The 116,397-nt window shown below is 41.2% G+C and overlaps 2 protein-coding genes across 2 annotated transcripts; one reads left to right on the forward strand and one right to left on the reverse strand.

Annotated features, from left to right (window-relative positions):
* Positions 1 to 5,229: 5,229 nt before the first annotated feature.
* On the reverse strand, positions 5,230 to 20,291 carry LOC144600945 (uncharacterized). The gene is made up of 3 exons (XM_078412838.1): positions 20,160 to 20,291; positions 11,650 to 12,476; positions 5,230 to 6,776 (listed from the first exon to the last, which is right to left on the reverse strand). Exons 1-3 carry the CDS (start codon positions 20,215 to 20,217, stop codon positions 6,642 to 6,644), a joined length of 1,020 nt encoding a protein of 339 aa, XP_078268964.1. The 5' UTR covers positions 20,218 to 20,291; the 3' UTR covers positions 5,230 to 6,641.
* Positions 20,292 to 25,599: 5,308 nt separating this feature from the next.
* nrap (nebulin-related anchoring protein) lies at positions 25,600 to 112,346 on the forward strand. Its single transcript, XM_078412840.1, has 40 exons — positions 25,600 to 25,668; positions 25,759 to 25,853; positions 26,222 to 26,306; positions 28,721 to 28,825; positions 30,137 to 30,232; positions 30,342 to 30,446; positions 37,968 to 38,072; positions 42,506 to 42,613; positions 44,153 to 44,269; positions 45,020 to 45,124; positions 48,180 to 48,287; positions 54,561 to 54,665; positions 56,460 to 56,558; positions 57,311 to 57,415; positions 61,580 to 61,687; positions 63,838 to 63,945; positions 64,851 to 65,048; positions 66,162 to 66,266; positions 70,796 to 70,894; positions 71,982 to 72,086; positions 74,336 to 74,443; positions 77,648 to 77,959; positions 80,628 to 80,732; positions 82,000 to 82,098; positions 84,631 to 84,735; positions 87,467 to 87,574; positions 91,443 to 91,556; positions 92,652 to 92,849; positions 93,710 to 93,814; positions 96,026 to 96,124; positions 97,899 to 98,003; positions 98,099 to 98,206; positions 101,954 to 102,265; positions 103,221 to 103,325; positions 104,639 to 104,737; positions 106,227 to 106,331; positions 107,541 to 107,648; positions 108,160 to 108,471; positions 109,795 to 109,947; positions 112,134 to 112,346. Exons 1-40 carry the CDS (start codon positions 25,600 to 25,602, stop codon positions 112,239 to 112,241), a joined length of 4,998 nt encoding a protein of 1,665 aa, XP_078268966.1. The 3' UTR covers positions 112,242 to 112,346.
* Positions 112,347 to 116,397: the final 4,051 nt, after the last annotated feature.

Genomic DNA, 116,397 nt, shown 5'->3' on the forward strand with positions numbered 1-116,397 from the left:
CAGAGGATGCGCGAGTGCCAACGAGTCTTCTCGGCCGCCTCCTCTGCAAGGATCAATTGGGGGAAATGTTCTGGACTCTTGGTGGGTCCATGGCAGGTGGACTCCCTCCCTGAGGAGATGCGTTTTTTCACGTGGAGCACCACGCACCTCCTTTACTTGGGAGTCTACCTGAGTCCCGTCGCGGAGACCTGGCTGGCGAACTGGCAGGAGCTGGAGTTGAAAGTCGTCGCCCGGCTTGGGCGCTGGTCAGGTCTCCTCAGCGTGCTGTCCTACTGGGGCAGGGTGTTGGTCATTAACCAACTCGTGGCTTCCCTGCTCTGGTACAGATTGACCACATTGGTCCCATCAGCCACTTTTGCTGGGATCATCCAGAAGAAGTTGGTGGACTTCTTCTGGGGCAACGGAAAGCACTGGGTCTGTGCAGCGGTCCTGAGTCTCCCGATTGAGGAGGGCGGGCAGTCGCTGGTGTGCATCCGCACCCAGTTGGCGGCTCTCCGCCTCAGGACTCTGCAGAGATACCTGTACTCGGAGCGTCCTCCCAGGTGGCACGTGCTGGCGACGCACTTTTTCCAACGGGGCCGCTGCCTTCAAGCAGGTACGCGGATCCCGATGGTGGGCGTCAGCCGTGCTATCCTGCTGGGAATGCCCGGCTTCTACCGGGACTTGCTGAGAGTCTGGAACCTGGTTGCTGTCGACCGGGCCCCCCCTCCGCTGACGGAGGGTGGTGGCCCAGGCGTGCGAGCAGCCGGCCCTTGTCCTGCCCCGCTGGGTGTCGGAGAGGCTCAAATGTGTGGAGCACCTGCGGCTGAGCAAACCCCCGCTCAGCCGGAAGTACTCGTCGGACCGAGGCGCCGTAATCCTTCCCGGGAGCCGGTCCCACACAACATGAGTCGCATTTCCTCGACACCCTTTATCTCCCTCCGAGACGCAGGGAGGCGTGTCCTGTACGGGCTCCTCCTCCACACTCTGCACTTCCTCGCCCTGGTCCACCGTCCGGACACTAAGTGGCGGTCGGTGTTGCCTTCCGGTCGCGAGGTGACCCCGCGGTGGGGGTCCCTCTACCCAGGAATTCTGCCCCTCTCCATCGGGGACCTGGGGTGGAAGGTATTGCACCGAGGAGTCCCCTGCAACCTGTTCCTCGCGCGGTTCACAGACTCGCCAGCCGCCTGCCACTTTTGCGGGTTGGGAGAGTCTGTGTACCACGTGTACATGCAGTGTGTGAGGTTGCAGCCCCTGTTCCAATATCTAAAGGGGCTGCTCCTTGCTTTTTGGCTGCATTTTTCACCCACCATCCTCATCTTTGGACACCCTGTGCGTAGGGGAGAGGGTAGGGCCGAAGATGTCCTTGTTGGGTTGCTCCTGTGCCAGGCCAAGCTGGCCATCCGCGACTCACGGCGCCAGGCGGAAGAGGGCTCTGCCCGAGCCAGCTGCCTGCCCCTTTTCCGGGGTTACGTCCGTGCCAGGGTGGTGTTGGAGAGGGACTACGCGCTGTCCACGGGCACCCTGGAGGATTTCCGGGACCGCTGGGCACCGCGGGGGATTGGATGTATCCTGGATGGGGATTGTAATATAATTGTATAATAGTTTCAATAGGTATATTTGTTTGTATAATATTCTGGTGGTGGGTTCTGTTTTGGTTTTATTGTATTGTATATATTATTTTAATATTTGAATAAATATTTTTGATTAAAAAAAAAAATTAAAAAAAAAGCTCATCACCAAACTCCACCAGCTAGGCCTCAGCTCGTCGTTATGCGACTGGATCCTGGACTTCCTACTGAAGCGACCACAGGCAGTGAGAATGGGCCCCCACCTGTCTTCCACTATCACCCTGAGTACCGGCACACCACAGGGCTGTGTTCTGAGCCCCATGCTCTACTCCCGATTCACACACGACTGTGTTCCTGCATTCGACACCAACACCATTGTCAAGTTTGCAGACGACACAACGGTGATCGGGCTGATCACCAACGGTGATGAAACAAAGTACAGAGCAGAGATGCAGAACCTGGCGGACTGGTGCTCTGATAACAACCTGTCCCTAAATACCACCAAGACCAAGGAGCTGATCATCAACTTCTGTAGGTCACACAACGGGGAATACGCCCCGATCTTTATCAACGGGGACAGTGTGGAGAGAGTGTCCAGCTTCGTTTCTGGGCACTCACATTTCGGAGGACCTCACATGGTCCAATAACACTGCTGCGCTGGTCAAGAAGGCACAGCAACGACTGTTAATAGACAATAGACAATAGGTGCAGGAGTAGGCCATTCAGCCCTTCGAGCCAGCACCGCCATTCAATGCGATCATGGCTGATCACTCTCAATCAGTACCCCGTTCCTGCCTTCTCCCCATACCCCCTTACTCCGCTATCCTTAAGAGCTCTATCCAGCTCTCTCTTGAAAGCATCCAACGAACTGGCCTCCACTGCCTTCTGAGGCAGAGAATTCCACACCTTCACCACCCTCTGACTGAAAAAGTTCTTCCTCATCTCCGTTCTAAATGGCCTACCCCTTATTCTCAAACTGTGGCCCCTTGTTCTGGACTCCCCCAACATTGGGAACATGTTATCTGCCTCTAATGTGTCCAATCCCCTAATTATCTTATATGTTTCAATAAGATCCCCCCTCATCCTTCTAAATTCCAGTGTATACAAGCCCAATCGCTCCAGCCTTTCAACATAAAGTGTTCTACCTAAGAACACTTAAAAAGTCTGGTCTATCCCAACAGCTGCTGACGACCTTCTACCACTACACCAGAGCGAGCATCCTAACACATGGCATCCCTGTGTGGTATCTCAGCTGCACGGAGGCAGAGAGGAAAGCTCTTCAACGGGTAGTCCATAGAGCTCAGAGGACTATCGGAACACAGCTACCAGCTTTGGAGGACATCTACAACACACGATGCCTCAGAAAAGCCACCAGCATCCACAAAGACTCTTCACACCCCTGCAACAGTCTGTTCGAACTTCTACCATCGGGCAGACAATACAAGGCCTTCTACGCCCGCACCTCCAGACTCAGGAACAGCTTCATCCCCAGGGCCATAGCTGTTATGAACCGGTCCTGCTGAGCCGGATGGTCACATCGCAGTGAACCGGCACAGATCTACTTGCACTTTATTCTGTTTTATAACTGTTCCAATTTGTTTCATTGGGTTGTTTAAATTAATACTGACTAGCTAATTAATTTATTGCATTGTATGGGAGGCGCATTCCCAATCTCGTTGTACCCCTGTACAATGACAATAAAGATATATTGTATTGTGACGATCGTATGGGTGTTGAATGGCTAGATCTGGTTAGATTAAATAAGCAGGCTCCAAATTGGCAAGATTAATTTTTCACACACTGGGGGTGTCATTAGCAAAGCTAGCATTTGATGCTTCTCCTTTTATGAATGTCCCAAGGAGATTTAAGATCAGGCTTGGCCCACGGATGGACTAAACAAACATGCCTTGCAGTGAGGTAAAGAATCAAGAGTAGATTTGTAGGAAGGAACTGCAGATGCTGGTTTAAACCAAAGTGTCAACATTGTTTTATTGTCAAAATGTGTAAGAAGGAACTGAAGAAGGGTCTCAACCCGAAATATCACCCATTCCTTCTCTCCAGAGATGCTGCCTGTCCCACTGAGTTACTCAAGCTTTTTGTGTCTATCTTTAGTTTTATTGTCATATGTCCCAAAACAAAACAATGCAAACCTACTTGCAATAGCAGCACAATAGATTTATAAACACGATCCAGTCACTCCCCATCATATGTAAGGGTTGCGTTCCGCAAACGTTTACGTAAGTCAGATTTTACATAAGTCAGAATCACCACCCCTTGCCCAAGATAACTAATTGAGAGTATAAACTGTTTCAGTAGCATCTGATTGTGTCCAGGGCACTTTCTGCAACACAGTTTTCTGGGTAAGCACCTCCTCCATTGTCAGCTTGTTTCTGATGTAAACTTCAGTGATCGTACAATGTTGTGGAAATTACAAATTGCCTTGATTGCACCAGGGGCTAAATAGAGAATAGTTTACATAAGATAGACACAAAGTATTGGAGTAACTCAGCAAGTCAGGCAACATCTCTGTAGAAAAAGGATGGGTGACATTTTCAGACTTCAGTAGAAGGGTCCCAACCTGAAATGTCACTGACCCTTCTTCTCCAGAGATGCAGCCTGACCCATGAGTTACTCCAGTACTTTGTGCCTATCTTCGGTATAAACCAGCATCGGCAGTTCCTTTCTTCACATAGTTTAAGTGCAAATTATGTAAGTCACCCAAAAGTGTAAGTCAGGCATAGGATTGGTTGAAGATCAGAGAGTATAAAGACCAGGCCATTTTTCAGTTGGGTGTCAGTGACTAATGGGATATTGCAGGGCCTCATATGATTACAATCAACATTGATTGTTTGGATGAGGCACTGGAGGCAGAAAAAAAGGTGGATTTTTTAAATAAAATGGAGATTGAATGTCTGAGTATTCCTTTTCAAGAGGGCAAAAGGTAAAAGTACTTCACTTTGTCGAGTCATAGGCAGGAGCTTTTAAAAATACTTGGACATCCAATTTTATTTATGCTAACTGACCTGCTTAATTTCTTTCCCTCTGTGCTAAACCCCCACCCCACATTTTGTATTTCAAGATCACTAACAATTCATAAGTCATGCTCATTTTTCAGAAAGGTTTCTTCTCTAACAGATCCTAAATAGAAACAACTGCTTTAACCCCAGAAACTGCATTGGATCCAGCAGATCCACATTTAAGGGGACTGATATCCTATTGGAATCGGACGCTAGATTTGTCAGGTCAAGCAGCATTGAGTGCAAATGGGCAGAATTAATGTTTTAGGTCAAAGTCCCTTATGTGGCCAAACCCAAATGTTTCCAGCATTGCCTATGGTTATCCTTAGGGGCAGCACAGTGGTAGAGTTGTTGCCTTACAGCACCAGCAACACGAGTTCAATCGGACTACAGGTGTTGTCTGTACATTATCCCGGTGACTGTGTGGTAAAATTGTACCTAGTATGTAGGATAGTGCCAGTGTACTAGGTGATTTTTGGATGGCACAGGCTTGTGTGCTGAAGGGCCTGTTTGCACATTGTATCGCTAATGTCTAGTCCAATTATCCTGCATCTGAATGTTTTCTAATCAAACTTGAAAATTGCAATTGGTTCCCAGTGTGAACATACAGAAGCTTTTTGTTTTAAGCTGCACCCAGTCAATAGAAGATGTATGAAAACAGTTGAAAGTTTATTAAGATGTCATTCATTTACATGCAACAGGGTTGTACAGATGAACATGTAAATGACAGCCAAACAGTATATGATTCAAATGTATATTTTTGAACAACTGCCAAAATGGCTTAATTTTGATGCACACATTAGAATTTATCATTGAAAGCTCATCTAGTGATATTTATCAAGTGTATTTTATCATTACCTGCAGTACAAAAATAAAACTCAGATGCCCTGAAGAAAATTTACACATGCTTTTAGTTTCAAGGTATGAAAATCATTACAAGTTTCACAATGTCTATGCACACAAAAACACACTTCCATTTCATCCTTCTAGTTTACCGAGTGAAAACCAAGTGGCTAACTTGATAAAAGGAAAAAAAACAACTTATTTTCTACTTCAGTTTGTTTGATTTCTGCGCACATGGATTTGCTAAAATTATACATTTAAATCAAACATGTTGAGCAGTTCCTGGTCAGTTAATTTTGGCCTACAACATCCGTGCAAAGGTTGCTTCATAAAATCTTCAAGTATTGTTTACATTGTTCATTTGTTCGGTAGTAAAACAGTCTAATCCCATCTCCTAATCTAACTGTCGTTAAAGAAGCATGCAGGTAAAAGCAGTCACATGCAAAAGTGAAGATAGGCACAAAGCTGAAGTAACTCAGCGGGTCAGGCAGCATCTCTGGAGAAAAGGAATAGGTGACGTTTCAGGTAGAGAAGGGTCTCGACTCGAAACATCACCTATTTCTTTTCTCCAGAAATGCTGACTGACCCGCAGAGTTACTTCAGCTTTGCATCTATCTTCGGTTTACACCAGCATCTGCAGTTTCTTCCTACACACATGTAAAAGTGTCTGGCTACTCCAGTTAAGTAACTTGATATGACCAAGTGGTCAGTGAAGCAATTCTATAAATCAAAGAACTAAACGAGATTCAACAACCAGATGTTAGTGCTACTATTAATAGATAATCCATTCTGATAGTTGAGAAATTTCAATTCCCACTGTGTTTAAGCAAGGAAAGTGGTACATATAATCATCAAAACAGTACTGCACTATAACATACTTAAAACCAGTGCAAGAGAATCAGTGCTAACATACTCACATTCAGGATTTTAGAAGGGACACAACTATAGCAAATATAATTTATTACTGTTTGGCATTTTGTTTCCACACTAAAATAAGCGATCTTCTGCAATGCTTTCCATTTCATGTAGACAGCATGGACCTCCCGTCACTGCTAGACAAGTGGAATCAAGCTTTCTAAACATAGATCATGATATAGTCACAGCATACAAGAAAAAAGTGAATAAACCACAATGAAATAACCTAAAAGCAACAGTAACTCAACCACAAATATTTCCATTAAGATCAGTTAGCAATTAGGCATTTTCCACCAGATTTCCAAAAAACAGTGTTTCAGTTCATCTTAAGGTTGATTTTCTTTTTCAGACTGGTCATAACGTCATTCAAGTTCTGATCAAGCCGTTGATATTCAGAAGCCTTTGGCCGTCTGGTTCTTCTGGAACCAGCTCTCTGACACAAGGAAATAATCTAAAATGAAGTGAATAAGAAAGGTTTCAGGAACTTACATGGCTATGAGTAAAACAGACTTGCTTAAACAAGACAAAATCTCAGGTTCCAGTAACCAAGGGAATAACTCAGAAGATATGGTTTATATCAATAAGATCCTCACGTTCAAAATGTCAAACTGCATAATCATGATCTGTTAAGTTGTTGGGTGCTAAAATAAATTTCCCTCATTACTAAAATTAGAAAATATCCAGCCTTATGGTAACAATCAATACAGAGTTGCTGGAGATGTCAAGTCAGACCCATCTGTGAGAGAAAGTACCATTCAAGACAATAAGTTGGGGTGGCAGTGTGACTCAGCGGTAGAGTTGCTGCCTTACAGCATCAGAGAACCAGGTTTGATCCAGACTACAGGTGCTGTTTGTATGTGCACCCTATAACCACATGGGTTTTCTCCAGGCACTGTTCACACTCCAAAGATGTACAGATTTGTAGGTTAGTTTTTTTTGTTGTAAAAAACATAAATTGTCCCTAGTGTGTTGGGAAGTGCTAGTCTAGTGGATTATTGCTGGTTGGCACAGACTCAGTGGGCCAAAAGACCCATTTCCACACTGTTTCTCTAAAGTCCAACTTTGGGGGTGGAGGGGGATGCACATGGGTGCAAATAATTAAGTTGCGGAGTTGCTTGCAGGGCAAATTCGACAAATGGAATCTCCAGTAGGGCTGGGCCAGGATTGCCATGGTGATAACTTGATTAAAAACAGCAGTTAAAGAAACTAAAGGAAATGTAAAAGCTAGGCATTCAACATGCTAGGGAGATTCTAGAAAGTGCCCAGTAGATGACCAAGAGCAGATTTGGCCAGTTCCTACAGAGAAATTAAATTAATTATATATATATATATATATATATATATGAATATATGATGAGCCAGTTGGCACGAGGAAAGTCAAGTCAAGTCAATTTTATTTGTATAGCACATTTAAAAACAACCCACGTTGACCAAAGTGCTGTACATCTGATTAGGTTCCAATAGAAAAAAAAGAAGAAAAAAAAGTAATAGAAGGAATTCATGCAGGAGAGAATGGTCTGGGCCAGGCAGAAGAGGTAGAACAATTCAAGCAGTTAAGTTTGCTATCTGCACATGTCTCTAAGCCTGGTGGCCAGAACTAGATATCATGCATGCAAATCTTTTCCTTAAAATTAACTATTCCAGTGCTCAATTTAAATTTAGACTCAAGTTACATACATACACAATCTTTTCCTTCTCAGAGCATGTATTCAGTGCACAAGGTTTGCCTTCAACTAGACGAACCCATTCAGAATAATAGGCAATACATTGTAATAGCATGGAATAAAGGTTATTTCATCCTTGAATTGCTCATTTTCCTTTTGGAATCCCCAATTGATCTTAGATTTCCATACTGGTAGGGCATCAGATCACTGGTTTGCCTCCCACTCTCCAACACTCCATCCCCAGTTTCTTTGCCCAGCACTCAAATCTATGCTTATTGGACAACTAACTCGTGAGTTTCACTATAATCACACCACAAAATCCTTCCTCATCTCAGAGGAAACTTGAGGCATTGGAAGGTTGTGGTCTCAAGGAAACTACTTCACTTTCCAACATCAAAATGAAACTATTCTAGGAAGTACCTGCCCCAAAAATTAGAAGATGGTCATCGAGGCAGCTTTACAACTTCCAGTGTGATGACCAGAAATGACTGTATTTGCAGTTAAATCAGAACTGAAATCATTTTGTAGAAAGCTTAAAAACCTAGTTATTTTCCCCACACTATTCATTCAGTTAACAGCCCAGGATCCAGAAATGGGATGACAAAAACATTACATTTGGATAGGATTGGGACTGATGTCCAGGGGAGTGTTTATAGGACTATAGGGGAAAGTACAACTAAAATAGCATTGGGATCGGAACCAAAGGTGGCATGGCATGGTGGCAGAGTTGCTGCCTTACAGCACCAGCAACCCGGGTTGAATCCCAACTACGGGTGCTGTCTTTTTTTGTGGAATTTATACGTTCTCCCCGTGACCTGTGTGGGTTTTCTCCAGATGCTCCAGTTTCCTCCCTCGCTTGAAAGTTGTGCAGGTTTGTAGGTTAATTAGCTTCAGTAAAATTGTCCCTTGTGTGTGTAGGGTTGTGTAAATGTGCAAGGACCGCTGGACGGCACGGACTTGGTGGGCCCGATTCTGCGCTGCATTTCTCTAAACTCAAAGCAGGGAGGCAAGTGGGAGAGAAAATGCATAATAATGCAGAGGGGAATAAGAATCTTAGTGACAAGCTTAAAATACAATGTCTATTTGTGCGCAACATTCATAGGGTGCATGAATTAAATAAAATATGTAAATAGCTATGATATAATTCATATTACGGAAACACAGGTACTGAAGGGCCAAGGATGAGAATTAAACAATGTGTATTCTCTGCAAGGACAGAGGGTTGTATGCATATGGAATAAACTGGAAAAGAGAGTAGTTGAGGTACTATAACAATTAGAAGACATTTGGGCAGATACATGAACAGGAAAAGTTAAGAGGGATATTGGTTAAATGGAACTAGCTTAGATGGGTCATTTTGGTCAGCATAGACAAGTCATGCAAAAGGGACCATTTCCATGCTTGTTTGACTATGCCAAATCAACTAGGGGTAGCATTCCTGATTAAAGAAGATTGGCACAAAAGTGAGGAAGAATCTTAGCTCAGGATGCAGAAAGTGCCATTCCTTAGTTTTACCCTTACAAAAAGAACAGGAATACTTAGAGTTGGTAGATCCTAAAATCGTGATGCTTACAACAAGGGTAGTTATAATAATGGGTAACCTTAGCAAAGACAAATTGAGTTAACCAAATTACAGTACAGAGGAGGAATATATAGAAGATGGTGCCAAGGAGCCAACAAGAGAGCAGATTATTCTAGACCAAGTATTGTGTAATGAGTAAGTATCGTTTAGCAATCTCATTAAGCAAGGCCCCTTAGGAAGGAGCAAGCATAATACGATTTAGATGGGGAAGAATCTTGTAGTTCCTGGAACCAAGGTCGTGAATCCAGATAAATGGACTTGCAGGGGAACATATTTATAATTGGCCAAGATAGAATAGGGAAACATTGTTCATGGGGCTAATCGTGAATGAATGTTAAAAATTGAGAGCATGGGCTTATAATAATTATTCATTCCCATTTGGGACAAAACCTATGGAGGTGGTTTCACCAATGTCAACAAACAAAATTGGGGAAAGCACTTGATCCAAAGAGAAGACAAATTAACTGGTTAAAAGCACCAAACCCAGAGACAGAGAAAAGATAGAATACTAGGGGACCAAGAATTAATGACAGAAAATAGAATACGAGCAAGCTTAAAGGGAACATCAAAATTTGCCATAAGGATGCAAAAAAAAAAAAAAAAGTCAAATGGATGCCCCTTTCTCAAATTCATTGAAATGTATAAGGGGTATAAATAAATGGCGGACATTAGTAGCAGGGAAAGTAGAAGAATCTATTAAAGATACAAAGCATGTGGAAAACAATAATGGAATAATTCAAAGTCAGCAACAATTTATAAAGGAGGAAGTCATTCATACTAGTCAAATGTACTCATTTTATTTTGAAACTATCTAGCAGAGTGGAATGGATCAGATCAGTGGATGTGGTGTATTGGGATTTCTCGAAGGTTTTTGATGATGGTGCAAATAAAGCATCTTGGATTAAGGGCAACATTCAGACAGAACTGGCTGTCAGTGATAAAGTGGGAATAAATGAATCTTTTACCGAGTGCCAGGTCATGTGTATGGCATACGCTTGGACTGGACCCAAGTTACTTGCAATACACAATTCAACAAGCATGCAGTTAAAGCAGTGAGCAGTAAATCAGTTTTCAGTGGGAAGACAGCAATATCTCAATGCAGCAGTAGTGAGGCCCTTAGTGATATCACGCCTCAACTACAGTGCAGTTTCTAATCCATCAGTGAAAGGGATTTAAAAAAAAGTTGACCAAAATGATTCCTGGATGGCAGAATTGAAAATTTGGAGAGGAATTGGGATAATAGGGTTTATAGAGAGTTTAGAAGTATGTGTGGTAACCCAATTGAATGTTAAAATCCTAACAAAATTGGACAGACTCTGCAGGAAAGGAAATATCTGACAGAGCAGATGGTTGGAACTGGGAATGCAGCTTTGGTCACCATGCTATAGGATAAATGTGGCTAAGATGAAAAGAATGCAGAGGTTTATGAAGATGTTGTCAGTACTCGAGGACCCAATCTATAGAGAGGGGTTTGGGCATGTTAGGACTTTATTCCTTGGAGTGCAGGAAGATGACGTCCAAAGGTGTATAAAATCCAAGGGGAGAGGATACAGTAATTGCACAGAGTTTTTGTTTTAAACCCAGAGTTGGGGAATAAAGAACAAACAGGTTTAAGGACAAATGTTAATAGCAACACAGAGGGTGGTGTGTATATGGAACAAGCCAGAGGAGATGGTTGAAGCAGGTACTTGAACAACATTTAAAGGTAATTGGACAGGTATATGGATAGGAGGATATGGGTCAATCACAGGCAGGTAGGACAAGTATAGATAGGGCAACTTGGTTAGCATGGAAGTTGGGCTGAAGGGCCCATTTCCATTCTGCATGACTCCAACTTAAGGATATAGAGTAGCCAATTTAGGGAAAATGCCTTCACATAAAGAGAGAACCTGTGGAATTTTGACAGAAAGTTGGGAATGATCTACCATCTAGGCTACATCCTAGATACCTTCTCACAATATAGCCAGCCAATTCAAATATTATGTGAAAACAAACCCAGGGCTTTCTATACACGCTGATCCTTTGAAACCTTCATATTAAGCCAAGGAAATGAATTGTTGATAAATTGATTGGTTTACCTTATTTTTGTTGTGGTACGTGATGTATGCCAATGATACAAGCAATGATCCCAGTATTAGATAAATTATGAAGTGACCATCATCCACAGCTGGTTTTGCAGCTACCTTTTTGTCAGATTGCAAGAACGTTTTAGCTGTTTTGTCAATATTAAGTGCACTTGGTTTGGTAACACTTGCTTTAACAATGGAGGGCAGATTGTCATCAACAAGTCGGGTTACAATAGTTGTCTGGGAAGGCAGTTCAGATCCAGTTGACTGGGCACCACTTCCACCATTATTGACTGTGGTTGGCCTGACTGGGATTATCTCTTCTTCAGGTTTGTTTGCAGTGGTGGGATGGGGAACAGGTCCACTTGACTGGGAAGGCAGTTCAGATCCAGTTGGCTGGGCACCACTTCCACCATTATTGACTGTGGTTGGCCTGACTGTGCTTATCTCGTCTTCAGGTTTGTTTGCAGTGGTGGGAAGGGGAACAGGTCCACTTGACTGGGAAGGCAGTTCAGATCCAGTTGTCTGGTTAACATTTGCACCATCATTGACTGTGGTTGGTATCATCTCCTCAGTCTTAGCGACAGTGGTGGATTGGAAACCAGCTCTACTTGACTGGGAAGTAGTAGATGTATTTATCTTCCGAGTAATAAATGGAAGGGCAGTTGCAGATCTATTTTGTTGGACATCTAAACTAAAATTGTTGCTGGTTTCATTTTTGGTAGAAGACACATTTCCCATGGAGGTCATATTGAGAAAAGATCTTGTTTTGTTTGTAAGAGTGTCATTCCTCAACACAGATTTTTCTTTTGTAGGAGCAGCACCTATGCAACAAATAACTACAAAATAGAAACTTTTGTTATTCACATTATACTGCTCAAGATTAATTCAGGTAATAAACAAATTTACTTGATGTATAGTTTAAAAGTCCACCAGTCTTGCAGTTGAGGGAAGATCAGAAGTAAACCCAAAATTGGTTAGAAGTAATTGGTTAGAAGTAAACCCAAAATTGGTCAGAAGTAAACCCAAAAATCTTAATATTGGCTGCTGATCAACTTTTCCATGTAACTCAAAACTGCTGACTTTTAAAACATGCCATTGCAGTAATGCAGGCAGATAACAAAAAAAGGCAAATCACATTTGACTAAATTAGCTGATAGTTTTCCCTGATATTACAGGTTAAAGTAAGCAATATTTAGCAGGACAGTGTACCCAATGAACAATTTAATGTCTGAATACACAAAATACATCTTTAATTCTTGCCCACTCCCTAAATTTTTCAGCATGTTACTGAGTGAACAATTTTTTAATGGATTATTTTTACATTTAAGACTACAATTTATTTGTCAGGAATACAATCTGAGTATATGTAAATATTTAGTCTGCAAATGTTACTTCAGGAAAATAGTCACAAGTCACTTTTGTGCATTTCCATGTAACATTGTAGGGCATGTAAACATAATTTCAGTGATTGCACATAATAGACAACATTTGCACCTTGAACAGTAGTAAATGAGAGAATTATAGAAGGTCAAGGAATGAAGTCCCTGGGATGCCAAAGATAGTCAGACGATGCAGGCAAGGTACTAAACAAATACTTTGCACGTGTATTGACCAGGAAGGACTTGGAAGACAGCAAAATCAGTGAAGAATACAAATATGTTACAGCAGGTTGAGATCAAGGAGGCCCTTTAAGAGCATTAAGTTGTACCTAGTGCCTAGATCCCTAGTGCCTGATGGGATCTATGCTAGGTTATTGAGGGAGGAAAGAAAGACGAGATTCCAGGGGCCTTGACAAGGATTTTAGCTTCTTTTCTAGCCACATGCAAGATCCCAGAGTATTGAAATTGCCAATGCTGTTAGTTTATTTAAGGGAAGTAGAGGGAATTCAGAAAACTATAAGCCAATGAGCCTGACATCAATGACAGGGAAACTATTGGAGAGAATTGTGATTATAGGATTTACTCCCATTTGGAAGAGAATGGGTTAATTAGGGATAGCCAGCACAGCTTTATACATGGCAGGTCATGCCTTACTAACTTGAATGAGGTTTTTTTTTTGAGGTGACAAAGAAGACTGATGATGGTAAGGCAGTGGATGTTACATGCAATGGATTTTAGCAAGGCTTTTGATAAAGTCCCTCATGGTAGGCTGATCCAGAAGATTGAGATGCACAGGATTACCAATGACTTGGTCGTATGGATCCAAAACTGCCTTATTCATAGAAGTCAGTTGTAGTGGAAAGTAGATATTCTGGCTGGAGGTTTGTGACTAGAGGAGTTCTGTGCTGGGAGCTTAGCTATGTGTGTTACACAAATTATCTAGATGTAAACATAGATTGGTTGGTGACAAAGTTTGCTGATGACACCAAAATTGAAGGAGTTGCAGACAGTAAGGAATTCTGTCAGATAGTAAGATGCAGAAATGGGTGGAGAAGTGGCAGGTGGAGTTTAACCTGAGCAAATGTCAAGTGCTGCACTTTGGGAAGTCAAATACAAGGGGAGAGTGTACTGTTAATAGCAAGGCCTTTAACTGCATTGTGATCTCAAGTTCATGGCTCACTGAAGGTGGCAGCAGAGGTAGATAGGATGGTAAAGGCAGTGTATCATACATATACTTGGAGTATTTTGTGCAGTTCTGGTCACCCAATTACAGGAAAGATGGAGATTTTGGAAGGGGTGCAGAGGTGGTTTATCCAGCCTGCTGTCTTGATTAGAGGGGTTTACAGCTGCAGGAAGGTTGGATAGACTTGGATTATTTTCCCTGGAACAAAAGTCAAGGGGAGACTTAAAAGTATATAAAAATACGAGAGGCATCGATAGGGCAGATAGTCTGAACATTTTTCTCAAGGTGGAAATGTCCAACACTGGAGGATTTTGCAACAAGATGAGGAGGAAGTTTAATGGAGACTAGACCAAGTGGACCCATTGGGTCCAAACCTCTCCTGCATTGGTGTGGCACCTTCTCCTCCCCTCTCCCCATCCCCTTCACTCCTCTTGCCCCCCCCATCATTCCTCAGCCCAACCGTGGACCTGTTGTTGGGCGGGGAGTGCCCCTGTGGGTGGGCAAAGGGGGAAAGAGGGAAAAGGCACTGACCTCGGCCCCATTTCTCCTGCGGGCCGGGCGTGGAGTCAAAGCCTTTCCTGTAGTTCGGCTGCGATCAGCCATCTTATGGATCCTGTGCCGCCGCGCTGCTCCATGGGAGGAAGGTCATGCGCGGGGCATACCAAGACGGGTGCCGATCCTCCCGGGAGGGGGGGGGGGGGGGGGGGGGAGGAGCGCATTTATTAAAGCTTATTAGGTAAATTGTTTTTAAAAAGTAACAAAAGTGGGTTTATTCAGACCATGGGGAATGGTGAGTAGGGTGGGCCGAAAATTGTCAATGCTGTCATGTACCGTTTTGGCTGTGTACAGGGCATCGTACACACAAACAGAGTTTTGGTATAATAATTATATAAATATACACACTTTAGTGGGAGATTGGACCCCTTGCCTGGGATGGTGGAGGCAGATTATGATAGTGGTGTTTAAGCAGCTTTTAGATAGGTAAATGGGAGTGCAGTGAGAGGAAAATGGATCATGTATAAGCAGATGAGATCAGTTAAACTAGGCATCATCTTTGGCACAAACTTTGTGGGCTGAAGGGGCCTGTTCCTGTGCTGTACCATGTTCTATAAACAATGTTAATAGCAGCAACTGTATTGAGCGACAATCATAGGCTCAGTTGATTTCTAACCCACTAGCACCACATGCCTGCAGAAATCTTTCACAACCATGGAAAGTCCAAACTAAATATAGGCAAAACATTGAAATGACACAAGCCTCCAAAAATCTGCATTTGGATTGCTTGGAAATCAATAGGTTGTCTTGTAGCTCATCGGGCAATGCTGCCTGCATTCCTTTAAACTCGCCCAGTTCATTAAATAACCTGGTTCTTGTTCAGCTAGTTCCAATCCTGCCACTAACCACGATATACACCTGCCCCACCCCTTCCTACCTTATGCAGGGAACATTTGCTCCACAATTCCCTGCTCTGCTCATCCCTCCCCTTCCAATCTAACCCCCACAACTGCAGGAAGTGCAACCCTCCCCATTCCTCCTCCCCCCCACCCTCCCAGTCATACAAGGATCCAAATAACACCTCCAGGCAAGGGAAAGATTGACATGTACCTCTTCCAACATGATCTACTGCATCTGAGGCTCCCAATGCAGCAACCTGTGTACTGGCAAGACCAAGCATTGAATAGGTGCACTGGTAAAGCATACACTTGTCTATATATATCCAAGCACATGTACCTGTTTATCTTCAGTACACTGTTTGGGCATCCCAAACTCCTGGTTGCAAGCCATTTCAATTCCCCTTCCCACACTGACCATTCCATTTTCTGTCTTCTTCACTGCCAGAGTGAGGCTCAGTGCATAGTAGAGGAACATAACTTCATATTCCACTTGTGGGTTACAACCCAATTGGTGTGAACACTAAAATATTCTAATTTTAATCAATAGACAATAGGTGCAGGAGGAGGCCATTCGGCCCTTCGAGCCAGCACTGCCATTCAATATGATCATGGCTGATCATTTCTATCAATTTTCACTTGTTGTGCTTCTTCCTCCCCCTTTGGTCTACCCATTTAACCTACTTTCCCACCATACGCCCATTCATCTCACCCTCCCCCAGTTCCATCCGCTCATTTCACCGGCCTGCCCCTCCAGCATTTGGATCTGCTTCCATCTTTTCCTCTGCTAATGGTTCCTATCTCGGAGATTTCAGCACTGGTAGCCATTAGACTTCTTGCTTTTCACCTAGCAAACGTCTCCACCTCATTTGGCACTACTTTTTTGTCTAATTCACCTACCTCCCAACCCGCCCCCTCTCCTGCTTACCTGTCCCTTCACCCCTCCTCAGTCTATTAATCGCCCATTGGCCCTGTCTCACTCACACCCCTCCCCCCCATCCCATCCTCTTTGTACCAGCCACCTTCCCTCTCCACTTAGTCCTGATGCAGGGCTTCAACCCCAAATATAGATAATTACTTCCCTCACACCACAGATGTTACTACCAGAAGACTGATTATTACACAAATAATTTATTGTTTGTGATGATTCCCTGCAGTACATGTACCAATCAGAGCACCAGTCAATAGATTAGAAAATCTGACATATGATATCCCAGAGATAAAAATTCCAGCACCATTTTGAATTACATTAAGACTCAAAAGCAAAAACATGGCCATTATCAGTATGTAGTCAAACTTCTGCTGCTTTGAAACAACGACTGGAGAAACTAATAATCGAAACCCAAACAAAGTTAAAGCTACTCTTTGCACAAGAGGTCAAGCAAACTAAATATACTCATTTACAAGTACATTTTGAACAGTATACCATAAAAAAACAGTTGACTGAGCAATTGAAACTACAGCAAGTTACAAATATTAGCATGTCCCTAACAAGTCTTAACATTCTATGAACAATTAACTAGAAATCTGTTTGCAGGGTCCAATTGCTTTATGTTATAGCTTATATTGCAAAGATCTACTGCACATTTCATAGTTATAGTTACAGTATGGAAACAGGCCCCTTCAGCCCAACTGGCCCACACCGACTAACATGCCCATCTACACTAGTACCACCTGCCTACTTTTGGCCTATATATCCCTCTAAATCTACCCGATCCAGTTGTTAGCTTTTGGAGATGCAACATGGAACCAGGCCCTTCAACCCACCAATATCACACCAGCCATCAATCGCCTGTTCACACTAGTTCAGCTTTCCTCCTTTCTCGTCCATTTCCTACAAACGAAGGGCAATTTACAGAGGCCAATTAACCTATAAACCCACTCTTCTCTACAATAAACAAACTCCTCAGCCCCCTGGACACCATCTCCCAGTCATTCACAGTTGACAAATGCACCACTTTCCTTTCATTCTTCCAAAGCAAAATAGACAGCATCTACAGCACCTTAACCACCAACGCACCTGCCCCCCCTTATCCTGTCAACCCCTGCCTCAGTTCTCCCCAGTCTCCACCACCGACCTCTCTGACCTCTTCACAGGAATAAAAACTGCCACCTGCTCTCTGGACCCCATCCCCTCCAGCTTTGTCAAGGCCTGCCTTCCTGCTCTCTCTCCACTTATCACTGCAACAATAAACTCCTCCCTGTCCACTGGCATCGTCCCGCCATCCCTCAAAATCGCTGCTGTCACCCCCATTCTGAAAAAAACTGGTCTCAACCCTGACACCCCAAACAACTTCAGACCAATCTCCAACCTACCCTTTCTGTCCAAAGTTTTGGAACGTGCTGTAGCTTCCCAACTCAAATACCACCTCTCTACCAATAACCTGTATGAAACTTTCCAATCCGGATTCCGCTCCAACCACAGTACTGAAACTGCGCTCCTCAAAATCACAAACGACCTTTTCCTCTCCTCTGACGCTGGCAACCTCAACATCCTCATCCTACTTGACCTCAGCGCCGCCTTTGACACCATAAATCACTCCATTCTCCTCACCCGACTTGAAACCTCCTTTAACATCACCGGCACAGCCCTATCCTGGATCAAATCTTACCTCCCCGACAGGCACCAGTTCATCTCCATTAACAACTGTAAATCCCCCACCGCTCCCCTCCCCCAAGGTGTCCCCCAAGGCTCAGTCCTTGGCCCCCTCCTCTTCATCCTCTACCTGTTCCCCCTTGGTCAATTAATCCGCCGTCATGGTCTCAACTTCCACTGCTTCGCCGATGATATCCAGCTCCTCATCTCCACCAAGTCAATCTCCACCACCACACACTCTACACTGACAAACTGCATCACTGAAATAAAATCTTGGCTTCAATCAAATTTCCTCAAACTCAACTGCAACAAATCTGAAATCATCATCATTGGTCCAAAAACGCTCACCAAATCCACCCAAAACTTCATCCTCAATATTGATGGTCTCCCAGTATCCACCTCCCCTCACATCCGGAATCTTGGAATCATCTTTGATCAAACCCTATCCTTCAACAAACACATCAAACACATCACAAAGACAGCCTTCTTCCACCTCAAAAACATCGCCCATCTCCGTCCATCCCTCTCCTCCACAGCTGCAGAAACCCTCATCCACGCCTTCATCACCTCCCGTCTGGACTACTGCAACAGCCTCCTCTATGGCTCACCCTCAAAAATCATCAGTAAACTTCAATACATTCAAAACTCCGCTGCCCGTCTACTCACCCACTCCCCGATCCGTGACCATATCACCCCCGTCCTTTACAAGCTCCATCCCCCAGAGAATCCAGTACAAAATCCTCCTCATGACCTACAAAGCCCTCCATAACCTGGCCCCATCCTACCTGACTGACCTCCTCCACAGGCACACTCCCACCTGCACGCTCCGCTCTGCTGCTGCCAACCTCCTGTCCCTCCCCATCCGGACCAAACTCAGATCCTGGGGGGACAGGGCTTTCTCCATCGCTGCTCCCATCCTCTGGAACTCACTACCCCAAACCGTCAGAGACTCCTCCACACTCACCACATTCAAAACATCGCTGAAGTCTCACCTGTTCAGCACTGCCTTCAACCACTGACCGTCACCTCACCTTCTGTCTCCTTTTTCTGTTCGTTTACTTATTTATCTATTTATTCACTTCCCTATGTTCTCTAAATCCCTGTAAAGCGTCTTTGAGTATATGAAAAGCGCTATATAAATGTAATGCATTATTATTATTATAAACCCACGTGTCTTTATGTCATCCCACATCTCCCCATATATGCTGCCTGACCTGCTTTTCTCGTTTTATCTCCAGTTTCTTTAAAACATTGTTATAAAACATCCTATCGTGGCATTTCTGGAACTCAATATCCGAGCCAGTGTAACTTGGAAATCCAGCAACGTTTCGGAAAGGGACCCAGACCAAAAGTAGGCGGGGTTACGTACAGCAGAGAGGGGCCCCGCCACGAAATATCCAGCCGGTACTTTCAGCCAGATGTTTAGTTTGCGTCTCATTATACGGAGCTTGCCACATCTTAAGCCAACACCCCGACCTTAAACACATGCTCAACCCAAATATAGTGAGAGAGCAACTCCAAACTAAAGAGTTGCAAGGCACAAAAACGAAGTCTTATCACGCTTCACACGGTCAAGGTTCGACGAAGCAAGGTTTACTTTTGATTCTAAAAGGATAAACTTCGGCAAAAGCCCAAATGTGACCATTCTCTCACGTCCTTACAGAAGGAGAATTACAAGAAAGTCTACATCCGATTGGCCCCAAAACGTTGACCACACTGAAAGAGTAAAAGGACAATTCCTCCAAATCTGGGCAAACTCTTGGAGAGTTGGCAATAAAGTGGCGATTCCAAGCACCTGAAATTTACTTTGACGTCCTCTAACCGCAACTGTTTAGTGTTGGAGTTTACAGGACATGGATGCGTACACCTGCGACTTCTGTAATAACTCACTGCCAAAGGCGGAAGTCCCAACTACACTCCAACAGTCATTAACTCGACTTTGACATTGTAACTTTAACATTAAAGCTTACCACCGAAGAAGATAAGGCAAATTGCAGCAATTCCGGAGGCGCCGTTCGCCTGCGCCATGGTGCTTTACTGCGTGGGGTCAGTTGTGGATCAGGTAGAAACCGAAACTTCCAGTTCCCAAATTAAATTCAAGACTAAACCAACCCCGCCTCTGTATCCGCTCTCAAAACGATTTACACATTCGCCTCTGATCCTTTCGATTGGTTCAAGGTAGTTAGATAGATAGTTATGTGGTAAGTCTTGTAAGTTCATTGGCTCTATCTGTCTCTTTTTTCAATAATCTATTCACTGCAATTTACTATTAAACGACTAGTTGACCTTTGATTGTTAAATTAACAAATAAAAATTAGTGTGCAGAAGAAACATATAAAAAAAAATAAAGAATGCAATGTGTTACTTAAATTAATCGTTCACGGTGACCCAATTACAGATTTAAAACGGCCATGTTAAGAATTTTAAAATGAGGTACATATTGAAAATATGATTTACTCATTCTTAATCATCCAGATTACAACACACTCATGACTAATCTGCACAATGATTGTGGGGGTTACTTATGTACAAAGTTCCAAGTTGAATTGGTTAATGACTGGCAAGACCATTCAGCCCACGTGTACCCTGAGTGAAAAAAAGAATGATTATGTTTCTGCTGCAGAAATCATACCCTGGCCTGGGACTGGACTTTGACTGTGAGGCAGGGAGTGTGTTTGCTGTTATAAACTGAAGGCCCAAGTTTGCAAACAACAGGAAGTTTTAATTAAAAAAACCAGAAATGAAATATCTGTGTATGTGGATTGATTCACAATTTTTGTTTCTGTAGAAAAACATTTAATGGAGCATTGTGCCCATATTAGATTTTTCCTGCATTAATCAAAGGGTTAAATTGAAACTTGGTCATAAGCATTTTTTGACCCCTGGACTATCTTTAGTTGGACTTTCCTGGACTTTATCTGGCACATTTCTTTTATCATGTATCTGTGCACTGTAGATGGCTCGATTGTAATCATGTATAGTTTTTATGTTGACTGGTGAGCATGGAACAACAGCTTTTCACTTTATGTCAGTACACCTGACAAAACGTAAACTGAACAAAACCATTGAGAATCTAGAATTAAATCCTGCCATTTGTTGTTATCGCCCAGCACAAAGACATTACAAATGTCAGTTAAATATTCCTAGATGGATGAAACTTTGCTGCAACTTTAGATGTTACACGGGATAAGTGTAATATCCACCTGGATGTTGCTTCAGCCAAGAAACAATGGTGCATCATTAAAAACAAAATGCTCTTAACATTCTCGTGCTTGCATTTACTATGCATTGTCCATTTCTATTTCAGGATATTGGTGAGCTTTTTTGAACTCGAGAGTCTATTAATATAGGTGCTCCTGTAATACTCTTAAGTAGAGGTTCTAGCATTCTGTCTCAAGTGTTTTACGACAATGATAAATAACTAAGTCAGGATGGTGTATAATAGGATTATTTAGTATTCCCATTAAAGTTTCACAGGTGATCACCTGGTTGGGAAGTGCTGCTATATGCGTCCTTATACTGAACAATTTCAGTATATCCGATATATAATTATTTAATTGAAAGATACGGCATGGAAACAGGCCTTTTGGCAAAGATACTGTATGGAAACAGGCCCACTGACCATGGATCACCTTTGCACACTAGTTCTGTTATCATGAGGTCACAAGTGATCGGATCAAAATTAAGCCATTTGGCCCATGTCTACTCCACCATTCAATCATGTAGCAAGTAGGATTGGGCCACAATGTTTAGTTTGGTTGAGTTTTTTTTAGAGATACAGCGCAGAAGCAGGCATTTAGGCATTGAGGAACTCTGTATCATCTTCGAACAGAACACATTGTAACCTTTAGGGCTCAATATGGAATTCAACAATGTCAGCCTTTAATGATCAGCCTTTACAGTTGTTTCAGAGCTGGTCAGTTCTGATGCAAGATTATCTATTTGTAATGTTAATTCACTTTTACTCTCCTCACAGAGGGTAATTGAACTACCGAGTATTTGTTTTTATTAAATTTAACATTGTTTATTATTGTCACGTGCACAGTTCTACTTGTTTTTTTACTCTCAAACTGCCTTCATTTATTTTGCTTCATCTGCATTCTTCCAAACACGTCATTCTCTGATCAGATGGCACCAAATGCAATTGTGTTACTTGGGTGACCAAATACACTCTCAATCTTCACTCTATCACAAACATTCCCTTTGTTCTCTCCATCCCTCAACCTGTGTTTACACCATAAACCATGCTTGTTTTCTTACTTTTCCAGTTCTGAAATAGGGTCATCAACCTGAAGCATCTGTTTCTCTCTTGACAGACGTTGCCTGACCTGCTGAGTATATCCACCATTTTGTGTTTTATTTCAGTTTTATCATGAAGATAGACACATAAAGCTGGAGTAACTCAGCGGGACAGGCGGCATCTCTGGAGAGAAGGAATGGGTGACGTTTCAGGTTGAGATCCTTCTTCAGATGCCAAAACATTCTCAGATTGCCTCTGGAATTCAGCTATTCTGTCTTTGGACTGCGGCTGAAATAAAGTCTGGAAATGAACAGTGCTGGCAAAATTTAACTGAGCGTTTGGGAGCAGGTTATTCATGAATAAGCGTCCAATGCCCATACAGATCACTGACACTAGCTCAATTAAATCTCATTCTTTAAATTACTATATGCTCCTTGTTAAGTCATATGCTACACAGGCTGGAATTTTTACTTATTTGTAATTCTTATCATTTTAGGTCAATGGGTGTTATGTGGGGTGGGGTGGGGTGGGGGAAACTTAAAAAAATCGAATTCATCGACGGAGATACGACTTTTTCTGTCGTATCTCCGTCCGCACTGCGGCCTAACATCGTGGAGCTGGCGGCCTCTTGCTGGGACCTCAGAGCTCCAACCGCGGAAGCTTGCGGACTTTAACAACGTGGAGTTCGGTCGCTGGTTAGAGACCGACTTTGGGAGCTCCAAGCCGCGGGGGCTTCGACCGCTCCGATGCAGGAGCTTCGATCGCCGGCTGCGGGAGCTTCAATCACCCCGATGGCGGATAGTTCGACTCCCCCGACCGCAGGAAAACAGAAGGAAAGAAGATAAGACTTTATTGCCTTCCATCCCATTGAGGAATGTGGAGGAGCCCTGTGGTGGATGTTTATGTCAAATTTTTATGTAGTTCTGTGTCTTGTTGCTTTTTTGGTATGACTGTATGGCAAACAAAATTCCTCGTATGTTGCAAAACATACTTGGCTAATAAAAAAAGGAGATTGTTGTCGACTTCAGGAGAACGCACACCCAACACCCCCACCCATTGACCATCAATGGTGCTGCTGTGGAGCAGGTGAGCAGCACCAAATTTCTGGGGGTGAACATCACCGAGGATCTCTCCTGGAGCAACAACATCACGTCCATCGCCAAGAAAGCCCAGCAGCGCCTCTACTTCCTCCGCAAACTGAAGAGAGCGGGAGCCCCCACACCCATCATGTACACTTTTTACCGAGGTGCCATCGAGAGCATCCTCAGCAGCTGCATCACTGTGTGGTTCGGAAGCTGCACAGCCTCCAGCCGTAAGACCCTGCAGCGCATAGTGAACACTGCTGAGACGATCACTGGCGCCTCACTCCCAACACTCCTGGTCCTTTACACCACCCGCCTCACCCGCAAAGCATTGAGCATTGTGGGTGACCCCTCCCACCCCTCCAACAGCCTCTTCACCCTCCTGCCTTCAGGGAGAAGGTTTCGCAGCCTGAGGTCAAGCACCACCCGACTAAAGAACAGTTTTTTCCACCAGGCTGTCAGGATGCTGAACTCTCTCCCCTCCCTTCCTCCTCTCTCCCCTGCCCCTATGGGACCTGGACTTTAACACCCCACACACACGCACATCCAGCACCAGACACTTTAAAAAAAAAAAAAATTTGAAGTGACTATATTTTATATTTTATATTTTATGTTGATTGTTGTTTGCTGTGCCTTTTGTTTTATGCACTTTGTTCCTCGGGATTGTGGGAAACGGTATTTCGATTTTCTGTCTGTGTAAACTGGCTGAGGATTGACAATAAAATTGACTTTGACTGACTTTTGACTTAGGATTATGATTTTAATGTATGCAAAGTGGATTGGTGTAATAAAAGATAAAAGAGCATATTAGTCTTCTAAAATCACTATCATTAGAAACAAATCCAAGTTGATCAATGCACACCGTACAATTATTGTAGACACATTAATGTGTAAACTCATTCTAGGGGCTATGATTATATCATAAACATGAATGTTAATCCTAAATGAATCATGGATGGCATGACAATTTTATTAGTCACTTCCCAGTTCTACAGAAGAATGAAATAGTGGAAGGATTGAATTGGGTAACACCAATGCAGAATACATGAAGAGGTCTAATATTGTCTTCTTGGAGATGAAAGAAAACACATATATAATCATTAATTTAAAAAAGTTGAACTTGAAATATGCTATTATGTTACTGATATGTTCTTGTTCCTTTAAACTCCATTACTCTGAATGAGGTCATGTTGTAATGATAAGATGAGGTGAATACTATCATGCAATGATTCTATTTACACTGGCTGATTAACTACATTGCTATAAGAATAATTATATGGTTTATAATGTTCACTTGATAAGTAAAATAATGATTAAATAATTCACTTACTAAACAATTGGACGATTTTGAAGCGTTTTGAAAGAAAATTCACAGGAAACTGAATTGTACTCAAGAGCATATTCAAGAGAGAGTTAGATTTACCTCTTAGGACTAACGGGATCAAGGGATATGGGGAGAAAGAAGAATCTTGACCCAAAATGTCACCCATTCCTTCTCTCCAGAGATGCTGCCTGTCCCACTGAGTTAATCCAGGTTTTTGTGTCTATCTTAAGCAAAACCAGGGTACTGATTTTGGATGATCAGCCATGATCATATTGAATGGTGGTGCTGGCTCGAAGGGCCGAATGGCCAATTCCTAGAAACCTATTTTCTATGTACTTCAAAATATGGACCTTATTTATTTGATTTTTACTGTGCCCATAAAATGTTGTCAGTTCCCTTCTGCATGGGGTTGACGTCAAATTGTATTTAGCAACATATCATTCCATCCTATTTTGGGACGAGACATTCATGAGGACCAGTCACTCTCCCGACTTAAACCTGATACAATTCGCACACGAGTGTGCCTTGTGGTTGACAGCTCTGGTGACCAAACACAAGCCACATCCTGGAGATCAGGGCCCGACAACGGGCAGCTTCAACCAATAGGTGAGGAGCGGGGGACGAGGCAGGCCCAGCTGTGAAATAAAGCAGTTGACTGCCAGCAACAGGTTCGAGCACAGAGGAAGGATAAAGGTAGGGGCACACGAAGCACAACTCAGGGGAAAGGAAAGGCTTTTTCGTTGTCCCATTAACCCACAATCAAAATGAACACATCATGCGCCCGCTGTGGGTTCGGGGTTTATCCTGCAGAGAAGTTAGTTTGCTTGGATCAGGTAAGTGAACATTGCCAGACTTTTGTTGAAGTGTCATTATTAATGCAGATCGTGGACAGTTAATACAGTGTTTACTTTCGCTATTTACAGACATGGCACAAGTCTTGCTTTCATTGTGAGGTCTGCAAAATGATCCTGACAGTAAATAATTTTATCAGCCATGAGAAGAAGCCTTATTGCCAGGCGTAAGTGATTTTTGATATTAGTGATGGCTTATGTGGCCTATTGATATTTACCAATGTTTTTATATGTTATTAATGTATCTTTAAAAGATGGCAAATACATTGAAAACATAAAATTAGAAGTACAATGTCATCAGTAACTGTTAAACTGCTCGAGTCTATTTTTGTTGTTACTGTGTACACTAACAGTCTCACAGCTATTCTAATTTTAGATATTTATTCCACCGGAATTCTTCAATCTATTAATAGTAAGAATAGATTGTATGATTTTGAGAATCTTGCCTGGGCAACTTTAGGTGAAATTGCTCGACAAAGCTATTGACTTAATTTTCTAAATTACGTGCAATGTCCTTTCCCCCCTTAATTCGCAGGCACAACCCCAAACTGAACAAGTTCACAAGTATACTTGACACTCCGCTGAACATGAACGTGAAAAAACAAAGTGAGTCAAGTGAGGTGGGTACATATGACTATAAAAGGACATTAAAACATTTTAATCTTAAAGATCATCCAAGACTGAAATAATTTAAACAACTCGAAATAATTTGCGTCGGGATTTCCCCCCTTCCTAAGCATGGGTTCTGTTTCAATTGAAATAACACAAAGCAGTTATTAAATCGTAAGTAGTTAATTATCAGATGATTGAGTATCTCACGTTGCACAGGTTTTGCAGTGAATTCGATGAACTTATTCTCTTGCTTTCGGTGACATGCAAATCTTCCAATGAATCTGTGTTACAGCAACATCTATTTCTGGATGGCAACTGTACATGAAACCTTCGCCTTCATGCAAAGGTTAAAATCATAGAGTCAGCTTTACTTCTTGTTATTTGTTCCACCTCATGATGTTTTGCTGGTTTCAACCACAAATCACCAATCTGGTCCAGAAATACTAAATAAATTGTGCATGACTTTGTATAATGAAACCGATGCTTATTACGTTGGTGTTGTAGATCTGAAAGGAAAATCACGAAAACTTTGTCAGGAACATATTCTGCCTTTTCTACTGTGTACAACGAAAATGTTCGCGATCACTTTAGCATGTCCTTTACCATTAATGTTTATGTATAACATTATTTTTAACCGTTAATATCTTTTACTGCAGTTGAATTTTAGTTCTGGTGTAGTTGAAATTGTTCTATTGTAATTGGAATCTGAATTTTAGTTCTTAACTCAGTATAGTCTATTTTCGTTCCATTTTAATAATTTTGTGTCAACTAAAAAAAAGAATAAAAATCATCTAATACTCTCCAATATGCTTTCTGACTGATACCAGTAACTGAATATAATAGTAACAAGAATTGTGCTTTAAAAATGAATTAATTGAGAAAATCAGGAAATAATAATCTTTCTTGAATGCTCCCCTAAAACCTGCTCTGTCAATACAGATTTGTGTGTTTAAAGTTGAATGTTATCAGTATGAGGCCATTTATTAGAAGTGAAATTCTCATGTGAGTTTGTTTGTAAGGGTCCCCTGGCGCATGATCTTCATCTTTCATAGCAGAATTATTTGACTCAATCTATGCAATTTAAGTGATATAATTTACCTGTTACTCTGAAGCTAACAATACTTAACTTTGATAGACACAAAATGCTGGCGTAACTCAACGGGTGAGGCAGCATCTCTGAAGAAAATGGACATTTCAGGTCGGGTCCCTCCTTCAAATCTACAGCATTACTCCAGCATTTTGTGTCTGTGTCTATCTTTGGTATAAACCAGCATCTGCAGTTCCTTTTTATTAAATTCTAATACTTAACTTTGAACCGCTCTACAATAAGATGTAGCACGCATTGGAGCTAATGACAAATAATTTACATTAAAAATCTTTTTTTTTTCATTTATCATGTGTGAACATTACCAGCATGTATTGTCCATCTCTAATTGCTCAGTAGAGCTGCCTGCTCGAACTGTTGCAGTCCATGCAAGAAGGAGGTCTCAATGTGGTGTTGCAAGATGTAGATTCCATAATAATATTAGACCAGAGAGAGAATTCGAAGTCAGGACTGGACTCATCAGGGTAGGAAACCAGGAGGTAGTCTCATGCATTTGCAGTGCTTGATTTTCTTGGTGGTAGAGATGGCTGGTTTGGGAGGTGCTGTTGAGGAAACCTTGGCAATTTGTGGCAACACGTTCTCTAGATGGCATGACTGCAGACACGGTCCTTTGTAGTGGAGGCAATGAAGTTTTAGAATAGCCGATGGAATGCCAATACATTGTGATGGTTTGGATGGTTTTCTGCTTCTTGAGTGGTGTTGGAACTGCATTCTTCCAGCCAGTGGGGATTATTCCATCACACAAAGATAGTGGTGAGTTGGGAGGTGAGTCGGGAGATTACCACAATGGTGCAAAAGGTAATGTTACTGCCGCACAGTTCCAGCCATCCAAGTTCGATCCTGGACTCTGCTTCTGTCTGTGTGGAGATTGCACCTTCACAGTGTGGCCATATGAGATTTCTCCAGTACTGCAGTTTCCACCCACATGCCAAGTATCGGTAAGTTAATTGACGACTGTCAATCTACCCTCATGTCGCTGGAAGGTATGAGATTCAGGCGGAGTTGATGGAGTTGATAGTAACCTCCTGTTACAAGAAATGATGATCCCCAGTCAGTGACTTGATCGATCAGCAATAATGTCTAATCCAGTAATGATTCCGGTCAATTGTGGATCCCAGGATATTGATGGAATGGGGATTATTGATGGTACCAGTGAACCATTGATACATGATGGCAAAGTCATTGATTGTCAAGGATAAGGACTCTTTTGTGATGAAATGAAGAGAAATTGTGACAAGAGCATTACCATGGATATGATCCTTAAAAGGCATTGTAAAATTCACTATCATAAACTGTCTGGTGAATTTTTGTACTTAGATTAAGTACCGTGAAGATGCCGAAAAATTCAAATCGGTTTTTCAGTGGGATATAAAATCGAAGCAACTAGAGCATGCCTGTACTGTTGGACGACTCGCCAGTAAGGTAAGTGACTTGATCCTATTGTCTATTGTGGGCATCATAATTAGGCTTTAATTCCATAATGCCTCAACTTTAGTTGGAATCCATCACATAACTTAAGTAAGTTCCTGGGATTGCGTGTAGGGTAGTACTTCGACCTATCCCTTCAAAACAATTCATTTTGAGTTTCCACATTAAAACCTCCTTTTACTGAGATGCAGAGTACAGACGGTGCAGTTATTTCAGATGGAACCAAGTACAAGTCTTCTTTATCGTGGATAGACACAAAATGCTGGAGTAACTCAGCGGGTCAGGCAGCATCTCAGGAGAACATGGATGATAGGTAATGTTTCAGGCCAGAACCCTTCTTCAGACTTGGGCAATGTTTGGCGTTGGACTCGTGATCCTTGTTCTCCAGGGATGCTGCTTGACCCACTGAGTTACTGCAGCATTTTGCGTCTATCTTTGGTATAAACCAACAGTTCCTTGTTATTCCATTCTTCCTTACCATAGTCCTTTCAGTCATCAAGTGGGGTGCAATGAAGGGTCCTCTCACTGAGCTCATGAACCTAAATGCAATCTGCAGCAGAGATGTGGACAGGCATTGCCCCAGTAGAATGTCAGATCCTGTATGGTCAATGGTAATAAAACCTTGGAGAGATGTAAAATGGGCTTCTCACTAATTATCATCAATTTTACACTATTGATCAATATCAAATATTGCCACCTTACATTTGCACCAATTGCTTTGAAATTTTGGTTTAATTTAGAGATACAGCGCGGAAACAGGCCCATCGTCCCACCGTCTGCACCGACCAGCGATCCCCGCATATGAACATTATCCTACACATGCTAGGGGCAATTTTTACATTTACCAAGCCAATTAACCTACAACCCTGTACGTCTTTGGAGTGTGGGAGGAAACCGAAGATCTCGGAGAAAACTCACGCGGTCACGGGGAGAACGTACAAACTCCACACAGAGAGCACCCGTAGTCAGGATTGAATCCGGGTCTGCAGTGTTGCAAGCACTGTAAGACAGCAACTCTACCGCTGTGCCGCCGTGCCGCCCTAAAATCTAAAACCAAAGAGGAGGTCTGTCCGTTGTTTTGCAATTTTGCTGACAAGTTTATTAAAATGCAGGGCTCAAGGTTGAGGCTTGAGTGTAGACCCTCAACCCTCTAGCTTGAGGGTCTAAACTCTAGCATTAAAGGTTGAAAATTGGATGTGACCCCTGCAAAGTTTCAATGTTCAGTGTTTTCCTTCTTATTTCTGTGGACATTTTTACACATAAAAACAAATATAAATGAGCTTTTAAAAATACTCCGGTTTGCAGGTGCAATACACTAAAGAATGGGATGAAACAAAGGAGTCCTATCACCTCCCACCTGGCATTCTCCAAGCCCAGAAAAATATGAATCTTATCAGTGGGGTAACATATGACTACTTGGTCTTTTTAAGTTAATTACATTTTTATGTTGTACATTTTAAGATTTGTCACTTATAAATCAAGTGATTTTCTCATTTTTCTAACATTACAGAATGCTTATCAGTCTACTTATGGAGGAGATAACAGTTGGTATTCTACTGGAGTTATGAGTCCAGAGGTTGTACAAGTCGCCCAGAAGCAAAAAGCAATCAGTGACGTAAGTGAAGGGGGATTTATTTAGTTTATATTTTCTGCATTAAGAAATTTGTGTAATGCCCTGTTGTCCCCAGAGATCTTTTTAAATGATGCTTTTAGGCTCACATCTGTGGCCTAACTATTTTTTTCCCTGTGGGGGTTTTCTCTGAATGCTCCAGTTTCCTCCCATACTCTAAAGATGTACAGGTGTGTAGATTAATTGCCTTTGGTAAAATTGTAAATTGTCCCTAGTGTGTGTGTAGGATAGTGTTAGTGAGCGGGGATCGCTGGTCGGCGTGGAGTCGGTGGGCCGGTGGGTCTATCTCTAAACTAAACTAAACAAATGATAGGCCGCGTACTGCTAAACGATAAGGATTCAATTTCTGTACAGAATATAGTGCACTCGTACGTGATGCAGGACAACATATACAAATAATATACTTGCACCTCACAACAATATGGATTGATATTCATTCCTGCACTGCTTTAACAGTTTGGTCATTTAATCATTGAATAGATGGTAATAATGTTATCTGAGTGCCAGAGTGAACTAAGCTGTAATGGAACAGGCATTTGAGCCAGTTACCCAAAACCCGACACACAAACATGGAGCTGTGGCAATCAATGGGGCACAGTTACAGGCAACCAGTGGACATAGGCTGGCAGAATGGACAGATAAATGGCCAATAACATTTGATGAAGTGCGAAATTATACACTTTGTTGGAAAGAATAACGAGGGATGAATGGGTTAGTCTTGAGGTTGAACAATCTTTGTTTCTATGTCTGTAAATCTTTGAACATGCCACGGCATACTGAGGGAAACGTTAGTACAACAAATGGGATACAGCACTTCTTAAATAAAGGCAAGGAATATATGACTGGAGTATCCCTTTCAATTCTGGTCTCTACACTATAGGCTCTGTAGATCCTAGCTTGGATGCAGAAAAGATTTTTTCGTAAGGCATAGAGCATAGAACTGTACAGCACAGGACCAGGCCCTTCGGCCCACAATGCCAGTGCCGAATATGATGCCAAGCTAAACTAATCTTCTCTGCTTGTACTTAATCCATATCCCTCTATTCCTGCATATCCATGTGTCTATCTAAAACCCTCTTAAATGTCACTATCATGTCTGTTTGCACCACCACCCCATGCAATGCATTCCAGGCACCTCTCATTTTCTGTGTAATGAAAACATGCCCTGCACATCTTCTTTAAACTTTGCCCCTCTCACCCTAAAGCTATGCCCTCCAGCTTTTAACATCTAACATTGGGAAAAAGGTTATCACTATCTACCCTATCTATGCCTGTCATAACTTTATATACTTCTATCATGTCTCCCTGCAGCCTTTAACACTCCATAGAAAACAATACAAGCTTGTCCAAACTTTCCTTAGAGCGAATAGTCTCTAATCCAGGCAGCATTAAACAACCTCTGAGCCCTTCCCATAGTCTTCATATCCTACTTGTAATGGGCGACCAGAACTGTGTACAATACTCCAAATGCAGCCCAACCAAAGTCCTCTATAGAGGTAACATGACTTCCTGACTTAAACAATACTCTGACTGAAAAAGGCATGCATACCATATGCCTTCTTCATCACTCTTTCTACCTGTGTGTTGCCACATTCAGGGAGTTATGGACTTGGACCCCAAGATCCCTCTGTACATCAATGCTTTTTAGGGTCTTGCCATTCACTTTCCCCTGATATTCAATCTCCCAAACTGCGCAGCACATCACACTTGCTCTGTCATTTCTCCTCCCATTTCTCCTCTCATTTCTGTATCTGATACTTTGCCAACCTTCTTCACTGTTCACAGCTCCACCAATTTTGGCAAAGTCCCACCAATTTTAGCAAAATCTGCAAACTTACTAACCAACCCATCTTGATTATTGTCCAACATATCTACACATTTAATCAGTTTTAGGGATGAGACAAATTTCCTTAATACATGTCCAAATCAAACTAGGCTACCCACATTAACGTGGCCTAGCGTGATGCATTTTGTTTTGCTGATCTTCCATTCAGAAGTCTAAGATGAGTTCTTGACAATCAGCCGAACTTGGACAGGGTTGCTGTCAAATAGTTAATTGAAAGTAATCTTTTTTTATGGAGAGCCCAGGATGCCACTAAATAGTATTTTCAGAAGATGGAAATGATTTTAATTGTTGAAGTTGAGCACAATGAATTCCTTTGTAATCCTTTGGACAATACAGTGACACAGTTGGTGGAGCTGCTGCCTCATGGCGCCAGAGACTCGGGTTCGATCCTAACCTCTGGTGCTGTCTGTGTGGAGTTTGAACATTATCCCTGTGACTGTGTGGGTTTACATCGGGTGCTCCGGTTTCCCCCATCATCCCAAAGACGTGTGGGTTTATAGGTTAATTGGCCTCTGTAAATTGCCCCTAGTGTGTTGGGAGTGGATGAAAGTACAATAATGTAAAATTAGTGTGAACAGGTGATTGATGGTTGGAGGGGACTCAGTGGTCCAAAGGGACTGTTTCCAGGCTGTATCTTTCAATCAATTCAATTTCCTGAATGCATGGATATGAATAGCATCTTTCTTAATATTCTCCTCACTCACATATGTAGCCAGAGAGTCATATCATAATCTCTTGCAGGGGTTAAGTAGTCCAAATTGCATGTTTTGTTTCAGTATATTCTTATAAATGTTTTTTTATTTTATTTTTGCTGTGACAACAGTTTGCAGTGAATGACAGGATATTTTGTATAATGTGTTCCAGGAGCATTACGGTTGTAATGTCTCATCCAGAGTTTAGCAGAATATGAAAATGGTGCAAGATTTGATTGAGTATATCAAGCTTTCAGATGTTCATGTAAATTTTGGTTGCCCATTTTAAATGTTTTATAGAATTTCCACTTGAACATCTTCAATAGGGCGGCACAGTGGTGCTAATGGTAGAGCTATTATGTGCCAGAGACCTGGGTTCAATCCTGACCTCGGATGTTGTCTGTGTGAAGTTGGCATGTTCTCCTTGTGTCATCTTGGGTTAATTGGGCACTAAATTGTCCCTACAGTGTAGGAAGTGGATGTGCAAGTGGGATGATGTAGAATTAGTGTGAATGATTGATGGATGTTCAGCATACACTCGCTGGGCCAAAGGACAAGTTTCCACGTTGTATCTATCAATCAATTTGATCAATTTTATGTTACATTTGCATCAGGGCATTAGATTTAGTTTGTTTACTGTTCAAGGCAATGCCTCTAACACCTTTAACATTTGTTTACATTAGTGGTTTCCTGAGTATATGCCCTTTGTTTGTTGCACTCCATTTTTATCATGGTCAGTTCATTTGTTTACTGCAGTAATTTTCTTTGAGCCTGTTTAATCACAAGCCCCCAGCTTCTATAACTGCAACTTAAATGGACGTAATGCTAAGTTGACAATAACATAAATTGCAGATGTTGGAAATCTGAAATTATAATAATAGGAAATGCTGGAAATACCTAGCAAGGCAGGTAGCATCCGTGGAGAAGAAAACCAAGTTAACATTTCAGGTTAGACAGATAATATAATATATTCATTTATTCCTGGTCTCGGAATAGATAGACAGATAGATAGTCTGAAGAAGGGTCTTGACCCGAAATGTCACCCATTCCTTTTATCCAGAGATGCTGCCTGTCCCGCTGAATTACTCCAGCATTTTGTGTCTACCTTCGGTGTAAACTAGCATCTGCAGTTCCTTCCTTAACATTTCAGGTTGATGGTCTTTCATTGGGACAAGATCAAGCTGTAAAACTAGCATGCTTTTAATTTCCAGAAGAAGGGCAGAACTATGGGGAAATAAACAATAGAGTAGATAATTAGAGACTGAATGTATGTTGCAATCTTTGGCTAAAGTCCATTTCAGATTTGGAAATGTCAGAGATACAGTGTGGAACGATTCCCTTCAGGCCACCGTCCACGCCTACCATAGATCACCTGTGCACTAGTTCTGTGTTATTCCACTTTTGAAGCCTACATACGAGGGGCAATTTACATAATCCAATTAACCTGCAGACCTGCACGTCTTTGGAATGAGGGGGGAGTGGGGGGGAAAGCCCATCAGGTCAAGAAGGGAACGTACAAACCCCGCACAAACAGCACCCGTAGTGAGGATTGAACCTTTTGTCTCTGGTGCTGTGATACCAAATATTAATCTCCCTTTTCCTCTTGTAAACAACAGCATTTGTGCCCCATCTCTCTGTGTAGGGTAATTTAAGAATTTTTTCAAAAGCAATTTCAAACTTTGTCTTATGGTATCAGCACTGAATTTGGCAATTGAACACAATAATACAATCAGTTATTGCTTATCATCAGTCTGAGAATTTTCAGATCATAACAGTTAGTTTAGTACGATAAATAATATTATAGTGCTATTGTAGTTTCATAATAAATATGTCAAAAAAATTATTAGTTATGATGTGAACTGTAGATCTCTTGTCACTTCTTTAGATCTAACTTAAAGGATAATTATTCTCTTTATACATAAAAAGTATTTGTTTTTAAATAAGATCTCATTTGATGTATTGATGTATATATAATGGTTCAAAGTTAGCATTTTATGTGGGCGAATGTTGTGATATAATGACAGCGTGACTTGTATCGTAAGACAAATTACCACAGTGGTGAAATTATGTTTTTTTTGCTTTCATGATTGTGGCGGATGCTAACCACTTGAACTGAAGTGATAAGAAAGCTACACAAACTTTACTTTGAAGTGTAGAATTCTCATTTTTCTATGTTCCACTTCTTTTAAGTTATTTCTCAATCTTCCATCCGGTTCAATGATGAGACTTATATTCAGATTTTCACCTCCTGTAATGACACTAAACCATCATTGAAAGTACTTTGAATTTCTGCAAAGAGCGAAATGCATTGTGAAAATCTAAACTTATTAATTAAAAATAAATCATTTCATTTTATTCCTGATCTAAGCCTTCTTCATGTGCTCTTGAGCCAGCTTTAGCACTGCACTAAAACTATCTCCTGAAAATGCAGTCGCTATCAAGAATTTTAACGTAGAGGTGCTTACATTTCTTAGCAAACAGGGATCTAAGTGAAAGTAAGAGCTGCAGTTAAGAGGCAAATTTCACAACAAAAAAGAGTACTCGATGTGCATTGCAAGCAATGACATAGTTTCAAAGAATGGTCACGGTTGTAAAGTAGAAAATATGGCAGCTGATCTGATCACAGCAAGATCCTATAAGCAGCAGTAATAATGAGAAGATGATTGAGGGGTAAGCACTGGCCTTGACCAGAGGGTTAATGGCCCTTCACAGGATCTACATAATCTATGAGAAGCTTTGCCTTAATGTTTCATATGGAGGACTTCACTCCCATAGTACAACAGTGATGGAGAATGCAAAAGGGGCCATTTTTATTTCTCTACACCTGTACTGAGGCCTAATATTTTGACCACTTGTTTCTAAATGTTATATGTGTCTCAATATTAATTTGAAAAACTGTTCACTTTAAACAGTAGGTAATCTAATGCTAAACCCCATGGGAAAAATTGTCAAGTTTTAAAGATTTTTTTAAAAGCAATTAAAGGGGACATTTATCTGAAGTTAATAAAATCTGATAGTTTTTTTTTTTGTTTATTCGGCTCCAAAATTGGGAAAGGTTATGTTAATTTGTGTTAAAAAAAATGTCTGTTCAGTTTTTAATTAGTATTTGTAATACCTATTTGTTTCTAATTAATATTTCTTATAAAGAAGCCCATCAATAAATGGCAACATTAATCAATGAGTGGATTATGTTATTGGTGGAAACAGAATGTATGACTATTTATGGCATTGATAACTATCCGTTGGATCTGCAGTATTTTTTATGGTATGTATTTGTTGCCTAAAGGCCGCTGGATTATGGGAAATTTGCTGCTTCTCATAGTGTGGCATAGCCAATTTTAGAAAGTTCGTTCTCCTACTTCTCCTACTATGCATGTTTCTGGCATTCGATAATGACGGACCGTTTCAGCTGCTAATGAGCCATGTACCATGTTGTCTTGGGTGCAGTGAAGAGGTCTAGGTGCGTGCCTGAGAGGTGCCAATTACCTGTGCCAATTTGGATCTGAATATCTGTTTCTGGCCATTTACCAGACTGGATTGTGGCTAACTGCAATTTGCACTGCAGTCAGTTTTCCTTTCCATGTTTTGAGCAATAAGCCAAGTGTGCATAAAGGATCTTTACAGACTGCCTCCAAAAGGCTAAGTAAAACATACTTTACTTGAGCTGGAGTCAAGAGGAGAAGTAGCAAATACAGTTGGCCAAATGCAGTGTCCCCATCTGATGGCCTCTTCCATTAAATTGTAAATTGTAAAAAACCTTTATTGTCACTACACAAAGTACAGCGAAATTAAAGCAGTCCAGATGATGCAATCACACACAGCAGACAGTACAAAGGATAAACCTTTATCCATAACAAGCTAAACCTAATCTACTGAATTAAACAAACTGACCTCTAATACAATATAGACAAAACAATTACGATACGGTCGAGGCAGTGTACAGTGCAATCAAGACAGCAAGTTATTGCACAGCAATGAGAGCTAACATATTGCAAGTGCCGTTTAAAAAATAAAAATAAAATAAAAGAAATAATGTAATTAAATATAAGGTGCGGTCGGTTGTAACATGTAATAAGTTTAGCAAATGTTAACAATATAAGTGCAGTAGAATGTAAACTTGTATTAAATTGAGGCTTATGTTTTCTGACAAGTAACTGACAGTGTTCCGATCAGTTCCGTTCCTTCCCTTCAGTTTTATGTGAGTGTCTGGCAGTGTTCAGCTCACGTATGACACTGGGGTAGAAACTGTTCTTGAGTCTATTAGTCCGTGATGTAATGGACCTGAACCGTCTACCAGAGGGCAGCAGTTGGAGCAGCTGATGACCAGGGTGGGAAGGATCCCTCAGGATGTTGGCTGCTCTGCTGAGGCAGCGGAGGGAGTAAAGTTCCTCTAGAGAGGGCAGTGGGCAACCAATGATTTTCTTTGCAGAGTTGATGACCCTCTGAAGGGCTTTCTTGTTTGCCTCTGAGCTGCTGGTGTACCACATAGAAATACAGTAAGTCAGCACACTCTCGATGGTGCGAGCGTTGTCTTAAACCAGAGCCACAGTTCGCCATTCTGGTTGTTTCAGGTTACTGGGGTTGGGAACAATGCTGTGACTTACCTACAAACAAATGGATCTGGCAGACTACTTTTATGCACTTATTATACCAGCTTATCCATAATAAGAGCACAAAAAGCACATCCAATTTGCAGCCTGTTGAATCTAAATCAATCTGAAAAGCAAGCACAACCTATCGTATCATTTAATTTAATAGGTAATATAAAGTTAAACTTTTTTCCCACTTTAGCAGTAGAGTGAGCATCAGATGTAAAGCAAACCTGAAATCTGGTGAAAGGTCATTGATTTCTGAGGTGTTGATGTCCATAGGTATTTCATGACTCCCCAGTGTTTCCAGCATTGTGTGTTTTTATTTAAGTCAGCATTCAATACTTTTGCTCATCTCCTTTTTAATTTTGCATCCCAGTTGCAACATAGTGAAGAGTATGAGAAGGACATTGAAGAAAAATGGAACCAAGCGGCAGGTGCTGAATTAGCCATGAGGAGAGAGAATTCAGTAAAGTACACTCAGGTTGGTTAGACAACAGGAGGCAATGTTAATCCTCAAACATCGCACGCCTCTGTAATTTCTTGATCATTTGAATAATTTAACTGTTCTTAATAAAAGTGAATTTTATGATGAACCAGCCAATAATAAGTGAATATAAGAAAATAACTGCAGATGCTGGTACAAATCGATTTATTCACAAAATGCTGGAGTAACTCAGCAGGTCAGGCAGCATCTCGGGAGAGAAGGAATGGGTGACGTTTCGGGTCGAGACCCTTCTTTAGACTGATGTCAGGGGGGCGGGACAAAGGAAGGATATAGGTGGAGACAGGAAGATAGAGGGAGATCTGGGAAGGAGGAGGGGAAGGGAGGGACAGAGGAGCTATCTAAAGTTGGAGAAGTCGACGTTCAAACCACCGGGCTGCAAACTGCCCAGGCGAAATATGAGGTGCTGTTCCTCCAATTTCCGGTGGGCCTCACTATGGCACTGGAGGAGGCCCATGACAGAAAGGTCAGACTGGGAATGGGAGGGGGAGTTAAAGTGCTCGGCCACCGGGAGATCAGTTTTGTTCATGCAGACCGAGCGCAGGTGTTCAGCGAAGCGATCGGCGAACCTGCGCTTGGTTTCGCCGATGTAAATAAGTTGGCATCTAGAGCAGCGAATGCAATAGATGAGGTTGGAGGAGGTGCAGGTGAACCTTTGTCTCACCTGGAAAGACTGGGTCCTTGGATGGAGTTGAGGGGGGAGGTAAAGGGACAGGTGTTGCATCTCGTGCGGTTGCAGGGGAAAGTGCCAGGGGTTGGGGTGGTTTGGGTAAGAAGGGACGAGTGGACCAGGGAGTTACGGAGGGAACGGTCTCTGCGGAACGCAGAGAGGGGAGGGATGGGAAGATATGGCCAGTGGTGGGGTTAGAAGATCGATTGACAGTAATAATCTATTTATATTTATATTTTATAATATTTTTTTATGCCTCATCCACCCTTAGTAGTACTTAAATTCTGTTTACCATTATATCAATGATATTTATGTACAACAAGCATATAATACAATCAAAGATAGACACAAAATGCTGGAGTAACTCAGCGAGTCAGGCAGCATCACTGGAGAAAACGAATAAGTGATGTTTTCAGTTGAGACCTTTCTTCAGTCTGAGAGTCAGGGGAGAGATATGAAGAGGTACAGAACAGATCAGAGCTGGCACCGATGGGCAAAGAGCCCACAATAGTCCATTGTTGGCTGTGAAGGAGGTGATAACGGGGGGGATACAAACAGTAAAACTAGCAGGACGACTAGGGTGGGGGTGGGATGGAGAGAGAGGGCTGCATTATCCAGCCTACTACTGCTAAAAGTTGTGTTTACAAGACTAACTGCTGATCATGCTTGATTCAGCACACACCTTATATTCATTCCCCCACACACACCCTGTCCATCTCCCCATCTATCCTCACGACTACTATAAATTTTACCTTGACCGGATTAAGATATAGTTTAGCTGCCATTGCTATCCCCTGAAGTACAGGGGTCAGAGGTATTAAAACAATTAAAATGAATTAAAATAATGAAAAAGTTTTAAACTCAATAAATAAAACAACACACACAACTTAATTATAAACATTAATAACCAAAAGAAAGAAACCAAATTCCAAGCCATTTACTGATATGAATTGAGTCAACAACCCCATTCCAGTACCAGTTCCTTCCTACACCGGTCCTGTAAATGGAGTTGTGCTGCATGGCTGGAGTAGAAGTGAAGGACTAGACATGAAGTGTATTTGTTTCTCAGTGCAGTATAACTAGGCACACTTCCGCCATCATTGGCAAGTCAGGTAGCAGAGAGGCATCTGACCACTTGCGCTCAAGTGACAGAGAGGCATCTGATCTCCAGCACCTTCTTCACTTCCGCGTTTCAATCCACAGTGGCAGAAGTCAGAAATGCCCAATGCTGTTAGCCAGTGGATCTCTACAGAAATGCAATCTACTGTTCGGTATGATCCAGATAATTTATTTTTAACTAATCTTTTGAACAGAAGACATGGAGTCATACAGCACAGAAACAGGCCCTTCAGCCCAACTCATCCAAGCTGTCCAACATGTCCCATCAAAGCTAACCCCATTTACCTACATTGCCCATATTCTTTTAAATCTTTTCCATCTACATATCTATGCAAATATCTTTTAATTGGTGACATTGTACCTGCCTCAACACCATCCTCTGGCAGTTCGGTCCATGTACCCACCACCCTCTTTGTGAAAAGATTTCCCCTCAAGTTTCTGTGAAATCTTTCTCCCCCCCCCCCCTCACTTTAAAAATACATGAATATTGTTCAGGGTAAGGAAGTAGTAATTCTATCTTGCTGTGGTTACTTGATGGAGGTAATATGATGGGATCAGACACATTTTAGAGGATCAACACCCTGCCTGTCCACAGTGTTTACTTAAAATAGTTCATGCCGATACTGGGCAAGGCAGTTTTCTTTCAAGTGACACAGGACACAGGTTTTTTTATGTGATGTATAAATGCTGACACTGTTGCCTATTTTAATAGGTCATGCCCAGTTGGCTATGGGAGGGTGCAGCAGAAGCAGGGGCCTGCTCCATTCGGGATTCTTAAGCAGCCTCTGCAGCTGAAACAGTGACTGCCACCAAAAACACACATTTATATACAAAAATGCAAAGATAAAGCCAAACATGCCCAGGAGCAGGTGGGTGTTCGGTCCCACTCCACAATACACGATGAACCCAAAGGACATTATCATTCCAATCCCCTAATTAAGACTGTGGCGCCATGACACAGTGGAAGAGTAGCTGCCTTCCAGTGCCAGAGACCCTGGTTCAATCCTGACTACGGGTGCTGTCTGGGCGGAGTTTGCACGTTCTCCCTGGGTCCACGTGGGTTTTCTCTGGGTGCTCCGGTTTCCTCCCACATTCAAAAAACGGAGGATTTGTAGGTTAATTGGCTTTTGTAAATTTTCCCTAGTGTAGGATAGAACTAGTGTACGGGTGATTGTAGGTCGGCCCGGACTCGGTGGGCTGAAGGGCCTGTTTCCACGCTGTACCCCTAAACAAAATTAAACTTGCCACTGGCATCTAGCAAAGGAAAAGGGTGATATCAATTATTTTTAATTGGGGAGCGACCTGAGAAACATTTCCCCAATTGGTTATCAAGGCCTGGCCTCGAGTTGCACAACCCCACCAAGCACAACCCCACCAAGCACAACCCCACCAAGCACAACCCCACCAAGCACAACTGCATATTCAAAGTATAATATTTGTTGCTTATAATCTCACAATATTGGTTTGAAGTTAATGAAAAATCATGTACACCAGCTCCTACAGTTTTTACCAAGCAAGGCAAGGCAAGGTAAATCATCTCTAGTCTTGAATTTTTTCTTTTAATGAAAAGGCCCAAAGATCTGAAGGTCCAGACCAGAAATATAATCTATCCATTTCCTCTACAGATGTCGCCTGGTCCACTGAGTTCCTCCAGCACTTTGTTTTTTCTGACAAAAATATTTGTTTTGTTTGCACTAAGAAGGTTCAGTGTTAGCAATGTACTTTACTATATTAACTGTGCTTTTTTTAAAAGAATGTGGCTTTCAGAACGTGGACATTGTGCATTAGCTATTGACCAGTTCTATTTATTTGTGTGTTTACAATAGGATACATGAGTCAGTTAAGTGACTGGATTATACAGGTAGAAATAGAATGGGCTGATAAAAGTGCGGGAGACAATAGATAACTTTGTATGTGCAGCTTTTGTTTATTGTTACTATCATTTCAGCTGAAAAAAAGAACTAAAGTTAGAGTATTGTATCTAATTTTTATTTAAAGTCCAAAATGCCCAGTGTGGTCAAACAAAGGTAACCTTTGCCCAGTGCGGTCAAACAGTGGCACAGCAGTAGAGTTGCTGCCTTACAGCGCCAGTGACCCGGGTTCAATCCTGACTGTACGTGCTGCCTGTACAGAGTTTGTATGTTCTCCCTATGACTGTTGTGGGTTTTTTCTTGGTGCTGCAGTTTCCTCCCAGACTCCAAAGACCTACAAGTTTGTAGGTTAATTGGCTTCAGTAAAAATTGTAAAATTGTCCCTAGTGTGTAGAATAATGTTAGTGTACGGGGTGATTGCTGGTCGGTGCGGACTCAGTGGGCTGATGGGCTGGTTTAAACTAGAAAAAAAACAAAAATTCAAACCATAATGATTCCCAGTATGTGCTCTCTTCTTGGGTAACTTGATTTGGATCAAAAAGCTTTGGATCTTAATTGAGCTTAACTAATTTGCATATTCTACTTAATGAATATTGAGGCATCAGTTAGAAATGTAAGGTTTTTTACACGTGTCATATTTTGAGGATTTACTGCTGTTATTGGTGTTTCTCAGTGAAGTGTCGTATAAAATTGTCTTTAAATGGAATTATCAATATGGATTGACTTGCTGTATTTTTCTCCTCCTTTGGCAGCCTGAGTTTTCTGCAGATTTTGAGGATGGGAGGGGGAAAGGGAGTTTCCCTGCAATGATCACACCAGCGTACAACAATGCCAAGAGAGCCAACGATCTTGCAAGTGATGTAAGTATTTGGTGGGGAAAAGCAAGTACAGTAAACACTCATTATTACAGACGTCCTTCTAATGGATTTTGGTTATAGCAGACTGCCCGTTTAATAACACAGGCTGCTAGTTACACCGCGGAGGCTATTGAAATTGACAAGGCATAGAAATTGACAAGGCTTTGAAATTGACAAGGCATTGAAATTGACAAGGTATGGAAATTGACAAGCAATTGCTTCAATGGGCACTTAATTATGAAACAATGTAACAAGCAGCCTTTAGCATTTTTAGCTTGCGGTAACAAAAATACATTTTTTGCCATTAAAAAGAAGTTTGTATACTCAGCAAGTGAGTGTCTTTGGAAGGAGAAACGGAGTTAAAGTTAAAGATCAATGTCATTTCATTCTGGACTCTGGGCGGGCAGCTGGTTGAGGGAATGTCACTTAGAGTGGGCCAGGATTTCCTCACCCCACTACATGGCCACCACGATGCCCTGGACTTCCCGCTTTGCTCTCAATCTCTGAATGCGGATATCAGCACTGGGGGCAGCGGTTAGTGCCGTTCCCCAGCTGCGCTGGACAAGGTGGTGCCGGGCGGCCATCTTGGGCCGCTGCTCTCCGTATGGTGAGAGAGGTCCCACTGGGCTCTCAGTAATGGGGCCCCAAGATTCTGACCCGGTGCCCGGGCAGTGATGTCAGTGGGGGACAAACCCTTACTTGATTATAGTGAACAATCGGCAATAATGGACACCATTACCTCCCCCACAGTCTATTATTACAAGGTTTTACTGTATTTCATTGCAATCCCACTGTCATGCCAAAATTAAACTAGTCCAGATTCGAAAGCTGTGGAATATTTTCCTTTCATGTCGTTCTTACAATCTTCATGCTTTTGATCATCAAAGATCTTCCTTGACCTCTTTGAAAAATTGTGCTCTAAACTTTGCACCACTACCCTTCATTCTCATTCCGTAATAGAGTGTAGAAATGATGCGCAGAAAGTTACTATTGAGGATGTATTTTAGGCAGAGTAAATATAAGAAAACATAAAAAGTACAAGCACGAGAACAGGCCCTTTGGCCCACAATGTCTCTGCTGAACATAATGCGAAGATAAACTAATCTCATCTACCTGCACATGATCCATATCCCTCCATATCCCTCCATTCCCTGCATATCCATGTGCCTATCCACAGGCCTCTTAAACATGGCTATCATATTTACCATCAGCACCACCACTGACAATACATTCCAGGCACCCAGCACCCTCTGTTGAAGAAAAGGAACTTCCCCCACATATGCTCCTTAAACTTTGCCCCTTGAACCTTGATGTACATGCCCTCTAGTCTTTGACATTTCCACCCTGGGATAAAAAGTTTTGATTGTCTGCCCTGTCGACGCCTCTCATTATTTTTATTTACTTCTATCAGGTCTCTCCTTAACCTTTGGCATTGCTGCTGTTGTTGTGCTTGTTGTGAATAAGTGCTTGTTGCTGTTTTTGTATCATCAATGCTTATGATTAAGACCTTGTTTAAGAGCCATTTTTTTTTCATGATTATAGATAAAATATAAGAAAGACCATACAATGATGAAAGGATCAGCCCAATACCACACAATGACAGCTGATGAGAACTTAACCATGAAGCGCGCGCAGGAAGTTAACAAGCTTGTCAGTGAGGTAAAGAAGCTTAATTACTCGTGGTTTTCACAACTATCGGCAAAATATTAGAATGGCCCCGTGGGAAGTCAACAGTAACATTGCTAAAAGCATTCAGGCAACTTGGGTGAAGAAGTTATCAGTTGGGAGAATGACTACAGTTTGTTTGGAACGTGGAGGAAGATATATCAATAAAAAGAAAACTACAAGACAATACACCAAATCATATACCGTGTCTCAGTTTAGCGATACTATGTAGAAACAGACCTTTCGGCCCACCAAGTCCGCCTCGACCAACAATCACGTACACTCGTTCTATCCTACACACTCGGGACAATTTACAGAAGCTAATTAACCCATAAACCTGCACATCTTTGGAATGTGGGAGGAAACCGGAGCACCCGGAGAAAACCCACCTGGTCACAGGGATAACGTACAAACTGTACAAATAGCACCCAAGATCAAACCTGGGTGTTTGGCGTGTAAGGCAGCAACTCTACCATTGCGTCACTGTGACGCTCCATCTCTGGGCCGCATGAAAGATTCTCCAATTGACATTAAACTCAAGTGTTCTTATGTTGCTTGCAATATTTATATAAAGGCTGTGAATACTAGACTTTTAAAATATTATCCTATTGTAGTTTAAAGTGTGCATTTATATAAGATATGTAAGATATTTTGTTTGAAAATGATAGAATTTAAAAAAATGTTTTTGACCAAAAGCTACCTCATATTCCTATTAATTAATTATTTTCCTGATAACCTTTTCAGATAGGGTACAGAAAGGACCTAGCCAAATCGAAAGGTTACAGCATTAACTACTGTGAAACACCTCAGTTCAAGAATATTGCTAAATTATCAAAATTTACAAGCAACGTGAGTTATCTCAACTTTGCCCTACTTTTAAAGCTAAAATTATTGCTGCTGAGACCAATGATAGGATGATTGTCATATTTATTTTATTATGAATATAATAGAAATGAAAGATGTACATTTATTCTTTGACATGATTTTAATCCACCCTGGATATGGTTTATTGAATCCTTTCACAAATCCCTTTTTTTGTTATTTTTTTTGTTACTCTTTTCCGGTGATAATGCATGTGGATAATCTAGCTAGATGCAGTGTAAAGTACAATCTGAAGAAGGGTCTCGACCCGAAACGTCACCCATCCATTTTCTCCAGAGATGCTGCCTGACACACTGGCTGAGTTACTCCAGTGCTTTGTGCCTTTTTTTTGTAAACTGGCACCTGCAGTTCCGTGCTTCTGCCATTTACTTTTACTCTGCTTGTGGCCTGATTCTATGATTTTTAAAAAGTGATGGTTTAAACTGCTGGTTCCCAGCCTCTGGCCAAGGCCCAGCGTTGGCCCCAATGATTGAAATTGAACCGTGACATGGTCCAAAATTCTCATTTAAAGATGAACTTAACAAAAGCTATTCCATGCTTTAACTTTGTTTACAATTATTTAATATGATTTTTATTTATTGGTTTAATTTTATGCTTGGAAAGCTGCAAAGCCAATTTTTAATATATAACAAAAAATTCCACAAGGCACAGGAGCAGAATTAAGCCATTCAGCCTATCAAGTCTGCTGTGCCATTCGATCATGGTTGATCTATTTTCCCCTCTCATCCGCATTCTCCTGACTCCTCCCATAACCTTTGACACCTTTACTAACCAAGACCCTATTCATCTCCATTACCTCCATAGCCATCGGTGGCAATGTATTGCACAGATTCACCACCCTCTGGCAAAAGAAAGGGTCAAACCGTTGGACTTATTTTCAGTTATCTTGAGATATCATGATAAATTAACTGATAGTTCTGTCAAAACTATCTGAGTAAAAGCCCTGTCCCAGTTTGACGATTTTTTTAGGCGACCACAAGCGACTAGGCTGTCGCCACACGGTCGCCGGGGTGTCGCGGGCATGGTCGTGAGTAGTCTCCAAAGAGTCGTAGCGTTTTTTTGGTCGTCGCTGGATTTTGTGAGGGCTTGAAATTTATTTATGACTGTTGATTTGATGCCAATGAGTGTAGCTTGACGTCTCCTGACGTGGGCGCTGTCGTGGGTTAGGTTGTCGCCTGGTGATGTAGGTTGTCGCCAGGTTGTCGCCAGGTGATTAAGGTTGTCGCCGGTGCTGACTTCGGCGAATTCCAAGTGTGGACTTGATCTGATCATCCATCAGTGTAATGCGTCCATAAATGATGTTAGGTTTTGTATGTTTTTGCATTTGTATTCTGTTTAAAGTTTGAATTTCAAAGTTTGAAGTTTATTGAAATTTATTGAAGTTTATTACAATATTTTTGTATGCACTGTTGTATGTTCTTATCAACCTTTTAGAAAAAATTGTTTGTATATCAATAAAGGAAATTCTTGACATTTTGACGGAGAAATTGATGTATGAAGTTGTTGTATTTCAGAGTAGTTTCTAATGGCATCACTTTCAAATAGTCATGATGCAGAATGATCGGAAACCCTACCGTACACCCCCTTTTATAGGGAAAGTGGGTGAAACGTGAATTGTCTTCAGTTGTCTTCAGTCTTCAGGGTCATAGCTTGTCGTAGCTTGTCGCGGGTGGACGTAGGTTGACTTCGGTTGTAGTAGGTTGTCGCCTCTGTGGTGGTAGGTTGTCGTAGGTGCGGTCGTACGTGGACTTTCTAATTGCGACGATTGGGTTGCCAGTTTTCAGTAGCTTGCCGTAGCTTGACATCGACTAGGTGGTAGGTTGTTGCAGCTTGTCGTAGACATTGTCGTGGTGGGGGGTCCAGTCACCGTTTTTTCGGCGACCTGCTACGACTATGACAGTTGCCGGCAGTCACCTTAAAAAATGGCTAACTGGGACAGGGCCTTAATGGATGAACTGAATACGTTTTACTGGTCAGTCTTCACAATGGAAGACACCAGCAATGTACCAGAAATTCAAGAGAGTCAGGGGCCAGAAGTCAGTATAGTTGCCATTACTTATAAGGTGCTGAGGAAGCTGAATGTTCTGAAGGTGGGTAAATCACCTGGACCAGGTAGATTACACCCCAGGGTTCAAAAGAGGTACCGGTTGAGATTGTGGAGACATTAGTAGTGATCTTTCAAGTAGTTGAAAAGCAAAAATGTTTGTTTTGTGTGGAAATCTGAAATAAAGTCACAAAATGTTGGAAGTACTCAGCAGGTCAGGGTTCCTCAATTGGATCCAATTGCATTGCTTTTCATTAAAACGGAGAAGCCTTAGGTAACAAATATACTTTAAGTTACAAAGAAGTGAGATGGCTGCAGCGAATAAAGGGAGTGTGGTGTTAGCATTGAGGCAAAGTGAGGCTGAATGACACTGTGATGCTGTCTGGTGCCAGCTGAGAGGGGGGTAAATGGGTGATTATCCATCGATATAGAAATGGAGGGTTGATTAAATAAAGCGAGACAAAAAAACACAATTGCTGGAACTGATCGTTTTTGACACAAACTAGTAAGGCTGGAGTTATCTGAAGTTGCTTTCTCTCGCCTGCATTTTCGTTGCCCATTTTCATTTCTTCCTGACAGATCATCTGAAGTGAACAGACCATACACGACCATTGCTCAGCCAACACCACCAACACTGGTGTCATCCAGTCTCTCATGCATATCAAAGATATCCCCTTATTCCCCCACCCCCCTCTTGAAGCATGGTCATTTACCAACATTTCATTGGTTCCGATGGAAGGTCATCAACCTGAAACGCTGACCACATTTTTCTCTCTCCATAGATCTTGGAATATTTTCAGTGTTCTCAGATATTATATTAGCTATAAATGTACAGTAATGACACCAATGTAGCACAAATTGAGTTTTAACATTTGGTAGCTTTAGACCATTCAGAGCCACTTATGCTGGTTAAGTAGTTTGTGATTGTACGACTGAAATGTGAGGTAAATGTGTAAAGTTGTTCTATTCTCTGTGTAGCTCAAATACAAAGAAAATTACCAAAATCAAGTGAAAGGTCACTACGAAGGAGTTGGCATGGATAGGCGCACAATACATTGCATGAAAGCTGGACTTTTGGCAAGTGATGTGAGTATGAATAAAAAGAGCTATTGTTAAGTTAATCTTTAAATTAATTGACCAGATATCCCAGGAGTGATAGCCCACTTGCACCCATTGCTCTCACGCATACTCTTGCCTGGGGACAATCTTTCAGTGGCATCTTGATACACAAAGTTCGAGACCTACTCATCAGCAGGGAACCCCGTACTTTGACGACTGGCTAAGCTGTACCTTAGTTTTGCCACCTATTAAAACTATCAACATTTTAAGGGCCTAAATATCTCTGACATTTCTGAACATGCAAAAACTGTTATATTTTAAAAGTATACTTAATTTAAAGAAAATAAAAGAATATGGAACTTTAAAGTGCTATTAGTTACCTTTACATTAATCGATACAAAAATACTAACTATCTACAATCTATAATTAATTTAAAGAAAATAATGAAATTTGGGAACTTTAAAAAGTTTTTCATTATTCGATATAAAAATACTATCTACAACTTGTTAATAATTTAAAGAAAATAAAGAAATTTGGAAAAGTTAAGAAGTGATTAATTACCTTTACACTCAATGATACAAAAATACTAACTATCTACATCCTAACTTGGTCCTACACAGATGCTTTTCTCTATTGAAATCAATGAACTCACTAAATCTGCATTACGTTTAACCTGATGCAGCACAACTGCTGGCAAACTGCAGGAAGCTGGCATTCCACAATGCCAGAACACTATTGGAATTACAGCAGGGAGGCACTTTAGGAAGTTTGAGACATTTACAATCCTATACACTAACTTGAGAGTCCTGAACTTCTTGATATTTAAATGGGGAAATGTCAGCAGTAACAAGCAGTTGTTGTGGCATTTCTCAGGAATTCCTCATCTGTTACAGTGTAACTTATTTCCAGTAACTAATTCATAATAATTATAGCCCCACTCTTTATAAATAACAGCGATGGTAATAAATTGGACTGATTACAAATATTCATATTATGTGAGATCGAATGCTCGCCTGTGCTGGATACCTTTTCAAAAGCTGTAAAGTATTTTATAGTAAGTCATTTACATACAAAGGAACACTTTATATAATTTTCTCGGTGTACATGTGCAATCTATTGTACAATGCAAAAAACTAGAAGTGACATGACAAGCTTTCATGACAAGATAGCATTTGATTTGATTTAGACACAAAATGCTGGAGTAACTCAGTGGGTCAGGCAGCCTGTCTGGAGAGAAGGAATGATTTGATTTGTTTGAAATGCAATCCAAATCAGTTTACAGAGTTGAATGTAATCTCAAATGTTATATTATTGCTATTTGCTTGGGTGCAGTAAATATGTATTTGATTCAGAATAGATTGCAAATATATCTATCCTGGTTTTTATTTGTTTATATTTTAAAGAAAGGCACTAAATGTGCACGGAAATCATATTCCAGAAACAATAATTTGATAACGATACCATATCTTGAAATTCCAGACCTATACTCTTAATTTGAAACTGCCCAGTTACTTGATCAAGCAACAGATCAAATCCAGTTTACCCAAGTTAGCGTTTACTTAACACACAGACACTGTTAAGTGCCAGGTTTCTGGTACAAGGGGCATTTTACGTGCTTGAAAAGCTCAAAGTTCATATAATAGAAGAGAGGCAAACCAAATATGTAACTAAAGGTGCAAAAAGGTAGATGTTCAATTACCCAAAGAGGCAACATTGCAGGTTTAATATTAAAAATATGAAGCCCTCATTGACCATCAAGAAAAACTTACAAATCAGAAAGTTCAACTCTGAAGTACCTCAAACTATTTCCTTTTGATTTATTCAACATTGCTTTGTTTCTGTAGTTTGCCTATTGCATATAAGACGAAAGCAAAAATTGTCATATCATAGTTTCCATTAAATATTTCAATCAATTATTAATAGTACTTTTAGGCTAATCCTCCCAGTACGTCTGTTTCCCTGAGGCCTGATCCCAACTAAGCTGCTGGGGCGTGTGTTTGGCTTAGAGGTTCTTTGGGTTTAGAGTGGCTGCTTCCTGCAATGCTCACTTAGTCCTAATGAACTCATTGTAAGCTTGAATTCCTCATCTACAATTTCCCAATCTGCACATTCCAAACAAGTCCTGGTCTTGTTTAGTATTTTCACATGTGGCATCTTATCGAAGTCCTTCTGAAATTCCAACAACAACCACTGACTCAACCACTGACTCAACCACTGATTTATGAAGGGGAAATAATGCTTGACTAATCTGGAATTTTTTGAGGATGTAACAAGTAGAATGGATAACGGAGAGCCAGTGGATGTGGTGTATCTGGACTTTCTAAAAGCCTTTGATAAGGTCCCACACAAGAGATTAGTGTGCAAAATTAGAGCACATGGTATTGGGGATAGTATAACAGTATAACAGAACTTTATTTGTCGTTCGGTACCGAAGTACCGAACGAAACTACATAGCAGTCATAGAAAAAAAGAACACAAGACACATAGCCCCAACACAAACGTCCATCACAGTGACTCCAAACACCCCCTCACTGTGATGGAGGCAACAAAACTTCCACTCTCTTCCCCACGCCCACGGACAGACAGCTCGTCCCCGACCGACCCGCACAGTCCCCGCAAGGGGATGGAAGTCCCCCCGGCCGAATCGCACCGGGCGCAGAAACGTCTCGCGGCCGAGCCGGGCGATGGAAGGCCCCGCGACCAAGCCTTGCGCAGCTAAGTCCCGTGGTCGAGCCGCACCGGGCGATGTTAAGTCCCGCAGCCGAGCCGCACCGGGCGATGTTAAGTCCCGCAGCCGAGCCGCTGAGAACTGGTTGGCAGACAGGAAGCAAAGAGTAGGAATTAACGGGTCCTTTCCAGAATGGCTGCCAGTGACTAGTGGGGTGGCGCAAGGCTCGGTGCTGGGACCCCAGTTATTTACAATATATATTAACAAATTAGACGAGGGCATTAAATGTGACATCTCCAAGTTTGCAGATGACACAAAACTGGGTGGCAGTGTGGGCTGCGATGAGGATGCTATGAGGCTGCTGGGTGACTTGGATAGGTTGGGAGAGTGGGCAGATGCATGGCAGATGCAGTATAATGTGGATAAATGTGAGGTCATCCACTTTGGTGGAAAGAACAGGAAGGTAGATTATTATCTGAATGGTGTCACATTAGGAAAAGGGGAGGTGCAACGAGACCTGGATGTGCTTGTACATCTGTCACTGAAAGTAAGTATGCAGGTACAGCAGGCAGTGAAGAAAGCTAATGGCATGTTGGCCTTCATTGCGAGAGGATTTGAGTTTAGAAGCAAGGAGGTCCTACTGCAGTTGTACAGGGCCCTGGTGAGACCGCACCTGGAATATTGTGTGCAATTTTGGTCTCCTAACTTGAGAAATGACATTATTGCTATTGAGGGTGTGCAGCGTAGGTTCACCAGGTTAATTCCCACGATGGTGGGACTGACATATGATGAAAGAATGGATTGACTGGGCTTTTATTCACTGGAATTTAGAAGGATGTGAGGGAATCTTATAGAAACTTATAAAATTCTTAAGGGATTGGACAGGCTAGATGCAGGAAAAATGTTTCTGATGTTGGGGGTGTCCAGAACCAGTGGGTCATAGTTTAAGAATAAGGGGTAGGCCATTTAGGACCGAGATGAGGAATTTTTTTTTCACCCAGAGAGTTGTGAATCTGCGGAATTCTCTGCCACAGAAGGCAGTGGAGGCCAATTCGCTGGATGTTTTCAAGAGAGAGTTAGATTTAGCTCTTAGGGCTAAAGGAATCAAGGGATATGGGGAAAAAGCAGGAACAGGGTACTGATTTTAGATGATCAGCTGTGATCATATTTAATGGGGGTGCTGGCTCAAAGGGCCGAATGGCCTACTCCCGCACCTATTTTTCTATGTTTCTATGTTTCTTTAACTGTCTCCCCTCCACACCTGCGTACTAATATTTCACCAGCACCACACTACCCAGATTTCCCTCAATGGTGGACCATGTGAAGGGATCCTTGCCTTTTGTGAGGTTGATTCTGTGTGCTAGAGCCCTGACAAATTTTCCAATAAACAAAGCAACGAGGGTCCCAACCCAAAATATTGCCTGTCCATTCCCTCCACTGATCCCATCTTGTTGGTGGGTGGCACTGTGTGGCAGCTGGTAGAGCTGCTGCCTCACAGCACCAAAGAACTGTGTTCGATCCTGACTTTAGACTTTAGATTTTTAGACTTCAGAGGTACAACGGGAAATGGGCCCTTCAGCACCACCTAGTCCGTGCTGACCAGCGATCACCTTGTACACTAACACTATCCTACATATTAGGGACAATGTTTTACAACTTACTGAAGCCAATTAACTTACAAACCTGTACGCCTTTGGAACGTGGGAGGAAACCGCAGCACTCAGGGAAAACCCATGCAGTCACAGGGAGAATGTACAAACTCCATACAGGTAGCACCTGTAGTCAGGATCGAACCCGGGCCTCTGGAACTGTAAGGCAGCAACCCTACCGCAGCGCCACTGTGCCGCCCTCAGGTGCTGTCTGTGTGGTGTTTGCACATTGTGACCACGTGGGTTTCCACCAGGTCCTCCAGTTTCCTACCACATCCCAAGGATGTGCCTGTAGGGTAATTGGTCTCTATAAATTTCCCCTGGTGTGTAGGGAGTCTGTAGTACTCTGGTGTGAATGGGTGATTGATGGTTGGCATGGATTCGTTAGGTCAAAGGGTCTATTTCCATGCTGTATCTCTAAACTAACGATGTTGCCTGACCCACTGAGTTCCTCCAGTTTGCTCAAGATGCCAGTATCTGCAGTTCCTGATGTCTCCAAAACAATACTTTAACTCCAGTTGCAACCACTGTCCAAATTCTGGGCTATCATACGGAATATTGCCTGTGTTCATGTCAAATAGCCAGCTCTCCAAATTACTCTGAGTGGGGTGACTGGATGGTTCCTGGGAAATATGTTTAAAGCAAGAAATGTGGCCTCAAGGAATTTATTTAGTGGAAATGTTTCAGTGTCAATATTTATTCATTTTCTAAGCCAAACCAATATAACGGACTTTTGATGAACTTAAATATTAGATTTCTTTGGTTCTGGTCCACTTCCATGACATTAGATGAAAGTTTAAAGAGTGAGCAGTGATGGTATTATTGGCAACATTGATTTCACCATAGTGAAAGTTATGTAAGAGATATATCAACACATACTTTTGAGGAAAGGCCATGGCAGCATTTGCAATTAATTGCCTTCTCTGCTGATATTAATTCAACTCCGTCAGTCATTTAGTTGACTAATTTCTCCAAGTTAGTTTACCCTGTCAGCACATGAAGCTGAAGTGTATATAGCTGTACAATAATATTTCTCAAGCCTTTCATAAATGTCAAATCTACTATATCATCAGTTGGCAATGTATGAAACTGTTCTCATTGTATTTCAAGTTTCAAGCTCTTTGCTATTTAAACAGTTTTTCACTTTTGTTAATATCTGCTTGTCATTCACATAATTCCTTTTCCCTACTTCAATTTTCTCTTTAATTATACTCAAACAATGTAAAAATGATCACCATGATGAGCCCCACTGATGTGCCAGTGAGACCATTGTTGGCCTGTGTGTCTATGAATATACAAATGTTCATCACATTTGTACTCATTCACAGACCTTCCATTGGACTGGAATGTGGGCTGGTTAGAAACAAATTTCCTTAGGATTTGGTACCAGAGCGGTCTGGGCAGTCAATTGTGCAATTCTGTCTTAGGTTTGACCCCAGCTGTGAGCCAGTGTCATTTGGGTCGAGAAAGAATATAGAGGGAGAGCCATTTCTGGGCAGTTTCCCACAATCTTGTCAGTTGCCTTGTGGCATGCTACGTGGTGCAGCGGTAACGTGGCTATCTTAGAGGGCCGGAGATTTGGTTTAATTCTGACTATGGGTGTTGTCTATATGGAGTTTGCATGTTCTCCTTGTGACCTCATAGGTTTTCTCTAGGTGTTCTGGCTTCTTCCCACACTCCAAAGACATGCAGGTTTATAGGTGAATTGGCTTCTGTAAAATTGGCGACAGTCCAGGAACATCAGGTCTTTTCTCGCTTCAACATAAGAATAAATATTTGCTTTCTTGACTAAGCTGAGTATTCTTAATACAAACCAATATTTCACAGTTATATATTGATAGATATTAATATTCAGCCATTGTCATTGACAAACTCAGAACATAAATTTATATCTAGTTTTGAAAACGTTGTCATATCAGTAAATGCAGAATATTTGAAATGTAATGTTTAATGCAAAATAATGACTTTGGATTTTTTTTACAGAGGAAGTACAAACGTGACTTGGAAGGGGACAAAATGCTTTGCTTTTATCCAGCTGACGTCACACCCTCCTATGAAACACTGATGAAATTGGTCCCATTAAAAGATGTAAGACTACAGATGCTTCAGTAATTCCAGTTTTCACCACTCTGAATGACTTTTCCAAATTTACAGCTACATTCCAATTGCACTTTTCTGTCTCTTCCACATGGCTGATCTTCAGGAGTAAGCTCAGACAATTATTTTTATGAGTATTTTAATCATAATGGGAATCAAATGTTAATAAATCTTTTGGTGATCCCATCTCTCTCTCCCTCCATAATCTCCTCCAGTCCTACTACAATTGTCCCCAGACATTTTGACTTTTGATTTTTTATAGCATTCCCAAATTGTACATCTCTGACAGTCATGAATTCAACTGCTAAGTCTAGAATTCCCTAATTAAATCTTTTTGGCTCTATGCCTCTTCACTTTTGATCTCTTGTCAAATGTTTCCTTATGTGGTTCTGTGTCAAATTTTGATCAGTAATGGTCCCAAAATGAGGCTTTAGACATTTAACTGTGCTAAAGACACTTGTCGAAATAGGCTGCCACTGTGCTGCCAGTCAGTGAAAAGACTATACATGATTGCAATCAAGCCGTCCATAGTGTACAGATACACTGGGTATTCAGAGGATGTAAATCATGCTATATAAATGCTCATTCTTTCTTTTAATATAATTTGAGGCAAGAAATTGCACTTTTATTGTAAAGAAATAAACTTATAGAATGGTTTGATTTTTTTATTGCCAGTGGTACCAATATGCTTATATTAGAGAACGTTTTCTGAAATATTTTGTATCAGGATGCTACCTGTTTAGTAATCAATACTAAACTACAGGAATGGATTAACCTGTATGGGATTAATTCAGTGAGTGGGGTGATGTTGCAATAGAAAGTATATTTCATTGCCTGGAAGGCTCTTAACTTTTAAACAGACGAGGCTGACGATTGCAGGGTCACCTTGTTAATTTGACGTCATAATGGGCTGCAGCCCATCCAGATTCCTTGTCAAATTATTTGTCATCACTGGTTCAAAATAACAGGGAGGTAAAAAAAAAAAATGTTTTTGTAAACCTTTTATCAGAATACTGATAAGGATGTATTGCAAATGGCAGGATGTTGATAAAGCTGTATGGACATAATATATTGAAATAGTAAATCAAAATGTCACAGCATTGAAGCAAAGAGGCAATGTTAAATTTATATATATATTTTGTTAAATTACTATCAGCGTCAAAGAATATCTATTCAAGGCTAGGAAGGATGTTAACGTCATGGAATAGGTAGTGAGTAGACACTAATATGAAAACAGGCATGAGAGACCTTTGTTAAGCAGAGAACAGAGGAACAACCTTTTTTTATTTTTATGAGGAAGGTTAAGAGGAATCATAGAGGATTCTCTGAACAAATTAATTTATATCTTTCCCACAGATCGGCGAGTCAATAATTACAGCAAAATTTAAGATTAATATCAAGAGAATGAAGAGATTGAATGATATTTATATCTAGAGGATTTTTAGGATGCAAATTAAGGAACCAGAACAACAGGGGAAGCAAATTTACCAATTGGAGTTTAAAGAAATGGACTAGTGTTTGAAACTGATAAATGTACAGACACTAGATGAAGAGACAAAGAATAAGTGAATACCATTTCCTCTGGCCAATGGAACAAATTACTTATTCTATATCATAAACTTCTATGATCCAAGTGTTTGAAGTTTCAAGACAAATGTTCTGGTTATGGAGTGTGTTTATAAATTCTAAATGCTCGTAAATTAAAAAAAAATATATAACCTGTATAGTACATGGGATTTTTTTACTCGTCTTTCTATATCTTTGTACTGTTCTGTGTGGTTCCAGATGTACTACAGGCAACACGTGGATAAACTAAAATATACATCAGTAACGGACACTCCTGAGTTAGTTCGAGCAAAGACTAATGCACAGCAGATAAGTAATGTAAGCTAATGAAAATTTCCCAAATTAATACTTGAATAAGGGATGAATTACTTGGTGAAATGTTAGCAATGGTGAAAATAACCATTAAAGGACACAAAGTGCTGGAGTAATTCATTGGATTCCAGAACCAGGGGACACAGTCTAAGAATAAAGGGGAGGCCATTTAAAACAGAGGTGAGAAGAAACTTTTTCACCCAGAGAGTTATGAATTTGTGCAATTCTCTGCCACAGAAGGCAGTGGAGACCAATTCACTGGATGAATTTAAAAGAGTTAGATAGAGCTCTAGGGGCTAGTGGAATCAAGGGATATGGGGAGAAGGCAGGCACTGGTTACTGATTGTAGATGATCATCCATGATCACATTGAATGGCGGTGCTGGCTCAAAGGGTCAAATGGCCTCCTGCAACTATTTTCTATGTTTCTATGGGTCAGGCAGTATTTCTGGAGAACATAGAGAGGGGACATTTTGTGTTGGGACCATTCTGCAGACATATTTTTAAAGCAATTGTTTAAAAAAAATGAAAACAAGTGTTTTGAAAATATTCATTTTAATGGAATATTTTTAGACATTGGGGAATTAATGGTAAATGCAGATTACATTTTTTCGTTCCATCTCTTCTCAGCAGGAAAAATCCATAAAGAGACAATTTACTGCTATCATTGTCAGTTAGGGACTGCAGATATGTTTAACTTGCTTTGTTCCCCATGAGTCTTAGTTAACACAATTGAGCCTCGGTTTCTGTTCTTTACAGTTGAATTATCGAGCGCAGTATGAAAAAACCAAATCCCAGTACACATTGCCTCTTGAAGTGCCGCAATTAGTTAAGGCCAAGGCTAATGCTGATCTCTATAGTGATGTGAGTACCAATGCTTGCTTATTATTCCACACTTCTTATTCTACATTGCAACTTAGTACCTCATTTTACAAAATGGATTTATTAATGTAATCATAAATCTGATTGATAAGCTTTGATTAACTGTTGAAGTTGTGTTTTATAACTACAGGCAAAAGATGTAAAATTAGATTTGTTAATTTCGAAGTGCCTTTAACATTTATACATCTATATAATCTATCTAATATATAGATGTATAATATATTGATGTATGTGCACATCTTATAAGGATGTACATACATTTGTATATTATATTATTCACAAAATACTGGAGTAACTCAGCAGGTCGGGCAGCATCTCGGGAGAGAAGGAATGGGTGACGTTTCGGGTCGAGACCCTTCTTCAGACTGAAGAAGTACATACATTTGTATATTATATATCTGTATAAACATTTATACATCGATTGGATTTGAATGAGATCTGTATTTGTGGTGTGTAACATGTGTAACAGATGTGTTAATCTTAAAATCTTAAAATCTTAAAATGAACAAATATGATTTTATAACGTTCGACTATTTACAAAATACAAATTCAAAATTCTGATTAACATCTGTATGGATAGTAGGAACAGAGTGGGGTTTAGTTGAAGTAAGATCACTAGAGGGGTCAGCTTGCAATCTTGCACATATGACCAGTTACTGATTGAACCATCCAGGAGCAGCAAGTGACTTCAATGTGGCTGGACTACCTTTAGCATGCATTGGCCCTGAACATTCTGAAAGAATGAGGTGGCAACAGTCCATCTGCAACACAGTGGAGGGAGGTAATGAAGGGAGCAGTGTCCAGTAGCAAGTGCAGCAGCTTGGGCCTGTGACAGAGATTGGGGGGGATAACCAGAATTCCCAGTCTTCCTTGGGCCCCACGTTATTCATTTCCCATGGTATTGCTGGGATAAGGTGTATACTGTACATCATCACCCTTCCCATTCTGATCTCATTAATGTTGGACTCTAGCCCCTGGGATGAATGTGTAGGAAGGAACTGCAGATGCTGTTTAAAACTGAAGATAGACACAAAAAGCTGGAGTAACTCAGCGGGACAGGCAGTATCTCTGGAGAGAAGGAATGGGTGATGTTTTGGGTCGAGACCCTTCTTCAGACTGGTCTGAAAAAGGGTCTTGAGCCGAAACGTCACCCATCCCTTCTCTCCTGAAATGCTGCCTGTCCCGCTGAGTTACTTTTTGTGTCTACCCTGGGATGAATGAAAAGATTTGGAGCCAAATCTGCATGCATAAAGAGGAAATCCAGTGTCACGGTAAACTGATGTTATTCTCTAAAATAACATTTGACTGGAAATCTTAATAGGTCTAGAAATGTTTGCAGAAAGATTGCAAGAAATTCTTAAGAGGTCAAACGGCTTCAGTGGAGGGAAAATAACGTCCTGGGGTAATTTTAATGCTGTCTCCACAGATGCTGCCTGACCCATTGAGTAATTCCAGGGTCTGTTATTTTTATTTCAGATTTCCAGCGGGTTCAGTTTTTTTGCTTTTGAATCACTGTTACTCGAATTTGATTTTTCACACTGTACTACTAAATGGAAGCCAGAAGATGGCAGTATTATCCCATATAAATAGCAATTTGACATTTACTGATCCTTGACTGATCTGCAGTATTAACACAACTCACTTAATCACTCGTTTCCTAAGTTTACTTCAGTCAAAGAGAGTTTACAGATTAATTTATTAAAGTTACTTTCGCACCAGTCCATGTGTTGACGCTTGTTGGTACACACTTGGATGAATCTTTTTGGACTTATTGGACTTAATAATTCATTTCTTTTACTCGTATGTCTGTTTTAATTGCAAAAAGATTTAAGTAGTCTTGCTGTGAGATTATAGACATCGGGAAAGTGAAACATTTTGGTTAAAAAGCACGAAGAGTGGAAATGTTATATTCGGATACAATGTGAAGTGAAAAAATGAACAAAGGGAGACTATTTCTTGTGCTGGAAATCTTGAAAACCAGAGGGCATGGACTTACTGTGAATAGCTAAAGAAATGAATGTGACATAAGGAACATCTTTTTCACAAACGTATATGAAAGCATGGTGGAAGCAGGTTGAATTAACAGCTTTCAAAATAAAATAGAAAACTACATGAAAGGGAAAAACTTGTCGAACTGCGGGGAATAGGGTTAACTGTTTTTCCCTTGTGAAAAAACTAGCTTAGAACAAATTGGCTAAATAATCTCCTTTTGTTATTTAATAATTCCTTGATTCTATTTATGTTTGTATCAGAGGAGTCACTCAGTCAGTGCTCTGGCCGACTCCTTCTGTGGTTAAAAACAGGCAAAGCTGGAATTCGCAGCAATTGCAGTCTCCGCAGCAAAGAGCTGCCGATAGTTTGAAATGGACCAAATTTTGGGTTGCTGAATAAGGGAGGAGTTGCGGAGGGACCAAAAGGAAAGTAGAAAGATAGGATGGAGTGCAAGAACAATATATTGACTCAAGTGATGATGGTTGTGAATTTATAGAAGGTCATATGGAATAGGAGTAGAATTAGGCCATTCGGCCCAGCAGGTCTACTCCACCATTTAATCATGGCTGATCTATCTCTCCCTCCTAACCCCATTCTCCTGCCTTCTCCCCATAACCTCTAACACCTGTATAGTTTCAAAATGCACCAAACTGACAATTCAGTACCAATTGTGGGTCAGCATTAACACTTCAACTAAACCCCAGTATTGGGTGGGCTGATATTCAGATCCCCATCAGCATTCTTTTCCATGTGATGTTAAACTCGTACATTCTTTCAGATGGCAGATTTAAAAAAAATCTCATGACAGTTCTTGAAGAATATTAACGGAATTCTCTCCTGTATTACAGACCATATTTATCCCTCAACCAAAGACATTAAATTAGGATATTTCACTATACTCACTTTGCTGTTTGCGGAAGCTTGTTTTGCTCCAAGTTGTTCCTATATAGCCTAAGTTACAGCACTGACACTTCAGAGGTACAGGTCCACCACTAATTTTCAGGCAACTAGTGGTCCAGCACCTCCTTTAATCTGGATAAAATTATGAGAGTGCACTTGAAATCCCCCCCTGGAAGTTTCCCTGAAAATGTAGCACCTAGACCGGGTGAGGCATCTGTTATCGACCTCATGGCCGATTTCATGGCCGATTGGCGGGTCGAAGTTGCCCCCTGCAGACGGGGCTCTGGAACTCCGGCCCGACCGGAGTCGACTTCCAAGGCCAACATTGCGGGCTGGTATAATGGCCCGCTGATGGCCAGGGTGGACCACCCCAGTACCGTTCGACTCCTCTCGGAGGCCGTGACATCTGTTGTCCAGCAAAACAGACCATCTAGCAAGGCCCAGGAACCAAGGGTGCCAGAAAATCAGTGGTGCACCTGTATTTCATGTGTTGTAAACTATTTGAAACATTCTGAGTTTGAGGCACTATATTAAGTATTTTTTACTATCAGACGTGCACTCAGTTTATTTATAGAACGTACAATCAGTTTCTATACAAAGAGGGGCTTGTAAACCAGCTTTTATCTGCCAAACGTTCTCCTGCTTCTCCCTTCCAGCTTTCTTTCCACATACAACCCCCCCCTCCCGCTCCCCCACAATCATTCTGTAGAAAGGACCCAACCCAAATGTCCTATTCATGTTCTCCAAAGATGCTGCCAAACCTGCCGAGTTACATTGCGTCCTTTGCTAAAAATTCCAAATGTTCGCTCAATGTGTAACTCATATCAACTCATCTCTCTGTCCTCAAAAAGGGTTCCGACCCGAAATGCCACCCATCCTTTTTCTCCAGAGAAGCTGCCTGTCCCGCTGAGTTACTCCAGCACTTTGTGTCTATTCTCAACTCTAGGCTCTCCAGCTAGAGGAAACCACATTTTAATCTATGGGCTCGTATAGCACAGGAAGCCATTCGGCCTCTCATGGCCCTGCTGACCATTTGAAAGAGCTGCATTAGTCAAACAAGCTCACTGTTCTTGCACCATTGTTCTGCAGTTTGCCCATCATTGCCCCAAATCTTTGAATGGTGTTTGGCATCCTTCCATCTGTGAGAGATGCCCGTGATATCTTTGACTATTTTTGGCATATATCATTTAGGTATTTTCAAATGCGTAAACATACCTCGTATATAATTTGAAAAAAACCCCTCTCTGTTCTCAGGTCAAATACAGGGAGCTCTGGGAAAAGAATAAAGGTAAAGGTTTTCAAGTGAACCTGGATTCGATAGCTCTCTTAGCTGCTAAAACCTCTGGGAATTTGGCAAGTGATGTAAGTTGATGCAATCTTTCTTTACAGTTTTCCCTTAATAAAGCCATTTTCACGGATAATGGTGATTATTTATTCCCTGTATGGTAGGGTGAACTGATATTGAATGTTGAAAATTATTTACTGATCGGCAAAAAGATCTCGTGATCTTGCTCACAGAACGTGGGAACGTGTTTTGGGAAAGAATTGTTAGAGCAAAACACATTTATGGTCTTGTGAAAAAAATTGTCAAAGATCCTTAGACAAAGACTTATTTCATATAGGAAAGAACTGCAGATGCTGGTGTAAATCGAAGGTAGACACAAAATGCTGGAGTAACTCAGCGGGTCAGGCAACATCTCTGGAGAGAAGGAATGGGAGACCCTTCAGTCTGAAGAAGGGTCTCGACCCAAAACGCCACCCATTCTTCTCTCCAGAGATGCTGCCTGGCCCACTGAGTTACTCGCAATGGAATATTTTGCTCAATAGATACAAAGGTGGTGATTTCTTTCTGAGTTCAAAGAGTTGAAGCATGATCTAACCAGAGCATCTAAGATGATAAAAGTTATGACAGGATAGATACAGAGAAAATTGTTTTGCTGATAGGCCATCTTACAAGGAAGTTCAATTTTAAAACGTCTAAAGAAGTATTTTTACATGCAAATGTTAGAAATCTGGAATCAACTTTCCAAAAGGCTGTGGATGGTGGCTTAATCATGATCATGGTGACTATAAAAGCCAATTTTTTCCTTTGCTAGGCAGGGATATCAAAGTATGTGAAGTAGGGTTGAGTAAATGGAGTCAAGGAACAAAGCAACTAAGATTTGCTTGAGTCATAGAACAAGCTCGAGGGGTTTATGCATTACTGAGGGTTTCTCTCAGGCCTTGTGTTGCCACCCCTATATCATCTTCCTCACAATGTTAGCCCAACAACCCCTCTCCAATACTGACCATTTTCATCCTAATCTCAGTGCATCTGCTGCTGAAACCCTCATTTGATCCTCAATTTGACAACCATGATTCCTCATTTTGCTGTAAAAACATTGACCTTTTTTGGGGCTGTGTGAGTTAATTTTATGAATACTTTACTTTATTTTTACGACAACAAATTGCTCACCATTCTCAGTGCAGAGAAATGCACTGGATTGGAATCAGAATTCTGAAATCTTACTTCAAGAAATTTTAGGCAGGAAATTGTTCCTTTTGTAAATCATGGAACAGTTGAATGGTTCAATGGTTCTTTATTGTCACGTATGCACAGCACTGTGAATCTCCTTTGCACAACCACAAATGTACAGTCGCCATATTTTGCCACCTTTTATAAAGAAAAAAAAACAGCCCATAGTCCAAAGTCCGGTAACCATGTTGAAAGTACTGGAGCACTCCCCATCCAGTTATTCCAATGCTGTCCTAGTTGGTCTTTCTCCTTCCAAGCTGCGCAAACTTCACATCATTACAGAATCTGCAACTTGTACTATGTCCACTCAACTATCTGTAACTCAGTCCTCTGCTGGCTCAGATTTATGTCTGTGGCTTCATCCAACACTGCAATGCCCTGATTCACATGTGGGGCATCTCTCTATTTCCTTTGCCTCATCTTTGGTCCGTCTATGAATGCCTTCCTAGCTTACCTCCCCTCCCCTCCCATCCCCTTCCCTCCCCTTCCCTCCCCTCCTTTCTTTATGGCACTCTTAATCAAGGCTTTGGTAGCTCCTTTTCTTTGGTTATTTGTTCATTTTACCGACATCACATACCTGCACTCACACCACCTTTTGCCCCTCGTGAAGTGACTCGTTATGTTTTGCCTTATCCATGACTTTAACAAATTGGATTGTTCTTTTTTTGGGTAAATTTTGCAAGCATTTTGGACCAAGCAACTTGCACATAGTACACCACAGGATGGCAAAGTATTTGTAGCCGTGAAGTGACTTTGATATTAACATTCAACATTTAATGACTGCCTGACATTTCCCTCCCCGCTACTTTAACATGCTTTAAATAAACAGGCTGTTGCCTTGCTCGTGCGGCTTCTATTTGGACACCACATGAAGGCAAACGGTCATTTCTATCCCCACTAGATTGAGAAAGTGTTTAACTCGTTTATTTCAACTCTTTATCGTCAGGCAACTGCTACATGTTTAATTTAATTTTTTTTTTCCCCTGTTGTCTGAAAGATAAAATACAAAGAAGCATATGAGAAAAGCAAGGGCAAAGCAATGAGAAGCAACGTGTATGATTTGAAGACTCTGCATTCTCTGCGGGTTTCCAAGATGAGCAGTGAGGTACATTAGATAAGAAAAATCAAAATCCCATTATTTACCTCAGTTCAATATGCAATTTAAAATCATAATGGATTAACACATCAGTTATCGAAGAGCTGAATTTTCCTTCAAACTGACATTGCATCATGCTTATGATCTACGATTGTTAAAGCAGGATTTTCATTTAAAAGATTGAAGTAAAATTTGCACTGTGATGAATAGTTTGTTACATTGGTTAGTAATGCATTTTTAATTTGTAACCTTGAAAAGTATACACCTACAAATTTCATACATTTCTGCAAAACTGTTAAGGTGTAGAAATTCATTCCACCTTTGTGTGTATTCATTATAAACCTTTGCAAACACCTACCTATCAATTTAGCTGACTATCAATTTATTCCCCACATTCCCATCCCCCCCACCCCACCATTCCCAGTAAAAAAGTGTCAATGGCCCACTGCAGGTTGACTGATGCACCTAAACTGGTACCTTTCAAATTTCAGGCCAAACCTTTTACAACACAGTGGCACAGCAGTAGAGCTGCTGCCTCACAGCACCAGAGACCCAGGTTCGATCTTGACTATGGGTGCTGTCTGTTCGTAGTTTGCACATTCTCCCTGTGACAGCGTGGGGTTTTTCCGGGTGCTCTAGTTTCCTCCCACACTCCAAAGATGTGCAGTTTTGCAGGTTAATTGGCTTTTGTAAATTGCGTCTAGAGTGTAGGATGAGGAATTGGGATAACATGAAACTAGTGTGCAGGTGACCAATGGTCAGTGTGGTGGACTCGGTGGGCTAAACGGCTTGTTTCCAATGCTGCATCTCTAAACTAAATTAAACTAAACACAGTGCTTTCACTCACGTTGTTTTTTGTGCTAATGGATTTTTTTGCGTTAGTTCATTCTGCTAATTCTTCTTACTCAAAATAGGTAGAGTATAAGAAGAACTTCGTCGAGTCAAGTGATAAGTTCCATCTACCACTGGACATGGTGAATCTGAAGCATGCCAAGAAAGCCCAGGCTTTGGCTAGTGATTTGGAGTATAGGAAGAGGCTCCATGACTACACACTACTGCCCGAAGACATGAAGCTGAAATGGGCAAAGAAAGCCTATGGGCTGCAGAGTGAGGTGAGACTACTATGGTAGAAAAATAATGCCTTCTCTGAAAGAAGGGACAAAATTATATTTAGTTTGAAGAAGGGTCTCGACCCGAAATGTCACCCATTCCTTCTCTCCAGAAATGCTGCCTGTCCTGCTGAGTTACTCCAGCATTTTGTGTCTATCTTATATCTAGTTTATTTTAGTTCATTATTGTCACTTGCACCGAGGTACAGTGAAAAGCTGTAGTTTGTGTGCTATCCAGTCAGCGAAAAGACTATACATGATTACAATCAAGCAGCCCAGAGTGCACAGAAAAGAATAAAGGGTACAACATTTAGTGCAAGATAAAGTACTATTAAAGATAGTTTAAAGGTCTCCAATGAGGTAGACGGGGGTGGGGTCAGGACCACACACAAGCTGATGATATCAGCTTCAGTTCAGTTATCCGATAACTGAAGACACTGTCCTTGAATCTGGAGGCATGCGTTTTCAAACTTCTGTACCTCTTGACTAAAGCATTAATTAACATCTGCTATAAGACTGCATGAAAACCTAAAAAAAAATATTTATTTGTATTGAGATGGACAGGCTATTTGTAGAACATTGCTGTGAGTATCCAGATAAATAAATGTAGTTTCCTGCAGTGTCCCTTCCTGCCTTCTCTGAAGCTGGACATTGTTCCAGCATTGGTTGTGTCACTACAATTGACTGGCCACTTTCATGCATGAAAAACTGCGAGTGTTGTCAAGATGCTGACGGTGGAGGCTTTAGACTGCACCACGTCCGCTTACCAGCAAGGGTCAGAGGAAAGCAATTAAGAATTAGAAACCATGCATTTGTGAGGTTGCTGAGTGCACATGCTCTGCCTTTATTGTTGTCGGGATGAGTTAACTCAGTGCCGATCAGACAACATCAAATAATGGGCTGTAGGTGGCAGTCCTATACCAGGGAGTGCATGCATCCTGAATAAATGTTTTGGGAAACTAGCTTTCAGTCGTGTGTGAGAAAGAGAGAGACCTCACAATAGTTTGAAGGTAAACATGGGATCGTGTGTTTATGCAATGACATGTCTTTATCTCAACCAACACTATTTCAGTTGTCAACGAAGGTGATTTGCTTTTTAATTTTTTTTAACTTCAGAATAAGTACAGAGCTGATCTGACCTGGATGAAAGGAGTGGGATGGGATGCGGATAGAAGCCTGGATATGGAGCAGGCGAGGAGAGCAGGGGATATTCTGAGTGAGGTGAGCAAACTCACTGCCCAGAGTGAGTTTCGTCACACGAATACCGACATCATTGGTTATAAGATCGTATGTAAGACAATAAAAAGTTTCTAGATTCCTAATTATATATAAAATGCATTGTATGGCACTGGTTTGGACAGAATAATTTTCACCAATAGTTAATTAATATACCATAGGAGTTTTGAAACCTTTAATAAACTAATGGTTAGTGAGAACACAAATATGCATCGAGCCAAGATTTAATTCGCAATTCATCCCATTTCTGAGTTAGCCAACGATGGGCCATTCTTCACAAGGCATGAATGTTTTTATGTGACTTCGAATTAGTGGGAGCAACTGATTGCCAGTAAATTCTAGGCAGTGACTCGATTCTTAGCCCCGGTAGGTCACTCTTTTCAGCAGGACTTCCAAAAAATACCAGTGGGCATGGGAGGAGAAGGGGAGTTGGTGGGGAAATCCATGAGACTTTAATAACATTGTTGTAATTTCATCAGAAAGTTCACAAGAAGAGTCAGTAAATTTAAAAAAAAAGATACTCGGGTGACACTGTCCCAGTTGTAGGGCTGCCAGCAATCCTGGGACTGCCTCAACTCTTGACTGGCCCGTAACATCATCAGATATTTGTGAGGGGTGTATATTTTACCCAGTGTGAACAAGCAAGATTTTCCATTCAGAAAGTTGGGAACCGTTGATGCAGTGGATAATCTTGGCATGAGATATTTACAAAATATTAATTTGGGAGCAATAAGTACAACTGACACAGTTACATTGGTCAGCCTAAGGTCATCTTGGTGGCATGGATGAGTTGGGGTGAAGGGCCTGCTTCTGTACTTTATGAATCCATGACTCCATGACTCTTTCAAACATTAAAATGTGAACTTGAATGTTTTCCAAGAGTACAATGGAATTTTGATCAACTGAGCCAATGGGTCGAGGGGTGGCAATTGGAGTTTAATTCAGGTAAATGCAAGGCATTACACTTTGGTCAGTCAAACCAGGGCAGAACATACACAGTAAATGGCAGGGCCCTGGGTGGTGATGCGAACAGAAAGACCAAGGGGTGCAGGTACATAGGTCCATGAACGTAGTGCCACAGATAGACAGGGTGGTGAAGAAGGCATTTGGCAGGCTTGCCTTCATCGGCCAGTAGTTGCAATGTCATGTGTCACCTGTAAAATACATTGGTTAAGCTTTATTTGGAGTGCAGTGTACAACTGTGGTCTTCCTGTTATAGGTTGCAGAGGAGATTTGCAAGGAAGTTGCCGAGTCCAGAAGATTTGATTTAATTGGGGAGGATGGATAGGCTGGGCCTTTTGTCCATGGACTGTTGAAGACTGAGGAATGATCTTGAAGAGATTTATAAAATCATGAAGGACATAGCTAAGGTGTATAGCTACAGTTTTTCCCTCCAGGACAAAGGAATCTAGAACTAGACGGCGTGGGTTTAAGGGGAGGGACGAAAAATCTAAAAGGGACTGGAAGGGCAACTTTCTCATGCATAAGGTGGTATGTATATGGAACGAGCTGCCAGAGGAAGTGGTAGAAGTGGATATAATTACAACATTTAAAAGACTTGGACAGCTACATGGATAGGAAAGGTTTGGAGGGATATGGGCCAGGCACAGGCAAGTGGGGTTAGATGAGTTGTGCAACTTGGTTGGCATGGATACGTTGAGCCGAAAGGCCTGTTTCCATTCTGTACAGCTCCATGACTCTATATCTGAAAATACCGTTTATAATCATGTATAACATTTTGACATAAAATGTCCTAACATTCTTTCCTACTCATTTTGTGGAGAAGAGAAAAAATAAAATCTATTAAATAGATGATAACAACATCATTAAAGTGTCAGAGCAAACAAGCTTAGTTTACATTGATTATCTACTGATACAGTGTATAATCTTGGCATGATATATTCACAAAATATTAATTTGGGAGCAATAAGTACATCTGACACAGATATGTTGGTCAGCCTAAGGTCACCTTGGGGGCGTGCATGAGTTGGGGCCACTTGTTGGCAACACTTGAATTGCCAGCAAGTTGACATAAGTCCCTTTTAGAACCCATAGAGGAAGGTTTGTCTGAATTAATGTTAAGTGCCCGTGTAGTATGGGGATATTTGTGGCTGATATTAATGAACTTAATAAATTTAAAATAGAGTAAGATATTATGTGAATTAAATTACACGGGATGAAACTGCAATACAGTATAGGAGTATATTTTAATTTACCACTAGACTCTAAATCAGGCTTAGTAGGTCGTTCAAAAATTGTAGGAAATATAATCAAGGTGATCATATAAAGTAACAAAACATAACCAGAAACTCTGTCACTGTCAGGTTTTGAAGCAGTATGTTTCAGGAGGAGTTTTTATTAAGATGAATAGATATGATCCCATTAAATCATTCCACAAGCACTTTTTTAAACACAGATTTGGCCGCTGATGTCTGTATATTCTCAGATCAGGAGTTCTTGAAACATTTCTACATGTGAATACCTACATTGTTACTTATAAGAGCGTATTTAAAACCATAATAAGTTGCTAGATTCCTAATTATATCAGCATCTGGACTGATACCCAGCCTGGATTTTTTCGAGACTAATCCATTTGCATTAGTCATTCCCTGTTTAGACTTGTTTTTGAACAGAGGTCTGATTACATTTGGCGTTTTATTTGTGAAGAGTTCATGAACATGGGTTTTATCAAGAATATATTGGAATTATTTCTGAAAGATAACATTCTACATTCTGTCGGCTTGGACTGAAAATACAAAAAATACTGTTACCTAGAATGAGAGAACATATTTTCATGATCAAGATTTCACTTTTATCTTAGAGAATTATGAACACTTTTCCTTTCTAAGGAAAACTGAGAGATTTGTAGTTCCAGCTACACAATAACCGCAGTGAAGCTATTAATATTGAAGTTAGTGGCTAGATTTATGTTGTGGTTGGCTGCACCTTAACCTGACACTTGGTCTGATAGTTTGATTTAACATTTTCTCATCTCTGTTTAATATCAGCAAGACTGCGTCCTTTAACAATCATCCACCAATCTTGTTATGACTGTGGGCCAGAAGATTTGCGTTAGGAGAACGCTGGAAAAGGAATGTGGCAGATCTGCTGCCAGATTAACCTGCTGTTCAGAACATAGCTGTGAATTCCTCAGACTCTTGAGTTAACCTCCTAATCCCCTCACTTTCACCACCATTACTTTAATTCGCTGCCCCTACTGTTTGCTCTGAATTCCATCTTTTAACCATGCTTCTGAAGTCAGTTGGGATTTTTTTGTCTGCTTGCATCTTTTCATTGCAGTTTTACTGGTTTATAATATCCTGTTCTACGACACAAGTTATCATAGGATTGTTGGCGATGGTAAAGGAATTGCACCACACTCTATGCATATGTGTGTATTACAGAATGGCCAGACGAGCTCGGAATTTCCTTCTTTGCAAACTGGATATTCCTTTAATTTCAATCCAATGATACTCGATAAAAATTAACGATTGCCAATATCTCTGGCCTTCCAAATTTTGGACTTCAACACTATTTTGGACTTGTTTTCTAATTGTATTTTGCATTAATGTCTTGATATTTGCAGTCTTTTTCTTTTTATTGTTTTGAAGAATTTAGAAACATAGAAACATAGAAAATAGGTGCAGGAGGAGGCCATTTGGCCCTTAGAGCCAGCACCGCCATTCATTGTGATCATGGCTGATCATCAACAATCAGTAACCCGTGCCTGCCTTCTCCCCATATCCCTTGATTCAGCTAGCCCCTAGAACTCTATCTAACTCTCTTTTAAATTCATCCAGTGAATTGGCCTCTACTGCCTTTTGTGGCAGAGAATTCCACAAATTCACAACTCTCTGGGTAAAAAAGTTTTTTCTCATCTCTGTTTTAAATAGCCTCCCCTTTATTCGTAGACTGTGGCCCCTGGTTCTGGACTCCCCCAACATTGGGAACATTTTTCCTGCATCTAGCTTGTCCAGTCCTTCTACAATTTCAATAAGATCCCCTCTCATCCTAAATTCCAGTGAATACAAGCCCAGCCTTTCCAATCTTCCCTCATATGGCAGTCCTGCCATCCCAGGGATTAACCCCGTGAACCTACGCTGCACTGCCTCAATTACAAGGATGTCCTTCCTCAAATTGGGAGACCACAACTGCACATAATAGACTGAAACTGCACGCAATAAACCAAAAATGCACACTATGTTGTGAAATTTATGTGTAAATTGCATTTCTGTTCTTTGTATGAGTCTATGTGCCTGTGATGCTGCTGGAAATAAGAATTTTATTGTACCTGTACCTCAGCGTACTTGCGATATGACAATTATCACAACTTCACTTTATTTGACAACAAAAGACTGAAAGAGAATGGGATCATCATTAACTGATTTAATATTATTTTAACACTGAACACTCACATGCATTTGACTAGAATCATGCACATTCCATTATGTTTTGCTTTCTAAAGTAAGTTCCCTATTGTCTGACAATAAATTGTGTACTCTTTTAACTTGCAGAAAAAATACAGACAGAGAGTTGATGCGTTAAAATTCACAAGTGTGGCAGACACTCCACAGATTATTCACGCCAAGAGGAGCCAAGATTTGCAAAGTGAAGTGAGTACTGCATAGGCAGAGAGAGATCATTTATGAAAAAACGCTGTATTTCAAAGAGTGATGGATGCCACTGACACAATCAAAGCTGATCAAACAGGCAAAGTTTGGAAGAAAAAGTTTTGAGTGTTTACTTCCAAACATCTAAAAGTTTCTGAATTTTTGTTGTTGTTTTTATTCCTATTGTTTTTCATAGCTTCATACATAAATTTTGTTCAAGCAACCAGGTGCTTATAACTGAACTCTTTCAGTTCTGAATCTAGTTAGCTCCACCAGTTTGCTAATGCAAAAATAGCTTGCCACAGCATTGCTGACTGTGATAAAAAGGAATAGGTAAAGGTGTTTATAAAACCAGGACTCTGCAGGTTTCTCGCATTTCATGTCTCCTTAGGTTTTTGCAATTTTGCTTTTCCTAAATTGAAGTCGTCATTGACACAAAGGAGGTAGACAAAGCGCTTCTAACGTTGGACCACCTGGCACCTGCTGGTGGTTCAAAAGAGGATGATGGCAAACAATAGTCAAACAATTTCTATGAATAAAAAAAGACAAAGTGCTGGAGTAATTCAGTGGGCCAGGCAACATCTCTGGAGAACATGGGTAGGTGACGTTTTGGGTCGGGGACTCTTCTTCAGACTTGAGGAGTCTTCCGACCTGAAATGTCACTATCCCTATTCAGCAAAGATATTACCTGACCCGATGTGTTAGTCCAACATTCTGTGTCTTTTTTGTAAACTAACATCTGCTGTTCCTTGTTTCTAAATTCTGTGAGTGTATTTAATTTTCAGTGTTCATGCCACTTTACTGACCATCAAGCATGCATGGGCAGTTATGTATAGATTTAGTATCTTTTAATATTCGGATTTTTAAAAGCTGCAATCTTGAATGTACTTAGTCCCAGTCAATGTGGGCATATAATGGAAACATGCCAGATGGAAATTTAAAAAAACCCTGCAGATGCTGATATCTGAAATTAAAACAGAAAATGGTGCAAGCATGTTAAAAAAGATTGGCATAAAATTATTGCATTGGCATTGGCAAAGGTTACATGGCAATTTATTTAAGACCATTTTTGCTCTTCCACGTTATGCAGCTAATGTACAAAGCAACGGGTGAACAGAGTCTTCATCAGTACAGCATCTGCAAAGATGAGCCATTGTTCATGCAAGCCAAGGCAAATGCTCAATACTTAAGTGATGTAAGTAACTAATTATTTACAAAGCTGAAATTATAAAGTGCAGATGATTTAGCATTTGATCAATTGTTTTAGTTTTATAGTTACAGCGCGGAAGCATGCCCTTTGGCCCACGGAGTCAGCGCCGACCAGCAATCCCCTTGCACTAACACTATCCTACACACCAGGGACAATTTTTACAATTTTACCAACGCCAATTAACCTACAAACCTGTATGTCTTTGGAGTGTGGGAGGAAATCGTATCACCCGGAGAAAACCCACGTGGTCACGGGGAGAACGTACAAACTCCGCACAGACAGCACAGGATCGAACCTGGGTCTCAGGTGCTGTAAGGCAGTAAGTCTACTGCTGCACCATTGTGCCGTCCCCTACCCACCCCTCCAAAGAAGACTGCAATGGTTTGCTATTCAGGTGGCTTGAGTCCTGGTGAGCAACTTAGGTACATGGAATCCTGCTTCCTTCTGGTGGAAATATGTTATTATTTGTCCTTAAGACTCGGGTATATTTAGTCTGGTTTAATTTTGTGCTTAATCATAGTTGTTCTTGGAATGTACTGGCCTTGTAGTGCACTAGTTTTCTGGTCACTTCAGAAGCTATTTGCAGTAACCTGTGGGATATAGGGTTGGAGTCACAGACCAGCATGAATACGTTTCCATTCTTGGAGGACATTAGAGGAATAATTAGTTTTTAATATAATTTGTAATGCTATCTCAGTCTATTACCACTGTGCTGATTGGGTTGGTTCCGGTAAAGATGTTGCTATTCCACGGTATAGAAGTTCACAAACAAAATAGGTTATTTACATACTATAATCTGAAGTAACAAAGAAACGGGGGTCAAGAAACTCTTTGTCATTGCTTAAGTGACAGGTTGAAATTGCAATTGTTAAGCAATCTTGGTAATCGGCGTGCTGCTAAAGTCTCACAAATGTCCAAGATCCTAAGGAGGTCAGGGCCAGTGGGGCAGGAGTGGTAATCCAAAGTTTACGTTGGTAAAACACAGAGGGTGGTGGGGGCCTAAGAGGTGCAGGTGAGTTTACTGAACATTTGGAAGGGATTTACCTGGGTCAGGATTCCTGACCTGGGCTGGGATTTACTTGAAGAGGCCTTAGTTAAATGGTACTGTTCCTTGGAATGTGAGCTTCTTTCTCAAGCAATGCTCCAAAGGAATATTGTGCGACAAGTTACCTTGTGCAAGACAGACGTGGAAACCATAGAAGGGCCTGGATGAACTTACAGAAGAACGTGGACCATCCTGGAAATGGCTGCAATCTTCTCCTACCTCCGAAGGCAGCAATGTTCAGGCTCATAGAGCTGAGCAGTATCATGCCCACTAAACTTTGGGGGAATTGCGACTAAAGGACAAAAATATAGAGCAACGCAATGGCAGTGTATTCAGGTTGGGGGTGTGCATGGAGAAGGTGGCATGAGGGAGAGAGACAGAGCAAGAGAGAAAGAGAGTGGTCACAAAGGGGAGGAAGATAAACGGAAAGAAAAATATGGGGAAATTTAAAAGAATTTTAAGTTTGGGAGACATTCGTAGGCTGAGCAAGAAAAAGAGTTGCTTTTAAATTGACAGTTCTGTGAGCGACACCACAGCAGATTAACTGGTATAATTAAAAACGTATAAATTAACATATAAATCTGAGCAATTTCAGTGCATAAATAAAGCAATGTTGGAGTACTATACCCTGAAACAAAAGTACTTGCCTGGTCATATCTAGTGCACTGCACAGGCAGATAAGTGAAATGGAAAAAATAAGGTAGCACTTCATTACATAGATAAGCTAAATAAAGTCCAAACATAATGGACCCTGCTTGTGTTTCCCTCTCTACATAAGTAGAATCAAACTCATGACAATTATGTAGTTTTGGTTTAATTTCAGAACTGACCAATTTAATTGTGATTGTATTTACACTGTAAGGTTGAATTTTGTATAGGAAGGCATAATCAAAACTGAGGAAAAAAAATCATGTTGTTGGCTCTGTTCATCTACTTAATTTTGGTGGAAGAGCTATAGAAACCTGGGGCAAAATAAAACAGCGTAACTTTGGCTCCCCTGCCTGTGTTAGCGCTGGAAACTGGGAAAGTTCCCGTAGAGATTCCCCACTGACCTTAAATCAAGACTTACCTGGGGTTAGTCAGGAATGAGGAGTACCTGATGGTTCTCTTCTGTACCTGAATGATGTAAACTCTAATTAGCAGAGGGCACAATTAACTGAAACTGTTCTACAATATGCGCTTTATCAAGAAAATCTACAAGAGTCACTGGGAGGCAGAGAAAGACAAAAGCTTTGAACTGCGCTTGGATGCTATAGCCATTCTGGAAGCGAAGGCAAAAAGAGATCTGGCGAGTGATGTAAGTTATATATTCCAAACACTTTGACACACCATTAATTTTGCAAATGTGAACACCTCTTGTGCTGAATATCTTTCATTTTCTTTATTTGCCTGGATAGTGCATATTACTATTTAAAATGAACTTAATTGAAATTTTAAAAAAGGGGTTGTTTTAATAGGGGACTTAATGTAACACTCCAGGTGATTCACATTTCTCCAATATAAGTTCATGCCATTGGAGCAGAAGTAGGCCATTCGGCCCATCGAGTCATTAAATCATCACTGTTCTATCTTTCCTTCTCAACCCCATTCTCTTGTCTTCTCCCGATAACCCTTGCATCCCTTACTAATCGTATCTGTCAATCTCCGCTTTAAAAATACCCAAATGACTTGGCCTCCACAGCCGTCTGTGGCAATGAATTCAACAGATTCACCACCATCAGACTAAAGAAATTCCTTCTCATCTCTTTTCTAAAGGTAGGAGGTAACTCAAATGTTCTTTTGTAGTTATGAAAGTGTGCACTGGCTCTCGTGAACCATTCACTGCCTCCAAGTTGTCAGGCTGTGTGTCTGACTATCAGGACTGGATGAGCAGAAATTCTCTGAGTTTATTATTAGGATGAGGGAAGCCATCATCTTTGGTCCAACATCGCAAATATTCATTCACCAGCCACTGATCCAATTTGAAACTGAATCAAACTCTTTCCAATGTTAGTTCCATGTCATCTCTGAGACCACTTATTTTCACCTCCATGACTTTATGCCACCCCACTTGAGCCTCAGCTTATCAGGTACCATCCTTATATTTGTTAGCTTCAGATTTGCTCGCTCCATCCCACTCCTGGAGTGTCTTTTTTATTCTACTGTGTACAAACTGGAGGTCATCTAAAAACTGTTAACAATGTTCAATCTCACAGAGAGCCCTATTTACACAAGATCCCTGTGTATGCTGACTTGCACTGAGGTACTGGTAAACTGTGACCCATTTTTAAAGACAGATACAAAATGCTGGAGTAACAGCAGCTCAGGCAGCATCTCTGGAGAAAAACGATAGATGATGTTTTGGGTTGGGACCCTTCTTCAGACTGATTGTAGTAGGTAGAGTAGGGGGGAAAAAAACTGGAAGCAATGAAAACAAGGCAAATCCGGGCCCACCACAAATGACCTCAGTCAAGGAGGTTCCCTGATAGGTGGATTTTTAGATAGGGACAGGTGTGAGCCCAAGAGGGATACATTGTTGGAAACCGTGGAGCTGGTTAACACCATCTTTTAGTTGGGGAAGGGTGGAGGAGGGGGGGGGGGGGGGGTTAGGGGGGAGTTGGGGGGGGGGGGAAGAGGGAGGGGGAAACATTGTTTTCAAAGTCCTCTGTGGTCTCATCTCCCTATATCTTTATAATCACTTTCAATCCTACTGTTCTTTTGTGATATCTCTGGACTTATTACACATCCCTGAAATTAATTATTCCACCATTGATAGTTATATCAAAGACCTAATTTTGAGAATTCTCTGCCAAAATCTTTACCTTTTACTCTTGTTCCCTGTTACTCTTGTTACCCTGGCTTGTTCCCCTCACCAGGCCTTCTCTTTCTTCACCTTTCTTTGTTCTCCTTTTGAAACCTATTTAAGCCTATTTATTTGACCAAACCTGTTATCCCTTACCCCTTATAACTCTGTGCTTGGCATTAATATTTTGTGTGATGTGCTTGGAATACTGAGCTGCTTTCAAACTGTTATATAAATGGATTGGTGTTGTTAAAATTAATCTTTCCACCTGAAGCATTTCATTGAAGTAAACATCTGCAGATATAAATGATTGAATTACATAACTCAATGACTTGTCTCGATTAGGCAAGGCAAGATTGGAAAATACACATTGCAGAAGATCTGCAATAAAACTCCAAGATCTTGAAATCCAGCAACAAAGGTTTCAAAGGTCTTTTATTGTCACGTGTACCAATTAAGGTACAGTGATATGCGAATTACCACACAGCCATACGAGAAAAAAAGCTACAAGGCACGCAACTACTTAAAAGTTAACATAAACATCCACCACAGTGGATTCCCCACATTCCTCACAGTGATGGAAGGGAAAAAAGTCCAATCATCTTCCTCTTTATTCTCCCGCGGTCGGGGCAGTCGCACCGTCCGCAGTCAGGGCGATCGAAGCCCCCGCTTTGAGGCGATCAAAGCTCCCGCGTTGGGGCGATCGAAGCTCCCGCAGCCGGCGGTCGAAGTCCCCACGTCGGGACGATCAAAACTCCCGCATCGGGCGGTCGAAGCTCCTGTGGCTTGGAGTTCCTGAAATCGGTCTCTAACCAGAGACCGCGAGCTCTGTGGTTAAAGCTCGTAGGCACCCACGGTTGGAGCTCCGGGGTCGATCCCTGGCAAAGGGATCGCCAGCTCCACCATGTTAAGGTCCCGTAGGCTCCTGGTTGATCTCCAGCAAAGGCCGCCATCTCCTTGATGTTAGGCCGCAGTGCGGACGGAGATATGATACGGAAATAAATCGCATCTCCATCGAGGTAAGAGATTAGAAAATGTTTTTCCCCAACTCCCCCCCTCCCCACCCCCCACATAAAGCAAGCTAACGAACACTAAAAACACACATTTAACACATACTATTTAAACACAAAGAAGGAAGGGAGCGACAGACTGATGGCGAGGCAGCCATTGCTGGCATTTGTCTTCTGTAAGAGAGATGAAGGTTTCAATCGTTGCAGGCCAGTGGAACACAAATTGACTTTCTGAAAAATAAATATGAAAAACACCATGAATATAGAGTTCTTGTTAAGATAGGAGAGTTGTACCTTCAATTCCAATAAATGAAAAATACTACAAATAAATAGGAAGACTTTTAAATTTGATAGAAGCTCTCCCTCCAAGTGATAGCGTTGTCACATTGCTTCACAGAAGGAGGGAGAGGAGGGGGGAGGGTGAGAGGGTTATACCTAAAATAAAATCTCAATTTTTGGTAAATGCACAACATTAAGGTTTTTCACCATTTGCTTAGATACCCATCTGTTCCAGTGTTTTGAGTTACTCCAGCATTTTGTGCCTTTCATTGGTATAAACCTGCATTTGCAGTTCCTTGTTATTGCATTTTAAAAACACGTTGCAGGCAGTTCATAATCTGCCATTCATTTCTCATGCCTGCATTACACGTGGCAGATAATAAAGTCAGGGCATGTCACTTAGTAACCTCTTTACAAAATGTTTTAACAGCTGAAGTACAGGGAGGCATACGAGAAACTAAAGGGCAAGTTGATCGGAGTGAAGGAGGCAGCAGGCGATTCTCATTTGGCCCATTCTATCCAAGCTTCCAAGCTGCAGAGCGATCTGGAGTACAGAAAGCAATCGGGGGCAACCAAGACCAAGATCCATCTCACAATGGACATGATGGAACTGGTGCATGCAAAAAGGGCGCAGAATCTGGCCACTGACAGGGGCTACAAACACCAATACCACCAGTACACCATGCTCCCCGGAGATATGAAAACCGAATGGGCTAAAAAAGTATATGCTCTTCAAAGTAATGTGAGTAACACTTTGCTCATTTTATTTCATGCTGTTTATCCTGGTTATGTAGTTCTTTATAGTGCAGAAGAAAGTGTTTTGATCAGTCGATATTCTTGGATTCCAATGGTTTGGTAAAAGACCTTAGCATGAGGTCGCATGTGTTGGGCTGTAACTTGCTGAGAAAAGCGATCAGTTGCATGCCAGACTGCAAGTGTGCAAGTGTGCAAGTGTGCATTTACACATGCAAGTATTAGTGATTTTACTCCCACTTTGGAGTTTGAGAGCAAAGCACACATTTGCTGCACGTGTGTGTGTGTGGTGGGTGGGGAATCTCCCTGCACGGCTGCAGCAGATTAAAGCTGCATGTTACTGGGCCTGGAGGCTTGGATTATAAGGGGAAACTGCATAGGCTGGAGATTTTTTATCCCTGCAGTATAGGAGGTTGAGGAATAACCTTTACAGAGGTATTTAAAATCATTAGGGGTATAGATCAGGTGGATGGTCACCATCTTTTTTTTCCCAGGCCAGGGAAGTCTAAAAATAGAAGGCATACATTTTAGGTGCGAGGGGAAAGATTTACAGGGGACCCGAGGGACAACATTTTCAGAAGATAGACACAAAAAGCTGGAGTAACTCAGCGGGAGCAGGCAGCATCTCTGGAGAGAAGGAAAGGGTGACGCTTTGGGTCGAGACCCTTCTTCAGAGGGTAGTGATAAAATGGAATGAGCTGCCAGAGGAAGTGGTAGAGCTGAGTACATTTACGATGTTTAAAAGACATTTGGACATACATGGATCGTCAACGTTTAGAAGAATATGGGCCAAATTTAAGCAAATGGGACTAGCACAAGAAAACTTCTTGGTTCGCATGCACGAGATGGGCTGAAGGGCCTGTTCCATGCTGTGTACCAGTAGGTGAAGTCACTTCAGTGGAAAGCAAGAAGGTCAAGTATTAAACAAACTGCTGGATGGACTCAGTGTATCAGGCAGCATTTGTGGAAGGTAATGTTCAGAGGAGTTTTTGGGGCGGGAGCCCACTTCAGACCCTGAAGGATCTCGACCCAAACCATCATCCAACCTTTTTCTCCAGAGTTACGGCCTGACCAACTGAGTTATTCCAGCACTTTGTGTCTATCTTCGATATAAACCAGCGCCTGCAGTTCCTTTCTACATACATTGCTTTTGAAGTTCATTTTAAACATGCCTTGTAAGATAATAGTGATTTTGGAATGTTTGCCACTGGAGCAAGTACTGACTTGATATCTTTGACTTTCACTGTATTTGAATATGTACAAGTCACATTTTCCAAGGAACCAACTAAGTTTGAACAATAGATCTGTTAGAGAATATGAAAAAGTCATACTATTGGCATGATTCTATATATAGATCAGAAAGACTGCAACATAATGAAAGAGGACTTCTCTGCAGTTCCCATAAGTCCACATTTTTTTTCCTTTAGTAAGTATTCCTCATGCTCTGATTTCTCTGATGAATCGGCCTCCCCTAATGTTCTAACCTAATTATCTATAACTTTGTTTGGGTCATCTTACCACATACATAAAGCTGTAACAGCCTTAAAATGTTGACAGCATTAAGATTATCCCGCTAAAAGCATGGATTCAATTAAGTAAGGTTATAGTATATCAGTTTATGTGAAATTTTCAATTATTCAATTTTACTGTTGTCAAATTTGGAAACTCTAAGCCAAGTAAAAGTCCGTTTTCTGCCTTACAACATGTCCTTGTCACCATTTACTCCAAGGTATTAAAGAGAACTAATGCAAGAACCCAGCCAGTTCCAAAGTGTTAGACATTATTAATACTGTGAGCATTCTTAAAGTCATCCACATGACTTATTAACCACAGCTCTAAATCATGTAACATTGGAAAATTGTTCCTTCATAAAGTAAATGGGGCGGCACGGCAGCGCAGCGGTAGATTTCGGCCTTGCAGCACTTGCAGTGCCAGAGACCCGGGTTCGATCCCGATAACGGGTGCTGTCTGCACGGAATTTGTATGTTCTCCCAGTGAGCGCGTGGGTTTTCTCCGAGATCTTCGGTTTTCTCCCACACTCCAAAGGCATACAGGTTTGAAGGTTAATTGGCTTGGGTTTGTATACTTGGTATAAACCTAAATTGTTCCGAGTGTGAGTAGGGTAGTGTTAATGTGCGGGGATCGCTTGTCAGTGCGGACTTGTTGGGCTGAAGGGCCTACTTCCACGCTGTATTTCTAAAACTAAAACTAAAACTAAACAGAAATGGAGGAAGAAAATTTACTGCCTTAGTAGAAAAACACATTGTTATTCTGGATCGATAACTTAGTCATCAATTTGTGTTAGTGTCTTGGTTAGTAAGATTAATTCAATGTACAGATGTACAATGAAACAGAGTGACCAAAATAACTAAATTGGCAAGAGATTAGGAATCCTGGTGATATTCTTTCTTGCGGCAAAAAATTGGCTTGGGTAAAGAACAGAAAATTACATTTTGTACCTCGTGCTAACCATCCTGCTAAAGGTCATCCTGAAGAAGTCCCTACTAAATATTCAAGTTTGATTTACTGTGTAGATATAGAAAGGAAATACTGTGAATCACAAGGTAGTTTTATCAACCTCTCTCCAGTCACAAAAAATGTCACGCTTTTTAATTCGCTCTAAGTTTGATACAATATTACTTTCTAAAATTTATCAGAATCAGTACAAGTCTGACTTGAATTGGATGCGAGGTGTTGGATGGATAACCAGTGGCTCTTTAAATGCTGAGCAAGCTAAAAAGGCAGGAGAACTGTTCAGTGAGGTAAGTGCGATAAATGACTCCTGCTGATCAAAACCAACAGTCTGTACACAATTAGAAACTGAAATCCAGCTCCTTTTCATGTCATTCTGCATTGTAACATCTCTGGGATGGACTGGAATAAGTTAAAAGAGCCCTGAACATTGAGTGCAACATCAGCAGTATGCGCACACCATTTTAGAGGCAACTTGAGGCAACATTCACTGCTGTTGGTGAACGAAGTTGGCTTGTGTGTCTCTGACCAGAAAGACCAAGTTGTTGCCGGCGCCACTGTTTTTAGAGCTCAGTGCTCCAACCCACCCCCTTACTTCATCGCTCACAACTGAATATATGTTCAGTAATGGCAGTGAGGACCATGTCTATGCTCCCCACCCCAACTATTTCTATTTAAATCAGATATCAACCATTCACAGGTTAATGCTGTCTGATGCCACTGTGATGTATTTATATTGTACTGAAGGTACTTAATTAAGTTCAAAACTTGAATACTAGAGGGCATTCAAATACTAGAGGGCATAGCTTTAAGGTAAGAGGGGCAAGGTTTAAAGGAAATGTATGGGGAAAGGATTGTTTAAAGAGGTTGGAGAGTGCTGGAAAATGCTGCCAGGGTTGGTGGTTGAAGCAGATAGGATAGTGGCATTTAAAGGACTGTTGGATAGGCATATTAGTATGTAGGGAATGGAGGGATATGCATTATGTGCAGGTGGATAAATGATGGTCTTGGCATTGGTTGGACACAGACCTTGTGGCCCGATGGGCCTGTTCTGGTGCTGCACTGTTCGATGTTCTTTGTTAAAACTGCCTTTGGGAGTGCTGCAGCAAACTCAATGGAAATTCAGTATTTCTGATTTCACCCTCTCCTATATCCATAGGACAATGTAACTGAGACTTGCCACCTGCTGTAGCCATGACTACAATCCCAGCACGGCAAGGTCCACAATGTCAGTGGCTGTCAAATTAAACATAGCAATAAGCTTTTATGCATTTGGTTTTACACATTCTGGAACTGGGGACATCTGAAGAAGGGTCTCGACCCGAAACGTCACCCATTCCTTCTACCCAGAGATATTGCCTGTACCACTGAATTACCCCAGTATTATGTGTGTCTACTCAATAGATGAGGTTGCGTCAATGGAGAGAGAGGCAGAATTAATCTTTTGGGTCTATAATTTCTTATTAGGTCTGGAAATAACCTGTTAATCAATAACCTATGTTCAATATTAATATTTATCATCACATTAATCCTTGATTTTATGTTTTTACCTTGCAGAGAAAGTATCGGCAATATCCCAGTGACCTGAAATTTACTAGCGTTACTGACTCTCCTGAAATGATACAAGCCAAGATTAGTTATAACCAGGCAGTGGATGTAAGCTATTAAATGATATAATATGTGTTTTATATGTTAACTGCCCAAATATTTTTTTTTAATGCTATTCCTCTACTATAAAACAGGAAATGTCATGAACACTTAGCAGGCTAGGCAGCATCCATGGAGAGAGAAAGAGAATTAACATTTTTATCAGAACTGTTATACAACAGGTATATGGAAAGGTATATGGAAAATATGCACCTTTTTGCAGTCATAAAAAAATGAGTGTAAATAGAATACATATCTAGTTATGTTCACATTCCTCGGGCTGCAGAAACAAGCCTAGCAAAAGAACACTTAAGTATATTTTTAAACTAGGATTAAATTACACAGCATGAGTCTGTACAATATCTGCCGACTTTCAAAGAAGAGCATTTTAACAATTTTCATTTCTCAGTACAAATTGGAAATTTGCTTTGCTTCAATGTATTTTGCAGTTTTTGATCCTCAAATATTTGGGTGGTTAGGGGGAATCTTTCAGATCAAAGGGCGATGAGGTGTGGAGAATGTGGTGATGACTTATTTGCATTAATGCCCCATTAAAAAGTGACTGGCAGTCCAGGCTAAAGGCAGAAGCCATTGTGGATAGCAACATTGAAGTCATGAGGCTGTTGAAGGACCACAGTTTGTAATTTTCAAGTGCAATGACCATTTTCACATTTCCGTATCCATCATGACATAGAAAGAAGCCATTTAGCCCCTCGAGTCTAAGCTTGTTCACAGAATGATCCAATTTTCCAACTAATTATGGGCAACGCAGTGGCACAGCTGGTAAAGCTGCTGCCTCACAGCGCCAGAGACCTGGGTTCAATCCTGTCCTTGGGTGCTCTCTGTGTGGAGTTTGCACGATTTCCCTGCGACTGCGTGAGTTTCATGCAGATGCTCTGGTTTCCTCCCATATCCTAAGGATGTGCGGATTTGTAGGTTAATCGGCATCTGGCAAATTGTCCCTAATGTGTAGGGAGTGGATGAGAAAGTGGGATGGAACTGGTGTGAATGGATAATTGATGGTTGGTATGGGCTCAGTTGGTCGAAGGGCCTGTTTTAATGCTCTATCTCTAAACTAAAACTAAATTAAATGAATTTCCCCTGTAAACTATTCTCCCTACATTCCCATCGGCTACCTGCCCTTCCCACCAGGTTCTATCACAATGCATCAGAGGCAATTTTTTAGGCCAACTAATCTATCAACTTGCATGTGTTGGGGATGTGGAAGGGAACCAGAGACCCTGGAGAAACTCCATGTTGTCACCGGAAGAATGTGCAAACTGCACTGGAAATCAGGATTGAACCCAGATCACTGGTGCCATGGAGTAGCAGGTCGACGAGCTGCAACATTGTTTTGCCAAAGGGCAGAGCAAGACCAAAGCGTGTGATTTTTATTTTAACCAAGCCCGACAGTCAATGTCTAGCCTCATGTTAGCCAGATATTGAGCACCCTGCATGCTTTTCTCCTCAGGCCTTATTGTTTGTTAGATGGTATAAAGTAACCACACATTATTTGTCCTGACACACTGCATTGGGAAAACACCACACAAACCCACAGCAGCCTGAGAAAATGAGACTTATCCCAAAGGTTTTGCCCTCTTAATAAGCTGAACTTGTGGTACCTTCAGAGTACCAACCTGCCTCCCACCTTATTCAGTTTCTCTTTCCTCTGTGTCTTTATGTTTATAAAACCTGTGGGAAAGGAATAGACATGTTTCTGTTAATACAAGTAAGATGATTAAAATCTCCCCTTGTGGCATTGTACATTCAGTTTCTACCAATGTATTCATTAATTGGTGTTCTGGAAGTATTATAAAATCACATATTTTTGAAGTGATTTGTTGTTTCCATCCTAATAACCTCACAGCTGCACACTTTCTTTCGGAGCCCATATTAAGTACTGTTATATAAATATCTAACACTGTTCTTTCAAAATGATGCTTAGTCTGAAGAAGGGTCTCGACCCGAAATGTCACCCATTCCTTCTCTCCAGAGATGCTGTCTGTGCCGTTGAGTTACACCAGCATTTTGTGTCTATCTTCGATGCTTTACTTCATATTGACTGATCAGATTTAATAATACAAATCTAACACCTGTTCTTAACTTGAATGTGATTAACAACATGAAATTTTAGGAGCATTAATTTTCCATAAGTCTACAAGATATTGCGTGAATTGTTGTACAAATGCTGAATTGACTGGTATCGATTTCTTTATACCGATGCCCTCAACCACTTATAATAAATAGGTTAACATTTGCCTTAACACAGTGAACAATTAAATTGGTACTTGCATTTTAAGCACTCATGAATCATTGTTCACAATTAATTTAATGCATTTATTGGTTTGTGGCTACCTGTCTCTTGAGTTGTTAACGCAATTTGTTATTTAATTAATAACCCAGAATGGAGAGAAGGACAATTGCAACCGTGTTATATGCAAATTTCCCTTACAAGATATAATTCTGCTCCCACCCACCAAGATGTAAGATGATGTTGCCCTAGATACATATTAAAATGGAACTTATTCTTTTATTTGTCAGAGACTGTACAGAGAAGATGGAGAAAATGTAAAACATCACTACACACTGACAAAGGACCTCCCAGAATTACTGCAGGCTAAAGCTAATGCCATGAACATCAGTGAGGTGAGTCTCAGAACAGTCGAGCTGTCTTTATGCAATATTAGGTAGCTTTATGAGCTGATCAGAGGCACTGCTAATGCTTGTTACTGAATTAAAATTGTAGTCATTTCTGTAACAAGCAATCCCGATAACAAAGGCAGTTCGGTAAAAGGTCTTCCTTATATTTTCTGCAATTTAACACAGGGATAAAGCAATATTCATTAACCTGCCAACGATTAAATATCAGGACCCTGATACTGATCTGTTTTAAGCAACTAGTTTGGATTACCTAAGCTATTAAATATGATATGATATATATATTATTATAGTAACATCTATGATCAACCAATCTGATGTGTTGCATTGGAAAACAATGTTATATTCAGCACTATGTAGGAAAAAAACCTGCAGATGCTGGTCAAAATCGAAGGTGGAGTAACTCAGCAGGTCATGCAGTATCTCGGGAGTCTGAAGAAGGGTCTCCACCCGAAACGTCACCCATTTCTTCTGATCAGTCTGAAGAAGGGTCTCAACCCGAAATGTCACCCATTCCTTCTCTCCTGAGATGCTGCCTGACCCGCTGAGTTACTCCAGCATTGTGTGTCTACCTTATATTCACCACAATTGCATTCAAATACAATTTCCAATGTAGTACAGTTAAGACAAAATTTTGTCTTTAAGGCAAAAGACACATTTATATTTGATTCCTGAAGTACATACATACTAAATTGGATGTACTATCTGCTTTTCATCTTTGTGAGATGGACATCATAAGTAGGGCAGCAATGAATGTCCATGCCTAATTATCCTGGAGGACGTGGTTATGAACTCATTATTGTTTGTACAGAGATTCAGATACAGATGAGTTTACCGCCACATACACCAGGGTGCGATAAGGTTCCCTGTTCGCATGAAGCTAAACAGTATACATACAGTGAACACAAATACAATTATAAATATAATGATGCATGCAAACCAGCAGAATGGTGCAAGATTGTAGTGCAATTGGAAATACCGCAATAAACATTAAAATAAATAATCCAATGACCGTGTGAGGTAAAGAGTAAGAGAACATATGAATAAGGATTAGAAGTGCACTACTTGGCCCATCAAGACTTCTCCATCTGATCCCTGTTCAAAAGCTTGTAACACCAGATATCAAGTAAAATTTAATAGAAAGAATAATTGGGATATGTTACCAACAGTTTGGTTAAAGTTGATTTTATCAAACAAGCTAAAGATGTGGAGAGATTTGGAGAGAGGTTTTCAGAGTTGAGGGTCCTGGCAGATGAAAGGAATAACACCAGCATCAGTGAAGAAAATCAAGAGTGTTTAAGATGCCATTGTTGGGTGAGTGCGAGGATTTAGAAGTGCTATTGATCTGGAGGACATTGCCAAGTTAGCAAAGGTGTAATCATGACATACTCTGAAAAATGAGAGCTTCCATGTCACACATGGTATCAATGCAGGATGGCTAACAAATGGGTCCCAAATGAATGGGAGTTAGTCTATTGACAGCAGAGTGTTTGGAGATGGTATATAGTGGAAGACCCACCAGCACTGCATCTTTAACAATATAAACATCACCAGGACATTTCAGTGGAGAATTATGATTCAGTGGAGAATTGATGATGTATGATACTTAATTGGCAGTTCCCTACAAAAAAATAAAAGTTTGAATTGACTTGAGAAATGAAATAATGTAATAATTGAAGTTGGAGCAAAATAAGGGAAGTTTTATATCGCGTAAGGCTCGGGAGCGCTTGATTTTGATAATGGAAAAATTCAATTTCCCAGCACTGATATCACTTATCTTGTCAAGCCCAATGTTCACAAGTGAAATACCTTCTTAAAAGATACAAAGCCCTGAGCAAATTAAACAATTTGCATCAACGTACCAAATGTCTAATTAGCCCCAGCTGGCAAGACATTGACGGACGATACTGAGATATTTAATGACTTAAGAATTGAATGCAAGTGCATGTCTGGCACTTAGCTTAAGGTTTGTGATTATACTGGCGATACTATAGAAAAGTTAATACTCTCAGAATATTATTTGGCCTGTTTTTAGTTATTGGCTCATTAGTAGCCGGTACATTTTGTAATATATTTTTTTACATGCTCTTGTCGGGTAATTAGTTTTTCAAAAACAGAAGGCATTTGAATAATCTGGTCTAAGTTAAGACACAAATGCATTTTAATAAAAGATTTTCAGGCAATATTGTCATTGCTTTCTGTGATGGAGGAGGTAACAAAAATAAATAAGAAGGAAAATTTTACAAGTTGGAATTATTCTTGAATGTTTCTGGCAGGAACCCTATTTGCCATTTCTGCACTTTAAATCTCTAAGATTTTGACTTTAGATTTAGACTTCAGATTTAGATTTAGAGATACAGAATGGATCCGCACCGACCAGTGATCACCCCGTACACTAGCACTGCCCTACACACTATCCTACACTATTTACAATTTTACCGAAGCCAATTAACCTACAAACCTGTATGTCAATAGAGTGTGGAAGGAAACCAGAGCACCCAGAGCAAACCCATGCGGTCACAGGAAGAATGTACAAACTCCGTACAGACAGCACCCGTAATCAGGATCGAACCCGGGTGTCTGGCGTTGTAAGGCAGCAACTGTACCGCTAGGCCACTGTGCTAGTACAATGCAGTGTACTAGCACAGTACACTGAAGCTGATCTTGAAACTGAATAGGATGCAGTGAATAATTGTTCACAAAATGACTTCTTTTAAAGATTCGCTACAAAGAGGCATGGACAAAATTACAAGATAATGGATACAAACTACAGTTGGATGCTATTCCATTCCAAGCTGCCAAAGCTTCTCGAGAAATTATTAGTGATGTAAGTATAACTCTGGATAACTGCTTTGGAAATTGCTATAACTAATACTTTCCAGAGGTGCAAAGAGTTAAACAGTTCGTGTCTATTTAGAATGAATGGCCATCCCAAGGCCAGTTATTTGAGCAATTTTGAACATACACTTGGATAAAATCCAGCCTCAACTATTACTTGGCCTTTGGCAAACTTACATTTTGAAGCCATTAAAATGACTTATTTCCTACATGTATGTTGGGATTGGTTCTGTCATGATTATGGCCTGTGCTGGAATATTTTACTGACCCACCTCTCTTCATTACATGAATAATTATCAGTAAGTAATTCAGTGTAGATGATTAGAGCAAAAGGGAATAGTACATTGCAGTTACTGCAGGCTAAATAATGTCCCTTTTAACAGCAAATAACTAGTAGCACGGCTTTTAATATTTTAATGAAGTCCACCTCTGATTAAAACACATCTCTCAGCATTCTGAGAGTTGGCCACTTTTGGTACCAGGTTTCTTTGCTATTAAATTCCTTCCAGTGTTCATAGTTCAGTTAACATTTGAAGCAACTTATTGAGGCCTTTGGCAGCACTTTGCAACCTTATAGGAATGTAATTTACCATTCTGACATGTTTGACAGGGTCGCTCCATGGGGACTTAGAATTCCTCTAAGACTTTTGGAAGTCGTAAAAATCTCTAACTTAACAGAACCGATTTTATTTTTAAATATCTTAGCATCCTTTATTGAGAAATACACTGATTCTGACCTAATTTTATACATTTCAATCTTAAACTGCTGCTGTAAAATGTTGCATTTTGTTTGACCATAAGACATAGGAGCAGAGTTAGGCCATTGGGCCCATTGAGCATGCTCTGCATTTCCATCATGCCTGATCTATCTTTCACTGTCAGCCCCATTCTCCTGCATTCTCCCCGTAGCTTTTGACACCCTTACAAATTAAGGAACCTATTATTCTCCGCTTTAAAAATACACAATGACTTGGCCTCCACTACCGTCTGTGGCAATGAAATAAATTCCACTGATTCACCACCTGGCTTGTCACCTATTAATCTCTAGTCAAATGAGAAAATTGGTTCACCACATATGTATCTGCCTGTGCATTAGCTTTATATATTTATTCCTCTGACAAAACCACACATCAGATTATTTCATCATGATCACTTTACCGTTATTGGGAGCTTTCTGTGTGTCAATTTGATTCTACATTTCCTATATTGCAATAGTGATCAAAACCTCAAATGTGCTTCCTTGGCTGTTAGTTATATTTCAGTTTGTGAAGGTGTTGAGTTTATGACATGCAAAACAGCCTCAAGAAACAGCTGGTTAGATTCAAACATTTGTTAAGTTAACCGCCAGCAGTGTGCTTTCATTTACTTAGAGTCATAGAGTCATCAGTGTGGAAACAGGCCCTTCGGCCCAACCTGCCCACACCAACCAACATGTTTCATCTATGCTAGTCCCACTCGCCTGCATTTGACCCATATCACTCTAAACCGATCCTATCAATGTACCTGTCTAAATGCTTCTTAAATGTTCAATACCACCTGCCTCAATTACTATTCTGGCAGCACGTTCCATACACCCACCATCCTCGGTGTGAAAAAGTTATCCCTCAGTTTCCTATAATAATCTTTACCCCCTCACCTTAAACCTTTGCCCTCTGGTACTTGATTCCGCTATTCTGGGCAAGAGGCCTGCCACAAGGGGATAGCGCCTTGATCAAGGGCTGAGGTCACAGCTCCAACGATCTTTGCAATGCGCTGGTATTTATATGGAGGTTTTTTTAATATGGCTCGTGAAGGTTCCAGCAAACTGTTGAGCCAAGCGGTTAGTTCTTCAATGTGCACGCGCTGATCACAGCAGAAATATTTTAGTAATATCTTACGAGACAGATCTTGTGATAAACTGCCCAGGTGACCAAGGCTAACTGTGCGTTTACTGCTGAGGTAAACCAAGTTTATAGCCTTTGTGTCAAGTATCCCAGCACACACTTTGGCAATTGTCATGATGCTCTGCGACATTATTTTTAAATTAGTCGTTAGTGAATCATTGAGATCAAGTTTCTCCAATTCAATTCAAAAATCTAGAGGCTAAATCTTATACCATAGACCCACTGCCTACAATGGTTGTCCCAACCCTAATTGTCTGGACTTAAAGAGCCAACTCTGGTCTCCATCAGTGAGGCCCAGTGGCAGTAGGGCATGATTACCATATTGGAGGTTCCGCTCTGAACCCCCTCTGACTGCTGCCATTACCTGGCGGCCTTCTTTGGCGTCTGTCAAAACAGTCCTGATTTCTAAATTAAATGAAGGATAAAAATAATTTTCAAATTATTACAGTTTATAAAGCATCTGCCATCATAGTCAAACAGCTGGAAACAGGCTCTTCGGCCCAATGTGTCCATGCTGACCAACATGCTCCATGTGCACAAGTCCCACCTGCCTATGTTTGGCCGATATCCTTTTAAACCTATCCCATCCATGTACCTGTCCGTGTCTTTTAAACATTGTGATAGTACCTGCCTCAACTACCTCCTCCGTCAGCTCGTTCCATATACCTACCACTCTTTGTGTAAAAATAAAAGTTGCCACTCAAGTTCCTATTAAATCTTTCTCCCCTCACCTTAAACCTATGAACTCTGGTTTTTGATGTTCCTACTCTCAGTAAAAGACTGTGCATTTACCCTATCTAATCCCCTCAAGAATCTTCTGTGCCTCTATATGGCCACTCCTCATCCTTCTATAATAAATAAATAAAATATATTTAAGTTGTTAAAAACTTAAAAACATATTACGAATAGCGAATCAAAATGAACTCATAGCCTTTCTTCCCTGGAGTTCCACAATCTCTCTGCTGCCTGACCCACGGAGTTACTCCAGTGCATAATGGGATTTGCTCAAGATTCCAGCATCTGCAGTTCCTTGTGTCTCCAGGACTTCTTCAAGTTATAGGAAAGAAAACTGCAGATGCTGGTTTAAATCGAAGGTAGACACAAAATACTGCAGTAACTCAGCGGGTCAGGCAGTATCTCTGGAGAGAAGGAATGGGTGAAGTTTCGGGTCGAGACCCTTCTTGAAGGGTCTCGAGCCGAAACGTCACCCATTCCTTCTTTCTGGAGATGCTGCCTGACCCGCTGAGTTACTCCAGCATTTTGTGTCTACCTTCTTCAAGTTATGTTCTATGCTATTCAATAGTCAATAGTCGTTTATTTGTCACATACACATAAATGTGTAGTGAAATGAAACATTACCCGCAGTTGAACAATAAGACCAATAAGATTAATCAATAAAAATGCAATAACACATACAATCACAAACTAACACCAAGCAAAAAGAAACATCCATCACAGTGAGTCTCCTCCAGTCCCTCCTCACTGTGATGGAAGGCCAGAATGTCTTTTTCTCTTCCCCTGCCGTCTTCTCCCGTGGTCAGGCTGTTGGAGTTGCCACGTCGGGACGGTCGGGGCTCCCGACATTGAAGCCCCCGCCGGGCGGTGAAAAATCCCGCGGCCTATTCCAGGCCGCACCGGACGGTGAAAAGTCCACGGCGGGCCAACCCAAGCCCCGTGATTCGGGGCGGGTGAACACGCTGCCTCTGCCGCTGCCGGAGGTCCCGATGTCGGCCCCCACCCAGGGGCCTGCGGGCTTCCGACGTCCACGTGGCCCGCGCCGGAGCCTCCGGAGACGAGTCGCAGCCGCTCCCGCAGCATCCGAAGGCGGCCAGCGCCGCAGTTGGTGAGTCCGGGCCGCGGGCTCTGCGAACCAGAGCCCAGGTGGTCCCAGGTGCATGGCCGGTGGTAGGCCGCAGCGGGTGAATTGCATCACTCCCTCAAACTTTCGCTCCTAATGTGTGTTTTCTATCACAGTACAAATACAGAGAAGCCTTTGAGAAGACAAGAGGTCAGATGGTTGGAACACAAAAACTGGAGGATGATCTGAACATTTCTCATTCTGTCCACGCAGCCAGACTCACCAGTGATGTACGTAGGAAAAGAACGTGGGAGTGTTTTGAGTTTATAGTCTTTTTGGTGTAGTCCAGCTGCAGTTATTTATAGGAAGGGGCAGGGGAGGGGATGAGTTGTGTGCCAAGGCTGGTGGCAATGAGTGGGTTGATTACGCATATCATTCGTGTGGCGTTGTATGAGGCGGTATGTAGGATATGGTGGGGATTGTATTTAATGTTCTTGTGTTGGGTTTTCGCTTTGCTCTGGAAAAATATTTATATTATCTTTTGATCGAAACTTGCCTGATGTTGGCGCAAATCATGGATGTATCAATGTGACAGATCTGATACCATTAGAGACACCATCATTATCTTTCCAAGATCAGACTAAGATGAATTGTGTATTTTTCCATTGAGTATGTTCTCTTGATAAAAATGCCAATTTAGAGGGCATTTTGGTTACATATACTGATTCATTTTCCGTAGATAATGAATATTTTCCACCTCTCTTCCTTGGCTGATGGTTCCCTCAAATGTGAGGATCGTTGTTTCATAAATTCATAAATGATAGGAACAGAATTAGGCCATTTGGCCCATCAAGTCTACTCCGCCATTCAATCATGGCTGATCTATCTCTCCCTCTTAATCCCATTCTCCTGCCTTGTCCTCCTAACCCCTGCCACCTGTACTAATCAAGAATCTATCTATCTCTGCCTTAAAAATATCCATTGACTTGGCCTCCACAGCCTTCTGTGGCAATTAATTCCACAGGGTCTCTGACTAAAGGCACAACAAGGCACAACAACAGTCTTTCCAGTGCCCAAATGCTCTCTGGGAGGAGAAAGGAAGGGATGTTGGTTGGGGTGAAGGTGTTCGGTCTTGCCCATCATACAAATGTTTCCCTTCCCCTGCTGACTGCCCTGGTCCTGAGCCAGAACTCTATATATTCCCAAAACAAAACAAATCTGATTTAAAATGTCTCCCCCACCTTCCTCTCTCCACGGGATGTCTATGTTACATAGATGGTATTATTAACGATTAATGGGATTTACCCATTATTATCCTGGGAAATAAAAGACCATTCATTAACTTTATTATGAGATATTGTTATTGCTTGTTGTCTTCAAACCAGCTGAACTACAGGAAAGATTTTGAGGAGACAAAAAACAATTTCCATTTACCCATGGATATGATGAAGTTTGTACAAGCTAAGAAAGCCCAAGCCTTGGCTAGTGACCAGAACTACAAGAACATCATTCATCATTACACAACACTACCTAATGACATGAAGGTGCAATGGGCAAAGCGAGCCTATGATCTACAGAGTGAGGTACGTTCACATTGATAGGACTGTGTTTTCTGCGATTTAACCCATTTGAGCCTTTCCTTCTTGAAGGAACAGGTTTAAACAGTGGCGCAATTCTCGGTGCATTGAATGTTGTTAAATAGGTGGTGATTCAAGATGGAAATTTTGCATATTTTTTACCTCCATAACCCAGGAACGCTGAGGTTAATTGTAGCATCTCAGCTAACTGGGTAATGCTTGTGAATTTCACCCTCCAACCCTGCATTGGAGGAACTTACTCTGTATTAATTCATGCTTTTTTAATGCAATCTCTTCATTGTTTTCTAATGCTTTCATTAAGCAATTAGAAAACAAACTTCCACAAGTTCATAAGTCACAGGAGCAGAATTCGGCCCGTCGAGCCTTCTCCACCATTCAATCATGGCTGATCTATCTTTCCCTCTCAACCCCATTCTCATGCCTTCTCCCCAAAATCTTTGACACCCTTACTAATCAAGAAGCCTTATTAATTCCACAACTCTTCAGTAAAGAAGATGCATAGAAATGAAGTAAAACTGTGTTGAGAAGCCTAAACTAAATAAGCAGATGACGCTTTTAAACCCTTGTGTCTATTTGCCACCTGTGAGTACAAAGGAGGATTTGGTTCTTCCAGTGAGGAAAGTGCGCGTTGGAAATGATGGACACATGGCCAGTGATACTCCGGTTTGTAGGGTGAAGATGGGGTGTCACTAAATCCAGCCCCGACCACTCACTGTCACCAGACTAGGGTCTGTGGTATAATGGCATCCACAAACACCACTTAATCAAGTTTATTTTCTGAACCATTTTTTTGAATGTGTTTGGAATGAGATACAGTGATTGTTAACTTTTTGTTTTGTTTTTAGAATTTGTACAGATCTGACCTGAATCTCATGAGAGGAGCAGCTTGGATTTCAGCCGGGGCGCTGGGGATTGAAAGGATGAAGAGGGCGAGTGAACTGATCAGTGAGGTGGGAATTTGTTGGTATCAGCTTTGTGGGCTTGTTCTGTTTACAGCCTGTGAAATCTGTATGTGTAAACTCAGATAGGTGTGAAGGGGAGGTGATTTATTGGTTGGTTTGATCGTAAACTTTACTCTGATGCTGCATAAGTAATTGTACATGCTGTTATATGGAGGTCTCAAACTGCACCTGAAATGAAGGCGCAAGAGAAAGCTATTCTTAAGCAGAAATCAAACTGCTGGCGGAACTCATTGGGTCAGGCAGTATCTGTGGACAAACAATGTTTCGTGTCTGGACCCTTCTTCAGACTGATTCATGAAATGAACCAGCTTTTAGCATTGTTTAATTTAGTTTGTTGCCATGTGTATCAAAGTACAGTGAAAACCTTTTGTTACGTGCTAACCAGTCAGTGGAAAGACTACACGATTACAATCGAGCCATCCACAGATACATGATAAAAGGAATAATGATGAGTGCAAATTAAAATCCAGTAAAGTCTGATTAAAGATAGTCTGAGGGTCTAAGAATGTTGAGCGGAAAATAATAAATTAATTAATCTCTGCCGATTTTCAAATAATGCCATGGAATCTTGCCCATTATGGTTTCATCTCAGGTAGGGGAACTCCATCAGTGCCTGTTTGTTGCTGTTTGGTCTAGAACTGAAACATTTCATAGAGTTTAATTTAACCCTACATTTGAGAGTGCTAACAAATGGCTAAACCGAGATGATAGCATTTGTAGTTTTTAATAAAGTGAGCTTCCTTTTATAGTTTTGTTTTATTGCCCCGTGAAGTAAGCCTCGGCCTCTGCACATGGCGTTAAACATTAAACTTTGGTGTCGAGGAGATTTACCAAGATGTTGCCAGATCTGGAAGGTTTGAATTGTAAGGAGAGACTTAATAGGTTGGATCTTTATTCCCTGGAGTATAGGAGGCTGAGGGGTGATAAAATCATGACGAGGCATGTAGACAAGATGAATAGACACAGTCTTTTCCCCAGAGTAGTGGAGTCTAAAACTAGAGGGATAGGTTCAAGGTAAGAGGGGAATGATTTAAAGGGACCCGACGGGCAACATTTTCACACAGAGGGTAGAGTGTAGATAGAACGAGTTGCCAGAGGAAACTGTAGAGGAAGGTACAATTATGGCATTTAAAAGATATTTGGACACTCTGTATACAGGAAACATTTGGAGGGATGTGGGCCAGGCACAGGCAAGTAGGACTAGTTTGGCTGGGCAAATTATTTGGCACAGATAAGTTGGATTGTACTGTATAGCTTGATAATTCTGTGACTTTAACTATAATGAGATTAACAAATTTTGCTAAAATAAATGGTATTTTCTGTTCAGGGGAATTGATTGAAAATAGGTAAGTGTTCAAAAATATCTCACTTCTCCTCTAAATTGGAAGCTTGTGCTTCAGTCCCAGCCAATGACTTCATACAGGCAATACCAATGTTTTATACTTGAGAGGCACGAGTTATTCAACCAACCCCAAAGGACATTCACTAATTAGTAAATAAGGAAATCACAGTCACCAGAAAAATCATTGGCCAAGATACCTGGAGTTAATCTGGAATGATATGAATGATGTGGGTTATTGTTCTCCAGCATTGACGCATCTAGACTTATACGGGTGGCCTTCACATCTGATGCAATAAATATATCTTCTGATGCAAAGAACAATGCCGCTGGGGTACTTTTCAGGTGGAGCAGATGGTGGTGAGAAAGTACACACTTCATTAAGGCTCAGTGTAATATAGAAACAATGAAACAATGAAATAAATCTTATTCCCTTCTGGAATCCAATAAAGTACTCCTCTTGGACATATATCCACCTGGGCATAACAATGAAAATTAACTGTAATAAGAAGGAACTGCAGATAATGGTTTATACCAAGGATAGACACAAAGTGCTGGAATAACTCAGCGGGTCAGGCAGCATCACTGGAGCAAATGGATAAATTAACTGCCTTGTTCTTTTTCTCTCCTGGTTCCATTCCTTAGTTCTACCCCTTATAAATTCCAGCAGAAATATCTGGAATATTTGAGTGCCGGGACATTTTTTGGACTCTGACATTTGGCATATATAATAAAAGAATATTTGCCATTTTATGAAATGATCGCTGTTTAAGATCTCTTTTTACTGCTGATATAATGGGAGAGAATGGGAGTAGATGGCTAAGAAGGAGTAATGATCATTTTTGTTGTATCTTTCCCAGAAAAACTATCGACAACATCCGCACTCTCTACATTTTACGCAAGTGACTGATTCGCCTGATCTGATTCATGCCAAACTCAGTAACATCATTGCCAATGAGGTCAGTTCTTTGCTAAGATTCAATGGAACCTCGGTTTGTTGGGGAACACTAAACTACAGCACTCAGAGAGAAAACATAAAAACAATAGAACAGCTGTGGTAATGCTGCTGCCTTACAGCGCCAGAGACCCGGCTTCTCTCCTGACTGCAGTTGCTGTCTGTGCGGAGTTAGTACGTTCTCTCTGTGACCACATGGATTTTCTTCGGGTGCTCCGGTTTTCTTCCACGATCCAGAAAACACACAGGTTTGTAGGTTAATTGGCTCCGGTGAAATTGCAAATTGTCCCGAGTGTGTAGGACAGTTAGTATATGGGGTGATCGCTGGTCGGCATGGACACGGTGGGCCGAAGGGTATGTTTCCGTGCTGTATCTCCAAAGTCTAAAGAGTCATTGGTATATTGATCTTCCTCAATGAACCTTAGAGCACAACGTTGAATGTTTTTCTCTGTCCACATGGCCATCCCCTCCTGTGATGGATCTCAGAATAGAGTGTCTCTTTAGTCAGTCTGGAGTTGGGATGATACTACAAGGTCAACACAGCTAACTGAGAGTAACTAGATTTTTGATGCTGGGGATGTTGTCTTGGGAGAGGATGGTCAAGTTAGTTAACTTATCCTTCCAGTGGAGCGGAGTCAGTGACATTGATTTGTCAACATTTGGATTGGTCATGTGGTCTAGGGATACTGGGAAAGTGCCCTGCAGAGTCAGGATGGGTTCTTATTGCCTGGCAGCGTTATACATTTGATTTTCAGGTCTAGGTATACCACATGTATAGATGGTTATACTATTGAGCATTCTACTACATGTGAACACTGAGTCCTTTGATCTGTGAGTAACGGGCAATTCTGGGAGCAGGCTGGTTGGGAATATCATATAGACATTTGTGAGCAGAGAGGGAATTTAGAGTGGGAAAAGATATTGGAGGTGATGTTGACATCTAATAACAGCAAGCATGAGTTTACAGTCCATTGGAGGTAACAGAGGCTGGCAACATTGAGGGTGATGGCCGAGAATGAGGTAACTAAATGATGCGTAGATAGTGGCCTGGAAATTGGGCAGAAATCAGGCCCAGAAAATAAAGATTGTAGACAGGAAGATGTGATATGTTCAGGTCGTGATGATCAGGTTACTTACACTGGTACAGCTCATAGTCAGTCTTCTTCTAATCTGATAATTATATAATACGCCAGTGCATTAATCATCTTGTATTCCTTGAAGATATCTAATTTATTTTGTGATATGAGATCTCCTTGATCTCTGCTTCTTTCTCTGTCACTCTCTTTGATTTGATCTTTGACAACTTTCTGTTTCAGTTTCCGTGCTTCTGTCACTCCGGGGACCAATCATACTCATGTGTCTGTGCTTTAACATGCAGAGTATGTGATGGATTGTACAGGATACCAACAGCCATTCACATTGTGGGCCACTGCTGCAAATTTCAGTGCTGCCAAAGTCCTTGTATTGGACAGAAGGAACTGCAGATGCTGGTTGATACACAAAAGGCCACAAAGTACTGGAGTAACTCAGCAGGCCAGGCAGCATCTCTGGAGAACATGGATGGTGTCATTTTGGGTCAAGACCTGACGTGCCTGACCTGCTGAGTTACCCCAGCACTTTGTTCCCTAATATTAGAACTACTTGTGTTTGCTTCTGAATTCTTGGTGTTAAATAACTGCTATTAAAGTCCTAAAGGGCATGTTTGAGTGAAAATTGTTGGCAATGCATGGACATAAGTGTATTAAAAACACAAATAATGTACATAATTTGTCTTTCAGCGCTTGTACAGAGCTGCAGGAGAAGATGCCCGTCATCATTGCACTGCAATTGTTAGTTCACCGGAATATATTCGGGCAAGGGTTAATTCAGCAAATCTCAGTGAGGTAACATTCTTCTCCTAAGTGGCCGACTGATTATTTGTACGTTTTTAAAATTTATTTTAAAGTTATAACCAGCAATAAACTCTGCCTTTCTGCAGGTGAGATATAAACAGTCTTGGTTGAACCAACGAGCTCTAGGATACAAACTGACCCTGGAAGCCATTCCTTTCCAAAGTGCGAAAGCATCCAGAGAAATAGCAAGTGATGTAAGAGAAAATCTTTATCAGATTCATGTAATGCAATCAAATAATGCAGTTACCTAATCTGCGTTTGTGGCTATTTGCAGTCAAGCAACAGTGGATGAAGACTTTCATATTGTCCACTATAAAAGAACAATAGAACAAAATCAACTCTGAATCTGTAGTGACCCTCAACCAATATGGCTTGTGAGAGTCTGAACAAAGGCAAAATCAACCACTTTGGGAGAAGAAGAAAACACTGGTCATTTGGTCCGGCCACATAGGTGGGGCGGTGAGATAAGTTACCACGGTAGTCTGATTTTTGCGGAGTCCATGGAACACTCCTGCTCCTTCCTAACTTGTCAAGTCTTCAAAAACAATTTGAAGTTGGCATTTGGGAAGAATCAGTGGCAATGGTAATCCGCCTTGAGTCCTGAGGAATGAACAACCTGCTTTCTTTGCTAATATTTATGCTTTTCCCCTTCAAAGTTACAGTCAGAGTTTGACAAGAGGTGAACCACTCAAACTTTCAGGGACAAGCCTCATTGACCAATAAATACTTACCTAAGTGTTGATTTAGGAGATCAACCATTTCTAGTAATCACTTTTTAGGCTTGAGCTAGGCATTCAGTCATTGAAACTCTACCCTGGATAAACTCCCTCTGAGGGAAACATTTGAATACATAAAACAATTAACAGCTCACAATTTTTTGTTTGTTTCCAATTCAATTTAGTAATGTAGAAATAACCATCCTTAAATTCCATAGACAATTTATGCTGTGTAAATTATGAAATATTTTCATAAACGCCGAGCAGTGCTGGTCCTCACCCTCAACAACTTCTCCAAATCCAAGGTGTAGCTATGGGCACTCGCATGGGCCCCAGCTATGCCTGTCTCTTTGTAGGGTAATGCGAACAATCACTGTTCCAGGCGTACACTGGCCCTATCCCCGAACTCTACCTCCGCTACATTGACGACTGCATCGGTGCTGCAGCCTGCACCCATGCAGAACCCATGCTGAACTTCATCAACTTCACGACTAATTTCCATCCTGCACTCAAATTCACTTGGACCATCTCCGACATCTCCCTAACTTTCTGGATCTCACTGTCTCTATCACAGGAGACAGACTATTGACCGACATTTACTACAAACCTACTGACTCCCATAGCTATCTAGACTATACTTCTTCCCACCCTGCTTCCTGTAAAGACTCTGTCTCCTACACTCAATTCCTCTGTCTACACTGCAGCTGCGCCCAGGATGAGGTTTTCCATGCTAGATCATCGGAGATGTCCTCATTCTTTAAGAAATGGGAGTTCCCCTCTTTCATTATAGATGAGGCTCTCACTAGGGTTTCCTCGATACCCTGCAGCTCTGCTCTTGCTCCCCCTTCCCCCTATTTGCAACAAGGAAGAGTGTCCTTTGTCCTCGCCTTCCACCCCATCAGCCGTCACATACAGCATATAATCCTCCAACATTTTTGCCACCTCCAACGGGATCCCACTACTGGCCACATCATCCCATCTCCACCGCTTACTGCTTTCCGCAGAGACCATTCCCTCCACAACTCCCTGGTGAACTTGTCCCTTCCCACCCAAACCACCCCCTCCCCAGGTACTTTCCCTTGCAACCGCAGGAGATGCAACACGTCCCTTTACCTCCCCCCTCGACTCCATCCAAGGACCTCAACAGTCTTTCCAGGTGAGGCAGAGGTTCACTTGCACCTCTTCCAACCTCATCTACAGTATCCACTGTTCCAGGTGTCAACTTCTGTATGTCGGCGAGACCAAGCGCAGGCTCGGCAATCGTTTTGCTGAACACCTCCGCAAGGTCTGGCTTAACCTACCTGATCTCCCGGTGGCTCAGCACTTCAACTCCCCATCCCATTTCCAATCTGACCTTTCTGTTTTGTGCCTCCTCCATTGTCAGAGTGAAGCCGAGCGCAAATTGGAGGAACAGCACCTCATATTTTGCTTGGGTAGCTTACACCCCAGTAGTATGAACATTGACCTCTAACTTCAAGTAGCCCTTGCTTTCCCTCTCTCTCCATCCCCTCCCCCTTCCAAATTCTCCCACCAGTCTTACTGTCCGACTACATTTTATCTTTGTAGAATGCCCACTCCCCTGACATCAGTCTGAAGAAGGGTCTCGACCCGAAACATCACCCATTTCTTCTCTCCAGAGATGCTGCTTGTCCCGCTGAGTTACTCTAGCATTTTGAGTCTACATCCTATTTTCATGTTTATGAAAGGGTGACCGTAATGTTTTAAATCTTAATTTTGTGTTCAGTAGCTGTGATATGAAATGTTAATATCATTGCGGCAAGTAAACAATACGTATTCATTGTTGTTGACGATAACTGGCCACAGAATCTCTTTGGCTTTTTACATTCGAATTTGCTGGATTGGGAATCTACAAGGACCTGGTACCAGTGGGAACAGAAATGCAACTGTATATCTCCACAACAAGTTTGACTACCGCTAAATGAGATGCACAAGGATAGAGTTTGTCTTTAGATGCTATTACAGATAGGCATCCTAGTACCTGATCCTACTATACTCCTTTCTCACTTCCAAATACATTGAAGGCAGTGAACCGAAGAAAAAACACTACCCCATGAAGTCTGAACTAATTCAGATAGTTATTTCAATGCCAAGTTACGGACATAAAGCAAACCTAAGAGTGAGAAAGGAATTCAGGATTTAGAGAGTGAAAGATAAGGAGTGGCACAGTGGCGCAGCAGTAGAGTTGCTGCCTTATAGCACTGGAGACCCAGGTTCTATCCTGACTATGGGTACTGTCTGTAGGGAGTTTGTATATTCGCCCTGTGACCTTGTGAGTTTTCTCTGGGTGTTGTTAACGCTGTTAATATAAAACCGGAGCAGAGTGCCCTGAAATTACTTTCTGAATGGTCTAAAAGTAGAAAACTGCAGCATTGGAAATAAAAACAAAAAATGGAGGAAGTACTTAGCAGGTCGGGCAGCATCTGTGGTTGGTGAATTTGAGTAATTGTTTCAGGTAGGGGAATCGAGTGAATGTATCTTGTAATTACAAATGTACGGTGCTGCTTCTTGCAGAGATGTAGTGAAGTTTCTGGAAGCAATGAGAAATGTGCACATCAACTTCCTGACCTCTTTTAAGCTTACATATACACCGATGAGCCAAAACATTATGACCACAGACAGGTGAAGTGAATAACATTGATTATCTTGTTACAATGGCACCTGTCAAGGGGTAGGATATATTAGGCAGCAAGTGAACTGTCAGTTCTTGAAGTTGATGTGTTGGATGCAGGAGAAATGGGCAGGAGTAAAGACCTGAGCAACTTTGACAAGGGCCAAATTGTTATGGCCAGATGACTGGGTCAGAGCATCTCTGAAACGGCAAGGTTTGTGGGGTGCTCCCGGTCAACAGTGGTGAGTACCTACCGAAAGTGGTCCGAGGAGAGACAAACCACAAACCGGCTACAGGGTGTTGGACGCCCAAGGCTCATCGATGCGCGAGGGCAACAAAGGCTATCCCGTCTGGTCCGAACCGACAGAAGGTCTACTGTGGCACAAGTCACAGAAAATTTTAATGGTGGTCACGGGAGGAATGTGTCCCAATACACAGTGCATCGGACCCTGCTGCGTATGGGGCTGCACACGGAGGACCAACAGCATATTAGGCAGGTGGTCATAATGTTTTGGGTCATCGGTACATATAGTTGATGGTATTTGCTGAAATTTTTTACTGGAATCTTTAAATAATAATATTCACTTTTTTTTCAGTATCAATACCGGAATGCTTTTGTCAGGGAGAGAGGAAAACACATTGGTGCTCGAAGCATTCTGGATGACCCCAAGATGCTACACTGTATGCAAGTTGGCAAGTTACAGAGCAACAAACTGTACAAGAAAGAATCGCAAGAAAACCAAACTCGTTTCCACTTATCGATGGACATGGTAAACCTTGTGCATGCCAGAAATGCCCAGTCCTTGGCCAGTGATTTGGGTTACAAGAAGATGTTACATTCATACACGATGCTGCCGAATGACATGAAGACACAATTGGCAAAGAAAGCATATAATCAGCAGAGCGAGGTAAGTCAACAGATTGTTTTTGCAGATAGATATATTTGTTGTAAATTGTGTGGGCGATTTGCTTATACCTAATTTATCATGCCATCAGTGAGTCATATAGCACAGAATGAAGGCTGGCACAGCATCGCAGCTGTTGAACTGATGCCTCACAGCTCCAAATAACTGGATTTGATCTTAACCTCGGATGTTGTCTGTGTGGTTTGCATGTTCTCCGTGTGACCACATCACTGCATGCTGCTGTTTCCCCCCACATCCCCAGGACGTGCTGGTTTGGCGGTTAAATGGCCTCTGTAAATTGCACATCGTGTGTGGGGAGTGGATGCAGAAGTGGGATAACATGGAACTGGTATGAATAGGAGATCGAGGGTTGGCTTGAGCTTTAGTTTAGCAAGAGGACTTTAGTTTAGTTTAGTTTAGAGATACAGTGCAGAATCGGGCCCTTTGGCCCACCGATTCCGTGCCGACCAGCGATCTCCGCAGACTAATACTATCCTACACACACTAGGGACAATTTACAATTTTAACGAAGCCAATTAGCCTACAAACCTGTACGTCTTTGGTGGGAGGAAACTGGAGCTCCTGGAGAAAACCCACGCAGGTCACGGAGAGAATGTACAAACTCCATGCAGACAGCACCTATAGTCAGGATCGAACCCGAAACTCTGACGCTGTAAGACAACAACTCTACTGCTGCGCCACAGTGCCACCCAAACATGTCCATGCCTACAATCAAGCACCCACCTATACTAATCCTATTTTCCAGCACCTGGCCCAGAAATATTTGATGCTTTGGCAATTTAAATAATGAACCAGACACTCGCTGGCTCAATGATGAATTTGCACAATGATTGTTTTTTAATCTCTGAATAATTTCTTTATTTGCTTTTTAAAACCGTTGCTCTCCATATTTCATGCTCGTTGTAAATTAATACATGCATCTTTTTTGTTTCAACAGATACAATATAAGTCTGATCTTAGCTTCATGAGAGGCGTTGCATGGATGGCACAGGGCTCTCCACAGATTGAGACGATGAAGAAGGCCAGTCAACTTATCAGTGAGGTAATCCTTTATCATTTATAGCATTGGAGGTTGTTTAAAATAACTTTTCCAAGTCCTAACTCTGGCTTTCAACCAGATTTCAGGCAGAGTTGGGGAAGAAGCTACTGGACACATCATTGCCAGGATTACTTAGTCATGGTCTGACTGTGCTCATGTATGGTACGATTTGATTTAGTTGAATAGCACGCAAACAAAAGCTTCTCATTGTATTTCATTACACGTGACAATCATAAAACAACATCAATATCAATACCAATTTCCCCATGAATTAGGTTGCCCATGGATAGTGCGCAGCTGTTCAGTTAGATGGTGCAATGCTATCTCAAATTTCTGATAAGGGTCAAACATTGTAGATGTCTGTCAAATGAACATTTAGTGAATAAGTAATTTGGCCCATCAAGTCTACTCCACCATTCAATCATGGCTGATCTATTTTTCCCTCTCAACCCCATTCTCCTGCCTTCTCCCCACAACCTTTGACGCGCTTACTAATCAAGAACCAGTCAATCTCTGCTTTAAAAATACCCAACGACTTTGCCTCCACAGCCATCTATGGCAATGAATTCCACAAATTTCACCACCCTCTGTCTCAAGAAATTCCTCCTCTTCTCCTTTCTAAAGGTACGTCCTTTTATCCCGAAAATCATGATTGATCAGATGGAATAATGAATTCCCGTTGAACATTTGAAACGTTCTATCTTGTGGCAATTTTTTTTTTGTCTTAACTTAAGAGAGTTGCATTTGAATAATTGGTCACAGTGTGAACGGAGTCTGCTTCTTTAACTTTTCCTAATATGAATATAGTAAAAGAACATAAAGATTCAGTGTATCCTTATAAACATCTGGGCAATGTTCACAAGTGTCTCATGGAGTAAACACTATATGGTAATGGATACAATAATACATACAACAACAACAAATGCAAAACAACAGAATGGTGCAAAGATTGTTGTGCAATCAGCAGTAGTGTAGTGCACAATAAATGTGAAGAGGAATATTTCCATATAAACCATCTTTTATTGCCCCGGAATAACACATCTATCCAGTGCAAATTTGCTCTTCTGGTCACTTAGTGATGTCTATCTCCTCGGCAGATTCAGTTGCTAGGTTTACCAGTAAAAGACTTGCACAGTTAGGAGGGACACATAAAGATTATTATCACACGCACAAAACATTATAATCATCCTTGAACAGAAGTGACATTCTTGGAACAGATGTGGGGGAAGAGAGTCTGAATCCATTAGATACTTAGTAATTTTTTATTTTTTTTCAACAGTATATTTAATTAAATTTTCAATTTCTTTGTTCTCCAGAAAAAGTACAGACAGCATCCTGATACCTTGAAGTTTACAAGTGTGACTGATTCTGCAGACATCACCCATGCTAAGACAAGCTACCTGCAATGCAGCGATGTATGTTAAGGGAGGGATTTGAAGCATCCCTTTCATGTGACAATAATGTTTTAGTGCTGCATCCAATTTTCCCCTTCAGATCTGTGATAGAATTTCTGCAGTGGAATAAGTAAATGTAGTTTGATGGAAGTGCAATAATTAATTCAGAGAGCATTCCTCTTTCTCCCTTTCCTTGGACGGTTTTCTTGCCGAAGTGGGGAGCAGGGTAGAATCGGAGGAAGCAGGTTCTGTCAAATGCCAGTGGCCTAATAGTAATTATCACTTTGATGGTTCTGTCCCAGAGTGGTTGAACAAAAAATTATAAGGAAAGCAAGCAAAAACTTCCCCTTCGCACAGGTCTGGATTGTGAATCATGCTGCCCAGTGGGGTAGTAACAATCCTTGATCTATCGTTAGGCGACAGGTTTGTGGTTTATTCTTAGATTGGTGGAGAGGTTGGAGGAAAAGGCGAGGGTGTTCTGTGTTCATCGCATTGTTCCAGCTATTCCTATTGTTAGACCGTAAAATTCCATCCAAGCTTTGGTCTAAGTTTTGAGGAACTATGTGCAGGTGCATCCTTTATAGAAGACTGCGTGGATTCAACATTAAAACCTGACTCAACCTGATCACGGCCAATCTGAATCTGACTCAAGCCTGATATTTCGGGTTTTTTTCCTGCACTAACTTGACCCAGCTATGCCATAAATATAACAATGTCTCACATGTCTGAAGAAGAAATATGTCTGAACCTGTCTGGAGAAGAAACGACAAACACCGAGGACAGATGTGATAATAGGAATGAAATGACACCATTCTCCTCAGCTTAGCCTGATCTGACTCTGAATGTTTTATCGGATTGTTCAGTCAGACCAACCTGGGTTTGACACGTAGAAATCAGGTCTTGTGGGGCTTGGGTTGAGTTGCCAGGTCGAATCTTAGGTGCTTAATTAATTTCTTCTAGTGTTTCAACAAAGGCACAGTCCAATTCCATCACAGTAATCCATTTCTGATGTTCGTTGTCCAGATGAAATAACAAGATTTGTGTTTTTTGAGAGCTAAATGACATTTCTAGACTTAACAATGATCCTACATTGCAAATGTGGATATTTTGTTATAAGATTCCAATTGTTGACTGGTCACCTCGAGGAGTAGAAAGTAATTACAATTATGTGTTACAATCTTTTAAACTTTATAGTAAAATCATTTGACTTGCTATAATGCTACCTTCTGCCTCTCGTTCAGTGCTGTTTGGACCAAATATAATCAATAGAAAGTAAGATGGTTGAATTTTCAGTTACTGTTATCTTGTATCAGTCAAGGAAAGCAATACACGATTTCATAATTTTACAGCATGCACTTGACATCTTAGAAGGTAAATTTAGCAAAAATCCATTTGGAGATTTTCTTTAATCGTGTCAAACGTCTGTTTACTTTGATCTTTCTCATCACCAATGTGCTAATAGCAACTGTTCTTGCACTTGGATCTAATTTAGTGATGCATTGCTTTGCAGAGACTGTATAGATCTAGAAATGCGCAGACGATGCACAGATCTACAATACCACCTGACCATCCTGATTTCAAGAGAGCACGAGTCAATGCCTACAATATCAGTGATGTAAGTTAATAGATTGAGTATTAACTCACAGTTAAATTTAATTAGTAATATTTTATCTTCCAGAGAATTATAACAAAGCTGCTGACGATTATATTATATATTAGGTAATTATTTGCAGACAATTCTTACACTCCCATTCTTTCAATATGTCTGGCTCAACATTTCTAGTTGCAGCGAGCTATGGCTTAATGCAAATGCTTCTGCCTTAGGGTCAATTGGTGCAGGGTGTGAACTTTAGTCTAGGCAATCCCGCCAAGTGGAATAGTTGCCAATGGTGGGTGCATGTGGCTACATTGTAATTGTTTACGCTGTGGTGCCATAAAATGCTCATTACATAGAGAATGAACCATCCAATTGGCACACAAAAATGACTGCTGTGGCCTGACTGCTCACAGTGGCACAGCAGTAGAGTTGCTGCCTTACAGCACCAGAGACCCGGGTTCGATCCTGACTATGGGTGCTGTCTGTACGGACTTTGTACGTTCTTCCGGTGACCGCTCTGGTCTCCTCCCACACTCCAAAGACGTCCAGGTTTGTAAGTTAATTGGCTTCAATAAAATTGTAAATTGTCCCTCGTGTGTGGGATAGTGGTAGTGCAGGGGATGATTGCTGGTCAGTACAGACTCTGTGGGCTGAAGGGCCTGTTTCCACGCTGTATCTCTAAAGTGTAAAGTCTAAAAGGACTGATTCTTAATCAGCGCAAAAATGTGATAATATATTCCTTTATTTGTCCCACACCGGGGAAATTTGCAATATACCTATACCTATTTCTGAATAGGAAAAATGAATGACTTCTTGATAATTGAACTGTAGTATTTTTAAATTTAATTAGCAGCTCTGTATATTATTAATGCTGTTCATTTCACTGCACTGCAATATTTATTTTAGATGGCAGTGTGTTTTTAATATGTTCTCGAGGTAAATGGAGAATGTTATAGAAAGTCGATTTTGTGTATTGTTCTCTGCTACTGATGTTCAATGTTTCTTTGCTGAATTCCTGCTTTCGGCACAAATGCTGTAAGAAGGCTTTAAGAAGATGTCTGCTGCTCCCTTGCAGAAACAGTCGTCCAAGACCGTCCTCATGCACCTTCTGCTATTCATTCAAGGTTTTGGTGGGGAACTAGAAATGCTATCTTCAATGTGGTAAAGAGAACCAGATGTGAGCGCACTCCTAATGGAGAGAATGAATTGTTGTCTTTAATATTACAGAAAGCTTACAAGACATCTTGGGAACAGTCAAGGGCACTGGGTTATGACCTTAGGCTGGATGCTATTCCCTTCCAGACTGCCAAAGCATCAAGGGAAATAGCCAGCGATGTAAGAACCAATATTTTTCTATAAAATGTAAATCCTCTGTCTAAATATTTCAGCTAAACTTACATCCACTGAAACTTTATTCAACGGTAATTGATGACTGGATTTTATTTACTTGAATTCACAAAATTCTAAAGGATTCTTATTGTCTGTAAAACAAACAAATAATGAGTTCCAGTCCATATTGCATTTTCAGATTTATAAAATGTCCTTACCATGCAATGTTTCAGATCAATGTGATTGAATACATTTGATTTTTGGAATTGTTTTCAAATAATGTCCACAAATAATATTAATTGTTTGTATTTGTTTTTTGGAATAAGGATGATTGCTATCAACTACAAAGTTCAAATGCAGTTATTAATTATTGCAAAGACTTAGGATGGATAACCTAGTGATTGCTTTAAAAAATTGCTTTAAAAAATGATTGTATAATAAAATTGTAAGCTCACTCTTTACGGTGTTAGATGCATGTAAATACATTTGATTTTAGAAGCTTTCTTTCTTCGGGTAGTACAAATACAAACAGGCATTTGTGGAAGAGAGGGGACAACAGATCGGATGCCGCAGTGTTGATGATGATAAACAAATGAAGCATTTGCTGGCTGCCAGCAGACTGCAGAGTGCCAATGAATACAAGAGGGAGTTTGAGGAGGGTAAATCCAAGTACCAACTCCACCTGGACCAGCCTAGTTTTGTACAAGCTAAAAGAAGTCAGGAGCAAGCCAGTAATGTTAACTACAGGCAGCGCTTGCATCAATGGACATGTGATCCGGAGCAGCTAAACGTGAAGCATGCTCGAGAAGCCTACAAACTACAAAGTGATGTAAGTAATGGTAATTTTGGTTTCTGAATTAAGCTTGCATGGAAATTTGAATGAACAATTTCCAAGGACGAGGAGGCCCATTGCATATAATTAATACGTAAGTGATGAAATGTGGCTCAGATACAGGTGTTTAGTAACATTGTAGTTTTAGTTTTAGTTTTAGAGATACAGCATGGAGACAGGCCCTTTGACCCACCATGTCCAAGCCGACCAGCAATCACACATACACTCGTTCTATTCTATACACTAAGGACAATTTACATAGAAAACATAGAAAATAGGTGCAGGAGGAAGCCATTTGGCCCTTCGAGCCAGCACCGCCATTCATTGTGATCATGCTGATCATCCACAATCAGTAACCCGTGCCTGCCTTCTCCCCATATCCCTTGATTCCATTAGCCCCTACAGAAGCCAATTAACGTACAAACCTACACACCTTTGGAATGTGGGCTGAAACCAGAGCACTCGGAGAAATCTCACACAGTCACAGGGAGAATGTGCAAACTCCGTACACGCAGCACCCAAGGTCAGGATGGAGCCTTGCTCCCTGGCACTGTAAGGCAGCAACTCTACCGCTGCACCACTGTGCTGCCCGAACATTGGACATGTGTTCTTTTTTAATTCATTTACTAAAATCTGGCACATAAGAACCAGAGGATTTCTTCCGGACCTACAGATAAGAAAGATAGGAATATCCCAAGCTCAGTATTCATATCCTCATATAGAGGGCAGCAATGACAGACTGCTGGTAGCAGGGGTCCCTCACTGCTTTTTTGATAAGAAATAACCCAAGCAAATACAAAAGTGTAACATAACTAGAAAATATGATTGAACTCTAAGAAGACACTAATTTTTACGCTCAATACATCTGCTAAAATCAAACATGTCCCCACTAATGACTGATAGAGTGGATATGGAAAGGATATTTCCAGTAGTGGGAGAGTTTCGGACCAGAGGGCACAACCTCAGAATTAAAGGACACACCTTCAGAAAGGAGGGGGTGGGTGGTGAATCTGTGGAATTCATTGCCACAGACAGCAGTGGAGGCCAAGTCATCAGGTGGAGATTGATAAGTTCTTGATTAGTAAGGAGGTCGAAAGTAACGGGGAGAGGGCAGAGAGAATGGGGTTGAGAAGGAAAAATAGACCAGCCATGATCAAGTGACGGAGCAGACTCGATGGGCTGAATGGCCTAATTCTGCTCCGCTGTCTCATGCTCTGTGGCTTAAGATTTTACAAATAGCTTTCACATCATGGGTGATTCTGGGGCATAATGGCCTGGAGGTTTCTCATACACACTCATCGGCTGTATATTTTTTCCCAGGTTGCTTACAAATCTGACCTTAACTGGACCCGTGGGATTGGCTGGACTCCGCCGGGTTATCATAAAGTTGAAATGGCTAGACTCGCTGCTAACATGCCCCATGCACCAGACCTGGGCGCTCACGATGCTGCCACTCAGCTGGAACAATTCATGGTGAGTTGTGCCACGAAGGGGAACATGGCAAGGTATTGCGTGGGTCATTGATTGATTTATTATTACGTCACGGGTTATTGATTATGATACATCCATCAGAACAGAAAAGCAATACCCCGCAGATGCTGGAAATCTGCAATAAAAACAGAAAATGCTGAAAACATTCAGCAACATCAGTGGAAAGAAAGACAAAGTTAACTTTTCAGTTTGACATAGAATATTCTCTATTTTGCTTTCCACAGATACAGTCTGACTGTTTCCAGCATTTTATGTTTTGATCATCATAGAACATAGAACAGTGCAGCACAGGAACAAGCCCTTTGGCCCACAATGTCTGTGTTGAACATAATGCCAAGCCCTTGCTTTCCCTCTCTATCCCCTCCCCCTTCCCAGTTCTCCCACCAGTCTTTTACTGGCTACGACTACATTCTATCTTTGTCTCGCCCACTCCCCTGACATCAGTCTGAAGAACGGTCTCGACCCGAAACGTCACCTATTTCCTCTCTCCAGAGATGTTGACTGTCCCGCTGAGTTACTCCAGCATTTTGTGTATACCTATGATGCCAAGCCCAATTCTTATCCACATGCGCATCACCCATATCCCTCCATTCCCTGCATATCCAAACACCTATCTAAAAGTCTCTTAAACACAACTCTCATGTCTGCCTCCACCACAAGCCCTGTCCATCAGCTTCTCCTTTAAACTTTGCTCCTTTCACCTTAATGCTACGGCCTCGAGTCTTTGATATTTCCAGTCTGGGAAAAAGGTTCTGACTGTCTACGGTATCTATCTCTCTCCTTCCTTTATATACATGCACCTCGTATTTTACGCAGGGGGGTTTGATTGCTTGAAAAGCGGTACATAATTCAAAATGTGTAAATTAAACATAAACGCGACAATGTTGCCAGTAGCACATTTATGCGCGCTTTGGAATTTAAAATGCACAAATCAAACAGGCATATAACACAAGGTGCCTGTACTTCAATCAGGTCTCCCCTAAACCTTCGGTATTTCAGGGCAAACAATCCAAGTCTGCCCGCCCTCTCCCTGTGGCTATTACCCCCTAATCCAGACATCATTCCGGTAAACCGCCTTTGCACCCGTTCTAAAGCCCCCAAATCCTTGCAATACTGTGTATCAGTGTTGATGCAGCCATTCTCATCCACAGACAGCAAACATGAAGTTGCCATAATGGCAGCACTGCATTAGCCAGGGTTAACCAGGATCTGCTCTTAGTTCTGCCCCTTTACCTTCACAATGTGTGCATTAAGAATTCTTGGTGATGTGGAGCACAGGGAACTTTGTGAAAATTCTCTGCCTCTATAATGATAGACAACCAGATTTTACAGCACACAAACTCTTGAAGAATATTCTTTTTGTCTGATGTATTGGTGGTTTCCTTTCTTTGATGAAACAAGTTAAACTCTGAATCTGTGCATCAATAGCATAGGATCATTAAAGGCACATTACACATTGAAAGCGTATAAGTGAACCAGATAAAATATGATCTAAATTTAAACAGTATGCTCCCCGAGTAACATTGGGTGTGATAAGAAATGAGTTCACCAAAAATAATGCTTTAATATGACAGCCACAATCAAATTGAAAGTGTCGGGGAATGTAAGAATATCATACATATATTCAGCATCTGATGTCAAATGAAGATCTTAATAAATGGCAGATTCAGGTTAAGTTGCACTTGTGCATTTGGAGTTTTACTGACCTAGATCCATTCTCGCAAGAATCTATGCATTTGGGTAATGAAGCATTAAAACCGCAACTTCAGGAATCATTCAGGTGGGTAGTTTCTTCAATGAATGGTGCCTACCGTTTAAATGAATGGTCAGAATATAAAAGTGCACCGTGCACCCTGACTTCTGAAATGCCCTCTGGCAGATACAGCTCCCCAGGGGAGCAGCGTTCAATAATTACCTTTTTAAAGTACAGGAAATCATTTATATGTCTATGTACTCGGAATGATGTGAAGGGGTCTAATCAAATTATATTGAAGGACAATTTAAAGTATCCTACATTTCTGAAGTTTTAATGCTTGAAGCAATTCTTTGTGCTTTTTTGATGGTTGCGCTGGAAAATGATTAATGTCTTATAGAATGTGACTGCAAAGTATTAACACAGAATTATTATGCATGAAGCCAAAAGCTCATGTTCCTCTTTTTATTATCAGCGAGCTCAGGCAAACAGTACAGAAGAATCTGAGTGGACAGATGTGATGCCAGATGCAACTGAGCTACTTCAAGCAAAGAGGTTCAAGACGAAACTCGATAAAAAATAAAATGCTCACACGACTAATTGCTGTCCTAGTTTTTAAATGGCACATTTTGCCCAACATTATATATAAGCTACATTTAATTTTTAGTCAAATTTTGCATACATAATTAATGCACCTTCTGCACTGCAAGGTACTTTTCTTTATTAAGTTTCTATTCATTGATGGATTAAACAATTTTAATTTGTAATTTTTGTCCAATTTAAAAAGTATGCATTAAAATGTATGGAAGTCTTGAATTTAAGTCTTGAATGTGTTTATTTGGTTAGCAAATGTTATTAGGCTTTACTACAGACCAAACAGGAATAGTTCATTTCACTTTAGCATGTGGCCATATTTGATTCAGACAATTACCCATAAATGATGGGAGAGTTTTTCTTGTTTGGCAAAAAATGCTTAAGCCACTGGAGATATTCACCAAATTGCACTTAACTTTTGTAGAGCACAATATACTGGAGGAAATCAGCAGGACAGACAGAATCTCCAGAGGGCATGGGTAGATGCCATTTCGGGTTGAGACCCTTCTTCTGAAGGGTCATGCATGAAAAAGTGTCCTAACCTAAAACATCGCTTATCCATATCCTCCAGCGATGCTGCCTGACCCGTTGAGTTCTCCACCACTTTGTGTTCTACACAAGATTCCAGCATCTTTAGTTCCTTATGTCTCCACTTAACTTGTGGCAGTCACGCGGATAAACCTGTCTTCCTGTTTTCTGTGATGAGCTTTGAGTGCCAAGTGGGAACTCTGCAGAAACTCCAGTGTCTGGTGAAGTGGGAAATTGGTTTGTAGGTGAAGTGTTTTGAGGATGGGTTGGAGGACATGTGTGGACAGGAGGAAGTTGGGCAATACACATGGGGTGGAAATGAAAAACAAATCCCATGTAGTTGCAATACTAATTACAATTGATATTGAAATGCATGATATTACAGTATGTTGTCAATATCGCAACATGATATTGTAATATCATGACAATATCATGCAATAAATATTGCAGCTATTCGAAAATGCACAGAAACCCTGAAAAAAAGTGCTAGAGTAACTCAGCGTGTCAGGGAGCATCTGTGGAGGGAATCAACAAGTCTGAAAAATGTTCCAAACCCGAAGCATCGCTTGGCCATTCTGTTCACAGCTGCTGCCTGATGTGCTGAGTTACTCCAGCACTTTGTGTTTTGCTCTAGATTTCAGTATCTGCAGTTCGTTGTATCTCAAATAAGTTTAGTACCCCTGGTAATCTAGAAAAATAATACACATCGTCGTTGATCATGTTTTTTTATTAGTCATTTAAGTGTTCCCATTCTATAATAAAGCTGATTGTTCAGGTAGCTCTTCTTCTGCTGCTTCTCGTTTGGTTTAGTGGGCTTTGAGGTGACCAATGAGGCCAAAGTGGAATCGCAGACCCTTCCACAGAAGGAGCCGAGGGTACCTGATGGGGTGGTGCGCGGGTAGTTTCTGCGGTGGTGTGCTTCTTCTGTTTCTCTGTGGGCTCCTGATGCATGGGGTCTAGGCTCCCAATTGCATTGTGAAGGCAATTGTTTCTTTGCATATTCATCGGTGATGGTTCCAAAATGCCAGTGGGAATTTTTCAAGGAAATGTTGAGAACTTACTTGAGTTTTTTTCCACTCTCTGCCCAATAATCTCTTCCTATGACAGAGCTTAGGATAGAGTATCTGTCTCAGTGGTCGGCTATTGGTAATGCAAACGATGTAGCTTGCTCTATAGAGCAAATTGTGTCTTAATAACTTTAGTGTGACGGCAAGAGGTGTGGGCACAGTGGGACGGCACTGTGGCACAGCGGTAGAGTTGTTGCCTTATAGCGCCAGACACCCGAGTTCAATCCTGACTAGGGGTGCTGTATGTACAGAGCTTGTATGTTCTCCCCGTGACCACATGGCTTTTCTACAGGAGTTCAGGTTTCCTCCCACACTCCAAAGACACACAGGTCTGTAGGTTAATTGGCTGTGGTAAAATTGAAAATTGTCCCTGGTTTGTAGAATGGTGCTAGTGTATGGGGTGCACTGGTTGGCGTGCACTTGGTGGGCCGAAGGGCCTGTTTCTACGCTGCATCTCTAAAGTAAACTAAAATAAGATTCATATTATAGATATGCTGTACAAGGCTTTAAAAGAAGAATCATGGGCCATATTGTCAACAATGAATCCTTGTGGCTTAGTGGACAACTTTTATTTTTTTATTGTGGGTTGAATGAGGGGATAGTAGCATAATGGTTAGGCTATTGGATTATAACTTTCGAGGCCTGGATCAAGGATCTGGAGTTCAAATCTACCATGGCAGCTGTGGAAATTAAATTCAGTTCATTAACTAATTTGCTACAAAAATACTGAAATCAGTACCAATACTGAAATCAGTATCAGAAATCAGATTACTGAATTGTAAAAACTCACGCGATTCACTCATGCCCACTTTAAGGAAAGGTAAATGGGACTTCTTTTCTCCAACAACATGGTTGAACTTTAACTCCACTATGAAATTATCTCCATTCATTTTAGGGGCAAATACGTTTTGGTGCAAAATGTCAACCTATCCAACCCATAGATAGATACAAATAGAAAATATACCCCAGACCATCAAAGTATGAGGGTGTCAGTACTGGCTCTTGATTCCCCTACTCTGGGTAAAAGACTTTGCATTTAGCCGTCCTTGCCTGCTCAACCTCTCCCTGCAGCTTTGGGGACCTTTAAAAGGTGTCCCCTGTCTGTTTTATACACGTTCAGGTTGTGAGGTGAGGGGAGGCCTCATTGGCTGGAGGGTGGATACTCAAAATGGTGGCGTGAGTATATCGATGCTGTTCACCTGTGGCTGCTCACTATTCCTCTTTGTCACCCACTGACGTCCTGAGCATTATTACAGAGCTGCATGCATGAGTGGTGGATGACACTTTTAATTGCCACACAGCCCCAGAGCTGCCAAACTGTGGCTACTGATGACCCTAAGTTCACCCTCAGGGTTTGTAAGATCTATGTCTAAGCAGCAGCCTTCATTACTGCAGCCTTCCTGACTGCCTGAGTACTAGGAATTGAAACATAAAAGGAACTGACACCATAGACTTAATCCACAAGTAGATGATATTTAATCTTGCATGATGTTGACAATGCATGAAACAGGCAAAGAGATAATAAGAATCACCCCAGACAGGTGTGAATCGCTTCCAGACAGGATGAAACACATAAAACTGTTTCAGAAGTGTCATTGACCAGATTTAAACAGTAAGATCCTTCAATATCTAAGCATTTGAGCAACTACTGTTGGCACTGTGTGAAGTTCAGGACCCTCAGCAGTCTATAAACAAGAGGGAGACTGAGATTGCAGAGATATGACTTAAAAAGCACAGGGAACTGTGCTCAGCTACCGACAGAAGGGACAAGAAAGGAACCGAGCTCCCGTCCTCTGAATGGGAGCATGTGCTCCACTTCCAGGACACGATTAAAATTTCTACAAGTATGCCAGTCTGTTTGATCTTCTCTGAATACATTCCTAGAATTCAGTCGTTCCTGCGTCCATTGCTAAAATAATTAATGCGAGCCACTTCAAAGCCAAGAGGGCTGTGCATAAATCTTCCTCAAGAGGAGGAGGAGTTATGCAGGAGCCTTTCCACTTCCTTGACCTCACCCATCTGGTGCTGGTGGCATAATGAGGTGCCCAACAGCTGGAAACGGGACTGACTACTGTCTGTTGCCGTTGGCTGGTATGTGTGCCAGCATCTCTGCCCAAATGGGAGTTCCCCCTCTTAATCTAATCCATCAGGCATTGGCTTTAAGATGAGACCATCACCACCTGCATGCCTTTCTTGCGGAAGGCTACCATTGAGGTCAACCCATGTAATGCTGGCTTTGTGCCTTAAATTGTCTTTGGTAAGCAGCCAGGATTCAGTTACGGGGTCCCTATAACATTTATCTAAAAGATCTGATAGTTTTTAATGGGCATTAAAATTTAAAGCAGAACATTCCTTTGCAGCATATTACTATTTTGCAGCAATGATAAACGATAACAAGTGTTACTCATTTATAATTATCCCAGTAAAGTGCCCAGTTCATGAGAGAGGAGGTTGCAAACCTGCCAGGCTAAAAGCTTTGTATTTTTTAATAAATTTATAGTGATGACTGCTATCAATTCTGGTTGCTGCAGAGTGTAATAATTGTAACCA

Source organism: Rhinoraja longicauda, chromosome 16 (genome assembly GCF_053455715.1).
Source record: "Rhinoraja longicauda isolate Sanriku21f chromosome 16, sRhiLon1.1, whole genome shotgun sequence".
Lineage (NCBI taxonomy): Eukaryota > Metazoa > Chordata > Chondrichthyes > Rajiformes > Arhynchobatidae > Rhinoraja > Rhinoraja longicauda.

Coding starts and splice junctions, on each gene's coding strand:
- LOC144600945 (XM_078412838.1), bottom strand. CDS start 20,217: ATGGCGCAGGCGAACGGCGCCTCCGGAATTGCTGCAATTTGCCTTATC. Junction 12,477..20,159: donor TTGCCTTATCTTCTTCGGTG/GTAAGCTTTAAT, acceptor TCTATTTTGTAG/TTATTTGTTGCATAGGTGCT. Junction 6,777..11,649: donor CGTACCACAACAAAAATAAG/GTAAACCAATCA, acceptor ACTTCATTTTAG/ATTATTTCCTTGTGTCAGAG.
- nrap (XM_078412840.1), top strand. CDS start 25,600: ATGAACACATCATGCGCCCGCTGTGGGTTCGGGGTTTATCCTGCAGAG. Junction 30,233..30,341: donor ATATGAATCTTATCAGTGGG/GTAACATATGAC, acceptor CTAACATTACAG/AATGCTTATCAGTCTACTTA. Junction 93,815..96,025: donor CGAGTGAACTGATCAGTGAG/GTGGGAATTTGT, acceptor TATCTTTCCCAG/AAAAACTATCGACAACATCC.